This window comes from Pangasianodon hypophthalmus, chromosome 20 (assembly GCF_027358585.1).
Source record: "Pangasianodon hypophthalmus isolate fPanHyp1 chromosome 20, fPanHyp1.pri, whole genome shotgun sequence".
Lineage (NCBI taxonomy): Eukaryota > Metazoa > Chordata > Actinopteri > Siluriformes > Pangasiidae > Pangasianodon > Pangasianodon hypophthalmus.
In genome coordinates this window covers 9,127,828-9,236,475 of record NC_069729.1, presented here as the reverse complement: position 1 = coordinate 9,236,475, position 108,648 = coordinate 9,127,828, and the positions used below count along the sequence as shown (strand labels likewise).

The 108,648-nt window shown below is 40.6% G+C and overlaps 2 protein-coding genes across 2 annotated transcripts; one reads left to right on the top strand and one right to left on the bottom strand.

Annotated features, from left to right (window-relative positions):
- The first annotated feature begins 34,458 nt into the window (after positions 1 to 34,458).
- Positions 34,459 to 70,793, top strand: olfml3b (olfactomedin-like 3b). Its single transcript, XM_026935287.2, has 3 exons — positions 34,459 to 34,650; positions 35,476 to 35,761; positions 69,538 to 70,793. Exons 1-3 carry the CDS (start codon positions 34,546 to 34,548, stop codon positions 70,320 to 70,322), a joined length of 1,176 nt encoding a protein of 391 aa, XP_026791088.1. The 5' UTR covers positions 34,459 to 34,545; the 3' UTR covers positions 70,323 to 70,793.
- An 18-nt stretch (positions 70,794 to 70,811) lies between these two features.
- On the bottom strand, positions 70,812 to 103,102 carry syt6b (synaptotagmin VIb). The gene is made up of 7 exons (XM_053227070.1): positions 102,951 to 103,102; positions 78,082 to 78,436; positions 77,247 to 77,823; positions 74,908 to 75,028; positions 74,649 to 74,820; positions 74,369 to 74,519; positions 70,812 to 74,262 (listed from the first exon to the last, which is right to left on the bottom strand). Exons 2-7 carry the CDS (start codon positions 78,246 to 78,248, stop codon positions 74,191 to 74,193), a joined length of 1,260 nt encoding a protein of 419 aa, XP_053083045.1. The 5' UTR covers positions 78,249 to 78,436; positions 102,951 to 103,102; the 3' UTR covers positions 70,812 to 74,190.
- Positions 103,103 to 108,648: the final 5,546 nt, after the last annotated feature.

The window sequence follows — 108,648 nt, the reverse complement described above, 5'->3', positions numbered from 1 at the left end:
CTTCAAATGACGTCTAAAGACTTACCGCTTCATAAAGTACTTAAGTTAGCACTTTCACAAAAAAAAAAAAAACTCCCCAACAGAGTTTTGGACTGATGGTATTCCTAGTTTGTGACCTACTGAGCCAGTATCAGAATGTATTTTTGATAGACTTCAAAGCACTACTGTATAAGGATAAGGGCGTCTGCTATATACTGGATAAGGGCGTCTGCCAAATGCCATAAATGTAAATGTAAATGTCATTTTGTCTTTTTCACCGACTCATGGCACCCAGGGAGTTACTCTCATTGATTCCAGTGATGCTCATCAGGCTACTGCTAATGCTTGCATGTCTCAGAGTGCTGATTCACACCTAGACCTAGCCAAGATGGAGCTAACACTGACTCTGCTAAAAAAAAAAAAGTATTGACACTCACCCCTCGAGATGAGATTTCTCAACTCAGAACTGAAGTACTCTCAGAATTGCACTCTTCACAGGCTACTCTTACTTCTACCATCAACTCCCTGGGCAGTAAAATACAAGACACCGAGGATTCAGTTAACGATGTCGACTGACGTTTATCTGAGCTGGAGGGGATTTGCACCTCTCTCACCCCAGAAAACAAACACTACAGAGAAAAAATGAACAATTTTGAAAACTGTTTTCATTGAAACAACTTACGCATAATTGGCATTCCAGAAGGGGCCTCATCTCTGCCTATAAACAATGACCTTATTTTACAATGTCATCTGCTCAGTTTTGTCTTTTATCAACATTGGTTCATTGCTTATTCTCCAGGAGGGCATCACCATGTTACAATAGAGTGTGTACCCGGAAGACTACACAGGCAGGGAAATCACTACTACTAATGCAGAATCACTACTACTAATGAAGAAATGCAGGAACATTCTATGAGGAAACATTTCCTGTGACGTACTTCCTGTTTTCAAATCATTTGCTGGGAGTTTCTTGCCTGCGTCGGCATTTAAACTATACTGTTTCTTTCTTTTTAAATCTATAATTTTGCGCTATCGTTTTCAACTGCTGTATTTTTCACTTTCTTTTCTGCCGTATTTTAATTTTTTTGAAGAGTGCTTTTGTTTTTTGCCAAGACAGTAAGCGGAGGCCATCCACGCCTGATCCACACTGTCTAAAATAATATCAATCTTCGACTAAGGTACATTAAACATGTCAAATATTCAGCTTGTTCAGTGTGTTGAGTGCACGATGTTTAGTCGTTCTTCCTCCGTCGTTAGGAATAGCTTTATTTGTGATAAATGTATGTTAGTTAGCTCTCGGACAGAAAAGATTGCAGCATTAGAGGTGTGCTTCCAGACTATACAGAGGGTTAGCGAGAGTGAGAGCAGTGTAGTTTCTGTAGGGGAAAGTCTGGATGCCTTAGGCGGAGTTAGTAATCCCCCAACTCCGGCATTAGAGCCCTCGCAGCGTGGTGAATGGGTGATGGCTCGGCGGCATAATCACAAAGCCAAAACTACTGCTAAGCCTCGCCCACGGGAGCACCACTCCGCTCCGCTTCACGTGTTTAACAGGTTTGCTCTCCTCAGTGAAGCACCCACTGAGAAACCTAAAAGAACTCTGGTTGTAGGAGACTCTATCTTGCAGCACATGAAATTAGCTAGGCCATTAGGGGCACCAGCAGCTTTAGTTAGGTGTATATCTGGAGCCAGGGCACCGGGGCATAGCAGGTAATCTTAGGGTCTTAGGCAAGCACAGGTTCTCAAAGATAGTTATTCATGTAGGAGCTAATAATACACACCTTCATCAGTCAGAGGTTACTAAGAGTAACATTGTAGAGGTGTGTATATTAGTCAAGGCGATGTTCGATGCAGTAATATGTTTTGGCCCTATCCCAACACGGCGTGGTAATGTAGCTTACAGCAGGTTATGATCGCTGAACTGCTGGATGTCCAGGTGGTGCTCCGAAAACAATGTGGGCTTTAAAGATAATTGGAGTAGTTTTGAGGACAAGGCTGGCCTGTGAGGGTGGGACAGTATTCATCTGACACGTGATGGCGCTGCTCTCATTTCTTGTAGCATATAGAACAGGCCTAGTTAATCTGTGACAATCCAGAGCCAAGGCCAGGGAGTCGTCAGTCAGGTTCCAACATATTGAGACTGTGTCTATTCCCCGAGCTAAACAAAAATGTAGAAATACCCAGAAAGTTTGTTTTAGTAACCTAATTAACATAAAATTAAATCAAACCTAATGCACAGCTAGAACCATTGATCCGAAGCTAGGACAGTTGAATATTAGATCTCTTACATCTAAAGTGCTTATTGTTAATGAAACCATTACTGATCAGGAGTTTGATGTACTGTGTTTAACAGAAATGCGAATTAAACCAAATGAGTATGTAGCATTAAATGAAGCTAGTCCTCCCGAATACAGTTACATACATCAACCCCGTCTATCTGGCAGAGGAGGAGGCGTCGCAGTTATTTATAACGATAATCTAGGCATCATACAAAACCTAGTCATAAATTCAATGCGTTTGAAGTTCTTCATACCAACATAACATGCGTAGCCACAAAATATAAGTCTACCCAGATGATTCCACTAATTATTATTTATAGACTCCCAGGGCCATATTCGGAATTCCTTTGTGAATCTGTGGATTACGTCTCTAACCTGGTTGTTTCTTTAGACAAAGCATTAATTGTTGGAGACTTTAATATTCCTTTTTGATAATCCAGAAGACCCTCTGATCAGCGGTTGTGTCCATTCTTGATTCAGTAGGGGTCAATCAGAATGTAATAGGACCCACACATAGTGGTGGTCACACTCTTGATTTAATACTAACATTTGGATTAACTTTAGAAAATAAAGTCATATTTCGACAGTCTGAAGCTATCTCAGATCATTACCTCATCTCATTTAAAATGTATCTTAATCATAATATATGCAACTTGCCATTCTTCCGCGTCAAACATACATTCATTTCAGCAAATGCACAGAGTTTTATGAGTAATCTCCCAGAGTTACCATTATTATTACTCGATCACCGTCTGATCCCGAAGAACTTAACCAGGCAACTGAATGCTTAGAATCAATGTTCCGCTACATGCTAGATAAGGTAGCTCCAATTAAAAGAAAAATAATTAGAGAGAAAAAGCTAGCACCCTGGTATATTGATCACACACGCACCTTAAAACAGACCACTCGAAAAGGAGAATGTAAATGGCGTCAGACTAAATTGGTAGTATTTCAAATAGCATGGAAGGAGAGCCTTTTGAGCTATAGAAAAGCTCTTAGTGCTGCTAGATCAATGTATCTCTCCACCCTAATTGAAGATAACAAAAATAATCCTAGATTCTTATTTAATACTGTAGCAAAATTGACTAGGAATAAGACCACAATAGAAACATGCACACAATCATTATATAGCAGTGATGACTTCATGAATTTTTTCCAATGGTAAAATTGAAAATATCAGGCAAAAAATTCAGACTATTAATTTAAAACCGGACAGTTTTATAACTAACCCTGTAGATAATAATATAATGATCAACGATTAGAATGTTTTACTCCCCTTTGAGAGACTGAAGGGGAGTAAAACATTCATCCTGTATACTAGATCCCTTACTTACATGTTTCTTCAAACAGATAATTCCAGAAACAATCGAACCTCTTCTAAAGATAATCAATTCTTCCCTTAGCACCTAAATATTTTAAACTAGCAGTTATCAAACCCTTGAAAAACAGAAAAAAACAGATCTAAACCACTGTCAATTGTCTAACTATAGGCCAATATCAAACATCCCCTTTATCTCCAAGATCCTAGAAAAGGTTGTAGCACAGCAGTTGTGCTCATACTTACATAGGAATAACATTCAGGAAATGTATCAGTCAGGATTTAGGCCTCATCATAGCACAGAGACAGCACTGTTTAAATTGGCAAATGACCTACTACTGGCCTCTGATCAGGGTTGTGTCTCCTTGCTTGTGTTGCTTGACCTTAGTACAGCTTTTGATATCACTGATCATGCTATTGTCCTCGATAGACTAAAAATGTTGTAGGCATTAAGGGAAAGGCCCTTTCCTGGCTCAAGTCTTATTTGACTGATCGTTATCAGTTTGTAGCTGTAAATGGTGACTTCTCTACGCATACTAAGGTAAAGTTTGGTGTTCCACAAGGCTCTGTTTTAGGCCCACTGCTCTTTTCTTTATATATGCTATCTCTGGGCAAAATTATTCGTAAATATGGTATTAGCTTCAACTGTTATGCTGATGACACACAATTGTATGTTTCAGCAAAACGTCTCCAGGTTACGTATGTAACCATGGTTCCCCGAGGGAACGAGACGCTGCGTCACGAAACGCTATGGGAACGCCCCCGCGTGACCGCGCTCTGAATCACGTGTCTAATCCGTCCAATGGATGGGCGAGACGTCACGGGCGGGGTGACGTAGCGACCCGGAAGCATAAAAGCCCGAGCGGCGAGCCCCGCGTTAGCTTACTGGAAAATGAAGCAAGCGCCGCAGGGACGCCGGAAGTGTGGCACCGAGACGCAGCGTCTCGTTCCCTCGGGGAACCATGGTTACATACGTAACCTGGAGACGTTCCCCTTCAGGAACTCGAGCTGCGTCACGAAACGCTATGGGAACGAGTATACCCACGCCGCCAGACTTACAAGTCCCTGCCTCCAGGAGGAGGCAAGCCTAAGGCACAAGGACAGAGGAGCTGGGAGTGGCCCGGGTATCTAGGTCATAAAACCTAGCAAAGGTCAGGGGCGTGGACCATCCCGCCGCGTTGCAGATGTCCTGTAAGGACACACCCGCCAGAAAGGCCTTAGAGGCCGCCACCGCTCGGGTAGAGTGAGCCTTGACCCCCAGGGGACTGGGGAGACCAGAGGACTCGAAAGCCAGAGAAATGGATTCTACAATCCACCGGCTGAGGGTCTGCTTAGAAGCAGGAAAACCCCTCTTAGGGGGACCAAAGCAAACAAGCAACTGGTCCGCCTTTCTCCACAGGGCAGTTCTGTGGACGTACGCGTCCAGTGCTCGCACTGGACACGTACAATTGAGCTTCCGATGGTCGGGCTCCCTAAAGGGAGGAGGACAGAAAGCCTGCAGCATGACCGGCCGTGGTGCCGAGGAGGGGACTTTCGGTACGTACCCCGCTCGGGGGTACAAGAATGCTTTGGCCAAACCAGGCGCAAAGTCTAAATAGGAAGGGGCCACCGAGAGGGCCTGAAGATCCCCCACTCTCCTAAGAGAGGAAATTGCCAAGAGAAAGGCAGTTTTCAACGTCAGAAGACGGTCCGAAATCTCCTCTATGGGCTCGAAGGGGGGTTTGCAGAGAGCCTCTAAAACCACGGCCAGGTCCCACGAGGGGACCCGAGATCGAGCTGGAGGTCTGATCCTCAGCGCACCGCGGAGGAAACGTGTCACCCAGGGGTGCCTGCCCACTGACTGGCCATCGAGAGGGGCGTGGCAGGCCGCAATAGCCGCCACGTACACCTTCAGGGTGGAGTGGGTCAGTCCCGCGGAGAGGCGGGCCTGCAAGAACTCCAGCACTGTACCAACTGGGCAGTGAACAGGGTCAAGCCGGCGGTCTCCGCACCAGGAAGTGAAAAGTTTCCACTTCAGGGCGTACAGTTTCCTCGTAGAGGGAGCTCTGGACTGGAGGATGGTCTCCACAACCTCGGTTGAGAGACCGGAAGCGCGGAGTTGTGCCCCCTCAGAGGCCACACCCACAGCTTCCACAGCTCCGGGCGGGGGTGAAGATGGCCCCCCGCCTGTGAGAGGAGATCCCTCCTGATCGGAATCTCCCATGGGGAGCCGTCTAGGAGGGAAATCAGGTCCGAGAACCATACTCGGCCCGGCCAGAACGGGGCTACTAACAGTAGACGAATTCCGTCCCGGCGCACTCTCTCCAGAACTCCCGGGAGCAGAGCGACCGGAGGAAAGGCGTACAGACGCAGCCTCGGCCACGGCTGTACCATGGCATCCAGTCCAAGAGGAGCTGGATGAATCAGAGAGAACCAAAGGGGACAGTGCGACGTCTCCTGCGTCGCAAACAGATCCACCTGGGCTCTGCCGAACATACGCCATATGAGCTCCACCACCTCGGGGTGGAGTCTCCATTCCCCGGGCACCGGCCCCTGCCTCGACAGGGCGTCCGCTCCCACGTTGAGATGACCAGGGATGTAGGCCGCTCTCAATGAGAGGAGGTTCCCTTGGGACCACACAAGGATCTGGAGCGCCAGCCTGTAAAGGGGGCGCGAACGCAGACCTCCCTGGCGGTTGATGTAAGAGACCACCGTCGTGTTGTCGGTGCGCACCAACACGTGGCGGCCTCTTAGGTCTGGGAGAAAGTGTTTCAGAGCTAGAAACACGGCCAGCATCTCCAGGCGGTTGATGTGCCAAGTGAGATGGCGGCCGCTCCACAGACCACGGGCAGGACGGCCACTCATGACCGCTCCCCATCCGGTGAGGGACGCATCCGTCGCTAGCACTACGCGGCGACCAGGAGTTCCCAGGACCGGGCCCTGAGACAAGAACCCAGGTTCTCTCCACACAGCTAAGGCACGGCGGCATCGTCGCGTGACCTTGATCATGCGGAGCGGGTTTCCTCTGTTTCGGAAAAACCCCCTGGTCTTGAGCCACCACTGTAGGGGTCTCATGTGCAGCAGGCCAAACGGTATCACGTTGGACGCAGCTGCCAATAGGCCCAGCAGTCTCTGAAACTGCTTTACAGTGAGTGACCGGCCTACTTTCACTCTCGCGACCGCTGTGAGGACCGACTCGATCCGAGCAGGAGACAAACGTGCCTGCATCGTGGTCGAATCCCACACGACGCCTAGATAAGCGGTTCTCTGAGCTGGAGAAAGCACGCTTTTCTCGGCGTTTAGTCTTAACCCCAGTTCCTTCATATGGGCGAGAACGGCATCTCGATGCCGAGCCGCCATCTGCTCTGAATGAGCTAAAATCAACCAGTCGTCGATATAGTTCAGTATGCGGATGCCCTGTAGTCGCATAGGAGCCAGGGCAGCATCCACGCACTTCGTGAAGGTGCGGGGTGAGAGTGCTAGGCCGAAGGGAAGAACCCGATACTGGTAAGCTTCGCCCCCGAAAGCGAACCTCAGGAACTTCCTGTGCGGGGGAAGGATGGAGATGTGGAAATACGCATCTTTTAGGTCGATCGTGACGAACCAGTCCTCGGACCTGATCTGAGACACGACCTGAGTGACCGTAAGCATCCTGAACTTCAGTCGAGCGACTGAGAGGTTCAATTGCCGCAAGTCCAAAATGGGACGCAGCCCTCCCCCCTTCTTGGGAACAATGAAGTACCGGCTGTAGAACCCTGACTCCCTGTCGTGAGGAGGGACCACCTCGATGGCCTCCTTCCTCAGGAGAGTACGTACTTCCTGCTCCAATACCAGAGCCTGCTCGGGACCCACCACAGTGGGAAGAACCCCAGAAAAATGAGGTGGAGGCGAGCCGAACTGAATTCGGTAGCCTCTTTCTACAGTACGCAGGACCCAATGAGACACATTCGGCAGAAGTTTCCACGCTGCCAGAAAGCTCACTAAGGGAATCAGTCTCTCGAGACTGACCTCTGGTGTAATAGAAGCGGTTAGCTGGGTGCCCTGAGGCGGCGAACCGACATGGGGGAAATGAGCTAACCGCTGCGAAGGCCTCAGGAGAGGCCGCGAGCCTCCCAGACTCGCTACGTTGCCGGGCGAGAACTGGGAGAGGCGCTCGCTGGAGACCGCTGCGCCCTGAAGCACCATAGGTGGCAGGGTTGGCAGATCGACCTCCTGAGGGCACTGGGGGGACCCGGGCACCGTAAGATGAGGTGTACGCCGCGTCGCCCCAGAGGGGCCCGCCCTCGGAAGCCCTGGGCCAAAACCATCAGGGCTTCTTAGCCGCGGCCCTTCTGGACATGAGGACGGTCCTCAGATCCGCCTTAGTGCCCGAAGGGCCGGGCCCAGAGCGTCGTCGCGACTCCTGCTCCCGCCTCGGGGGAGCACGGGAGGCGACGCTCTGCTTTTGGGCCTCCCTGTAGGAGGGGGCCGTACACGGAGGGGGCTGCCCCCGCCCGGCAGCCCCACGAGCTAGAGAGCGACGGGGGAGGAACCGCTGGAACGCCGCCGCCTGAGCACGGGCCTGCTGGTATCTCTCGACGACGGAGTCTACCGCGTCGCCAAACAGGCCCGAGGGAGTAAGCGGGGCGTCCATGAGCACGACCCTGTCCTTCTCTTTCATATCGGACAGGGTCAGCCAGAGATGCCTCTCCGCTGCCACCAGGACTGCCATAGACCGACCGATAGCACGGGCGGTCTCCTTGGTGGCGCGGAGGGACAGGTCAGCGGCCCGCCTGAGCTCAGCTACCTGCTCAGACGTACTCTCCCCCTGCTCATCCAGCTCTGTAAGCAGGTCAGCCTGGTACGCCTGTAACACCGCCATGGTGTGCAGACACGCACCGGCCTGACCTGCTGCCGTGTACGCCTTGCCTACCAGCGCTGAGGTGGTCCGCAGCGGCTTGGTAGGCAACGCCGGAGCCTTCAGGGACGATGCAGCAGCAGGGGACAGATAGCTGGCTAGCGTCTGTTCAACCCTGGGCATCGCCCTGTAGCCGGAGTAGTCCAGCCCCGCCACATTAGCGTAATGGGAAGACGTGGGACTGAACAACCGGGCCGAAAATGGCCTATTCCAGGACCTCGACACCTCAGTGTGGAGGTCCGGAAAAAAGGGCAGGCTCCGGGGCGGAGGTGGCGGCCTACTGCGCAAAAAACGCTCCTCCAGTCTAGAGCCCTGAGGCTCAGGCCGTGACTCAGCGGGCCAGTCAATGCTAAGCTTAGCGACTGCCCGTGCAACCACCTCGAGCAGCTCCCCGTATTGAGGAGACTGCGGCTCAGGGTCGACGCTCTCCACATCGACCTCCTCGGAGGACGATAGGTGGAGCGCCGAGTCCGCTCCCCGGGGGGAAGAAACCGCAGAGCGTGCTTCCGAGCCCAGGGAGGGGACAGAGGACCTGGAGGGTGAGGAAGGAGAAAGGGACGGGCCCGTCTCCATTCCCTCCGCCAGGTCCATCTGCGAGCCCCACGAGCGCAACCGCCGCTCTGCCTCGGCAGAAGCGGGGCCGGCACCGCGAGGCACGCTAGTGAGGGCTCCCTCCTCAAAGAGAGCCCAGCGGGAGCGGAGAGTGCGCAGCGGTAAACGCTCGCAATGTGCGCAGCCGGCTCCCTCGAGAGCCGACTGAACATGCTCCGCTCCCAAACAGGCAACGCACAGACTGTGTGTATCCCCGCCCGTAATAAATCGCGGACAGGGAGGAACACACGGCCTGAAGCGCTGCCCGCTCTCGCCCTTAGTCTTAACCTTGGCTTTAGGCATGCCAACGATAAAACACCAAAAGACAAAAAAGACAGACAATAAACACAGAGCGCTTGCTGAAAACAGGAAGCTAACGCGGGGCTCGCCGCTCGGGCTTTTATGCTTCCGGGTCGCTACGTCACCCCGCCCGTGACGTCTCGCCCATCCATTGGACGGATTAGACACGTGATTCAGAACGCGGTCACGCGGGGGCGTTCCCATAGCGTTTCGTGACGCAGCTCGAGTTCCTGAAGGGGAACCAGATGACAGACATCAGCTTAATAAAGTTGAGGAATGTGTAGAGGACATTAGAAACTGGATGCTTATTAACTTTCTTTTACTTAACTCTGACAAGACAGAAGTACTTGTACTAGGACCACATGCAGCTAGAAGTAAGCTTTCTGATTACATAATAACTCTGGATGGCCTTTCTGTTTCATCATGTACAGCAGACACAAGACATATAATGTCACTACATGATGCAGAAGATAAGACATATAATATAAGACATATAATGTCACTAAGATAAGACATATAATGTCACTACATGATGCAGAAAAAATAGGATAGGATAAACTTTATTTGTCCCCGAAAGGAAATTTGTCTTGGGCAAAGTGCTACAGTATTGCTCTGAACATACAATAATAATAAATAAAACAAATTAAATAAAACAATTAAGAACATACATTAAAATACAACAGTGTATAAATATAAAATGCAAGATATGTAAAGTGTAAAACACAGTAAAGTGCTAATATGCTATAGGTGCGTTGTTCTTGGTAAAATTCAGCAGTTTTATCAAGACAGGAACAAATGAAAGCTTCAGTCTGTTAGTTTTACACATTGGCGTTCTCAGTCTCTTTCCCAATGGCAGTGGCTGGTATTTGCTAAAGAGAGGATGTTCGGAATCAGTACTGATACTTATTGCTCTTCTCATCACTGCCTGTTCATATAAAGTCTGTATGGGCTCATATTGTTTTATTCCTACGATTTTCATGGCTATTTTGTGGATATGAGCCAATTTGTTTTTCAGTTGAACAGACAAGTTTCCAAACCAGACTGTAATTCTGTAGCGAATAAGACTTTCAAGCGTGGCTCTGTAAAAAACAAGCAAGATGTTGCTACCCACCCCATACAGTCTGAGCCTTCTTAAAAAACAAAGCCTCTGTTGTAGTCGTGTGCACAGACTGTCAATGTGTGTCTTCCAACAAAGAACACTGTCCATATAAAACCCCAGGTATCTGTAAGATATCACTTGCTGTATCACTGTGTCTTTAATGATCACAGGCTTATGTTCAGATACACTTCTTGGGTCAAGGACCATTTCTTGTGTCTTTTTTACATTTAACACAAGACAGTTCTTGTCACACCACTGAATGAAAGTATCTATTTCACTGTGGTAGGATGATAGGTCCATGTCTTTGTGTAAGAGACTCAAAATGACAGTGTCATCAGCATATTTCATTATATAATTATTAAAATATGTGCTCCTGCAGTCATTCGTGTACAAAGCAAAAAGCACAGGCAATGAAATACAACCTTGTGGCACTCCTGTGTTACTGTATCTGACCTCAGAAAGTGTCCCATTGACCCTAACCTGCTGAGTTCAATTACTTAAAAAGAGTAAAACCATTTGATTAAAAGAGCACTGACACCCATGCTATGAAGCTTCTCTAAAAGCAGATGTGTCTGCACTGTATTAAATGCTGAACTAAAATCAACAAATAAAATACGAGCATAGGCTTTAGTGTTCTCAAGATGCTTAGACACAAGATGAACAATGCTAAGAACGGCATCCTCAGTACTCCTGTTCTGCTTATAGGCAAACTGACAGGTGCCTAAGAGTGACTGTACTTCTTTTTCCAGCAATGAGATTACAAATTTCTCATAACATTTGAAGTCAGAGACACAGGACGAAGATTATTTGACGAAGCACCAGGTTTTTTAGGAATTGGTGTTATGTAGGACTTTTTCCACAGAGCTGGCACAGTGTGGGTATCAAAAGATCACTGAAATAAGGGACACCATGCTATTGCAAGCTATTCAGTGCAGTTTTTTAACAAAAAAGCTGGTAACCCATCTGGCCCAGTAGCCTTGTCGGTGCGCAAGCACCTGAAAAGGTGCTGCACATCACATGGGTCTACTTCCACCCAGTGGGTATCTTTGGTATCAGGCAATGATTGTAATATGCTATGACATTCCTCTAAATCATTTTATGCCTCAAATCTCAAATAGAAATCATTTCGCTCATTTGCTCTTTGTAGATTGTCCAATGTTGTAATATGTTTCTTAGCAGGGTTCATGTTAGTGACCAATTTCATTTCCTTTGTAATATAGTGCTTGTTGTTAGGATAAACAACAACATCCTTTTTTTGTACCACATTACATTAACTTTTGTGTAGATAATCACTTATTGTGTCAGTGGCCTCATCAAGCTCTAACTGGTGAAATATGGACCAATCTGTGCACAAAAAACAGCCCTTAAGTGTTTCCATAGAATCCTCTGTCCATATATTAACCGTTTTGTACTCTGGTTTACATGTCTTAAAAACTGACCTATAAGAATAAGAATTTTAACATTGCCATAACATTTGTCCAAACTTTTTGTCTTCCTGGTGTCACAGCGCACATATTGTTCAAAGCCCGCTAACACAGTTTCTAGCTTGCAATGGTTAAAATCGCCCAGAAAGAAAATAGGGGCTCTAGGTGAGTGCTGAAGCTGCTCATGTGCACACTCAGCAATGCACGCGGCAGCTTTACCTGCATTGCCGCTAGGTGGGATGTACACTGCACATATGATGACACAACCGAACTCTCTCGGCAAATAGTGAGGTCTGAGTGACACACAGAGCAGTTCGATATCAGGGGTGCACACCTTGTATCTTACTGTGTATTGTTTACACCATCTGTCATATATGTACATACAAACTCCTCCTCCGCTCTTTTTACCAGACTCAATGGAGTGATCTGCGCGCACCAATATGTATCCATCAAGTTCGAGTAGCGAATCCAGAATTCCCTCATGAAGCCAGCTTTCTGTAAACACCATTAGATTAGACTCCTGATATTCAAAGCAGGTCTTTGTGATGGCACGGAGTTCATCCATCTTGGGTGCCAGCGATCTCACGTTGCTCAGGATCACTGAAGGCAGCGGTGGTTTGCTAGCTCGCCGGCAGAGACGCTCCCGAACGCCCCCCCATCTCCCTTGCTTGCGCCGCAGCCGGATCCCAGTATGTGGCGCACATATAGCCGCTGGCTTGTAATCCGGTGCTGCATAATGATGATTTCTGAGAGAGAGCAATGCACTCCTGGAATATACCAGTCTTTGATTTTGCTCCTGCTGTAGGCCTAAGTCCAATGCAAAACATGGAATAAACATTTCCCCAATGATCAGAGCCAAAAGCAGGAGGAGTAGGCACGAAGCCATTGTTTGACTCTACAAACAATGCCGACAAACAGCCGACAAACAGCAGGTTCGTATTAGTCACAAACACCTTGCATCACACTTAGCCATGTTAGCTTTACAATCCAGACTCAAACTCCAAAAATTAATACTAAAAACAGTCACTTAAAACAAAAAAAACACTTAGACAAACAACAGTAGCACGAGCCTGTGTCACTGCAGAGCTGCGCCACGCTGAGATGAGATGTTACCTCTAGGTTGGATTACTGTAATGCATTGCTGTCTGGATGTTCCAGTAGATGCATAAACAAGCACTAGTTAGACCAGAATGAAGCAGCAAGAGTCCTTACTAGGACCAGAAGATATGACCACATCACCCCTATCTTATCCACACTGCGTTGGCTCCCAATCAAATTTCTTATTGATTATAAAATACTACTACTGACCTGTAAAGCACTGAATGGTCTCACGCAGCAGTACCTGAGCGAACTTTTGGTCTTTTATCATCCGCCATGCCTACTTCAATCAAAAAGTGCAGGCTATTTGTTGGTACCTCGAATAGTGGAAGCTGCAGCAGGGGATAAAGCTTTCTCTTACAAAGCCCCACAGTTATGGAAAAGCCTTCCAGTTGATGTTCGGGGCTCAGACACAGTCTCAGTGTTTAGGTCTAGGCTGAAAACATATTTGTTTAGTCAAGCCTTTTGTAAATTGCTTTTTCTTAGGTAAAGGAGCAGGTCTGGAGGGTTCACAGGCATAGAGTGTTATGGTGAACTGGGATGTTTGGATGCTGTCGCCCCCCCATTCTCAGGCATTCACTCAGGTTTGTCAACGGTGGAGTGGCTGGCCACTTTATGTCCCAGGGTGCCCTCTCCGGACCTGCCTGTTCCATCCTGATGCCCTACTTCTGGTTGGAGTTCTCATTAGTTAAGTTCGCTCGCTGCTGCTGGGTGGCCCCATTTGGACAACCTGAAGATCATTGGGATTGCTGGGGATGGTGCCACTTGGGGGCCGTGGAGATGGCTTGAGGAACTGATGGGGAGTTGTACTGTGATGGCTTGGGACTGAGATTGCTGTGGTGGCTTTGGGGCTGCGGTTGCCACGAGCAGCTTTGTACTCAGGACTCCATCAGTGGACAGTGGATAGGTTTAACAAACCGGACTTCATGTGAAAACTGTGATGAATTTACTGGTTGCACAATTGCACTATTTGTCCATATAGTACACAGTTACAGAAGGGATATATTTATAATTGCACTATCTGTTAGCACCCAGATGAGGATGGGTCCCCTTTTGAGTCTCATTCCTCTCAAGGTTTCTTCGTCATATCGTCTCAGGATGTTTTTTCTTGCCACTGTTGCCACTGGCTTGTGCATTAGGTATGTATTCACATATTTACAATTTATTGTGGTTTAATTTAATTTGAATCTATTTATTTCTATAAAGCTTCTTTGTGACAATGTCCATTGTTAAAAGCACTATACAACTAAAATTGAATCGAACTGAATCACGTGGCACTGCTCCTGGAAGTGCCCGGGCTCCCTGCAGCACCAGCAGACTAGCCCAGACTTGACTCCTGCACCCGCAGCCCTGGATTCACCCACCTGTGGGAAAGAGGATAACAGAAAGGGAGAAGGAGGTGGAACACGGGAGCAAGGAGCGGGCTTTGGGGGAATGGGCCCCCATTTCTGTAGGGTAGGGAGAGGGGCGGGAGGGGAGGGAGAGGGAGGGGAAACACGAGGATTAGAGAGAGTGGAGGCACTGGACCCACTCCGCTGTCCCTACTGGAGGTTGGACAATGAGCTGCTCCATCACCATGAGGTTGAACACATCTTTAGCAATGAGTCCCTCGGTCAGCAACCACATCCAGCAGGTGATTTGGGACTTCTGGGTGAACGCAAATGGGCGGCCAATTAGCGCTGACGGTGCTGCTCTGCTGTACGGCTGACCCATTGCAAAATCTCCCGTTTCAGGTCTGAGTATTCTACCATGTTTGTGACTGGTAGCTGCTTTGCCATGAGTTGGGCTTTGCCAGTCAGGAGCGGCGACAAGCGAGCTGCCCACTGGCCCTCCGGCCAGCCCCACGCCATACAGCTCCAAAAAGACTTCTGGGTCATCCTGCAGATGCATCTTGTTGAGGCCAACGTGGGCCGCTGCTGGAATACCCGCCTGCTGGACCAGGCCCTGGATCACCTGCCAGTCCTCTGTATGAGCGTCGAGCAGGTCATAGATGCACTGTTCCTGATTCCAGCGCAGCTGGAAGATGGCCTGATTCTGGGTCTGGTGGAGGTTGGCGAGGGATGATCTCGGCCAGCGGTGAGGACTCCATGACAGAGTCTTCCTCAATGATTTCGGATTTTGGCACCAGTGCAACAATTCCCAAGTTTAGGGAGAGAATGAGGAAGCTAGAGGCAGGCATGAACACTCAAAAATCGCTTTTATTCTTTACTTTCACTTTCAGCACTTTTTATTTTCATGCACGCACGCAAGCACACGCACACAAACGGCTCGGTGCTGGTTACGCTCTCTCTCTTTAGGCACTCGTCTCTCCCCTCTTTATCGTTGTCAGTGAAAGGCAAATAGACTCATTAACTGAATTCGCCGCAGATGCCCATTCCCCACTACTCACCTTCTCCAGCTCCACCCTCCATTCACTAACCGGCGCTCGGCCACGCTTCCGCTTCCACAACTAGGTTATGTAGACCAGAGTCTATGTTACAACATGTTGTGAGAACCGTCCTGTTCATTCATTCACATAAAACAATGCATTAATTTAACTTTTTTGTGACACTTTTTGTTTTAGAAAGGCTGTATGCGAGGGAGTGTCAATGGTCATGAATATTGATTCTTTCACACCTAGGGAGATAACGACCCACCCCCTAATGGGTCCATCAAGATGGAATGCCACTCTGGAAACTGAATAAAGAATTTTAAGAAAAAATAAGTAAAAGATACAGTTCTTTCTTAACTGAAGACACAAGTGAACATCACATGCCTGGCATTTTCAAGGTGTTTGCTGCGTCTTGCCATGCACTGCTTTGCAATGCACACAGATCTGGCAACCAGTAGTGGTAATATTCCTGACATCTGAGCTCAGCTCAGCTCCTAGAACCGGCACATGGTCATTACTGGTCTGTTTAGATGCTGCTTTCTGTGACACACCACAGAGCTCTGCGATAAGCTGTTCCATAAACTCCTTGTGGGTCATTTTGCCATATAGCTCTTTGTGCACTATAAAAGCATTGGTGGCAGCAATGTCCAAGAAGTGCAGAAAGATCTTTCTTTACCACTTCATGGTTTTTTGCTGTGCAGTGTGGTACTGCAACAGCTGATCGGACAAGTCAGTGCCCCCCACATGTTCGTGGTATCCAGTAACAGGTGCAGGACATTGAAAAGTCTTTGTCCTCCATGTCTCTTGTGCTTTCACTCTCCTCTGCACAGTGGCTTCTGTATAGGCAGCACGGATGGTGAAACAGACACCTCTCGTGTGTCCGTCCACTTCACAAACACAAGAGGTCCACCCTGAATCCACCTGATGGATCCCCTGGTGGCCTTTTTGGTCAGTGAATTAGCTGCATTCCGTGGGCAGTCCTTTCTACACTGCAGAAAATAACCATCTAAATATAAGAATCAAATGCATGATTTAAGAAGATACAGGCTAGAAACGAGTCAAATTATCTGCCAGTGCAGTAAAATAATTACACTTGGTAAGATTTCTTGAAATAAGAAAACAAATCTAGGCTTTAGAAAAGAACAAAATGTCTTAAAATAAGCATTAAAACACTTATTCCAAGCAGTGTATTTAGTCTAATTAACTTAAAACTAGTTAATTAATTTTTAAACAGTTTGCTTATCTTAATTTGTGTGAAAATATCTTAAAACCAGAGCTACTAAACAAGATAATTCCTCTTAATTTAAGAATTGTCATCATTATATATTCTGACTTAAAATGAGACAAAGCATTTAAACTTAAAACAAGACTATTAAAATCAAGATCACGCATACATATTGTCAACAATTATTTATTCAACAACAAGCATTTGGAATAAATAAGTCCTAAGTGTGATTATTGAGCATTTTTTACTGGGCAGCCTTAAAACCAGTTATTACAGCTAAAACAAAGTCTTAAAAGATACAAGGCTGGCCTCAAATGATGCCTGTGATGGTAAATAAGCTTAATTTGCAGGTAAAATAACTAACTTTAAGCTTTGCTAACTAAGTAAGAAAAAAAAGATAAATAATCTTAAAACAATCATAATAATCTTACACAATCTGCTCTTGCATAGTATTTTATTCTTAAAATAAGATCAATAAGATTTTATGGCTAGAAATAAGATTGTAAGTGTTGACTAGATGAGGAGTTTTTGCAGTGTACAGTCTCTGTAAGTCCCACAAGTACCAAACTTCATAGCAAACAAGTCTGTTAGGAGCTTTTGACTTGTAGAAATTGTCCATTTACACATGGTACCCAGAGCCCAAAACTTTACTGTCCAAAAGAGATGTCACAGCATCATATGATAGTCCATGGCCTGTGGGAATGCTGTTCTTTCCTGTGTACACAGAAAAGTCCACAGCGTATCCATTCGATGAGTCCACAAGGACAAACAACTTGAAGCCCCACTTGGTTGGCTTGGCTTTCATGTACTGTGTCATTCCCCTGTTTGCTTTGCATGCCATCATCCTTTCATCCACAGCTAAATTTCTTCTAGGATGATAGATGGCGTTGCCCGCATGAGGGATAGTGTCCATGAGGGGTTTGACCCTAAAAAAGACGGTCATGTTCAGCTGTGCCCCTCTTTCTATCCTACTGTTCTCCTTGTCTGCAGCTGGGTGACACAGCGCTCTCTAAGAAAAACAGTTTGAAGAGACTCGGGAGAGTGTGAGTCAGAAGACCTCAGCTGTGGTCCAGGTTCCTGTGCGGGCAGTAATCTCAGAGTCTGTCGAACCATGTTAACATCAGTCTCTGTTCTCTGAGTTTTTTTGACCAAATGGACTGCGTGTAGCTTGCTTGCTTGTTGGTCTTGGCTCTCTTTGCAACAGGTATCTGGTCACTGTCATTCTCACATCTGAAAAAAAAAATAAAAATTAAACAACTGTGAGCATGCTGATAACAGGATCAGATAAACTATATTATCACTAATATCACTAATCACTATTACTAATACTAATATTGCCCACTCATAACAAAAAAACAACACGATTTTTGTAATGCCATATATGCACATATACTTTATGTATTATCACACAGAACATAAACAAAATTAAACTAACATCTGTAAAATAGCAGGTAAATGTGCACTTAGTATTATTCTCGATCGCTTTGAAAACTGATGCATGATGAGAGTGATGCAGCCACATTCCTAAAAAAAGAAAAAAAAGGTTGTAAGCAATTGTTAGCTTTGGTGATGAGGCAGTATTTTACACTGGTCATAAGTTAGCTAAAATTAGGCCAATGAAAATTAGTCTAAACATTCATATGTTATATATATGTCTTTACATAATATTACAAATAATACCATATTTCTATCATATTATACAGCATAAAATTTAAATACTCATTTTGTGTGACATTTAAATGTAATGAAAAGTTGCCTATATCCAGGACAGCATATTTCACTCGAAACACCGGCTGATTACAGTCTGGCGATATAGATGGGAAATAGCCCGACTAGTAAAATATGTACCTGCTCTTCTAAAAATAACACGGTAACTAATGTAGGACTTACTCATCAGAGATTATATCCTCTGGATCAAGTCTCTTCTTCTTTAGGAAAAGGTGAACTCACTGTCCAGGACCATTTGGAGAGCTTCCTCACTTGTGTAGCATGCCATCATCCAAAAGCGATGAAAAGTCAATGAATCTGATGAAGCTTGGTGCCATTTTCTATCGCATTGATGGTGGTGTTTACCATATTTCTATGGCTCGTGCAGGTTATTGCATGTGCACTGCATGTGGGTGTGTCTAGGTTAGAGGTCGACCGATAGTGTATACCAATAACTAAGTTGGGCAGTACCTGCTGATAACCGATTAATCAACCGATAGTTTTCAAAACTGATACTGAATGAAAATATAACACTCTAAGTAAAATATTCCTGAAATTTATTAAAAAAATAAACAGAACTGACTGTACCATGAAAATGTACTATACTTTTTAAAAATGAAATAAATATATAAATATTGATATATATTAACTATTAATAAATATTACAGTAAATAATGGATATACATGTGGCCAAGTATGGTGACACACAGCATAAATAATGGATATACATGTGGCCAAGTATGGTGACACACAGCCTTTTTTGCTGTGGCTCCTGGGGAGCAGTGGGGGTCGAGTGCCTTGCTCGGGGCTCAGGGCTCACCTCAGTTGTGGTATTGGGGATGGGAGAGGGCGCTGGTCATTCACTCCCCGCACCTACAATCCCTGCCGGACCTGAGACTCGAACCCACAACCTTTAGGTTCACCTTCAGGTTACAAGTCGGAGACGCTAGCCATTAAGCCACGACTGCCCCCTTTGTTAACATTAGTAAATGCATTAGCTTACATGGACTATCAATATGCAGTATATTTTTACAGCGTTTAAAAATAGGCATACCATTTCATTGTCAATGTTTAAAATCCGCATCTGATGTATCCGCTCCTTGCAGAGTGTAGTCTCACGTGTCAAAACAAACACCACTTGGCGTCATTGATAGTTTTTATTTCGCCTCTACTGTATAATGACAGTAGACCCTTCTCAGCCACTCTTGCAACGGACACAACCGGGAAAAACTATCGGTGTGGATTTTTTTTTTTTTGATAGTTTCAGCAATCGCTTATCTGTGCCGATCGATCGATCAATCAGTCGACTTCTAGTCTAAATCAGCGCTAATGAGCTGAGACAGAAAAACTGTACCTATCATTAGTTTCATGCATGGTACATAATCAGAGAATATTTGTTTTGGATTTGAACTGGTTCATTTAAAAGTAGACATTTCAAGGTTTCTAAAGATGTATTTCTCATGTCTGTGCCACAATTAATACGCTGAGTTTCGGTGCATTTTTGTGACACTCTCCAGCTCGAAGTTCACGGAGATCGAAGTTCTTGCAGAGGAACACGCATCCTGTTTGTTTTCTGTACTTTATAAAAGCACAACATTTTGTTTTTATTGTGAGAGGACACAAATAAAAGTAGACCATTTACAGTTTTTAATGATGCCTTCCTCTTTTCTGTATGACCACAAATGACAGTATTTTAACTCTTTGCCGTTGCTATAAGCAAAAAATCCAAATGATCCCGCCTGCACCCCTCATAAGGGCTAATGGATCGAAGGGGAATCTCCTCAATAAGATGTATAAGCTGAGGAACTAAGTCAGCGGCCCAGCACGTACACTGTCAGATGGCAACATTCGTATCCAGAGAAGTGTTTGGGCTAACATCTTGTCAGAAGGAAATCAACAGTTAAAACCGTGTGTGAACGAAGTTAAATGGGCCTTGAGATTAGCAAGTTATTTGACCAGTGGTGTCCAGTGTCCCTCAGCAGGAGCTGATGCGGACAAGGATTAAGTAATTTTAGGAGTTGTTTGTTCTCTGATATAACCATAAGACTAGCTAGCATAGTCACAAAGCTTCACTGAGCTATTTACGAAAATTACATCTGCCTTCCAAAGAGTTGTCATACATGAGATATTGCTTTGTCTGTTTTATTCTGTGTCATGTTTTTGGTGAAATTGTGGGCAAGATGGGGTGGGGGTAAGTTCAGCCAAAATTAAAACAATGAGGTTAAACATAATTTGATACCTGTAGTTAATGACGAGTGTCTTTTGTTTTTCATGTATTAATTTATTTTGCATAATAACTTTGTCAGCCAAGGCTTTGTGGTTCAACAACAACAACAACAACAACAACAACAAAGATTTTATTTACAGGGTTACAAAGGTCAACAATTCAATTCAATTCAATTTTATTTTTATAGTGCTTTTAACAATGGACAATGTCACAAAGCAGCTGTACAGAGAGTACCTGAACACTTTGACAACTGTTAAATGCAACAACTTATTTGTAGGTTTTATTTGTAGGTATATAGCATGAAATTCATCAGTCACACACATACAAAATTTCTCAGTAAATTAAATCTGAAAAGATAGACAGTTATACCGGGATAAAAACATGACCCCATGGATATACTACACTCTTTACTAGTTTAACACATAAACATACAAAAACATGCACAACTAACTTGGACTACAGAGTATTATCTGTCTACTTACATACCTAACTAAGACATACATTATCTATCTATCTATCTATCTATCTATCTATCTAGACCTACCAATTCATTTCTCTTTATTTTCTTTCTTTTTTTTGGTAAGAAACGGAAAAAAATAAGAGAAAGGGGGAAAAAGTGGGAACCATTATCCACCTATTATAAAAAAGCACTTTCCAAATAATCTTTGAAAATATCTGTCTATCTATCTATCTATCTATCTATCTGGATCTACCGATTGGTAATATACCTATACAAATAAAAACCTTCATACTTTTTATAAATATCTATCTAACTATCTATCTATCTAACTATCTAGCTATCTATCTTCCTACCTACTAGCTACTTATCAGGTATTACTCTATTACACACTCACACATATCATGATGGTTTACCTACAGTATATAAAATAGCCCCCTTGATCTCTTCCAACCACTTTAAAAGCTAACCTGCCCAAAATTTTACCTAAATATCACCAGTCCACTAGAAACAATTTAAATTTCACAAATACCACCATGGCCATTGCAACCCTTCTGCCCCATTATCCTTGCCTCAGTACACGCACACACACACACACACACACACAAACTTTTTACCTTTTTACCACTTTTTACCTTCTGTTGTTAACCGTTGTTCTATGTTTGTTTGTCCATCCCCATGTTTTATGTCCCAGATTAACACAACCATGCTCATATACAAAACAACCCAATAGAATAACACCAACAAGTAAGCTAGTGTCTACACAGAAATACCCACATGGATCTCTTAGTATGCCATCAACATAGTACACCACTGATAAACCCAAGAAAAGTTCTCCCAAAAACTTGACATCAATAAAATTCTGACTTGGAACATCTGTGATATCGGCTGTCTGACAAAAAAAAAACATCTTCCTACACTAACTACAGTATCTTACTACACTAAATGCAGTCATACGCTTTCTCCACCAGTACCAGTCACAAACTACACACCCCACAATTCAAGCACATTTTCTCTGCCCACTACAATATCAAAGAAGTGTAGCAATTTTGATAAATAGAAAAGTCACATTCACACACTACACTACTATCACTGACCCTGAAGGAAGATACATCATAATAAACATCTCTATCAACAACAGCCCAAAAACTATAGCAAATATATATGCACCAATACAAACAACGCCTCGATCTTCGGTACCTTCTTCACACTTCTTGGACTCCCCAGTCATAATTTTAGGAGACTTTAACACAGTCATCAACACATAATTAAATAAAACCAATAGTACACATAAAATACAGACTTGGCAGACTACAGAAACAATAAGGCAATACATGTCTGACTTTGAACATGGTGACTGTTGGCAACTATAACAACCAAACACCAAGTAATACACATATTACTCACCAGCTCACCGTACACACTCTCGTATTGATTCTTTTCAATTTATTTTGTATAGCGCTTTTAACAATGGGCATTGTCACAAAGCAGCTTTGCAGAAATAAATAGATTAAAAAAATATATTGTAAATATGTGAATTTATCCCTAATGAGCAAGCCAAAGGTGACGGTGGCAAGGAAAAACTCCCTGAGACAATATGAGGAAGAAACCTTGAGAGGAACCAGGCTCAAAAGGGAACCCATCCTCATTTGGGTGCAACGGATAGTGCAATTATAAATAAATCCCTTCTATTATTGTGTACTATATGGACAAATAGTGCAAATGTTCAACCAGTAAATTCATCACAGTTTTCGCATGAAGTCTGATTGGTCACAATCTATCCACTGTCCACTGATGGAGTCCTGAGTACGAAGCTGCTCGTGGCAACTGCAGCCCCAAAGCCACTACAGCAATCGCAGTCCCAAGCCATTACAGTATAGCTCCCCATATGTGATCCCCAAGCCATCTCCACAGCCCCCAGGTGGCACCATCCCCAGCAAGCCAAACGGTTCTACAGGCCGTCCATATGGGGCCACTCTCAGCAGCAGCGAGCGAACTCAACCGATGAGAACTCCAACCAGAAGTAGGGCATCAGGATGGGTCAGGCTGGTCCGGAGAGCAGAAGGGGTCAAGATCACTGGCATCTCAGAAGTAGCATGTGTAGCTCGACAGATAGTGAAAGAGAGAGATATGGAGAGAGATGGAGAGAGAGAGAGAGTAAGCTTTTGTCCTCTAATGGTTAAGGACAATGTACATTGGGTGCAGAGTGCAAGCAGGGACTCCGGCAAAACTAGTTATGACAGCATAACTAAAAGGGAGAGCCAGAAGCTAACACAGACATGAGGGCACCCTGGGACATAAGGCATCAAGTCACTCCACCATTGACAAACCTGAGTGAACGCGTTAGAGTGGGGGGGCGACAGCATCCAAACATCCCAGTTCACCATAACACTCTATGCCTGTGAACCCTCCAGACCTGCCCCTGTACCTAAGAAAAAACTATTCACAAAAGGCTTGACTAAACAAATATGTTTTCAGCCTAGACTTAAACACTGAGACTGTGTCTGAGCCCCGAACACTAAGTGGAAGGCTTTTCCATAACTGTGGGGCTTTGCTTTGCTGAAACATACAACTGTGTGTCATCAGTGTAACAGTGGAAGCTAATACCATATTTACAAATAATTTTTCCCAGAGGTAGCATATATAAAGAAAAGAGCAGTGGGCCTAAAATGGAGCCTTGCGGGACACCAAACTTTACCTTAGTATGAGAAGAGAAGTCACCATTTACGTCTACAAACTGATAACGATCAGTCAAATAAGACCTGAGCCAGGAAAGGGCCGTTCCCTTAATGCCTACTACATTTTCTAGCCTATTGAGGAGAATCGCATGATCAATGGTATCAAAAGCTGCACTAAGGTCAAGCAGCACAAGCAAGGAGACACAACCCTGATCAGAGGCCAATAGTAAGTCATTTACCACTTTAATTCTTTCTAACCACTAACTCAATGATACCCTATATATCCGTCACAAAACTTCCAAGATAGCGGTGCGGCAGTAGCACGCAGCGGCCACTCCGGATACAAAATGGTGCTTTTTTCGTCCTTAGGCCGACTTTTTAACGGCACATGGACATCGGAGCTACCGGTGTTTGTGTATACCACCGCCAGACACTTATAAACTTAAGACACAACAATACAGCCACGCGATCTCGGCTTGCTGCGGGGACCAGGCCTCCAGCCCACGGCGTCGCCTGATGCCGGTGGCCGGGGGAGGGGACGTCGCAAGCAGTGCACGAGAAAGCAGAAGCGCGACAAGAGGGCGGGGGTTCGTGCTAGGCTAAAAACAAACCCTAGCCGGCTGGCTCTCCTGTCCATCCTGCTCTCCAATGTCTGCTCCCTGGACAATAAACTGGATTACATTCGACTCCAGCAAACTACAAGGCGTGAGTTCAGAGACTGCTGCGTCTTTGTTTTCACGGAGACGTGGCTCAGCGACAGAGTTCTGGACAGCTCTGTGCGGTAAGGCTCGTGGCAGCGGCTTGTGTGTTTACATCAACACGGAATGGTGCAAGAACTCTGTGCTAGTCTCTAGTTACTGCTCATCGCTGGTGGAGTTTGTGACTGTTAGATGCAGACCTTTTTATTTACCACGGGAATTCACTGCCGTCCTCATATTCGGTGTATACATTCCCCCCAGTGCTAATGCTAAGGAGGCGCTCTGTGTACTGTATGGGGCTATTAGCGAGCTGCAGAACTCAAACCCTGACGGACTGTTTATTGTTGCCGGAGATTTCAACCATGCAAATCTCAAGTCAGTGCTCCCTAAATTCCATCAGCATGTAGACTTTGCAACGACAGGGAAGAACGTGCTGGACCTTGTTTACACAAACATCCCGGCGCGTACCGAGCGGAGCCCCGCCCCCACCTTGGCTACTCAGACCACATCTCCGTTAAGCTAATCCCAGCATACAGACCGCTAGTCAGATGCTCCAAATCGGTTCTGAAGGAGGTGAAAACCTGGCTAGCAGGAACCATCTCTGCTCTTCAGGACTGTTTTGAACACACTGACCGGCACATGTTCAGGGAAGCGGCAACTGACGGTGACTTCATCTACTTGGAGGAATACGCGACATCAGTGACCTGCTATATCAGCAAGTGCATTGATGACGTCACTGTCTCCAAGACCATCACCTCACGCTCCAACCAGAAGCCGTGGATGACTGCAGAGGTGCGTGCACTACTGAGGACCCGGGACTCTGCTTTCAGAGCAGGCGACAAGGTGGCCCTAAGAACAGCGAGGGCCAAACTGTCCTGGACCATCAGAGAAGCAAAGCGCGCACACGCTCAGAGAATCCACAACCACTTCAAGGCCAGCAGAGACACACGGCGCATGTGGCAGGGCATCCAGAACATTACAAACTACAGGACACCACCATCTGCCTGTGACAGTGATGCCTCCCTCCCAGATGCGCTGAATGACTTCTACGCTCGGTTCGAGGCACAGAACGGCATGACGGCGAGGAAGACCACCCCTTCTCCCAATGACCAGGTGCTGTGTCTAACCACGGCCGATGTGAGGAAGACTCTACACAGAGTCAACCCACGAAAGGCTGCTGGACCAGACAACATTCCTGGCAGGGTGCTCAGGGGATGTGCAGACCAGTTGGCAGATGTTTTCACGGACATCTTCAACACCTCCCTGTGCAGCACCGTTGTTCCGACGTGCTTCAAGGCCACCACCATCGTCCCCGTGCCAAAGAAGTCTTCAGTGTCCTGCCTCAATGACTACCGTCCCGTTGCACTTACACCCATCATCATGAAGTGCTTCGAGAGGCTCGTCATGAGGCACATTAAGACCCTGCCGCCTCCCTCACTGGACCCCCTGCAATTCGCTTACCGCCCCAACCGCTCAACAGATGACGCCATCACCACCGCCCTCCATCTGGCCCTCACCCACCTGGACAATAAAGACACTTATGTTAGAATGCTGTTCATAAACTTCAGTTCGGCATTCAATACAATCATTCCTCAGCACCTGATTGGAAAGCTGAACCTGCTGGGCCTGAACACCTCCCTCTGTAACTGGATCCTGGACTTCCTGACTGGGAGACTTCAGTCAGTCTGGATCGGGAACAGCATCTCCAACACCACCACACAGAGCACTGAAGCCCCACAGGGCTGTGTGCTCAGTCCATTGCTGTTCACTCTGCTGACTCACGACTGTGTAGCATGCACAGCTCAAATCACATCATGATCAGAAGTTCGCCGATGACACGACTGTGGTGGGTCTCATCAGCAAGAACGACGAGTCAGCATACAGAGATGAGGTGCAGCGGCTAACGGACTGGTGCAGAGCCAACAACCTGTCCCTGAATGTGGACAAAACTAAAGAGATGGTTGTTGACTTCAGAAGAGCACAGAGTGACCACTCTCCGCTGAACATCGGCGGCTCCTCCATGGAGATCGTCAAGAGCACCAAGTTTCTTGGTGTTCACCTGGCGGAGAACCTCACCTGGTCGCTCAACACCAGTTCCATAACGAAGAAAGCCCAGCAGCGCCTGTACTTTCTGCAAAGGCTGAGGAAAGCGCATCTCCCACCCTCCATCCTCACCATGTTCTACAGATGGACTATCGAGAGCATCCTGTGCAGCTGCATCACTGCCTGGTTTGGGAATTGCACTGTCTCAGATCGCAAGACCCTGCAGCGGATAGTGAGGACAGTTGAGAAGATCATCGGGGTCTCTCTTCCCTCCATCTCGGATATTTACACCTCCCGCTGCATCCGCAAAGCCACCAGCATTGTGGATGACCCCACACACCCCTCTCACACACTCTTCACCCTCCTGCCGTCTGGTAAACGGTATCGAAGCATTTGGGCCCTCACAACCAGACTGTGCAATAGTTTCTTCCCTCATGCCATCAGACTCCTCAACACCTAGAACTGGACTGAAGGAAGGAACACACACACACACATACATATATACACATACACACAACTGAACATCTTCCATGCACATGTTTTTACACATGTTTTGCACATGTTTTATGCTGCTGCTGCTACTATTATGTTTACACATTGACCCATTGAGGCATGGACTCCATAAGACCTCTGAAGGTGTGTTGTGGTATCTGGCACCAAGACGTTAGCAGCAGATCCTTTATGTCCTGTAAGTTGCGAGGTGGGGCCTTCGTGGATCGGACTTGTTTGTCCAGCACATCCCACAGAGGCTCGATCAGATTGAGATCTGGGGAATTTGGAGGCCAAGTCAACACCTTGAACTCTTTGTCATGTTCCTTAAACCATTCCTGAACAATTTTTGCAGAGTGGCAGGACACATTATCCTGCTGAAAGAGTCTATTTCCATTAGGGAATACTGTTGCATGAAGGGGTGTACTTGGTCTGCAACAATGTTGAGGTAGGTGGCATGTGTCAAAGTAACCCAAGGTTTCCCAGCAGAACATTGCCCAGAGCATCACACTTCTTCTGCCGGCATGCCTTCTTCCCATACTGCGTCCTGGTGCGATCTCTTCCCCAGGTAAGCGACACACACACACCTGGCTATCCACATAATGTAAAAGAAAATGTGATTCATCAGGCCAGGACACCTTCTTCCATTGCTCCATGGTCCAGTTCTGATGCTCAAGTGCCCATTGTAGGCCTTTTTGGCAGTGGACAGGGGTCAGCATGGGCAAGCTGCAATGCATTGTGTTTTCTGACACCTTTGTATCATAGCCAGCATTAACTTTTTCAGCAATTTTTGCTACAGTAGCTCTTCTGTGGGATCCGACCAGCTGGGCTAGCTTTCAATCCCTACATGAATCAAAGCGCCTTGGGCGCCCACGACCCTGTCACTGATTCACTGGTTGCTCTTCCTTGGACCTCTTTCGGTAGTTACTAACCACTGTATACTGGGAGCACTCCACAAGACCTGCCATTTTGGAGATTTTCTGACCCAGTCATCTACACTTTAAGCCCCAACAGTGCCATTTATTTATTAAAAAAAGTACCTTTTACTCAAAATGTGCTAAGTAGTTCCAACTTAATTTTTGAGTCTGTTCAACATCTAACAAAGATTTAGATTAGCACAAATTGTATTTTTAAATTGTGTCATCTTAAAGTAAGGTTTTGAATTAACATTAGATTATAGATTCACTAATAATCACATTTTTCAATTTGAACAAACGCCCCCTTGTGGCAGTTTTCGCCAATTAGTGACTTCATCACCAAACGTGCTGACAGCCTTTCACTCTTATCAAGATGGTCTCTTCACTTCAGACTGACTGGATTAAACTATAAGTTATTTAAAATTCTATCAGAACTTAAACTATAAAAAAAATTTAAATTATCAAAATATATTACTGTTAATGCCTCACAAAAAACCCTATAGATAATTACTTCATATTGTTTGAAGTCTAGACACATGGCTGGTTTAGATTATCAAAATAATCTTTGCATTTGCTGTTACATATAGCAAAAATGATCAAAAATTCTAAGCATTTTTGTGTCTCTACAGGATACTTCAAATGACGCAGCATGGGATTAATTAAGCAGGTCATTGGTGGATTTATGTTATGAGGTACAATTTCTACATTTCACAGGCATTTTATCATTAATGTTTTTTTAAGTGTAGTAAGCATGTGAATCTCTAGATTAAATAATTTTTACTGTAAGATAGCCAGTTATTGTATACATGTTCAAAATATGGTAAGCATTAGAATTAATTGGTTTTGCCTCCTTGTGTTTTAGTACTTCAGCGTTGTCCTACTGCCGAGCAGGTTGAAGTGATGTCCTTTCATATCGCTTCATTTCCATTTAGAACACAGTCACTAACACACTGTCATTTGCAACATAATCATTATTCAAAAGTCCATTGCCATGTTTATACAAAAACTGTGTGTTTATTCATTTAATGGCCTGAAAACCCATCTGTCTTGATACAATACAAGAGACACTAGTAATTCTATACGCCGGGTTCAGGCTGAGGAGTATAAAGTTTTCACCTGTCCCATTTGTTCTTTGAAGCAGCCAATCTCAGACACTGCTCTCTTCAGACACCTGAGGGGACATATTAAAAACCAGGAGGTGGTTGAATGTCCTTTCAACAATTGTCTTTTTAGCACAAATGTGTTTTCCTCATTCAATGCCCATAAGTGTAAGATCCACAAATTTTACACTTGCTCAGATTATAAAGATGGTCTAATTTGTACAGAATTTGATTTACCACAACAATCCTTAGCTGTAGGATGACTGACACTGCTGAAGAAGAGTCTAGTCTGTGTAATGTCAGCCCTGAAGTTTGAGAGTCCGAGTGCGATGTTGACCAGTTGAGAAGTCAATTAAAATGGAATTTGTCCTCTTTATTTTTGAAAATGCAAAGCATCCTTCATGTCTCAGACTTTGCAGGAAATCACTGAACAAATGATTCAGATATTTTCTTTATCAATGCCAATTGTAAAAGAGACACTATGAGATACTCTTTATAAACATGACTTGGTTGTTTCTATTTCTGTTCTCGATGAACTAGCTGAGGCTGTTATGGACTGCAATGTTCCAGTTAATGCCACATCTGCAGGCTCTGATTTGTCCACTGCAAAGCGCAGGAAAGACCTTTGTTGAGAAAAATTACCTTTTAGTAATGCCTGTTCAGTATGACTTGGGACTCTCAGGAAAAACAATGGTATATGTGCCACAGACATTCTGTGCAAACTACAGGAGTCTGTTAGTTTGTCTGCTCATTACAGCTCCTGTGCTAATGGTTCATATTTTCAAACCAATACATTGCTTTCATCGGGAAAGTTTAGATTGCCACTCCAACTATACATTGACGATCTAGAAATAGCAAACCCACTTGGAACATCCAAAAAAATTTAATAAACTTTGTGCAGTGTATTGGGTCCTTGCCCACCTTCCCAGTAAGTGTCGCTCAGCCTTGCACACAATTCAGTTAGCTCTGTTGTGCAAATTGGTGGACCTTAGGAAGCATGGCATTAAGGCGGTCTTTTCACCACTGATAAAAGACAAACACATTCTTGGAAGAGATGGTGTTTGCATTGAATCATTAGGACAGAATGTCAGAGGCACTGTCTTTCAGAGATGAATATGTATGTAGGTTCTGTTTAGTCATCAGAATTGAGACAGCTTAAAAGAGTAATGGAGGGGGATCTTTCCATGAGGACAAAGGACAGTCATGACATTCATGTGCATGATGTTTTACAGAGTTCACGGAGCAGTGGTTTAGGTGTGTAACATGCGACTGTGTTGTGCATGAAGCACTGCAAAATTTCCACCCCATTACAAGCTTTCCTCCAGATATCCTCTGTGACCTTTTGGATAGTATGGTACCAGTTGAGTTGTGCGTTTGCTTTCAAGAGCTGGATTATCTGAAGTATTTCACTTTAGAGTTCATAAACAGCAAGATTGAATCATTTCTATACGAATACACAGAAAAAACTGACAAACCACACCCCATACCCAAAACCTTTGCCACAAAAGGAACTGTTGGAGAAAGTGGGCATGAGAATGCTACTTTGCTTAGACTGCTTCCTTTGATGGCGGGCAACAAAGTTTCAGAGGGAGATAAGACATGGGCTGCCTTAATCACTGCAAAAACTCCTCATCTAGTCAAGACTTACAATCTTATTTCTAGCCATAAAATCTTATTGATCTTATTTTAAGAATAAAATACTATGCAAGAGCAGATTGTGTAAGATTATTATGATTGTTTTAAGATTATTTATCTTATTTATCACTTTTAAACCCATCACAGCAAAAAATAAATGTCTAAATATAAGAAACAAATGCATGATTTAAGAAGATACAGACTAGATACAAGTCAAATTATCTGCCAGTGCAGTAAGATAATTACACTTGGTAAGATTTCTTGAAATAAGAAAACATATCTAGGCTTTAGAAAAGAACAAAATATCTTAAAATAAGCATTAAAACACTTATTCCAAGCAGTGTATTTAGTCTAATTAACTTAAAACTAGCTTTTTAATTAATTTTTAAACAGTTTGCTTATCCTAATTTGTGTGAAAATGTCTTAAAACCAGAGCTACTAAACAAGATAATTTCATTGCTCTGTAGGTCGTATGAATCATGGTATGTTGAACATCTATGTTCTTATGAACTTTTACCAACATCAGGGAGACTTTCTGTTTTTCAGCTACTTTTTTTGGTTTTTGGTTACTTCATTGATGGCCAATTATTGATGGCCCCTAAGAGATACATCCTGCTGAAGCAGTGCTGCATTTTCTGAATGTGAGTACTTCAGTGGAATACTGATTTAAAAAAATTAAAATGGTACTTTTTTTTTTCTTTTACGTGTAGTACACTATATAACTAAGCTTAAGTATTTTTTATTAGTGTTTCATTCCAGAGAAACATGGCAGCCTCTTCCTAATCAGTGATTATACTTCGTCTCACTGTTGATGCCAGAACTACACGGAAGGTCACACTCACCACTCGTCCACTCATTTTTGATGGGCAACTCATATCTTTAGTGCACATTGAAGAGTTGCCACAAAAAAGCTACCCTTAAACTTTTTTTTTTGAGGGAGGAACAAATTTAACTTTAACCACAGACACAGAGTTATTATCAGACATTTCGTTACCTGAACGCTTTTCAAGGTGGCCTTAAGGTAATTTTCCAGTGCCCATGTTTGCCTATGAGGTAGGGCATAAGCTTAGAGAAGGAAATTCTGCCTTTGAGAGAACCAGGAAAGTGCTGCAGCTAATCAGAAACACGAAATCCTTGAAAAACTTGAGGCTGCGATTTACAATTTCACTATCCAAGTGATAGAGAGCTGTCCAAAGTAGCAGAAGCTCTGGTCACCAAACACCCATGTCTGAGAGAGCTTGGCTTAGACAATGGTATGCAAGGAAAACAAGTATCAAATTTAAAATGAGAAACTACTGAAATAAATTGAAGAGGACATGTTGTACGGAAGTTGCTGTCAGTGTTGGAAATTATTATATTATTATATATTATAATAATATAATAATTATTATTATTATATTATTAATATTATTATTATTATTATTATTTTAAATTTTCAAGCAGCCTAGACTAACTTTTTATCATTAAAGGGGTAGTTCACCCAAAAATGTGAATTCTGTCATCATTAATTCACTCTCATTTTGTTCTAAACCCATATCACTGACTTTGTTCTGCAGAACAGAAAATGAGATATCTTAAAGAATATTGCATATTTCACATTGTATGTTTACCAGATCAAATTTCAAGAGCCCAAATGAAATGTGGCATCATGTCAATAATATCAAAACTCATTTGTTTTGTTTTTTATTGCATGTTTTGTGACCAAATGTCATGACCAGTAAGGTTTGGTATTACTGATGTATTGCAATATGTAATTCGATCTCTGTGTACTGTTGAATGGCTGGAGTGAATAGTGACTTAAATTTCAGTCGTTACACCAAACCAAGCAATTGTATGGCTCCAGATGACGTGTAAATAGTACATTAGAATTTTCATTGTTGTGTGAACTGTTCCGTGGGTTAAGTTGGTGTTTTTTTTTTTAAAACAATTTTTACTCCGTGGGGCTATTTTGCCATTTGCCTATTTTTGCATTTCAGGCTGAAGATTCAGAAAAGCCAGATGTTGGTGATTCACCATTTGCTCTGTTGACAGCGGCCCGAGGACTCCCATATGCTGTAATTCACTACAGTCTGCTCAGAGTTTCATTAGTTCTTGAAAATTAAGTCATCACCCACCTGCCCAGGCTTTCAGATGCATTTCTTTTAACCTTTGGACTGATCTATGCATTGAATATTAGTTACCCAAAAGAGCTGGCCAACACTTACGAATTCATTCAGAAGGCCTTTTTGGGGCTTGATGACAGCAAACTCCAGCCATGAGTACTTGCTCTGAAGAATGATTTGCTGGTACATCTAGTGATTTAACTGAAGTAAAACATGCCAATTGTTCTTTTCATATTTTGATTTGAGGCATAACTACTGGCAACTTGCTATGTTAAAGTGCAGACTAAAATTTGAAACAGTCATTTCTGTGTTTCCTTTTTAGCAGTTGCTGTTATGAGTTAAATGAAGGACCTTTGTAAAATGTTATATTAGAGACTGCAATAGTTTCATAGGCTGAAGTCATGCTCAGACATGGTTTAGTTTTAAAGACAGGTGTTATTTAAAGGTTTTGAAATTGACGGAGGTGATACATAGTGCAGAAGTAGACAGTTAACCAAACCACAGCTTTTCTGCTGCTGAATGTTTTGTTTTGTGAATCATCTCTTCTCTGCCCATGCCTTTATATGACATCAAAAGTATTGATTTTTTTGTGTCTCACTTGTTTAGTGTTGTATCTCATTTTGTCTCTTTATATTAAATAGACTTTGTTTACTTTACTTTGTTTATTTTAAAACCCATTTTTGTTTATTTGTTGGTTTGCTAGTTTTAGAGCGTACCATTGTTATGTTTTTTGGGAAAGTAACAGTAAATCAATCAACTACTGCTTTGTATGTGTGTATGTGTGCATGTCAAACTCATTAAGGGCTGAGCACCCCTAAAGGTCTGATCCTAGATCTGCCGTCGCCATCCTCTACTCTTCCTAACCCATTTTCCTGTGTTTTCAGGCTATAGCTTCTGGATGGTTAAATCGTTTATTGCATTTTTCTAAAAAAAAAAATTATATTAATATATTGCTTATATGTAGACCTTATACTAAAATGTTACCACAGGGCACTTTGATTCCTCTAACAAATAAACATTCTCATACAAAATTGTTTCAGTTTATGAAATAATAGCTAAAGGCACAAGAAGAGAATACAAAAGAAACAGAGATTACTGACCTGCACAACAAACTGGAAAACTAACTGAGGGAGGAAAGGAGGAACCCAAAGATCACAGTTTCAGCATTACAGAGTTTATTTGACTCTTGTGGTTGTCAGGTTTCTTAATCTGCTATTAGATTCCATCTCTATAAAACAAGCTGTTTGTAAGCATTGCAAAAAAGAAGCCAGTTCAGAGAGCAGCTTACAAAATGTAGAACCTGAACTTCACCAAGCAACATTAAAGCTACAAATGACATCATGTTTTGTGGTCAGATGAGACTAAATTCAAACTCACTGACCATGCAGACCATTGGGAGGGTTGGAGAAAAAAATGGGACTGAGTACAAGAAAAACAAAACACCTAATACCCACTGTGTAAGAATGTGGTGGTGGATCTTTGGTGAACACAATATTTTTGCAGTGGTCATTACAGTCTCCAGTTTTAATCCTTGTCAAAAATTTGTGGTCTTAATTAAAGAGGAGAGGCTGCTGACTCTGAGTGCTGCTGACTTTTCCAAAAGGCAAATAAGGATCTTTCTATTAAGCTTTCTCTCTGCAGCAAAAATAGTTTAAACTGTCTCGGTTTTTAATGCCATGAGCTACTAAACATTAAAAAAAATGTAATTTATATATGAAGTATTAGCTTTAACACTAGCAATTATAGAAAAGGAGAGTGAAGAAAGTTAAGCAAAGAAAAGCTATGGCAGTTCCAGATGTTTCAGGCTCCTCCTATTTGGCTTGTCAAAACATTCCAGTCGAAGTGAGCACTCAGTGGTGAGGACTTCCTCCCTCTCTGTGCACTTATACCACACACACTCACACGCACCAGACTAGAACTTTCCTTTCTCAGATCATGATGAGAATCCTTCAGTTCCTTGTCGTTTTACTTGGTGGAGTGGCTGCAGCACAGCAACAGGCCTTAATGGACTACTTAGAGAGGAGACTGCTTGCGATTGAGGTAAGCCTGAAGTTGCCTGTTCTCCCAGCCACATCAGCACATCCAGAACTCCAAGGAGGTTGGCTTTAATTGGAATCAAATGCACACTCAAAGGCATTTCCATTTTGATGGGCATGCATGAGTCTTTGTTACTGCAAAGTGAAGTTTTGACCACCTCTTTTTATTATTTCACTTAAGAATGTCTTGCAGTGAGAACACAAGTATACTTTTACTGACTGTTGCTCCTAGCACTTTGACATTATATTATCACACTTTCTTTGCTTCTGCCTGATTTCCCTCACACATGGAGAGCCCTACATACACACAGATGCAGGGACACATACTGTATAATTTTATATTCCGTCTCTTCCTTTCTCTGCTCTCCCCCATGTCTTTCCATTCTCTCTCCCCATCTCCTTCAGTCTCTTGGATCTTCTAAAAGAAATTGACTGTATACTCACCCCCTTTTTATGCTGACTCTGTATTTATGTTCCAGAAATTCTAAGCTATTTTTTCCCAGTGACTCACAGATGAAATAAATAGCTTGTTTAGCAAAAAGATACAATGATATCATAAACCTTAAAGTTAAGAAGCAGTGTAGAGGACAGAGTATGAATCTGCAGATGTTATAAGCATAATACACAAAATCAACAAACAAATATGAAGGTCCACATTCTATTATACTTTAAGTACTGAATACTATCTATTACTATAGCAGCTATATCAAGGCTTGTTCTCAAAAGGCAGTTAATTTAGCTTATTTAGCCTTGCTTAGAAATCAGGTAAAAGATCTCTAAGCATCAAGTTAAAATTTGTGTGACTCTTGACCTTTTTTTTTACTGCAAGGATCGTATCTCCTTGTGGCATGAACAGACAAGCCGCTACACTTCAGAGCTGCGGGAGCTCAAGCAGCAGATTGTAGCTCAGCTTGAGGGCCTGGATAAGAACAAGGAGGCACTAAGGAGTGAGCTGGATGCAGTGGGTGTCCGTGTTGACCGGGTGGAGCGTGAGATGGATTATCTCGGGACACAGAATGGAGCACAACCCTGTGTGGATGTGGATGACAAGCTGGTGGAGCAGCAGGTGACTGTGGCCAAGGAGAGGAATAAGTCCAAATATGCCAAGCTCACAGGTATAGCTCCCATGTTCCATGAAAACAGTGATTTTAATTACAGGGCGTACAGCTGAAAAACTAGGAGTATGCCATACAACATTCGATATGGAATGTAGTAGCCTGGAAGAACTGGGTTGGTTGGAGAAAGTAGATTGACATAGGAGTGGGCGATATGGCCTTCTAATAAAATCATGTCCTCGTATAATCATGCAATAAAGATATTCACTAATGATATATATATATATATATATATATATATATATATATATATATATATATATATATAAAATAGTTAAGTTCATTTGTACATACTTTATTATGTTTATTATGTATTACAGCCAACCCTCCAATCTTAAGTACAAATTCTACTAAACATAGACTAAACTATAACCTTCACATTTAAAGTGTAACAGTAAAAAAATATAAAATCTTACTGTAAAAAGTATTAAATAAAAATAAATACATTGTCTTCAAATGAAATAGAATATTCCCTGTTAAACAGCACTGCAATTTAATACATGCACCGATCAGCCATTAACCACCTGCCTTGTGTAACTATAACAGCTCTGACCCACCAAGGCTTGGACTCCACAAGACCTCTAAACATGTGCTGTGGTATCTGGCACCAAGATGTTAGCAGCAGATCCTTTAAATCCTGTAAGTTGTGAGGTGGAGCCTCCATGGATTGGACTTGTTTGACAAGCAAATCTCACAGATGCTTAATCGGACTGAGATCTGGGGAATTTGGAGGCCAAGTCAGCACCTTGAACTCTTTGTCATGTTCCTCAAACCACCTCTGAGTGTAAAACTGTTACAATGGCAATGTTACTGTGGCAATTGCAGTCCTAAAGCTACCATAGCAATTGTAGTCCTAAGCCATCGTAGCAAAACTATTTGTATCAATTGCAGTCCAAAGCCACCTTCATGGTTTTCAAGAGGTACTGTCCACAGTAATCTCATGTATGTTTAGACTGTCTGTGTGGGGCCATCCTCAGCAGCAGTGAGTGATTTCCAAGTGATGAGAACTCCAACGAGAAGTAGGTCATCACGATGGATCAGGTAGGTCCAGAGAGCAGAAGGGGTCAGTATCACTGGTCTCAGAAGTAGCATGTGTAGCTTGACAGAGAAAGAGAGAGCGAGAGTGAGGGAGAGTATTAGTATGCTGATTGTCACGTAATGGTTAAGGACAATATACATTATGTGCAGAGTGCAAACAGGGACTACAGTAAGACTAGCTATGACAGCATAACTAAAAGGGAGAGCCAGAAGGTAGCACGAGACATGAGGGCGACCTGTGTACTTGGTCTACAACAAAGTTTAGGTAGGTTGTATGTGTCAAAGTAACATCCACATGAATGCCAGGACCCAAGGTTTCACAGCAGAACATTGCCCAGAGCATCCTACTGCTTCTGCTGGCTTGCCTTCTGCCCATAGTGCATCCTGGTGCCATCTCTTCCCCAGGTAAGTGACATACATGCATCTGTCCACATTATGTAAAAGAAAATGTTATTCATCAGATGAGGCCACCTTCTTTTATTGCTTCATGGTCCAGTTCTGATGCTTACATGTCCATTGTAGTTGCTTTCGGCAGTGGACATGGGTCAGAATGGGCACTCTGACCGGTCTGCGGCTACACAGCCCCATACGCAGCATGCTGCGATGCACTGCGTGTTCTGACACCTTTCTATCATAGCCAGCATTAACTTTTTCAGCAATTTGTGCTACAGTAGTTCTTCTATGGTATTGGACCAGATGGGCTAGCCTTCGCTCCCCATGTGCATCAGTGATCCTTGAGTGCCCATGACCATGTCGCCGATTCACTGGTTGCCCTTCCTAGGACCAATTTTGGTAGGTACTATTCACTGCATAGCGGGAACACCCCACAAGACCTGCCTTTTCAGAGATGCTCTAACCCAGTCATCTAGCCAGCACAAATTGGGCCTTGTCAAAGTTGCTCAGATCCTTACCCTTGCCCATTGTTCCTGCTTCCAACATATCAACTTCGAGAACTGACTGTTCACTTGCAGCCTAATATATATAACCCCTTGACAGGTGGCATTGTAACAAGATAATCAATATTATTCACTTTACTTGTCAGCGGTTTTAAAGTTATGACTCTGTAGCTCTGATCGACCAAAAGTCAAAAGAAAATGAAGGATTCCATACTTGAAACAGATGCTAAATAAATAACTGTTTCCAAGATTAAGGAAGGGTTTTTTGGGTCTAGAAATCAAACAGGTCAACAATGACGGGCAGTTTGAAGAGCTTCTAGTGGAGCTGGAGAGAATAGCATAGAAGGTATTCAAAAATGTTTCTGGAAATTTTCTTGGGAACTATAGACCACCAGACTATGTCCAGCTGGAGAACTTCAAGGGTTCAAGCATACAAAACCATGGGGATCAACATATCTATAAAGATTCATTTTCTGCATTCACATTTAGAAGATTTCTGTGCAAATCGTGGTGCAGTAAGTGACAAACATGGTGAAAGGTCTCAAGAGGTTGTGATGATGGAAAAATTGTAGCAGCACACTTCAACGAAAAGCATCAGAAATAATTTAAAAGCACCATCACTGAAGTTAAACAGCATTATTCCTCCTAACAGGAATAATGCAGATCCATCAACCCTTGAAGAACATACCAAATGATCACCATTTAGACAGATCAGGCACATACACTCTGTATATTCCTTAGGTCAAAATGCACTTTCCTAAGGTCTTGAAATTGCCTTTTCCAAACAATGATTATGCACTGTACTTAACTGTACTGCTAAGGTGAGTCAGCAATAGGGGTCCCTAGTGCAAAGGAGAGCTTCCTGATAATGGTAAAATCAACTTATGCAATACTTATGCAAATTATATGACTAAAATTTAGCAACATGTTTTACATATTTATTAATTAATAATGCTGTACCAACCACTTTGAGTTAGCGTCATTCCATGCGTCATCTTTTGCACTTGTCATATGCCTGTCATCATCCACTCATGTAAAGCACAAGCATACCCCTGCTGCAGATAATTCCTTGACTGCATTTATAACTGTTGATTTTCAGTTTAGACAACAGACACAATAACTCTGATGGCTTAATTTAATAATAATAATTGAAAAAAAAAAAAAACATTTCAAATTTATTTTGCATGATACTCCAGGGGATTGAATGCATTTCGATCATAATTCAGCCATGTTTGCTGGCATGGAGAACTCTGGATAGATGTTACATTTTGCATGTAAATGCAGAAAAGTATGTTGTTTTATAAACAGAAATACCAAACTCTGTCAGCTATCGTTTTGCCACACCAGTGAACACATTCTGTTTTGGAAACATTTTGCAGCAGTGAAAACCTATTCTACACTATTAGGAGTACACCATTGGCCATGTTATCTAAATGGACTTTCATCTAAATGCTTTTTTAAAGGTTGTCTGGGTATTTACAGGGTTAGGAATATAACAACAGTTACATAAGGAAATATAGCTGCAAGTGGCAATCTGTGGGAGCCAAACACCATGTGCTGACCGCACCACAGGTACAGTAACTAGTTCTCACTGACTTGCATAGAACTCTAAAGCAACCACAGATGAACATAATATTAAAATTTTGTGATGGGAGCTTTAGAAGTAACCTTATCAATATTAAAAAAAATCCTTTCACAAATTAGCACAACCGTACAGTACAACAGATTTTAGCTGGATTGGATTAACTGGATTAATTGGATTTAAAAACAATTATTTGAATCCTGCCCCCTATTAAAATCTGTAAGATAAAATGTGTTTTCTTGTACAACCATTGTATTTTAAAAGTGCATCATGACTCACATGTGCAGGACACACAAGCTGATTGGAATTGTGAAAAGAATTTGATGCAAAGTGTACATGATTGTCCATTTAATAATCACACTAGGATAATGTTTCATGAGATGGGAAATAATGTAAAACATGTTAAAACACTGGTATGGTTAAAAAGCTGAATAGGCACTATTTGCCCATCTTTTTCTTAGAATCATCCTATTTGATCTTCAGAGTTAACTAATTCAGGTAAAAATGTTCATAAACCTTGCCCTATGCATGCACATAATTTTGGATACCTTCACACATTCAAAAAACACAGATTTTATACAGAATGTCTAGATTAGGACCAATATAAACCAAGGGGTGTTAAACACAAATTCTGTCCTGCTAAGAACAAACCTGTCCATAGACTCCCATCTCTTTCTTTGCCTGGTGGTGTACACACACACACATCCAAAAGTGTGCCATTTTCAGAGTATGCAGTATTTGGTAGGCTATATTTCTTCCCCAAGAGTTTTAATTATAAACATAACTTGACATAAAGTTTTCATTTTTGACCAAGAGAATGCAGAGCAAATTTAATCTTTGTATGTAAAACAGTTGAGGAGATACTGTATATACAGTTTTCAGTTATAGCGCTCCCTATGAGCCAAATGTTTTGAAATTTGAGGGGTGGCCAAAGAGTGACCTACTGACTATATATTGTAAAGTTGCATTCAGAAGATATGGCGCTTTTAGTACATATATGCACTGACTTAAAATTTCATTGACCTGTAGAGGGCAAACAGTTTGGCCAGTCAAATTGTTTTAGTATGTTTTTATATCTCTTTTGTTATTCTCTACTTGCTACATTTCATATTTTATGGTGAGGTTTTTTCAGAAAATTAAAAATATCAGAATGGATATAATCATGACTCCAACACACAGAATACATATGTTGATTGAGAGTGTGAAAAGAATTGATGGAAAGGTTTACATGGTGAAAAAAACTTGATTAATTGATTATTAAAAAAGTTAACCTTTTTCAAACAGATGAAAATTTCATTCAGACTGGCCACATTTGGGTTAATCAATTCTGTTACACTTACATGCAGCCTAATAATCTGTTAAATAGAAGAATGATAATCATGTAACCTTGACATCTCATTACTTTGCAATCAAAATCAGTGCCTGCATTCTGTGTAGGAACATTTGAGTCATGATGTGCTCCGTCTAGAGAAAAATAATTGTGTAGAACACAGTTGATGTTATAGATTTTAATCTACTTAAAATAACTGTGAGATCGGATTGGTGGTATGATGGGCATCAAACTGACATTTTGAGGCAGATACAGGATGTGGATTAACCTCAGTAAATGTCAGCATTTTCATCACACATGTAGTTAGGATGTAGAAATGGTTAAAAAAGCAGGGCTATAATGTGGGAACTTTGATAAAGACTTTGTTTAGTGTGCACTTATTCCCAAACCACGGCCTTTCATATTAACATTAGAAGATGAAGAAAGATCTCATACTTTTGTGTTACTAATAGATAATGTGTGCATTTTGTCATATTTTCTTCAAATAGAGCATCCTTATGCCTAAACTTAGGCAATATGAAGTAATGAACTAAATGGACTCTACTGTGGTCTCTATATTCTCTATAACATTCTCTATAATAAGCACTGCATCCCTAGTGGGCGGATACAGATAGTTCTCAAAAGTGAGGTTTTCATGTGCTGACTGTGTGATCCAGTCCCAGCACATGTGCCACCTACTAATAACAGTGCAGCTGTATATTAGTTAAATATAAACTACAATATCAAGCCACAAAAACACACTACATCCATTTACATTCTTTTACATTCATTTACAAGTCAACACTATAATTTAAACAAAGTAGTGGCAGAATTCACTGTAACAACCATACTAATGCCAGAAGTGTGTGCACATAGCCCAGGGTCCAAAAGTATGCAGTTTTTGGTAGGCTATATTTCTGCCCAAAATGTTTTAATTAGAAAAAAAAATTGAAAAAAAATTCTAAAAAGTAATTAAACCATAAGGCAAAAATAATTCAGGAGGACCCAGGAACTCTGCTGATATACAGTAGCAAGTTTTAATCAATTACCTACAGTTGTGAAAATATAAACCAAAAAGTAAATGAATCATGACCTACAGTTTGGTCTGCATCAGTTTTAGTGGAGAAAAAGAAGAAGAAGAAGAAGAAAAAGAAGAAGAAGAAGGTGGAGAAGAAAAATCCTAACAAAACCAGTAGGGTTCCAAACATCACATGCGTGGCCCCCTAAATATAGCTGCAAGCGGTGGTCTCTGGTGTCCAAGCACTCCTCGCAAACAGCGCCCCAGTGGCTAGTTCTTGCAAAGATACATAGAACCATAAAGAGACCATACATAAACATACTTCTCTAGTTGTTTTGATGACAGCTCAGTGCTGGTTGTATAAACTGCCTACTGAAATCTGATTGGCTGAAAGCAGCCATGTTTTTGATGTAATTTGCATTAACACCTCATTAACACCAAACTTTACCTTAGTATGCATAGAAAAGTCATCATTTATATCTACAATCTGATAACGATCAGTCAAAAAAAACCCTGTCAATTGTCCAATAGTTGGACAATTGACAGGGGTTGAGGTCTGGTTTTTTAATCAGGGGTTTGATAACTGCTAGTTTAAAATATTTCAGCACATAGCGAGTGCTAAGGGAAGAACTGATTATTTTTAGAAGAAGTTCGATTGCTTTTGGAATTATCTGTTTGAAGAAACATGTAGGTAAGGGATCTAGTATACATGTTGACTTTGATGAGGAAATTAGTGAAACTAGTTCAGTCTCTTGAAGGGGAATAAAACATTCTAATTGTTGATCTGATATCATTATATTATTATCTACAGGGTTAGGTATAAAACTGTCTGGTTTTAAATTACTAGTCTGAATTTTTTACCTGATATTTTCAATTTTACCATTGAAAAAATTAATGAAGTCATCACTACTATATAATGATTGTGTGCATGTTTCTATTATGGTCTTATTCCTATTTAATTTTGCCACAGTATTAAATAAAAATCTATGATTATTTTAGTTATCTTCAATTAGGGATGAGAGTTACATTGATCTAGAAGCACTAAGAGCTTTTCTATAGCTCAGAAGGCTCTCCTTCCATGCTGGTTGAAATACTACAAATTTAGTTTGATGCCATTTACGCTCTAATTTTTGAGGGGTCTGTTTTACAGTGCGTGTGTGATTGTTATACCAGGGTGCAAGCTTATTCTCTCTAATCAGTTTTCTTTTAGGTAGAGCTACCTTATCGGAAATTGATCAGACGGTGATCCAATCATGGTTGGTAACTCTGGGAGATTACTCATAAAACTCTGTGCAGTTGCTGACGTGAATGTATGTTTGATGCGGCAAGATGCATTTATTATGATTAAAACATATTTTAAATGTGATGAGATAATGATCTGAGATAGCTTCAGACTGCAGAAATGTGACTATATTTTCTATATCTAATCTGAAGCTTAGTATTAAATCAAGAGTGGGACCACCACTATGACTGGGTCCTATTGCATTCTGATTAACCCTATTGAATCTAGAACAGACATAACAGCTGTTCTCAGAGGGTCTTCTGGGTTATCTAAATGAATATTAAAGTCTCCAACAATTAATGCTTTATCTAAAGAAACAACCAGGTTAGAGATGAAATCCGCCTGCCCCTATGTATGACCACACCCCGACCTTTGCAGGCATGCTCAGAACCTTGTACTGCACAGGTATTTCCAGTTTGTTTCAAATCCAATCATGAATTACAGCTATTTGAGGAAACCAGCTCCACCTCCTTAAAATTGATTGACATGTGATGGCCATACTGTTTATAAACGTCAACATATTTTCGATAATTATTGAGTTTCACATTCTCCCATGTAATTGGGAGTAATATTGTGAAGACTGGCCAAAAATCCTAGGACTTGTTTACAAATGTAGGTTTTGCATATAATGCAAATTCTCATAAATTTGACTGAGTGTGGCTAAATAATCCAAAGGCAATTTTCTATAGTTTCACCAATAGAATCAAGCTAAATAAAATTTCTTTCTACACCTTATTTTCCAAGAGATATGCTTGTTTTTGTGTGCAATAATATGAATAGCACCCCCACAGTGGCCAAATTGAGTGAGATTGCATCACTTACTAATGGGTCACTACCTGAACCATTCAAGTTTCATAATGATAGCTCAATGTTAACTCTGTCAAATGCCTGCTAAAATCTGATTGGGCAATGGCAGTCATGTTTTTTAATTAATTAGGTCATCATCAAAAAATCCACAAATGAAATAGCACATAGATGCAGCATACCAAATTTCAACTCAATCAGACTTATGGTTCCTGAGAAAATTATTTGAACTTAGCTCCACCCTTATGTATGACCACACCCCAACTTTGCATATGACCTCAGAATCTCTTCCTGTATATGCCTAAGTTTTGTGTGAATCCATGCAAGCACTCACGAGTTACAGCTGTTTGAGTAAATAAGGCTCTGCCTCTTCAGTATTGATTCGCAATAGGTTTCCAGCATGTCATGCTTGGATCCATAATAATAATAATAATAAGAAGAAGAAGAAGAAGCAGAAAAAGCATAAAACAATAGGGTTGTGCTTGGCCCTCTAATTATGGCAAAGGGATTAGATTTAACAAAGATTAATTGCATAAAAATAATAGGACTTTGTCAGGGGGGTTAGGAAGTTGTCAGCATCATTTTCATGCCTGCTGAATTTACAGTCTTTCTCCTTATTCCATCCTTATTCCTGGAATAGGTGGTCATAGATATTTAAATATATTCTAGAGACAGGCCTTGATCAATAGATCAATAGAAAAATTTTAATATCTCGGATATTATATGGATAATATATCAGATTCGTCCAGAGCGAGTGCCAGTGCTAGGTGACTTTTCAGTGCTTTGGAGATGGGATGCCAACAAGCATGGCCGAGAAGTTTTCACTGGACACACAGTTGCTTCAGGTTCATATGCTCTGGGGACAGTCTTTTATGCCAGAGTTTGTAGAACCATGGCTAGTTGTTCAGTGGCACTGTACTGTTCAGGGGTATGGCTTGGACTATGTCTTGGACTATGTAGCTGTTTGGCTGGGGAGCCTGTCATGGCGACATGGAGTCTGTTTTCTCAGTCTTTTTCTTTTGTGGAGTGGAGGCAGTCTTTTTTTTCAGATATGTCATAATCTGCCTTCCTTGTGTGTTTAGCCTTTGTTAAGGCAGCATGTGTCTGCTTTTTCACTTTGTGTTGAAGCATACTTTTAATCACAAGAATCACAGTCTGTGTACGTTGTCTAGGCTGTGGGCCTCAAAACCCTCAAAAACATTCATTTCTTCAATCCCTGGCTTCCTTACTTTTTGTACCCTCATCTAAAATATTTCTGTTAACATGTAAAGTTTAACTTGCAGTCTGTACTAACAGTATCTCAGGACACCTATGCAGAGAGATCCAATCAGATGATACACCAGTTAGATTACTTATCAGGTGGGGCAAAACAACATTGTAAACATTGCACATGTGAATAGCACAGAAGCAACACATTTTAATGCAAAGCTATGCTTTTTTATGTCTCTAATTTCCAAGAAATGCAAAAACAGAGGCATCAGTATGAAATGTCATGAATAATGTCTTCTAAACATGTTTACTTCTCACCCATCGTGTTTACTGCAGGGCAGCAGCAGTAACAATAAGAGCTTAAAAAAATTCTTAATAACCTGCTTCATTCTGTTCAAATATGAGTGCATGTGTGTGATTTACTTTTTATATACATGAAGAGGGATATTTTAATCAAATTGCACACCCATGTTTATAGGAATTTTCAGTTATCTCACCCCACAGAGTAGGTGTACCTAAAAATGTATTGTCTCATTTATCTCTTCAAATGTGCATTCTAACTGAAAGATTTTTGCTACACATCTGAAAATAAATTAGTTGAAATAATAGCATGAAGAGGAATCTAAGATGGAGTAATGCTTGTACTCACCAATTAAACTGGCCCTTCAATCATAATTACAGAAAAAAAATTTCACTGTCTCTAATGTACAGCAATGGTTGTACCTTTACACAATAGTGTAGCTGCCAGGAATGCACTGAATAAATAGTAAATATGTTTTATAAGCTTTAGGATGCATTGGCTAATATTGGGTTCCACAAGAAATGCTATAGCCAATATACAAACAAGACAAACACTGACTGAGCACAGAGGAGAAAAAAGCAGAGAAAAAGAGAAACAGAAAGTTTGTATTGAGCACGACAAAAAATCTGCTTATACTCTAGCTTGCTTATATGCTTTCAGAAAAATGAGAATAAGCATGCAACTATACACATAAGGGTTATATTCTAACCATAAAACTGTTAAAATTAACAGAGCTGATTTGACATAGGCAGGTAAATCCATTATCAAACAGTAAAACACTGTATAGTTAGGGTTAGATTATGTTTGGCACATTGGTACTGTTTCACACGTTGACAGGTTATTAATATGTTGACATAATGACAGTTACAGAGGGAATTGTTTTTAATTGAATTTAAGCTTTATTACAAAAGGTTTGGTTTTGTATTTTAATACAGACCAAGTGCCTCTTGAAATCAGTGAGACAGAAGAAACCAGTGAAGCAAATGTATGCATTTGGGACCACAGCAGGTTAGCTCGTGTTGGGCCAATATTTGCATTTGGGACCACAGCAGGCTAGCTCGTGTTGGGCCAATACCTATTTTACCCACATCAGCCCAAACAGTGCTGGTTGAAACAACAATAGTGCACATTATTGGTTTCTTTTTTTTTCAAAGTTGAAAGTGGTCTAAAGGGTAAATGGGCTTAATTTATTTATCAGATAAAAGTTATTTATCAGATATTTGCTTAAAAATAAATGATTCTTTTAAATGTATTTATATATGATGTTATGAAAATGTTTTTAATTTACTTGTTTTCAGGATCATTTGTGAAAACAGCAAAATTCAGAATGTCAGGCAAGGTCAGCCAGTTGGATAGCGAAACATGGTCTTCCTGGAACAATGCTCTCCATTTAATTTTACCCACATCTAACCAGATTTCACATTGTTTTGACATGTCACATCAATGAGAAAATCACCAAATGTCCAGTGTAGGGTGCCCACTTCAGGCCATAACCAGTTCAATATGGGCAGCCCACATTGGACAATTGGTCCATCACGGACCAGGGCCCATCACAGGCTCTCCACATCAGGCTGCTGGGAATTTGCACATCAGCGTGACATTGGCCCCATGGTTTTGGCCTGATGTGGACAGCCCACGTTAGCTGGATACAGGCAGCCTACTTTGGCCTGATATGGGCAGCTCCCATTGGGCCACCGTAGATTTGCACATCGGTGCCAGTGTAGGCTGCCTGTATGGCCTGATGTGGGGATGCTTGCTGGGGTGTTATATGTACTTCATTACATGAGCACAACTCCGTACTAACACGTATCTGTATACTTCTGGAGTTTGCTATACTGGTAGTAGTCTATGAGAAAAAGATAATTTATGTTTAGTAGCTGATGGCATATGCCTGATTAGCTTTATGACTTATTATAAAGTTTACGAAAAAATATGTGAATATTCAGAATGCCAAATGAAGTAAGTATGAGCCAGGTTTTACTCAGTTACTCAATCCCACTGGAGCCACTGTGCTACCACTGACAGGCCACCCCATGCAAAGTTGCGTATGCCGAGCAATGCAAAATACACGTCCCATAAACACAAAAATCCTGAAATTCCATGCTGGTGAACTGCCGGTGAACTTATGTGGCACTACATGGACAGCAAAGTGCCATTTGAGCTTTGCATCATCGTGGCAGTGGTGAGGTTGGTGGTCAATTATAAAACGAGCCAGGCCACAACATTGTTTCTCTAACCCTGGATTTTGTGGCTTTCATGCCAGGATGCTACTGGTGAAATTGCTGCAGGTAGGAATTTGGGAGTGTGTGGGAGTACTTAATTTGGAAAGCAGGGGATAAAGGATCACCAAGTGAGAGGTGATCCAGCAAGTGAACAGGGAGGGAAAAGCTCCCAGAAGTAGACACAAATAGACACAACAGTGCTCCAAATGCTTCAGGTTATACAATAGTGTAGAATTCTGTCATAGACCTAGGGCCAATAGTGGCAATGAGGGATTGCAACTATAACATTTCAATGATGCCAAAGTAGGACCGGCGGTCCATTGTTACAAGCACTATACAAATAAAATTGAATTCAGTTGAATTGAACCAAAAAGTGATGTAAATTAAGGTTACACAGCAGTGGTAGGCTTTGTCAGAAATTCCTTCGGCTTTTTTAAGTGCAGCAGTCTTTGCAGGGTCAGGCCTAACGTTTTTGATTATAGAGAAGATGCCCCATGTATGGACCTTAAGTGGCATTTGTCTGGATTGAGCTTGAGGCCCAGGCCTCTTATTCTCTCTATGACATGATATACTGTAGGTGCTGATCATATTCATGAACAGTGCATCCTCAGGTGAGGAGGTCAACACCCTGTCTTGGGAACCACCCCTAAGGGTTCTTGTATATTTATTCTGTTCAGCACAACCTGAAAGCTCCATGTTTTACAACTGCATGCATTAATGTACATGCAAATGTACAATGAAATATGTACAATGGATATAAAAAGTCTACACACCCCTGCTAAAATGGCTGGTTTTTGTGATGAAAAAAAATTAAACCAAGATAAATCATGTCAGAGTTTTTTCCACTCTCAGTGTGAAATTACAATGTATAACAATTCAGTTTTTAAAAAAAACAATCAGAAAAATAGGAAAAATACTTACAAAACTTACAATAACCTAGTTGCATAAGTGTGCACACCCCTAAACTAATACTTTGTTGAAGCACCTTTTGATATTATTACACCACTTAGTCTTTTTGGGTCTATCAACATGGCACATCTTGACTTGGCAATATAAAACATTCAACAGTATATCCTTCAAATTGTGAGGACATCTCCTGTGCACAGCCTGCTTCAGGTCACCCCACAGATTTTTAGTTGGATTCAGGTCTGGGCTCTGGCTTGTCCATTCAGAAACATTAAACTTCTTATGGTTAAGCCATTCCTTTGTTGATTTGGATGTATGCTTTGGGTCATTGTCACATCGAAAGGTGAAATTCCTTTTCATCGTCAGCTTACTAGCAGATACCTGAATGTTTTGGACTAAAATGGGCTGGTATTTGTAGCTATTCATGATTCCCTCCAACTTGATAAAAGCCCCAGTTCTAGCTGAAGAAAAGAAGCCCTAAAGATCGATGCTGCCACCACCATTCTTCACCATGGATATGGTGTTCTTTTGTTGATGTGTTTTTTTGTGCCAAACATACCTTTTGGAATTATGGAATTATTATAACTTTTAGAATAGGTCTCATCAGACCACAACACATTTTGCCACATTTATTTGGGCATGGATGGTTTTTGTGAGAAACAGCTTCTGTCTAGCCACCCTACCACATAATCCAGACATGTGAACAATACGAGAGATTATCAGAAATTCCTGCAGCTCCTTTAATGTTGCTGTAGGTCTCTTGGCAGCCTCCCTGGAAAGTTTTTGTCTTGTTCTTTTGCAAATTTTGGAGGGATGTCCTGTAATTTCACTGTGGTGCTCCATTATCTCCACTTGATGATGGCCTTCAAGATGTTCCATGGTACATCAAATGTTTTGGAAATTCTTTTATACTCCTCTCCTCATCAATTCCTTTCGACAGTGAGACCATGTACATGCTTTGTAAGCTCTTTGATGGCTTCAGCAGTCAGAAGAAACCAACAAGATGTCAAGAAAATTCTACAGAAACAGCTGGCCTTTATTTGGGCTTAATCAGAATAATTTCATTGATGACAGCTGTATAATAATTATTTTTGAAAAGAGCAAATGATTGGTTCATTCTGAACACAGCTACATCCCCAATTATACAGGGTTGCACTTAGCAACCTGGTTATTGTAACTTTTTATTTTTCCTATTTTTCCCTAAAATAATTGTATTTCCACTTTTTTTTTAATATGTTACGAGGGTGGACAACGAGGGTGGAAAAAGTTCTGACGTGATTTATCTTGGTTTAAATTTTTCATCATAAAAACCTTCATTTTAAAAGGGGTGTGTAGACATTTTAGATCCACTGTAGCTCTGTAGGTAGGAACACAAGCAATTCTTATGTATAACTAACTGTAGATAGGTTGCACACAAAAATTAGATTGTGGGGTGGTTTCACAGACAGGTATTTAGCATAGTTGTATTAAATGTAATAAATGTAAACTGGACTAACTCTAAATCACTTTTGGTGTCAGGTATAGAAATAGTCATTAGATTTTGCATAATTTAGATATAAATAATCTGATTCCAAGTCAAAAATTAACATTATGTCAGGTGTAAATTGTAGTATAAATTATATCTCCAAAGAGGCAGGTCTAAATGAAGTTTAATTCTGTCAAAAGAGAGAACTAGATTATGTGAATTACATCAGGAAAGATGAAGGACACCATCAGCCAGACAAATACTCAATGACAGGGTAACCCTTTCAATGTGTAACCCTTACAAGGATTTGGATGACATTAGGTTTTGCATTGCTTTCATGCTGCATGAACACAGTGGAGATCATTTTACATTTGCTTCCTTCTGTGTTTCATCTCAGCCAATAATATGTAAAAACTGAATACTGAATCTATATTTTTAATTATCTTAAAGACATTAAAGAAGAATGGTTGAAATGATTATCTACGACAAATGTAAATAGTGAGGGGAAATACATTTTCTGGTAACACTTTACAGTAACAGTACATGAATAATCATGCACTAATAACTGAATTAATACTTATTTATATTTGAATTAATGATGAGTAAAGCCATGTACTAATCACAAACTAATGAAGAGCTAACCTTATCTATGACGTGAGTCATGAATTCATGCGTGAATAATGATCACCTCAAGTACATGTTTGTTAGTTAATGTATTAATTAACATGTAGGGGTAAACTAAGTCAAACATGCTCTTTAAGAAAGAATATGAATTAAACGTGCATAATTTCAAATTGTTTATATAATTTGCCATATGTAGCTGTGTACACAAACATCACTGAATGGTGGTGGATTACTTTTATAATTTACATTGAATGTAGATTTCAATCCTTATTGAATGTAGAAAGACGCACTAATAATAAACACCAACAATTTCATCTCAACCCATTTTGCATCATTCTCCATCATTCTCAGACTTAAACACTGGGAAATAATCTTATAGAACACTTATTTATTATTAGTGTGTCTTTTCTGACACTTTAGTTTGTTATATAATATACTTTCAATGCACATATCCACTTCAAATTTATAATGTCCTTTGACTTGTACTTATAAATATGAATGAAGAACATGTATTCATAAGCATAAACAAAGATATGTTAAAATTAATGCAGAAATTAATAGTTGAAATTAATAGCGGAAAAAAATTAGACACCACAAATGACCAACACTAATATTATAGCTTTGAGACATTTACAGTAAGAAGTAATTAGCTTTTTGCAGCATTGTGGTTCAACTTTGACTCATTCCTCTTCACAAATCATCTTCAGTTACCCAAGGCTACGAGGGTCCTGAAGATGGACTCACAATTTCAAAATCCCCCATAATTTTTAATGGGATTCAAGTCAGATGATTGGGTAGGCCATGTAAGGCCTTCTTGAGTTATTTTAGCTGTATCTTTGGGGTCATTGTCTTGTTGAAACTTGTAATAAATAGATATAAATAGAGTGAAAAATATATTGTGAACATCTGAATGAATATACATCTGAGTAAATGTAAACAGTGAATTCTGTTAAATATACAAATATACTTACAAAGGTGCAAATATACATGCAGATAAATGTAAACGTTCAATATACCTCTGAGTAAATGTATACAGTGAATTCTGTTTATATACAATATACTCCCAAAGGTGCAAATATACATACAATAAATGTAACGTTCTGAGTCCTATTGTAAGATGCAAGACAGAACAGCAGCAGTATGACAGTAGTGCAAAAAGACTGTAAAGTGTAAAAGTGCAAACAGTGTCAGATTTAAATAGTTTGTACATGTAACGGTTTGAATAGGTGTTTGTAAACAGGTCCATGTGTGCAGAGTTCTCCAGAAGTATAAAGTGTCTTATGTGCAATGAAAGAAGTGTGGGGTGATTTACTGCCAAAGAGTTTGATCTGACCAGATTACATTGTTCCAAAAGTAGATTTGAAAAGTGGATGCACTGGATGTATATCAAAAAACAAAAACAGTAGTGTCCGAGTACTTGAATCAAAATGTATTTTTTTACATGATTTCCCCAAACAAGTAGTTTCACTCAGAATTTTGGTGAAGTGCTCAGCCTACACTATACGGTCAAAAGTTTGTGGACACCTGACCATCACCGCTATGTGTGGGCTTTCCTCAAGATGTTGCCACAAAGTGAAAGAACGCAAAGAACAAATTGTATAGTATGGTTTAGTATGTTGTAGTATTACAATTTCCCTTCACTGAAACTAAGGAGCCTAGACCAAGCAATTTCCAGCATGAAAATGCCCTGTGCACAAATTGAGGTCCATGAAGACATGGTTTGCCATGAAGAACTTGCTGTGGTCTGCACAGAGCCCTGACCTCGACCCCAGTGAACACCTTGGGATGGGCACTAGTTTATGGACTGCGTACCTCTCCTTGCTGGACATCAGCGCCAAACCTCACTAATGCTCTTGTGGCTGAATGGGCAAGTCTCACAGACATGCTCAAAAATCTAGTGCAAATCCTGCCTAAAAGAGAGGGGGTTATTATAACAGCAAAGGGGGACTAAATCTGGAATGGGATGTTCAAAAATCATACATGCATATGATGGTCAGGTGTTGCTTTCTGGTTTAATTTAAACCCTGTCTGGGAAATTACCCCAAAGAGTACATTTACATTTATGGCACTTGGCAGATTCCCTTATCCAGAGTGACTTACAGAAGTGCATTGAAGTATCTATTAAGAACAAAACTAGGCAAGCCTAGTTTTGCTGGACTGCCATAGGCTGCATAGCATTTGTCACACAAGTGTCATGGGCATTTAAAAAGTGGCAATGCAGTCATTTATGTAGGGCCTAAAAGATATATCCTTTTAAGAAGCTGTTCCTGAGATATAATTAAGAGTTTTGGGCAATGCCTGGTACCATTAGATAACTAGCTAGCTAGTTAGCTAAGCACAGAACATGTATTCATGTAAATAAACAACATAACGGTTGAGATAAATATGGTATATAGCATCAAACACATTCGGTACAGTACAGTAAATCTTCACACCCCTTCATTACATATAATTTAATCACTACAATAATATTGCAAGCATGGACACACCCTTATGAAAGACACAACTTCCAAAGGCTGACCTACCTTTACTTTCAGTGACTATCAGTAAATTAGGTGCAAGTTGACTACTTGCAAACAAACTCAGCAGGTACATACAAATCATTCACTTCTTGCTAGCTAACGTCATTTTCATTGAAAAGTGATAGATAGATAGATAGATAGATAGATAGATAGATAATGGCAGAACATGTAAATGTAACATGTAAACAGTCAAGATAAATATGGCCAAATATGTAGCTACAAATGCATTCATGCCACAGTACATCCTCACACCTCTTCATTTAACATAAATTATAAGCTTCAATTATATTGGAAGCAAGGACACACCTACATGAAATGACACAGCATTGGATACCCTACCTCTCTCTCCAACTATCCCAAAATGATGCAGAGGTGGCATAGTTTGCAAATAAACCCAGCAGATGAATGTCCCTGGTATTGCTCACAGCTTACTAGATAAGAGTAGTTAGATTGAAATTCAGATAGCTAAACTCCTTATGCATGGTTATTTAAACAATGGGACTCAGTCAGTCAGTTACTCAGTCACTCAGGGAGTGAAACCACACCCTCATGCTAGTTCACTAGGTTAGGGACTAAGAGTACCATCACCAACTTCGGGAGGTTGAAAACAAGTCATATAGCTGCATTCTGGATTAGTTGCAAAAGTTGGATGGTGCACTGAGGCAGACCTGCCAGAAGCCTGTTGCAGTAATCCAGTCTAAAAATGATGTGGAGCAAGAGATCCAGACAGTTTGTTGTGCATGGTTACCCCAAGGTTGCATGCAGTGGCAGATAACGAGAGATGAGAGTTGTTCAGGGAGATCACAAGATCTTGACATGGGGATACGTCTGCGGGGATGCACAGCAGCTTGGTTTTGCTGGGATTAAGTTTCAGCTGATGAGCTACCATCCATGATGTGATGTCTGCCAGGCATGCTAAGATCCAAGTAGCATGGCATGGTGTATATTTTTTATTTATTTATTTTTTATAGTTTCATTGATGGGTAAAACAGAGTGCTGACACCAATGTATTACAAGTTTAGCATGGTAAATAGGATTATGCCATAATGCCATAATAATTGATTAATCAAGCTAAACAATAGTGCCTAAGCATGTATTAATAAAAATAATGTGCAGACACAAATTTATTACAAAAATTATGACATGTAAAGGTTGCTGACAAGCTAATTAACAACCCAGAGCTAAAATGATGATACCTATTCTAGGATGATGTGAACTTTGCTGCAGACAAAATGCAATGTTGGCTTGTGGTCAGTTGTAGGACTTAAATATAAGATGATATCTTAGTCCGCTGCTTTCCTATGACCAAGGATGGAAATAGGTGCAGCCGAAGGTTAAATGCATGTTTTTTATATTAGCTAGTCAGGGGGCATCATCTGGGTGCAGTGGAGGGGAGCTGCACCACTCAGCTGTACAACTCACTTTTCAAGTTTATTGTCATGTGCATTTAAACAACTATATACAATGAATTCTTCCGCTCCAGTCGCACACTCCTACCCAGACAGAGTGCAAAAATGAATCAGGACTGAAACTTTTTTTAGCACTAACATGAATCCACATCTGAATGGCATACTATCGTGACATTAAACTCACCTATGATCATGTCTGCAGAGTTAAGGGCGTCTTTTGGAGCAGGTCAGCAGAGCTTTAGTAGGGAATGAGGAGGAGGAGGAGAAGAGGGGTATATACATGTGTGTGTGTATGAGAAAGTGTATATTTGAAAGAGCATGTGTATGTGTATGCGAAAGAGAGTTTGTGTGTATGAGAGAGAGATGTATGAGAGAGAGCAGCTGAATCATCGCTGACCCTGCTGCCCGTCCTAGCCTCGCTGTCCTTGACTGTAATGCTAGAGCCATCAGCGCCTGCAGAATTGCAACTTGACTTCATGCCAAAGGCAAGATCTGTTAATTTAGAACATTTCAAAGCATCTGACTCTAATACCTTAAACTTTCTTCTGTGGAGCTTTTCAGGTGCTCCAGATGGTCAGACCGCCCCTGTCTGACTCTAATGCATTTAATTAAAGATCTTACTCCAATTTATAATAACTGCTAACTTAATTATCTGACTCCAATTTACTAGGCTAACTTAATGTAACTGATTCCAAAGAATAATCTTTTAGTTAGTGCTAGAAATGTAATATCTCATTGTTCAAATTACATCTAATCTAAAACAGCTTCATATGAAAGCCTTCATTATAAACTGACATTCCTGTGTCAAAGGCTTTCATATAACCTAGTTATTAAACAATTATTCTGTTAGCTCAGATGTTTCTATCGACATGCAAGCCTAGGCCTTTACTTGTCACAGGTTTTTATTTAAACTTGCAAGTATCAGCCTTTTATATTAACTTGTCAAAGGTCACTTTCAAGCATGTCTAACTTACTAAAACTTTAGCTAGAAAACTATTTTTAGTAACCATACAAATTATGCACTCTAAATGCACCATACTTTCTTGCAGAAGAACTACTGAATATTTAGGGATAAAGTAATAAATTGGTTTATTATACAAAACACAAATGCAAGATATACATAAAGTAAAAATAGAGAGAACTTACAAAGTCAATGGACAGAGTTGCTGACATAGGATGCGTGTTGGTTTAACATCTCCCCCCACTGTATAATGTATACCTTTTTATACCCCTGAGCCTCTTTGAAATGTATAATGACCACATTACCAAATGAGAGAGACACAATGTATTTTATGGCAGGGTGGACCCCCAGTTGTGTAGGATCACACTAAGGTGTTGTATGTTAATTTGGTTCCTGAGAATGAGTCTGTGGAACAATGGCAAAAAGTCTCCCCTGTAGACCAGGCGGTCCCAGTATGTGTGGGTGTAGGTATGTTGTATGGGAAGAACAATCACACACTGCACAATATAAAACTGTATACTGTAAATGTTATTTCCTAAACTTGTATGATACATATGACGTCACCACATTGTTCACCATGAAATGTGGATTAGATTGACACCAAACATGCCCTGAGGAATATTTTAGTTAAACATAGTTTTGATGACCAGATTTAGTTCACAAGGTGTGTATTATATGTTATTGCCAATATATTTTAGGTTTGATCTATTGCTCCACAGAGGTAGACTGCAGCACTCCATACATACTACACAATCACAAGATAAAAGCTGATGCTGAGTAATTCTGACGTTATGTTCTAATGCTAGGTGTAAATTGAGTTTGCATTTGTCTTGGCATTCAATGTGGACAGCAAAGAGAGAATTTCATTTTACAGGGAAACTTGGTTTTCCTCACTGTGCACATGACAATAAACGCTTTGAATCTTTGAATCTTTGAAATTGCTAAGGCAGAAACAAACCATACGATATGTTCACCACTCAGATCCCTTAAGACTCCGTGAAGACTCTCCAGTCACTCTGCACGCCATTGACACTCCACACATTGCACTTTGTATTGGTACTACATGCAACATACTAGCATGTTTTGTACATGTAACATAATGCATATTTTGTACATCCATTTTTTTATGTCCATTCCTGTACATATATTTCTCATTTCTATGATCTTATTTCTTATTATTTCTATTCCTTGTTCACATCTGATTTTTAATTAAGTATTTACAGTGCCTTGCAAGAGTATTCATACCCACTGAACTTTTCATTACAACCACAAACATAAATGTATTTTATTGGGATTTTATGTGATAGACCAACACAAAGTGGTACATAATTGTGAAGTGGAAGGAAAATGATAAATGGTGTCCAAAATTTTTGACAAATAAATATCTGAAAAGTGTGGCATGCATTTGTATTCAGCCCACTTTACTCTGATACCCCTAACTAAAATCCAGTGGAACCAATTGCCTTCAGAAGTCACCTAATTAGTAAATAGAGTCACAGTCTACAGAGGAGTAGGCCAGGCTTTCATTTCACTGCGAGTTATATACTGTATATACGTAACTGTGTATGTGAAGAATAAAAATCTTGAATCTTGAACCAAACATGTATTGTTGCCACTGTAGGGTATGTGAGGTGAGTAAATTATTACTATTAAATGAAATATTATAAATTATTATTTTAAATAATAATTATATTAAAAGGGTAACTGGAACAATGGACAAAATAATCTCAAAATGATATACCACTTGATGATGATGATTTCATCACTAAGGTAAGAAATAGTAAAATTTTCATACTATCTGAAGGATATTTGGTTTAGATCAAAGTAGGTGAATCCACTGATAGTTTGTAGAACTCATTTTGGGTAGGTGAATCCACTGATAGTTTGTTGAACTCATTTCTTATATTAAAAAGAAAGGTATGCATCAATATAATACAAAATATATGGCAAGGAAAATACAAAGAAATGTAGTGAAAATAATCGATAGACAATTGGATAATGTGGAACTAACTTATCCACAAAAACTCGTAACTCTATACTTGAAATTCCTACTTGGGAACTTGGGGCGGTCTCCTCAACCCCGAGTTCAGCAAGTGATGTGCAATTACCATGGCTGCTCAGAGCATCAATGTGACACTCTTAGGGGTTTCTGTGGAAAAGAAGAGATGGGAGGCAGTCTTGGGACAACTCAAAAGGGAGTTCTTTACTTTTCTATTTTCTTTTCCTTTGCATTTCAGCAATTTTATCTCACTAGGCACATACAGTATATACACACGTACACACACACAGCTCTGTGCTTCTCAGCTCTCTCTCCTATGGCTCTTGTCTCTCCCCATTTTATCCTTGCAGCCACTCACTGAAACATAGAACACTCGTTAGCAAAATCCCCCAGAAGTGTACCACTAACTTTTCCCCGCTCCACCCTCCATTCACAAATCGGCGCTCGACCACGCCTCTGCCTCCACAATAAACAATAAACATATTAGCACTTTTTATTTTCAAATCAGTTGTATTATGCTCTGTATACTAGTATTTGCTTTAGAACAATCAACATACAGATATATTAGCTTGTTAAATCTATAACATTGACTATACAGATTGTTGTTTTGAGGTAAATATACATCACTCATTGCACAGTTAGCTGGCTAGTTTGTTGCTAACAAAAGATGAACATGGAGGTGTCCATGTTTTTTTTTTTTTCTCACTTCGTAGCTTGAATGCACAGAGGTCGGGAATCATGTAATTTCGGGCTCTGATTTCCCACTTCCAAGTTGAGCTGGATGCAGCATTAATGCATACATACTCCAAGAGTGTAGGCAACTGTTTGGATAGTATTATGTAAAGTGGGCAACATTTAAACAAGGTATGTAGAGAAGCTTAATAGTTATGTTATGATGGTGTCTCCTTGGTTGGTCATGATGCATGAATTGACTTCAGTTTAGTCCTCCATGGCATCGATAGAGATCATACAGTCCTTGGACTTAGTGTGGCACAGTTCAGCAGAGATTGTGCTTAACTTCTAGCCGTAATGTTGAATCTGCATTTCCAGAGATTGCAGCTGAAGGTTTATGACTCTGTTTGGACATTTTTACGTGAGAATCGTGCCGGTCCAGCAATAAATCTTTCTGTGTTTCTTACTGCTGATGAGTGGTTTCCATCTTGTGGTTTGGCATCTACACTTCTGCTCTGGAAGTCTTCTTCGAACAGTGGATTGTGATACCTTCACCTCTGCCCTGTGGAGGTTGTTGATGATATCACTGTTGTTTTTGTTTTTTTTCCTTCATGGCGCTCACAATGTTTCTGTCATCAACTGCTGTTGTTTTCCATGGCCAACCTGTTTGATATCTGGTTGTTAGTACAACAGTGGTTTCATTCTTTATCAGGATATTCCAAATTGTTTTATCGGCTATGCCCAATCCTTGTGCAATGGCTCTGATCAATTTTCACTGTTTTCTCAGCTTTAAAATGGTTTGCTTTTCTCCCATAAACAGCTCTCTGGTCTTCATGTTGGTTTGTCCTTTTTAACAACAAATGCAGTCTTCACAGGTGAAACCCAGGGCACAAACTGAGTATACATTCAGCGCTATTAATTGTTTAAACGGGTAATTTAACAGGGTATACCTGGGCAACAAGAAACGTGTCAGTCATGTGTTCCAATATTTTTGACCACTTGCAAAATGTTTGGGTTCAAATAAAAGGTGCCATGTTCCAAGTTATTTAACAAATATAGATCAGGAAATAAAAGGTGAAATTCTGATATATTGTCTTATATTCATCTTTTGATCTCAAACCCAAATGGCTTCATGTCAGTATATAGCAACAACAAAAGACTATATACAGTCAGGTCCAGAAGTATTTGGACAGTGACAGAGTTTTTGTGATTTTGCCTTTATACACCACCACAATGGATTTGAAATAAAACAATCAAGATCTTATCCAAGTGTAGACTTTCAGCTTTATTTTAAGAGGTTTCACAAAAATATGGCATTTACCGTTTAGGAATTACAGCCATTTTAAGCAAAGTACCTCCATTTTCAGGGGCTCAAAGACATTTGGACAATTGACTGACAAGAAGTTAATTGACCAGGTGCGGTCCATTCCCTCATTACTTCAAGACAAATGAAGCAGAATAAAGGTCTGGAGTTGATATCAGGTATTGAGTTGGCATTTGGCAGCTGTTTGACTGGAGCTACCAATATGAAGTCCAAGGAGATCTCAATGCAAGTGAAGGAGGCCATCATTAGGCTGAAAAAAACAACATAAATCTATAAGAGAGATAGCAAAAACCTTAGGTGTGGCCAAGTCAACAGTTGGGTACATTCTTAAAAAGAAAGAAAGCACTGGTGAGCTCAACAACATCGAAAGGCCTGGAGGACCACGGAAGACAACTAATGTGGATGATCGCAGAATCCTTTCCTTGGTGAAGAAAAACCCCTTCACAACATCAACAGAAGTCAAGAATACTCTGAAGAAGGTAGGATTAACTTGTACCAGAATGATGGGAAGAGAAAAGTATGGCAAAAGAAAGGAACAGCTCATGATCCAAAGTATACCACATCATGTGTCAAACATGGTGGAGGCAGTGTTATGGCATGGGCATATATGGCTGCCAATGGAATGGGCTCACTGGTCTTTAGTGATGATGTGACTGCAGACAGAATAAGCAAGATGAATTCTGAGGTGTATAGGGCTATACTCTCTTCTCACATTCAGCCAAATGCTACAAAACTGATGGGACACCGCTTCACAGTGCAGGTGGATAATGACCCTGAACATACTGTGAAAGCAACGCAAGACTTCTTCAGACCTGAATTATGTTCCCAGGTTGTGAAAAATATAATAATCACTTTTTTCCCATCCATATACAACCAATAATGAGAATCAGTCAATATTTTTTTTTTATCAACACTCTTTAATTGTTATTTTTTTTGTCCATCTTAATGGACATCGGGTCCGAACAGTTGTGAAAATATGATATTCATTTATTGACATCACATGTCACCTGGTTTTGAACAGCTTAAACAAACCAACAAAGCTAACAAGTCAACAAAAAACTTCAGATCCTCACAAATCTGTCGCTTAGGTTCATTTTCTGTGGGCATATTTGAAACAGTTTCTCTGCGACACAAAGCAGAAGTGCACCTTGCACTTGTCACAGTAGACATGGGTTTTTCCTGAACAGCCTGCCAGTTTGCACCTTGTTGCCTCTTTTTTTGTATCATAATTGGGCATGTGATCCAGCATGTCAGCCTGTACCTCCTCAATTGGTCGTCTTTCCATGGCTGCTCTCCTTTTTGGTGGCTCATTTGGTGGCTGGGGAGTGGGGCTCATGCAAGGACTGGGTGTATTGGAGCTGCTGGGTCTCCCTCGTTTTTTCAGTGATTGTGTCTTCCCCACGCGAACAAGTGCTTCTGCCACTGTCATTTTGAATTCAAGAAGATCCATCACTTGCTTTGGCTGAGTGCCCTGGAGTTCTTGGTCCCGGCGGTACTCAAGCCAGCTGTTCACCACAGCAACATCAAAAGCATGAGTAATCATGCGCAGTGACCATTTCCGGGAGCGGATGGTGGCCCTGTAGAGGCTGATAAGCTGGTCAAATTTGTCTACCCCTCCCATGGCCTCATTGTACAATTTTACTACCTCTGGACGTTTGATCTTAACAAACTCCCCCTCTTTCTGCTCCCACCTCTCAATCTCGTCTTCTTCTCCAACGCCGACAAAGTTGGAGGCCAGCACAACAGATCGACTGTCGAACCATTTCACCAGGACCACCTTCCCATCTCTGCTTCTCACTTCATCGTGACTCCCCCGCCCTTTCTTTGACATCTCCTTGTCTGCCTTGAGTGGGGGGTTTGCAAAGCGGCAAACTCTGGCTGTTCCGGCTGCTTGAATGTTCTTCCCTGACAGTACTTCTAGGACATTGTAAGTGGTGAAGAAGTTGTCAAAAAAGAGCTTGTGGTTAGGATTCTGGATTCTCTGGCACAGGTGGGTGACCACTGCTGCCCCATGTCCTAAAATCTTCTTGCTCCGGTCAGAGAGCTCTGTTGTAGCACCCTGATAGATGAGGAAGTCATAAGCAAGGCCACTTTTGCCACAGAGAAAGTACACCTTGACTCCCCATGGTTCCGGTTTCCCTTTCACATATTGCAGCACAGAAAGTTTTCCCCTGAAGGGCACAATCTGTTCATCAATCGAAAGATTTTCCTCCATTTGCAGCTCAAGACAGCGTTTCCTTATGGAATCATAGAGTGGTCTGACCTTGTAGAACACATCAGTGTTGTCAGAAGGCCTCTCATTGTTGTTAACCACAAGCAGGTTGGTGCGAAGCTGAAAAAATCTGTCACGAGACAGGGTGTCTCGGAAAAGGCCAATGTTGATACTGGAAGACCAGTACATTCGCACTCTTGGCAAACCCAGTACCCCCACTGCCATATGTAGACCAACAAGAGCTTCAATCTCAGAAACTGATGCATGTTTATACCCTCTGACTGCGCTTTGTTCTGCATAGATGTTAGTCATTGTTGTCATCAGCTGGAACATCTCACTGGGAACATACTGCTGGAAGTATTCATATGGTGTTAATGGCTTAGGGTGTTCAGGAACAGGACTTTCCCAAGCTGAATTCACCGGGGTATAGGGGGTGCGGCGCCACTCAATATCACTCTTCTTTGTGATGTTTGCAAGAAGACCATCCTTGAGTAACAAGGTTCTATCTCCCTCCTCAGGCTCATAATCCTCTCTGTTGTCCTCATCCTGACCTTCAACTGCTTCAATCTCAACTTCTGTCCCTACTGCTGGTACTTCTGCATCATTCCTGCCTTCCCCTGAAATCATTAGCTAAACATTAGCCTATCTGTTTGTGTTGTAGGTTTGTATGCATTTTATTATTTTTTTTAAATTAGATTTCATATGTAATAATTATTTGATGTTTATAGTAAAACATTATCATTTCACAACATGACATTCACTGACTACACTCATCACCTCTTGGAAATCTATCAACATCTCCATCTTCCTCATCACTTCCAAAAATGTCAGAGACATTTCCATCTCCGATCAATTCAAGGACTTCAAGGACGGTATATTCTGCGTATATAACATTTTCAACTGATTATCAATTCATTCTCTTGTTCTGATGTACTATTTTTATAGTAATAAATTCATTCATCAGTACTGGACAATTGAGTTTAATGACATGGTTTCCGACCCACTGTCCATTCTAATGGACAGTAATATTTGAAAAAATCCTGAGTGAAAACTAGCTCTTAAACATTTGATATTACACTTTAATTCATACATTCCATCTTTCAACATTATTTTAAAACTATGATATCTTTGCACAAATATCTATAAATGTGAATAAAACTGTTGAAAACAAGCCTTACTTCGACGTCTGGAGTGAAGTCCTGCCATGCCTCTCTTCAGTGTGCTGTATTTTTTTAAAATGGCCTCAAGCAAATGTATACTGCCATTTGATTGGTTGGTAAACATCCACTTAAATGGACTTGAGGGCTTAGGTGGTGTTAAATGTTGCAATTAGTAAAAAAAAAACAATTGTCATGTGACGTCCATTATAATGGACGCAGGGTCTGAAGGGGTTAAGGCAAAGAAATGGAATATTCTTCAATGGCCAAGTCAGTCGCCTGATCTCAACCCAATAGAGCATGCTTTTCACTTACTTAAGACAAGACTGAAGGCAGAAAGACCCAAAAAAACAAGCAGCAACTGAAGGTGGCTGCAGTGAAGGCCTGGCAAAGCATCTCCAGGGAGGAGACTCAGAATTTGGTGATGTCCATGGGCTCCAGACTTCAGGCAGTCATTGACTGCAAAGGATTTTCATCCAAGTATTAAAATTATGGTTATATTTACAATTATGTCACTGTGTCCAAATACATTTGAGCCCCTGAAAATGGAGGTAACTTTGCTTAAAATGGCTGTAATTCCTAAATGGTAAATGCCATATTTTTGTGGAACCTCTTAAAATAAAGTTGAAAGTCTATGCTTCGATCATATCCTGATTGTTTTATTTCAAATCCATTGTGGTTGTGTATAAAGGCAAAATCACAAAAACTCTGTCAAAATACTTCCGGACCTGACTGTATATACACGTACACACACACACACACACACACACACACACACACACACACACACACACACACACACACACACAGGCATGCAAAGGTTTGGGCACCACTGGTCAAAATTTATGTTACTGTGAATAGCTAAGCGAGTAAAAGATGTCCTGATTTCAAAAAGGCATAAAGTTAAAGACAACACATTTCTTTAATATTACTTTTTTATTTCCATCTTTTACAGTTTCAAAATAACAAAAAAAAAAGAAAAAGAAAAAGGGCCCGAAGCAATGGTTTGGGCACCCTGCATGGTCAATACTTAGTAACACACCCTTTGGCAAGTATCACAGCTTGTAGACACTTTTTGTAGCCACCTAAGATTCTTTCAGTTCCTGTTTGGGGGATTTCTGCCTATTCTTCCTTGCAAAAGGCTTCTAGTTCTGTGCGATTCTTGGGCTGTCTTGCATGCACTGCTTTTATGAGGTCTATCCACCTCTTTTTCGTGATGTTTAGGTTGGGGGACTGTGTGGGCCATGCTAAAACCTTCAGATTGCGTCTCTTGAGGTAGTTCATTGTGGATTTTGAGGTGTGTTTAGGATCATTATCCTATTGTAGAAGCCATCCTCTTTTCATCTTCAACTTTTTTTTTTTTTTTTTTTTACAGATGGTGTGATGTTTGCTTCCAGAATTTGCTGGTATTTAATTGAACCCATTCTTCCCTCTACCAATGCTTAACAGTTGGAGAGGTGTTCATGAAATTTTCATGAAATTTTGCACCCATTTTTCTCCAAACATACCTTTTGCTCATTGTGACCAGAAACTTCAATTTTAACTTCATCAATCCACAGGACATGCTTCCAAAATGCACCAGGCTTGTTTAGATGTTCATTTGCAAACTTCTGATGCTGAATTTTGGGGTGAGGACGCAGGAAAGGTTTTCTTCCAATGACTCGTCCATGAAGGTCATATATGTGCAGGTGTCACTGCACAGTAGAACAGTGCACCACCACTCCAGAGTCTGCTAAGTCATTCTGAAATGGGGGTTTTGATGTGCCTTTCTGGCAATCCTACAAGCAGTTCTCTCAGAAAGTTTTCTTGGACTTCCAGGCTCTTCCAAACTTGACCTCCACCATTACTGTTAACTGCCATTTCTTAATTACATTACAAACTGAGGAAATGGCTACCTGAAAACGCTTTGCTATCTTCTCATAGCCTTCTCCTGCATTGTGAGCAACAATTATTTTAACTTTCAGAGTGCTACAGAGGAGCCCATAGCTGCTGATTGTTGGGACAAGGCATGAGGAGTCATAGTATTTACAGACGTGGACAAATTTGTTGGTACCCGACCAAGAAAAAAGAAAAATCCACAATTTTCTCTAAAATAACTTGAAACTGACAAAAGTAATTGGCATCCATCATTGTTTATTCCATATTTAATAAAAATCAGACTTTGCTTTTGATTTTTGATTCAACAGAATATTTTAAACGATAAAACAAATGAAAATGGCATGGGCAAAAATGATGGGACCCTTAACCTAATATTTTGTTACACAACCTTTAGAGTATCTGTAGCTCTCATTGAGACTTCTGCACCTGTCAACAGGTAGTTTGTCCCACTCTTCCTGAGCAAACTGCTCTAGCTGTGTCAGGTTTGAAGTGTGCCTTCTCCAGACTGCATGTTTCAGCTCCACAGATTCCATAGATGTTGGATAGGATTCAGATCAGGGCTCATAGAAGGCCATTTCAGAATAGTCCATTGTTTTGTTCTTAGCCATTCTTGGATGCTTTTACTGTGGGTGTTGGTTCTTTATCATGTTGGAGGACTCATAACCTGCGACTGAGACAACACTTTCTGACACTGGGCAGTACGTTTCGCTCCAGAAAGCCTTGGTAGTCTTGAGATTTCATTTTTGCCCTGCACAGATTCAAGGCACCTCGTGCCAGATGCAGCAAAGTAGACGCAAAACATAACCGAGGCTCCTCCATGTTTCATAGTAAGTATGGTGTTCTTTTCTTTGAAAGCTTTATTTTTTTGTCTGTGAACATAGAGTTGTGCGACTTGCCAAAAAGCTCCTGTTTTGTCTCATCTAAACAAAGGGCATTTTCCCAGAGACATTGTGGCTTGTCAAAATAAAATTCCAGTCTGGCTTTTTTTATGTTTTTTTTTCAACAGTAGAGTCCTCCTGGGTCTTCTTCCATTGAGCCCACTATCGCTCAAAAAGTGATGGATGGTGCGATCAGACACTGATGTACTTTGACCTTGGAGTTCAGCTTGTATCTCTTTAGAAGTTTTCCTTGGCTCTTTGTCTACCTTTTGCACTATCCTTCTGTTCAATCTGGGGATGATTTTCCTCCTGCGACCACATCCAGGGAGGCTGGCTACAGTCCCATGGACCTTAAACTTCTTAATAATATTTGTAACTGTAGGCACAGGAACGTCAAGCTGCTTGGAGATGGTCTTACAGCCTATGCCTTTAACATGCTTGTCTATAATTTTTTTTCTGATCACCTCAGACAACAGTCTCCTTTGCTTTCTCTAGTCCACGTTCAATGTGGTATACACGATGATACCAAACAGCAGAGTGACTACTTTTCTCCATTTAAATAGGCTGAATGACTGATTACAAGTTTGAAGGCATGTGTGATGCTAATTAAAGAAAACAGTTAGCTATATATTATGGCTATAATATGAATATTTATAATCTTTTCTAGGGGTACCAACAAATCTGTCCAGGCCATTTTAGAATATCTTTGTAGAATAAGCAATAATTTATCTCTTTTCACATTTTCTTTGCTTTACTCTATGATATACCAAAGGCATGCAGGTATACATGAGACAATTGCTTTTAATTTCATCACTTTTCAGGAGGAATGAAGCATTGTTTCAATGCACTGTAAGGGTACCAACAATTTTGTCCACATCTGTATAAAGCTTTGAAATCTGGCCTTTTCTAACAATAATTGTGCACAAGCTATAGCAACAAGCTAATTAAAGTATAAGACCTTAGTTATCTGAGAGCTCAAAAGGTAATCACTAACAAAATCCAAGTAGCATAATATGAATGTAATGTAATCTGATTACTTTTGGATTGCTTCAAGGTCACATACAGTCAGGTCCAGAAGTATTTAGACAATGACAGAGTTTTCGTAATTTTGCCTTTATACACCACCACAATGGATTTTAAATAAAACAATCAAGATGTGATCGAAGTGTAGACTTTCAGCTTTATTTTAAGAGGTTCCACAAAAATATGGCATTTACCATTTAGGAATTACAGCCATTTTCAACAAAGTACCTCCATTTTCAGGGGCTCGAAGGTATTTGGACAAAGTGACGTAATTGTAAATATAACCAAAATTTTAATACTTGGGTGAAAATCCTTTGCAGTCAATGACTGCCTGAAGTCTGGAGACATCACCAAATTCTGAGTTTCCTCCCTGGAGATACTTTGCCAGGCCTTCACTGCAGCCACCTTCAGTTGCTGCTTGTTTGTGGGTCTTTCTGCCTTCAGTCTTGTCTTAAGTAAGTGAAAAGAATGCTCTATTGGGTTGAGATCAGGCAACTGACTTGGCCATTGAAGAATATTCCATTTCTTTGCCTTAAAAGTCTTGAGTTGCTTTCACAGTATGTTCAGGGTCATTATCCACCTGCACTGTGAAGCGGCGTCGTATCAGTTTTGTAGCATTTGGCTGAATGTGAGCATCTCAGAATTCATCTTCCTACTTCTGTCTGCAGTCACATCATCAATAATTGCCAGTTAGTCCGTTCCATTGGCAGCCATATATGCCCATGCCATAACACTGCCTCACCATGTTTGACACATGATGTGGTATACTTTGGATCATGAGCTGTTCCTTTCTTTCGCCATACTTTTCTCTTCCCATCATTCTGGTACACGTTAATCTTGGTTTCATCAGTCCAAAGAATCTTATTCCAGAACATGGGAGGCTTTTTTAGATGTTTTCTGGCAAAGTCTAATCTGGCTTTCCTGTTCTTGAATGTTACCAGTGGTTTGCACCTTGTTGTAAACCCTCTGTATTTACATTCATGAAGGCGTCTCTTGATTGTAGATTTTGACAATGATACGCCTACCTTCTCCAGAGTATTCTTGACTTCTGTTGATGTTGTGAAGGGGTTTTTCTTCACCAAGGAAAGGATTCTGAGATCATCCACTTTAATTGTCTTCTGTGGTCTTCCAGGCCTTTCGATGTTGTTGAGCTCACCAGTGCTTTGTTTTTTTTTAAGTATGTACCCAACTGTTGATTTGGCCACACCTAAGGTTTTTGCTATCTCTCTTATAGATTTATGTTGTTTTTTTCAGCCTAATGATGGCCTCCTTCACTTGCATTGAGATTTCTTTGGACTTCATATTGGTAGCTCCAGTTGAACAGCTCTCAAATGCCAACTCAATACCTGATATCAACTCCAGACCTTTCATCTACTTCATTTGTCTTGAAGTAATGAGGGAATGGACCGCACCTGGTCAATTAACTTCTTGTCAGTCAATTGTATAAAGGCGTTAATTTCTACCAAAATACAGGGCGTTCCCAGCTAATTTAGCACAGCTGGCAACGTTACCCACAATTGTGATCATGCAAACCAGGGATTTTCAAAGCACTAACTAACCCTTAAAAACCTAGCTAACATGATTTCCATGATTAAATAAAGTCCTTCGATAAAGACAGCATCTTCACAGCTGGAAGGCATAGTTTGCACTGTTCTGTGATGTTGTTGTTTCCATTTTCTCCTTTATAGACAAAATAATTTCGAAATTTCCATGACTGTAATGGATTTTTTCCAGCGGGCATCATCGTTATCAGCAGCTGTTTCAACATGCCTCTAGAGCAGAATGATTAGAGACAGATGTTATTTGCTCATACACCAGGAGGTGGCTCACATGAGCCATGACTGGCAAGAAAGAACCAGAGCTACAATCAAGCAGCTGTCTATATTGCGTTATGTCAACCGATTAATTTCCTTGGTTTTAAATGAAAAAATTGATAGTATGCTTTTTGTAAAAAAAAAAAAAATGTACCCATAATCTGATTACTTTGTTTTATGATGCAACTGTAACAGATTACAGTTACCAGGTTTTTTGTATCCTGAATACATAACGCTGTTACATGTATTCTGTTACTACCCAAGCTATATATATATATATATATATATATATATATATATATATATATATATATATATATATATATATTTACACACAGTACTGTGCAAAAGTAACTTTTTATGACTACATTATCGAGTCTGTACAAAAACATTTTAGATTTCCAAACATTAGTTTTCCAGCACAAATGTTACACAAAAATGCTCCTATGTCAGTAAAGAAAGCAGCATATTATGTAAGAGACCACTTTTAAGACAAAAAAAATATAGGCTGCTGGGTTTTACGTGCAAAAATAAGAAACAAGTGCGACAGTCAAGAAGAGCTGTGGCTGGTTCTAGATGCTCAGTAAATCTTACCAGCTAATTTCCTTATAAAACCTGCACAAATTGTACCTGAGACTACTAATTTTTTTTAAAGCAAAGGGTCATCACACCAAATATTGACTTTGTTTCATTTATTGCTGTTTAGTGCTCAGCATATTTTTTTTTTTGAAGGCATCTTTGCTCTACCGCATTTATTTGCATGTATATATATATATATATATATATATATATATATATATATATGTGTGTGTGTGTATGTGTGTGTGTGTGTGTGTGTGTGTGTGTTTGTGTGTGTTATTAAATTGAATATTCATTCTAAACTTAAATACTAATACTAATAATATCAACATGGTAACATGCTTGCAAAAATACATAGTATAGAAGTCACATAAGACAACATGTATCAAAATTTAGTTTACTGTTGTTTGATGGTTGAGTTTAGGATGTGGTTAAGTGTCATAACCTTTCTCCACTATAGTCACTGAATGACCAAAGAAAGAGTTTACACATGTTAGAATCCCCAGGGATTTTACATGAGATCAGCTTGATGTTTATATTATTACCAGTAATACCATAATGTAAGACTAGATGTTGCATATCTATTTCAAAATCTGCAGTCTTGGCTACAACTCTGTCAACTATTCTGCTGTTTTTTTATATTCTTGAATAAATTAACTGACTTTATTATGTAATCTTTATTGTCTTCAAAGACTGCAGTGACATGGTCTCAAGCATTAAGGGCATGAAGATTCTCAAACGGATCGGTGGCACTAAAGGCATGTGGACTAAAGACATGGGTGTCTCCACTGGGAAGGTCTACCTCTTCAACGGTACAGGGGAGGACACACTCTATGAGTTCAGTTCTGTGCGGGACTTCACCTCCTCCCTAGGCATCGTAGCAGGCAAAGCTGTCCAACTTCCCTCCACCTGGCAAGGTATGGGTCATGCTGTGTACAACAATCATCTGTATTATGTGAAGGTCAGTGAGGAGATAAGGCTGGTGAAGTTCGACCTACAGAAAGGTTCTGTGGTGGACAGTGCTGTCTTCCCAGCCAACGACCAGCTCCCAGTCTACAGTCTTAATGCTGAAACCTACATCGACTTGGCTATAGATGAAGAAGGTTTGTGGGCCATTTATGCTACAAAGAATAATGAGAAACATGTCTCATTAGCCAAGGTGGACCCTAAAACTCTGGCCATCCAACAGATGTGGGATACACCTTGCCCAAGGGAAAATGCAGAGGCAGCTTTTGTAGTGTGCGGCACAGTCTATGTAGTCTACAACTCCAAGCTTCCAAGTCGCTCCCGTATCCAGTGTGTTTTTGATGTGAGTGATATGGTAACCACTGATGATGCTCCTACAGTGTATTTTCCAAAGCGTTATGGCACTCATTCAAGCCTCAAATACAGTCCCATGGAACAGCTAGTCTATGCTTGGGATGATGGCTACCAGATTCTTTACAAGTTGCAAATGAAGAAAAAACTGGAGGTGTAGACTGTATTGAAGTAGCTTCCAACCAACTTAAACAAAATCTGCTAAGCCTGGTAAACCCTGGTTTGATGCGCATTTATGTTGGATAAGTTGCTGAGGTTTTAGGACTGAACCTTAATCATTTACCTAATCATGTACCTAAAAGTACCATTTATTTGTAATTTTATGCCATAAAGCCTTTGCAATAGCACATTTCCCCATTTATAACTATTATGTAATTGTTTGCCAGGGTCAAAAAGTATTACAAAATGTTCATTTCATGGGACTAAGTATATGTTTATAGATAAAGCCTTGTACTACTGTACCACCTACTGTACTGGCTACCAAAGACAACCAGAGCTTCAAAATGAAATACCTATAATAATAATTTGCAAATGTTTATGCCTAGAATATATCCTTATATTATGCTTAACTATTTTCCTAGCTGTTTATTGTTGTAAACAACTGAACATTAAAGTGGACAAATAGAACAAAGTCATTGTTATTCAATCATATTGCTATGTAAGACATAGGACAACAGGCATTTTAAGGAATTCATGTTAAGGAATTAAAGTACACGAGTGAACAAACGGTTACATTCTAAAAAAACAAATGCTGAAAAAAGACCAATTAGCATCAATAAATTTAATCACACTTAAGAAATACAAGGAGTGCTCTGAAACAATTCCGATCTATACATTACAAATACAAATTCTCAATATAAAAGTGAAAAGTTACTTGATGCCATCTGAAAAATAAAAATAGTTTTGATTTAAAAACATGTATCACTAGGTACAACAGCAAGGGGTTCCAGCCATAGCAACTACAGATGAGTGCAATAGTTTCATCTCTGGGTTCTGGGCAATAGAAAAATGTAATGTTCATGTAATGTTTTCCTATTTACAACCCATTATAAAGTGGCATAAATATTACAGCAATTGTGTCTAAATCAGTAGTTATTTTTATCAACAACCTCAATTAGCTTATTAGCATCCTCACTAACCTACTATAGTTAATTTATTTGTATGCCACTCCTAAAAGTGTGCAATGACCTAAAACAATCAAAACACTTTAATTGATCTTTCCTTAAATAAGACTTAATAATAAGGCTTAAAGTTTACTGTGAGCAGTGGGATCAAGAAAATTGTATGACAAGACTTCAGACCTAAAGAAAAACAAAGATTCACAGAGTGGGAGAAGAGTATAAAACAATATCACACTGTTTACCAATGAGAAAGACCACAGTTCAGAAATGGAAGAAACATAAAGAAACTATCAAATCATTAAGATTAACAAGATTAATAAAAAAAGTCCAAAACAATCAGCAAGGGACCTATACAGTCCTTAGAGTCAGGTGGAATAAAAGTCATTTAAAACATGCAGAAATAACATTTTGATTGTTTAAGTTTTAAAATGTTAATGTACACACATAATATACAGTCTTAAAATACTATTTCTTTCACTTTCAAGAACACTAGTTGTGAGACGGAAATACACCCTGGAAAGGACACCAGTCCATACACATTCACACAGTCATTTACAACTACAGGCAATTTATCTCAGCCAGGCCACCTAATGGCATGTTTTTGGGAGGTGGGAGAAAACCGGAGAACCCGGAGGAAACCCACATGGAACTATAATATTTGCGATGATGAATTATGAGAATGTATGAGAATCACATTAAATTTAGAAAGAATGTATAAACTGTCACACTCAACTGTAATGAAATACATTATTTAAAGAATGAATAATTTATAGGTAACAAGACAAAAAAACATAACAATTACTATATTTTTTTTCAAGGTTATACTTCCTATAGTTATAGCTAAAGATCTGAACAGGAATTGCTGCAACCAGCAGAATATTTTTTGCTGACAAAACAGGAGTGATTAATCACTGATGAAATTATAATTTTCTCAGCTAATTTCAATTTCAACTAAAATAACAGATAACTGGTCTGGATGTGATCAAACAAATCTAAGCAAATATATTCTAGTTTTCTGATGACAAATCAGCAATATTTTCACATATGGCTCTACCAGCAAAACAAACAAGTGTTAGACACACAGCAGCTTAGAAGGTTTTGGACACTGGACAACTAATCAGTAAATAGCTGTAATGTCATAAATATAATCCATTAAATATACATAGCAGCGAGTCTGAAACGTGTATATAGTGAATCAAAGTTGCCTTTATTTTGCCAGGTTATCTTACCTATTTAGCAGATATTCAGTCTACTGAAATTTGAACAGACCAAAAGGTTATGGATGTACATCAATATCTTGTCGATTATAGCTTTATATGACATTGTATAACAATTAATCAGGGCATTAATCAGAGAGAACATAAATAATTAAGATAAACTTTGTAATTAAAAAAAATTGCTTTTGCCAGTATTGAGGGTATTTACACCCAAATCAGGTGAACGGTGTAGGAATTACATCACTTTATATACAGTATATTTCCCTTTTTAAGGGACAAAAAGTAATTGTTCAGTTGTTCCATGGCCAGGTGGATATTGTTCCCTCATTTTTTCAATTTAAAGTAAGCATAAAAGGTCTAGAGTTGATTTCAAGTGTGTCCCTTGCACTTTGAACCCATTGCTGTTAACTCTCAATATGAAGTCCAAAGAGCTGTCACCAGTGAAGCAAACCATCATTAAACTGAAAAATAAAACAAACCTATCAAAGAGATAGGAAAAAACATTAGGTGAGGCCAAATCAACTATTTGGTACATTGTTAAAAAGAAAGAATGCACTGGTGAGCTCAGGAACACCAAAAGGCCTGGAAGACCACAGAAAACAACTGTCATGGATGACAGAATAATTCTTTCCCTGGTGAAAAGAAACCCCTTCACAACAGTTGGCCAAATCAAAAACACCCTCCAGGAGATAGGTGTATCTGTGTCAACAATCAAGAGAAGGTTTCAACAGAGTAAATTCATAGGGTTTACTACAAGATGTAAACCATTGGTAAGCCTCAAAAACAGGAAGAGTTTGCCAAAAATGTCTAAAAAAAAGCCTGTACAGTTTTGCAACAACCGCCAATGGACAGATGAGACAAAGATCAACTTATACGAGAATGATGGGAAGAGAAGTATGGAGAAAGGAAGGAACTACTCATAATCTGAAGCATTCCACCTCATCTTCTGCTGTGTGTATGGCTGCCAATGGAACTGGCTCTCTCGTATTTATTGATGATGTGACTGCTGCCAAAACCAGCAGGATGAATTCTGAAGTGTATAGAACTATATTATCTACTCAGATTCATCCAAAAGCTTCAAAACTCATTGCATGTCGCTTCATAGTGCAGATGGGCAATGAGCCAAAGCATACATCAAAAGCAAACCAGAGCCTGTTGTTTCAGGAAGTCATTGACTACAAAGGATTTGCAACCAAGTATTTAAAATGACAATTTAATATAATTGTTTGCAAATCCTCTTTGGATGTAAAACCCTCAAAATAAAGGTAAAAGTCTGCACTTTGAGGTCATATTTATTATTTAAGTTCAACACCTATATGCTGTGGTAGACAGTTAAATAACAATAAATTTGTCAATATCCAAATATTTATGGACGTGAATAAGCATTTAGTAACTGCCTATTCTGGTTCAGTTAAATCCATATTTATTAACTTAACTCTGTAGACTGATTTTATAAATTTATCCAGTCAGGGAAAGTGATAACTCCTAAAGCAAAAACAATCAAACACACTAATCCTAATGAAAGACTTTGATTCCATCTTCTTTCTGGCTATTCTGTTAGCCATGTCAGTAAGACAGACATTACGCCACAGGTCATCTCATGACCTGTGTGAATCTTTTCCACAGACTCCTAGTAGTTCACTAGATTTTAAGAAGACTTACAGAGCAAATTGTGCTTCTGGCCTCTTTTCTATGACCTGGAGGGAAGTCGAGGAGATGGACATGACCCCTGGCTGTCAAAGCTTGAAGTGCGAGTCTTCCACTAAAGCAGGCAGGAAGGAGTCAGAATTTGGTGCAATGTCACTACATACTGATGTGATTATTATATGTTTTCAGATTTGTGGTAAACATTTAAGGAAGGCAATCACCTCTTTTGCGGACTTCTTAGGCTCTAGGAGTGGATGCCAGTGAGCGATGGGTTTACGAGGGTAAGCCAACATCTCATTCCAGTGGTCTCTCCCCAGCCCCTCAGCACAGCTACCGACACGATTCACACCTATGACCTCATTATGTCCCACTCTGCTCATTAAAAATTAACAATGAAATAAAACAAAATGTGTTGAACACATTAGACATTAATGAAATTGTATTTATCTCAAAGAAAATATGTGTCCTCGAATTTATCAAGTACTATAATGTGCAACTTACAAATCATAGTCCATGACAGATATATGTAAGCTGACTTGATCCATGTTTTCTGGAGGAATGTCGAAGGTAATGGCTTCATTGTAAGTGGGATTCAAGGTATTCTTCTTTGTTGTGGTTTTCTTCTTTTTCAGTCGCTTTCCATCACAAATAAGTGATATTTTCACATATGGATCTGCCAGCAAAACAAAAAAAAGTGTTACATATCTTTCTCAAGCTGCGTTGGTGTGATCTTGTCAGTGTCACCCACACACAGATGTACCTGAGTAACCAGTTATGTCCATGGCTTTGAGGTTCCTGCACTTGATGACCGTAAGAGTAAGTCGTCCTGCAGTGGGCAGGTAGCAAAGGGAGAACATTATCTCCCCCAGATCAACTCTCTCCTAATGGACACACACACATAGAGCCTTTCACTGTTAATTGATTCCCATGCAAATACTGCTTTTTGCTTACACTTCACTGTGGGTGTTTAAAAATAGAATATGTATTGTTGGATTTAATCATACAATGCCTCACTAAGACAGGACATACAACATAAGATATATCTGAACAGATAAATTGTATAGATGTACAGTTAAATAATTTGTTAATTTTTGGAGTCAGTTGTCAGGACACTCCAAGTTGGTAAATCTGCACAAATTTCACACACACACAGTTTTTTTCTCTATGCCTTATGTCAGACCTTTTCAGTTTTGGCTGAATGAACACTATTGCATGCTACTACACTGCCTGGCCAAAAAAACGGTCTCTGTTTGGGTTTAAATAAGCAAATACTTAAGAGCCTATGACTGGATCATTACTGCAGTGATTAATATGTTTCAGCTGGCAAAAGTTCTTTTAACCTTAACTGATGCAGTGTGTAGCTTTTCATTTCTTAAACAACCATGGAAGATTACGTATCCCATGGTTGTGGAAAAGATGTTACTGAAGGGGAAAATTGTTGGCCTGCATCAAGCAAAGAAAACAACTAAGGAGATTGCTGAAATCACTGGAACTGGGTTATGAAATGTCCAGTGCATTATTAAAGCCTGGAAGGATAGTGGTGAACTGTCAACTTTACAGCAGAAATGTAGTCGGAAAAAAATCTTGAATGATCGTGATCTTTAAAATGCTTGGTGATGTCACATCGTAAAAAAATCAACAGGAGAACTCACGGCTTAATAGTGAAAATAGTGAAATTGTTTAATAGTGAAAGTAAGAACATTTCCACACGCACAATGTGATGAGAACTTGCAGGATTTGGACTAAACAGCTGTGTGGCCACAAGAAAGCCATTTGTTAGTGAGGCTAATTGGAAAAAATGACTTCAATTTGCTAGGGAGCATAAAGACTGGACTGTGCAGCAATGGAATAAGGTCATGTGATCTGATAAAATCAGATTTACCCTATTCCAAAGCAATGGGCGTGTCAGGGTAAGAAGGGAAATGCATGAAGTGATTCACCCGTCATGCATAGTGCCTACTGTACAAGCCTCTGTAGGCAGTGTTATGATCTGGGATTGCATCAACTGGTCAGGTCTAGGCTCAGCCTCATTGTGCGGCAATAAAATGAAGTCAGCTGAGCACCTGAATGTACTGAATGACCAGGTTGTCCCGTCAATGGACTTTTTCTTCCCTGATGGCACAGGCATATTCCAGGAAGAAAATGCTAAGATTCATCAGGCTTAACTTGTGAAAGAGTCGTTCATGGAGCATGAGGAATCATTTTCACACATGAATTGGCCACCACAGAGTCCTGACCTCAACCCCACTGAAAGTCTTTGGGATGTGCTGGAGAAGACTTTATGGAGTGGTTAGACTCTCCTGTCCTCAATGCAAGATCTCAGCCAAAAAATAATGCAACTCTGGATGGAAATAAATGTTGTGAAGTTGCATAAGGTTGTTGAAACAATGCCAGGACGAATGCGTGCCATAATCAAAGCTAAATGCAGTGCAACAAAATATTAGATTGTGTGACTTTTTTTTTTGGCCAGGCAGTGTATATCACTTGTCTGATAACATTTCATGAGTCACTGCTACCACTAATGCATTGTGCCTCAAATTTTCAAGCTTAAATTATAGAGATACAAATAGTTTTAGGCACCTACAGTTGCATTAACTATGAATGTGGTTAGAAGCTTTCATACAGCGTAAATCATTGGGTGGGATTCAAGCTCTGCTGCACAGATCATTATCACAATTATGGCCTGTATGTTAAAGTGATCATATGATGGCTTTGGTTAATAGGCCAAAAACTGTAGGCTGCTGAAGCCTACTCTAAACCAACCATGGGTACATCAACATCAATTTACAGCCTTAATTTGTATACAGGCTAATAGTATACTGTATATAAAAAATACGAATGTGTACATAGGCATGAATACTGTGTATTCCATGATGGCGTTTTTTTAAGAACACTAAAAGGCAACAATGGCTTTTATATGGATTAAATTCTTCTGATTATGTTGTCTTATCTTGTTTATTTTTACAGCTACCAAATTTCTTTGCAGGGCATGTTTAAGTAGAAGCGAGATCCTGAAAAGTTCCTTACTTAAAAGCAAGTGAACAGGATCAGGGTCCTGCCACAACTTATTGCATTAATTAAAAGAACGTATTTGCTTACACTAGCTGCATACTGAATGTCTCTCCAGATAGATGTCTCCCTCGAAAGATCAGACACTTCAAAGAGGTTATCGAGTAATACCTCGCCAATCATATCATGTCGTGAGAAGCGGTCAAAGTCAAACACACTTAAGTGCAGTTTCCTTGCAGCCACCTGCTCATAGGGAACTGGGAATTGGAAGGTCTCATCAAATGTAGGGTTGAGGGTCTTGCGATGCACACGGGTCTGGAACTTGCGCTTGCGATCTGGCAGCAAGTAGATTTTAACATAGGGATCTGAGCTGCCACATAAGTCCTTGGCAGGCAGGTTTTCTGCCTTGACAATGGTGACAAGCAGAAGCTCACCCTCATAATCATATTTGAGTGAAAAGTTGATCTTGCCACAGGATTTGGCTGCACCATTCTTGGACAGTTGATCAGAATCCTGCACGCTCTGTTTGTACAGTTCAGGCTGGATACGACCAAGTGAGGCTGTTGTGGAGGTGGGGTGATCTTCCATGTCCAGCAAATCACTCCCATGGTCCAGACTGGTGACGTGGTGCATCTGTCTGGGTAGGTGCTTCTTGAAAGAACTATGCCTGATGACATTTAGAGTTAGCCACAATTTAACCATAAATGATCGGTTACAGATAATACACCAGGTGCATTTGAGATATAGCCATGTTAACACAATTAAAAATGACTACAACTAACCCCAAACCTATGCACTACTAAACTAAGTTCAAACCTCAAGAAATTTAGCATTTCAGGCAACTAATTAAGTTAATCGCCACAACCTAAAAATTAGTGTAACAGCGGTGTTCAACAAATCTGAAAAGCTCTGGTTCAAAGCTGACCTGTTAGAAGAGGTTGGTTCAGTGGTCTGCCGTGCAATACGAGTGCATCTCAGCAAGTGGTCCTTCATGGACACCTGCACATCTGCAGGAATGTCCGGTGATGTGTGACTGATCTTCACTGCTGTCTTCAGGATGCTTCCAGGACCCTTCGGTTTATCCGCTGCCATGATGTCTGTGTGTGCTGGGTAAAGGTCTCTGTCACTATTTCTGGGTGGCAGCCTCTCTGGGTGGGTGGACAGGAGGGCTTTGCTCCGCCAGGGCACCCAGCACAGCTTCCAGCTAGTGAGGCCAATGACAGCCAGCAGGGCTAGGCCACACACCACAAATATCAGCAGTAGAAGTCTGAAGGAGCAGTCTGGTGAGGACAAAATGGACAGAAAAAGAATGGAAACAGATATAGGGCAGTTGTCAGAGAGGCATTTATGATAGAAGTGCTTCAATAGGGAGGTGATATCAAACAACCAGACAGAAAACCAAAAACCAACAGATTGCCTATATCATTGGATTGTAAACAAATTATGTTAATAATAATAATAATAATAATAATAATAATAATAAAAGCTAAGCATCAGAAGTTTGTAGTTTGTAAGCTGACAAAAGTATTTGAATATTAATTTTGTATTTCAGAATTATATAAACATATAATTATATCACATTAAATAAAATTCTTTTTTTGTGGTGTAGTAAATTAATGCGCATTTTTTAACCACTGTTTTTTCCTTGTTTTAAACTTGCTAAGGGTAAGATGTGCCTTCAAAAACCCGAAATTACAGGTTATAGTTTTGAGATTTAAAAAAATGAAAACCCTAAATACAAACCTCAAATGAGGCCAAACGTGAAGCATTTCAGGATTCTAAGGGAAAAGTAGACGCTTTCATAGTGGTCCAACAAATTAAAAATTGTATGTTCTACTCAAATAGCTAGGTTTCTACAGTGATTATTAAACACTTGATGCGTAGTTGTACCCAGTTGAACTATTTAGGTAATGTTCTAGCTAGTTAGGCTATGCTAATGTTAGCATGCTGGCAACTGTTAGTAGTTATAACAGACAACATTAGCTCCTTATTAAGAATTTAGCTATTTCAGTAGAATATTAAAGCTTTAGATACAGTCACTTCATTATGATTCGTAACTTCTGTTTTGACTTCACTTAACTCCATGTTTCCATTTGACTCCACTTGACTTCAGGTCTCTTCACTTCACTTCATGTTCGCAGGTGTAGCAGACGACTGTGAATGACTTGTCTGAAAGAATTTACTTTAACCTGGGAATCCTGGATGCTTCACTTTTGGCCTAACTAGGGCCAATTTTATTTATTATTATTATTATTATTTTCAAGGTTTCAGGGGCTTTTTGGGCCCTTATCATGCTAAAAACTCATGAAATTTCACAAACATGGCAAAGGGTAGCAGATGGACGTGGTTGGGGGGTGGCCTCTGCAGCACCCCCTTTTACACGGTACATAAACTTGGTGCATATATCGTACATACTTATATGTACAAAACTCAGTAGACACATTGTGAACATCTTTCGCACTGACCATCATTACCTCCACCCAACAGGAAGTCGGCCATTTTGGATTTTGTGAAAAGTGCATGCTGTGAACTTTTAAATACTCCTTCTAGGGGATTCACATTTAAATTGAGGGCATTTTGCAGACGCCCTTATCCAGAGCGACTTACAATTATCTCATTTATACAACTGAGCAGTCGAGGGTTAAGGGCCTTGCTGAGGGTTAAGGGCCCAGCTGGGATTTGAACTCTCAACCTTCCGATCAGAAGTCCAATGTCACGTGATTCACGTGACTGTCACCAAACTTGGTCAACATTATATCAAGACATTGAGGATGCTAAATTGCGAAGGGATTTTTGATATCTCAAGCGGTTTTGCCTTGGTTAGGCAATAAATTCATGGCAAAAAAAGGGAAATAGGAAGTGTCTCATATCTTCTGCATGCATTGAGTGATTTAGATCAAACTTGAGCTCTACGTTTGGTACTGGGGGCTGAGCACATAGATGTGACTATTGTGAGTCACAGTCATAGCGCCAACAACTGACAGCAGGAACTGTGTGACTTAAAAGAGGCTTTTAAGTAGTCTTCTTATATTTACCCAATCGCTTCAAACTTGGTGGGGTCAGTTTCACCTACAGTCACCAAACTCGATACATATATTGTTCTCATCAAGCTGGACAACTTTCAAACTGACAATCTTTAGCTCCGCCCAACAGGAAGTACGTCATTTTGGATTTAATGTGCATTTTTTGAAAAGCAAAATCTTCTTTTTTTGGGAAGACATCTACTATATAGCTATAATTATACTTAATCTTTGCATAGCTGTTACACTGTAATTCATATCAAATGAAATCACAAACTAGGAGAAAGGCTCCAGCTCTTCCCTATCATACAACAGTTACCACTGAAGGCTAACGCACGCTTTCTCAGAGACAACTGAAACCAGCCAACCACTTTTTTTCCAAACTGCTGCTCATGCTGTGTCACAGGGTACACACAGGGTACACACTTGGAGGACTACTATCACTATAATAACACTATCCCCCTCTTCCGCATACATGAGCTTACAGGCACCCACAACTGCCTATGATTGACAGTGATGCCATCCCTCACGCCCAGAGAAAATGTCTAATTTTGTCTAAGGAGTCTCTTGACTCCTGGCCACAAATGGCTGTGGCCTCGTTGGGATTCATACTTGAGATCTCCGGAAGACAGGGCAAAAGCATTTCTGTTATATTTCTTTTTTTTCTTTGGAGTTATGTGTTATTAAAGGCAAAAATGTAACTTTAATAAATACACCAGATTATTTAATGTGACGTGTATATAAGTACTTTTTTGTCAACTTCCAAGCTCTTTATAAAAGGAGCCTCCACAAGTAATATAAATTACATACCTAAAGGTGCAATATAGGTCTAATAATTGAAAAAGTCATGCATCAGTTTAGAAGGCGTACCCTAAAGACATTACAAGTTGCAAAGCACATTGAAAGTTTTCTATTTTCCCTAGAGAATAGTGCACAGGGGGAAAAATAACAAAAAACAAAACTAATTTCAAGAATAATCACTGCTCAGACAGAAAGGAAGTAACAACACATGCAGAAATAACGACTGATTACAGCTCATACTTTGTCTTGACAGGAGTATGAAAGGTTATTATTTCATCTAGTGGAGCCACTTAAAACCTGTTGCTGGAGAATATCAGTGAGTAATCGTTAGCTAAGCCTTCTTAAACGTCTTGGAGAGTGCAGGTCTCACTTGCAAATGCTCTATAAAATCACTTTGCAATATACACTGAAGGTAATGTAATATAAAAAAAAAACTAAAACAAGGTTACAGAGCATTTTCTGAAATATGAAAATATGTAGGAAATATTTCACTGCAGCCTATACACTGATCAGCCATAACATTAAATCCACCTGCCTAATATTGTGTAGGTCACCCTTAAGCTTGATCCGTCGAGGCATGGACTACACAAGACCTCTGAAGGTGTGCTGTGGTATCTCGCACCACTACATTAGTAGCATATCTTTTAAGTACGGTAAGAGGCGAGGTGGGGCCTCCATGGATTGGACTTGTTTGTCCAATCCATGAGATCTGGGGAATGTGGAGGCCAGGTCAACACCTCAAACTCTTTGTCATGCTCCTCAAACCAATCCTGAACAATTTTTTGCAGTGTGGTAGGGCGCATCATCCTGCTAAATGAGGCCACTGCCATTAGGCAATACCGTTGAAGTACACACCCATGAAGGGGTGTACTTGGTCTGCAACAATGTTTAAGTAGGTTGTACATGTCAAAGTAACATCCACATCAAGTCAAGTGGAGTTTATTGTCATTTCAGCCATATACAAGTACATAGTGAAACGAAACGACGTTTCTCCAGGACCAAGGTGCTACATAAGAAACACAGAACAACACAGAACTACAAGGGACTACATAAGTTATACAATAAAGTGCACAAGTGCAAACATGCGCAGACAGCACAAAACAGTACAAGACAGTACAATGACTACTGTCTTTTTGGGACTACCTATGAACAGTATAATATAATGAGTAATGTAGCAGCTTAAACGTGCAAAAACTTGCAAAAAAATTGCAGAGAGGATGCTCAGTTGTGTGTGTATTGGAGGTATGTGTGTGTGTTCCTTCAGTCCAGTTACTGAGTATTGAGGAGTCTGATTGCATGGGGGAAGAAACTATTGCACAGTCTGGTCGCGAGGGCCCGAATGCTTCGGTACCGTTTACCAGACGGCAGGAGGGTGAAGAGTGTGTGAGAGGGGTGTGTGGGGTCATACACATTGCTGGTGGCTTTGCGGATGCAGCGTGAGGTGTAAATGTCTGTGATGGAGGGAAGAGAGACCCCAATGATCTTCTCAGCTGTCCTCACTATCCGCTGCAGGGTCTTGCGATCCGAAACGGTGCAATTCCCAAACTAGGCAGTGATGCAGCTGCTCAGGATGCTCTCGACAGTCCCTCTGTGGAACATGGTGAGGATGGGGGGCGGGAGATGTGCTTTCCTCAGCCTTCGCAGAAAGTAGAGACGCTGCTGGGCTTTCTTCATTATGAAACTGGTGTTGAGTGACCAGGTGAGGTTCTCTGCCAGGTAAACACCAAGAAACTTGGTGCTCTTGACGATCTCCATGGAGGAGCCGCCGATGTTGAGCGGAGAGTGGTCTCTCTGTGCTCTTCTGAAGTCAACAACCATCTCTTTAGTTTTGTCCACGTTCAGAGACAAGTTGTTAGCTCTGCACCAGTCTGTTAGCTGCTGCACCTCCTCTCTGTATGCTGACTCGTCGTTCTTGCTGATGAGACCCACCATGGTCGTGTCATCGGCGAACTTGATGATGTGATTTGAGCTGTGCATTGCTACACAGTCGTGAGTCAGCAGAGTGAACAGCAGTGGACTGAGCACACAGCCCTGTGGGGCCCCAGTGCTCAGGGTGGTGGTGTTGGAGATGCTGTTCCCGATCTGGACTGACTGAGGTCTCCCAGTCAGGAAGTCCAGGATCCAGTTGCAGAGGGAGGTGTTCAGGCCCAGCAGGTTCAGCTTTCCAATCAGGTGCTGAGGAATTATTGTGTTGAATGCTGAACTGAAGTCTATGAACAGCATTCGAACATGTGTGTCGAACATATGAGCGGTTGGGAAGGTAAGCGAATTGCAGGGGGTCCAGTGAGGGGGGCAGCAGGGTCTTAATGTGCCTCATGATGAGCCTCTTGAAGCACTTCATGATGATGGGTGTAAGTGCAACGGTAGTCATTGAGGCAGGACACTGGAGACTTCTTTGGCACAGGAATGATGGTGGTGGCCTTGAAGCACATCGGAACAATGGTGCTGCTCAGGGAGGTGTTGAAGATGTCAGTGAAAACATCTGCCAGCTGGGCTGCACATCCTCTGAGCACCCTGCCAGGAATGTTGTCTGGTCCAGCAGCCTTCCGCGGGTTGACTCTGTGTAGAGTCTTCCTCACGTCGGCCGTGGTTAGACACAGCACCTGGTTACTGGAAGGAGGGGTGGTCTTCCTCGCCGTCACGCCATTCTGTGCCTCAAACCAAGCGTAGAAGTCGTTCAGCGCATCTGGGAGGGAGGCATCACTGTCACAGGCAGGTGATGTTGTCCTGTAGTTGGTGATGGCCTGGATGCCCTGCCACATGCGCCGCGTGTCTCTGCTGGCCTTGAAGTGGTTGTGGATTCTCTGAGTGTGTGTGCGCGCTTTGCTTCTCTGATGGTCCGGGACAGTTTGGCCCTTGCTGTTCTTAGGGCCACCTTGTCACCTGCTCTGAAGGCGGCGTCTCAGGTCCTCAGTACGCACCTCTGCAGGCATCCACAGCTTCTGGTTGGAGCGTGTGGTGATGGTCTTGGAGACAGTGACGTCATCAATGCACTTGCTGATATAGCTAGTCGCTGATGTCGCGTATTCCTCCAAGTTGCTGAAGTCGCCGTCAGTTGCCGCTTCCCTGAACATGTGCCAGTCAGTGTGTTCAAAACAGTCCTGAAGAGCAGAGATGGCTCCTGCTGGCCAGGTTTTCACCTGCTTCAGAACCGGTTTGGAGCACCTGACTAGCGGTCTGTATGCTGGGATTAGCAAAACAGAGATGTGGACTGAGTAGCCGAGGTGGGGGCGGGGCTCTGCACGGTACGCGCCAGGGATGTTTGTGTAAACAAGATCCAGTGTGTTCTTCCCTCTCGTTGCAAAGTCTACATGCTGATGGAATTTAGGGAGCACTGACTTGAGATTTGCATGGTTGAAATCTCCGGCAACAATAAACGGTCCATCAGGGTTTGAATCCTGCAGCTTGCTAATAGACCCATACAGTTCACAGAGCGCGTCTTTAGCATTAGCGCTGGGGGGAATGTATACACCGATTATGAGGACAGTGGTGAATTCCCGTGGTAAATAAAATGGTCTGCATCTAACAGTCACAAACTCCCCCAGCGATGAGCAGTAACTAGAAACTAGCACTGAGTTCTTGCACTATTCCGTGTTGATGTAAACATACAAGCCGCCGCCGCAAGCCTTACGGCACAGAGCTGTGTTTCTGTCGGCACGAAACGAGGCTAGCCCATCTAGCTGAATGGCGGCGTCCGAAAGAATGCCAGGACCCAAGATTTCCCAGTAGAACATTGCCCAGAGCATCACACTGCGTCTGCTGGCTTGCCTTCTTCCCATAGTGCATCCTGGTGCCATCTCTTCTCCAGGTACCAAGCTGTCCACATGTAAAAGAAAAAGAAAACGTGATTCATCAGACCAGGCCAACTTCTTCCATTGCTCCATGGTCCAGTTCTAATGCTCACGTGCCCGTTTTAGGTTGTACTTTCGGCGGTGGACAGGGGTCAACATGGCGAGTCTAACCGGTCTGTGGCTATGTAGCCCCATACGCAGCTGTGATGTACTGTGTGTTCTGACACCTTTCTATCATAGCCAGCATTTTTCAGTAATTTGTGCTACAGTAGCTTTTCTGTGTGGGAGCCTTGGGTGCCCATGACCGTGTCCCCGATTCACCAGTTTTCCTTCCTTGCACCACTTTTGGTAGGTACTAACCACTACCTGGCGTTTTGGAGATGCTCTGAACAGTCTACCTTTACATCAGGGTTTCTCTAACATTGAGTGTTTTTAAAGCTAGTCTTAAGACTTATTTTTATTCTTTAGCTTTTGATTAATTTAAATGTACTGTTGTTATTGTTGTCTTTGTTGCCATTGTATTTGGATACTATATTTCTTTTTGTAAAGCACTTTGGGTCAACTTCTGTTGTGTTAAATGAGCGCTATAAAAAATGTTTGACTTGACTTGATGGCTGATCGCTGATCTCAGAATGGATAAGAAAGTGCCTATTTTTCATGATTAGTACAAATATGTTGCCATGAAAGTCTCTGGAGAACAGAAAACTTGGAACACAGACTGCATGACTTTAAATTCACAGTCCCTTACAGCTTTATCTCCCACTGCGTGGAAGGTTTATAAATAAACAGTTTTATTTAGTTAACACTAGCTTAGGCTGCAGATAGCCATCATTTATGCCAACATCTTATATTAACTTCGTTTATATACAGACCAAATGATGTCAACCTGTGGACATCACAGATTGCATTACATCAATCTGTTTCAGCCAGAATGATTCTCTTTTTTATAAGCTGCATAACTTTTTTTTGTTTTGCTTCTTCCTGCAATTTGTTTGATTTTAATACTGTTTTACTAAAATTATGAACTTATGCATATTAATCTGTATTTATTGTAGAATGTTCCAGATTTGGCACAATACTGTATGATTTGTATTTACCACAAGATGATCATGAAGCTAGTCATGCATTATAAGATTTTGCATGATAAGATTTCTTGGATTTTGATGCAAGAAATCTTATAATGCAAAATCTTATAATGCATATGAATGAAGTAATGTGCACATATGATTTTGCTACAAAAATAACTGTATTTTAATGTGTGTCTATGTGTGTATGGACATTTAAAAAATATTAATGAACATCAATAGTCATGACCTCTACATAACATGAGGGGCCTAAAATATGTAAGCAAACTATTCTCTTAAGGATGTTTCAGTTTTGCATTCTGATAGTCATACATAATTTTTGAAATCTGAATTTGAAAGATGATACATACAGTATATTACATACATTTTAGATTACATATAGCCTGATCTCATCCCTGTGACCATAACTTCACTAATCTTTAATCTTACAGTGTGTCTGTGCCTAATATTGTTTCATATGTTGTTCATAATTTTATAACAGCTGCGTAATTGTCATGTCATCAGAAATTCTTCGTAGATTAATTTAGCTCTGAATACATACAGCAGCAGTTTCAGATGCTGACGTGAGATCATTTCAAATCTTGTCAGATTGGTGAGAGATGCTCTGAAATCTTACACAGTCAGACTCTCTTCTGTTTCACATGATATACTGAATGGTGGACATGCAGGTAAAAAAATAGCTGCAAACTTTATTCCTGCATCAGACTCAACTCTTATATATTAATGCTGCTTTGGATATACATCATATCCTCCAAACAACAACAGAGATTGCTGAAATGTTCATAAAATTTGGCTGCTGACAAAACACAACTATTAAAAAAAGCAACATTCTGACACTAATATGAACAGGTGTCTTAACAGACACATTAAAGAAATGTAACCTCTTTCATGTTCTTTTGGCTTAAATATGAGAAATGATCTATAAAGTTTGATTCAGGACACAGCAATGGGTTTTGACAAGGTTTGGGATGGCAAAGTCATCACTACAACCAGTAAATACTGAAATTAGTCTCTGTTTTATAATTACATGCTTACAGAAATAGAGACGTATGTACACAGCTCATTAGTAGTAGCTAAGCTGTCTACTTGCCTAGCTAGCTACATGCTCTAACTACTTTTATATTTTTACCTACTTCTGTATTTTTGTATGTCTGTAATTTCACAGCGGAGATTTACCGATGACATCTCAGTCCCAAACAAGCATCCTGAATCAATCGTTGCAATATATATTAAAACAGAACTGGTTCTGTACATCATAGATAGGCCTACACTGTCTGCACTTAACTTCTCCCTTTATGCATATGTTTGCGGAAATTAATTTGATTTAATTCTGATTATTTGCTTTAAAACAAGATCTTGGTGGCCACAAACTGATTTCAAACTAGCCCAAAAAACACCACCAGTGGACTTGCTTTTTACATCCTCAAGCTTATTCCAAAACTAGCACTACTTGGCATAAAAATGGAAACAATGGGAACCCTACCTGCACTGAGTTGAATGAAAAATTTAACTTCTACATTTAATATTTACATTTAGAATTTATACATACATATAACATTTACATTTAATATTTATGTTTAACATTTATATTTAAAACTTACACTGAAACATAAAACTATTGTTTGACACGAATCACTATATAAATGCATCATGATGGCCTCAAATGTTTAAAAAAAATCAGACAGAAAAGAGTATTCAACTTTTTACACTTGGTGCCCCACAGAGCTGTGAGGCGGGGACACTCACCACCGCACCAACATGCTACCCATTAATGATAATTAAGATTACAGTAATAATGTTTATTTTATATTAAACATAAACCACACACACTTCTACACATTACCTGAGCAACAGCTAAAATAAAATTGACTTGAGCCTGAGAAAGCTCCTGCTATTGGCCTGCAGTCCTTCATACTTTATGTCTTTCTGACATAAAGACCTTTGGACTGCATTCAGGGTTGACAGAATTGACTTCAACAATAATCTGTTACTCTTCCTTTTTTCTCATGCTAGTAGGATGTTTTGTCACCATGTTTCTTTTTTTAAATCATACCATTCCTTAAATTTTTACTCAAATTTTTCTCACACTTTTAGTGATTGCCAGTGCCCAACCATCTGCTAGTAATCTATCCTAGTATTAAAACCTACTGCACAACAACTACTAACGAGAGAGGGTGAGGACTAGCACATGCTTCCTCCAAGACACATGACGCCAGCCACCTCATCTTTTCGAACTGCAGTGCATGTTACAGCTGAACACACTCAGAGGGTTTTGTGGGTGTGTAGTGACAGCCACTGCTGTCGCTTATGGTCATGTACCGTGTGTCTGGGTTTTTTAGTTTCAATGAGAACAGGTAGTAGCAAAAATGTTTAGCCTATAGAAAACAATTAACAACAGTATAAATATGTGTGGTTTTGAGTAGCAGTTCTGCTCTTTTTCCACCTTTATTGTGATATGACAAACAACTAAATTTTAGAGAAACACAAATAGAAATGTTTTAGGTGGCAAAAAGACAATACAATAACTTGGTTGCACAAGTGTGCCCACCCCTTTACTAACACTTTGTCAAAGCACCTTTTTCTTGTAATACAGCACTCACCATTTTTGGATAAGAGTCTACCCAAATTGAATATCCTGATTTGTCAATTTTATTTCACTCTTCCTTGAAAAAATGCTCCAGATCTATCAAACTGCAAGGGGAGGTCCTGTGCACAGCTCTCAAGTCATTCCACAGGTTTTCCTTAGGATTTACATGCGAGCTCTGACTGGGCCTTTCCAAAACATTGACCTTCTCCTTCAGAAGTCATTCCTTTGTTGACTAGGATTTGTGTTTTGGGGTGTTATTGTGAAAGTGACATTTTGCTTCATCTTCAGCTGTCTAGAAGTGTATAGGTTTTGTGCCAAAATAAATTGGCATTTTGCATTCATGACTCATACGTAAAGCCCCAGTCCCAGCTGAAGAGAAGCAGCCACAGAGCATGAGGCTACCACTACCATGCTTCTCCGCTGGTATGGCATTCTTTGGGTAATAAGCTCTCTTTGCTTATTTTTTGTGGAAAAATGAATACGTACTGAAATCTGTCATGCTTTTTGTTGTTAACTGAAGTTATTTGTTTGTTTACAGAATTTTATTATTATTTAGACACTGATAAATAAAAGCATTGAATTGGAGGAGGGTGTACATTCTTTTTCCATAACTGTATGATATATATATACAGTCAGGTCCATAAATATTGGGACATTGACACAATTCTAACATTTTTGGCTCTATACACCACCACAATGGATTTCAAATGAAACGAATAAGATGTGCTTTAACTGCAGACTGTCAGCTTTAATTTGAGGGTATTTACATCCAAATCAGGTGAACGGTGTAGGAATTACAACAGTTTGCATATGTGCCTCCCACTTGTTAAGGGACCAAAAGTAATGGGACAATTGGCTTCTCAGCTGTTCCATGGCCAGTTGTGTGTTATTCCCTCATTATCCCAATTACAATGAGCAGATAAAAGGTCCAGAGTTTATTTCAAGTGTGCTATTTGCATTTGGAATCTGTTGCTGTCAACTCTCAAGATGAGATCCAAAGAGCTGTCACTATCAGTGAAGCAAGCCATCATTAGGCTGAAAAAACAAGACCCATCAGAGAGATAGCAAAAACATTAGGCGTGGCCAAAACAACTGTTTGGAACATTCTTAAAAAGAAGGAACGCACCAGTGAGCTCAGCAACACCAAAAGACCCGGAAGACCACGGAAAACAACTGTGGTGGGTGAAACACCCTTCACAACAGTTGGGCAGATCAAGAACACTCTCCAGGAGGTAGGTGTATGTGTGTCAAAGTCAACAATCAAGAGAAGACATCACCAGAGTGAATACAGAGGGTTCACCACAAGATGTAAACCATTGGTGAGCCTCAAAAACAGGAAGGCCAGATTAGAGTTTGCCAAACGACATCTAAAAAAGCCTTCACAGTTCTGGAACAACATCCTATGGACAGATGAGACCAAGATCAACTTGTACCAGAGTGATGGGAAGAGAAGAGTATGGAGAAGGAACGGAACTGCTCATGATCCTAAGCATACCACCTCATCAGTGAAGCATGGTGGTAGTAGTGTCATGGCGTGGGCATGTATGGCTGCCAATGGAACTGGTTCTCTTGTATTTATTGATGATGTGACTGCTGACAAAAGCAGCAGGATGAATTCTGAAGTGTTTCGGGCAATATTATCTGCTCATATTCAGCCAAATGCTTCAGAACTCATTGGACGGCGCTTCACAGTGCAGATGGACAATGACCCAAAGCATACTGCAAAAGCAACCAAAGAGTTTTTGAAGGGAAAGAAGTGGACTGTTATGCAATGGCCAAGTCAATCACCTGAGCTGAATCCGATTGAGCATGCATTTCACTTGCTGAAGACAAAGCTGAAGGGAAAATGCCCCAAGAACAAGCAGGAACTGAAGACAGTTGCAGTAGAGGCCTGGCAGAGCATCACCAGGGATGAAACCCAGCGTCTGGTGATGTCTATGCGTTCAAGACTTCGGGCTGTAATTGACTGCAAAGGATTTGCAACCAAGTATTAAAAAGTGAAAGTTTGATTTATGATTATTTTTCTGTCCCATTACTTTTGGTCCCTTAACAAGTGGGAGGCACATATGCAAACTGTTGTAATTCCTACACCGTTCACCTGATTTGGATGTAAATACCCTCAAATTAAAGCTGACAGTCTGCAGTTAAAGCACATCTTGTTCGTTTCATTTGAAATCCATTGTGGTGGTGTATAGAGCCAAAAATGTTAGAATTGTGTCACTGTCCCAATATTTATGGACCTGACTGTATATATATATAATGTGTGTATATTGTTAGGGCATCAACCATAACATTAAAACCACCTGCCTAATATTGTGTAGGTCCCACTTGTGCCCCCAAAACAGCTCTGGCCCATCGAGGCATGGACTACACAAGACCTCTGAAGGTGTCCTGTGGTATCTGGCATGTTAGACATTAGCAGCAGCTCCTTGAAATCCTGTATGTTGTGATGTGGGGCCTCCATGGATCGGACTTGTTTGTCCAGCACATCCTATGGATGCTCGATCAGATTGAGATCTGTGGAATTTGGGGGGCAAGTCAACACCTTGAATTCTTTGTCATGTTCTTCAAACCATTCCTGAACAATTTTTGCAGTGTGGCAGGGCACATTATCCTGCTGAAAGAGGCTGCTGCCATTAGGAAATACCATTGCCATGAAGGGGTGTACTTGGTCTGCAACAATGTTTAGGTAGGTGGTACATGTCAAACCCAGGTAGCAACAAAAATCTGGATGAGATCTGGCTTAATTTAGGCCCTTCTGGTTTAATTCTGGCACAGTTTTTTTTTCACAGTCTTGTGTGAAACGGCATTAGGCTGAGCTCTGACATGAGTTTGGCCAACCAAAAGAAATAAAAAGCAAATGGCTTTTTTTGGCTGAGTCTTGGCTGGAGTTAGGTCTGCTGCAAACCTGGGTGGGTTTTGGTTGGGTTCTGGTTAGCCAAAGAGTAAAGAAACAGCTTTACAGCCAAAGAAATCTTGTGAAGTGGTTTATTTGTATGTCATACATCAATAAAAAGTTAATTTTGTCAAAAACAATTTAAATAATGAAAATGTGCTTGATGTAGTTAAAATTATTGAATATTTGTTCCAGGGCAGAAACTTTTATCAAAAGCTATTTTAAAATGAGGGATAAAACAAATGAATTCTAATGAATTCTAAGGAGGTAATAATATGTGTTTTTGTAAAGAAAAGAAGACTTGATGGCTCTGTTGACAAGATTAGCTTAATGGGCACTTAAACAAACAAGGTGTCAATGTGCAGAATAAAAACAAAAAAAATGAAATGTTTTAGAATGAAGACTGCTGCTGCATCATTCCTAAGACAAAAGACTGAATCAAGGTTGTAACCACACCTGAATAGGTGTTTAAGAGTTTATACCTGAATGGTTGTGAGTGAATTTTAAATGTCTTTTTCATATTGTTTTAACAGCACCAGCTTCATATAGGTTTATTCACTAAAATGGTTTATTCAGTAAAATGGAGCAAATACAAATCAAATACTGAGACACTGTCTGACAATCTGCTTCCTTATAATTTGATATCAATCTGAGAATAAAGATCTACAACTAAACAAAAAGTTACAAAGACAAACCTTCATGGATCTGTTACAGTAGTAAAACGTTTTTGTGGGATGGTAAAAAGCAAAAATAAAATTAATTAATAAATTAATATTAAAATATACTATAAAATATAGCACCATGTCTTCGGCCTACAACAAAAAATAGACGTGTTTAGACCGATCGCCATTGTGACATCATAGTACCGCGAGAGAGAGTCGAGAGCCGAATGTTCCATGTTCTTTTGAATCGCTCTCGCGGTACTGTGATGTCAAGCACCAATCGGTCTGCGCAGGCGCAGCATGAGGTCGAAATCACCCCGCCAACCAGAGGAACTGTTGTGTAGCAGCCAGCCACTCATATTTACGCACACTGTGGAGGTAAAATTCAAACTGCTGTTTTGCTACATGCTGAACTGCTGTCTCGCTGTATTGTTTTCTTTTTTTTTTTTTTTTTTTAAGAAATCTAAACTTTTAGTTGGTCTCAACTTTTAGGGTTTAGCCTTTCTCAGCAGCGCACTACTCAATCAGCTTGTTTATTCATTTGAAGCTTTTCTGGTTGGTTTTTATTTGCTTTATGCTAGAAGTGCTGCAGTTATTCACAGTCTTCATTTTCAGTGCATAATGGAAAACTTGTGGGCGAAGCGAAGTGAGCGAAGCGAGCAAAAAAAACATGCACAAAAGGGCGGCTAGGCGTGTCGATAGGATGTTTGAATCTTTGGAGAAAGAAATTAATTCTCAGCTTGAAAAGAGACCAAGCACTGGCACCGATGCATGTTCTAGTGTTGCCAGTTCCATTCAGGCAGTGGAATCACTGTGGCATCATGACTCCTCGACGCCCAGACTCCAGACAAAGCGCCTCCAAAGCAACGATCCATTCCAGAGATGTAAGATTTTTTTTATTTCATAATCACTGTTAGTGTAAGCCTGATGTTATACAAGGGATGGTGTGGTAACCTTACAATTTCTCTGTTATGTTTCAGCACTTCTTCATGACATCTTAACAAAGCTTGAAATTGTTATGGAGCAGCAAAGAAACATTGTAAGAATGGTTCAGGATCTCAAAGAAAACAATGTCAGTGAGATCACTGAGGCTAACGACTTAACTACAAAACATTTTCCAGTTGAAGATTTAAGATCATTAACTTCCCTGGAAAGTGATCTTCAATCTTCTCTGGAAATGAGACGAAAAGTGGTAGGTAACACTAACGGTTGTGCACAGTTCCCTAATGCCTACTGTTATCACTTACATATTTGTTTCTAATTACTGTTATAATTAAATTGTGTGTGATCAATCTAAAGCAAACTGATCTAAAGAGTTAATTTCTGAATTTTTGATAAGTTGTATGTAGTGTAATTACTAATCCTTATTCAGAAGTATTCAAGGACTAAAAGCGTGCTTAAAAACATTTCAGGTACTTGAACTTGGATTGCTGGGTGGCGGGGATCTGAAGGACACTGTCTGGAGAATAACGAAGCAGGCAATTAAAAATGACTTTGCTAAAACCATAAACTGGAGAGGTGTAAATGGAAAAATGTCATTCCAAAGTTTGGAGCTTAAAAGTGTTGTGATTGGTAAGTACTTTTGTTGCAAGTCTTTGTAGAACTTTTTCATGACTGTCATGTCATTAATGAATGTTGAATGTCTTGGTTCTTTAGTACTATATTTTACTATATGCTTTATTTATTATACATTTTATTTAAATGTAATTTTTCTAACTCTGTATCTGTATGCTCATATTCTAGAGGCTGTAAGAAGAAATCCAGTTTGTGCCCAAATGACTGAGCTGGAGGTTGAGCAAGTTATTAGAAGGTGGTTTTATTTTGCTGGTGATTGTGAGGGTGGCAGAAAAAGAAGAACACCACTGTAAAATGTTAATCTAAATATAAAAGACACTTTGCCTAGTTTTTATTCTCTTATTCTTGTATTGTGACTGTTATGTTATTGGTTTCTTATTTCCCATTGTTTTAATTTTCCTGTATCTGGCTGGGATTTTTACCTCAGTGTTAATAAAACACTATATTTTCAAAGCGTGTGGTTTTAATATATTTAACAATAATTGAATATTATCCAAGGGTGCATTCAGGGTCAGTTTTGGGGGTTGTAGATAAGTTGTGGGTAAGTTTTGGGGGGGTTCTTGATAAGTTGTGGGTGAGTTTTGTGTAAAGGTGTTGGCAGTTTGGCTCTTTTCTGGGTTACACATGGGGATTCAGGCAGTGTTATGGGACAGTCAGGGCTGAATCCAGGGACATGAAAGAAGTTGTGGGTGAGTTTTGGTCTGCTTCAGGCATGGTTCTGGTATTCTTTAGGCAAGCAGCTTAAGGGCCATTCGAGGGGAGTGGGCCGTGGTGGTATGTGGGCCATACCAACAGCCTAAATTCAACAAGATAAGGCCCACAACGAATTTGCTATCTGGGAAGTAACATCCACATGAAGGCCAGGACTCCCATTAGAACATTACCCAGAGCATCACACTGCCTCTGCTGGCTTGCCTTCTTCCTATAGATTAGATTAGATTCAACTTTATTGTCATTGTGCAGAGTACGAGTAAAGAGCCAGAAGTGCAAATAGCAATATGTCGATAAATATATACAGTCAGGTCTGCAAGTATTTGGACAATGACAGAGTTTTTGTGATTTTGCCTTTATACACAACCACAATGGATTTGAAATAAAACAATCAAGATGTGATCGAAGTGTAGACTTTCAGCTTTATTTTAAGAGGTTTCACAAAAATATGGCATTTACCATTTAGGAATTACAGCCATTTTCAGCAAAGTACCTCCATTTTCAGGGGCTCAAAGGTATTGGACAAAGCGACATAACTGTAAATATAACCATAATTTTAACACTTGGATGAAAATCCTTTGCAGTCAATGACTGCCTGAAGTCTGGAACCCATGTTCTAAAAACTCAAATTCTGAGTTTCCTCCCTGGAGATGCTTTGCCAGGCCTTCACTGCAGCCACCTTCAGTTGCTGCTTGTTTGTGGGTCTTTCTGCCTTCAGTCTTCAGTCTTCAGTAAGTGAAAAGCATGCTCTATTGGGTTGAGATCAGGCGACTGACTTGGCCATTGAAGAATATTCCATTTCTTTGCCTTAAAAAAAGTCTTGAGCTGCTTTTGTAGTATGTTCAGGGTAATTATCCACCTGCACTGTGAAGCGGTGTCCTATCAGTTTTGTAGCATTTGGCTGAATGTGAGCAGAGAGTATAGCCCTATACACCTCAGAATTCATCTTGCTACTTCTGTCAGCAGTCACATCATCAATAAACACCAGTGAGCCCGTTCCACTGGCAGCCATGCATGCCCATGCCATAACACTGCCTCCACATGTTTGACACATGATGTGGTATATTTTGGATTATGAGCTGTTCTTTTCTTTTGCCATACTTTTCTCTTCCCATCATTCTGGTACAAGTTAATCTTGGTTTTCTTCAGTCCAAAGAATCTTATTCCAGAACATGGGAGGCTTTTTTAGATGTTTTCTGGCAAAGTCTAATCTGGCTTTCCTGTTCTTGAATGTTACCAGTGGTTTGCACCTTGTTGTAAACCCTCTGTATTTACATTCATGAAGGCGTCTCTTGATTGTCAAAATCTACAATGATACGACTACCTTCTTCAGAGTATTCTTGACTTCTGTTGATGTTGTGAAGGGGTTTTTCTTCACCAAGGAAAGGATTCTGCGATCATCCACTTTAGTTGTCTTCCATGGTCTTCCAGGCCTTTCGATGTTATTGAGCTCACCAGTGCTTTCTTTCTTTTTAAGCATGTACCCAACTGTTGATTTGGCCACACCTAAGGTTTTTGCTATCTCTCATAGATTTATGTTGTTTTTAAGCCTAATGATGGCCTCCTTCACTTGTATTGAGATCTCCTTGGACTTCATATTGGTAGCTCCAGTTGAACAGCTCTCAAATGCCAACTCAATACCTGCTATCAACTCCGGACCTTTTATCTGCTTCATTTGTCTTGAAGTAACGAGGGAATGGACCGGACCTGGTCAATTAACTTTGTCAGTCAATTGTCCAAATACCTTTGAGCCCCTGAAAATGGAGGTACTTTGCTGAAAATGGCTGTAATTACTAAATGGTAAATGCCATATTTTTGTGGAACCTCTTAAAATAAAGCTGAAAGCCTACACTTTGATCACATCTTGATTGTTTTATTTCAAATCCATTGTGGTGGTGTATAAAGGCAAAATCACAAAAACTCTGTCATTGTCCAAATACTTCCAGACCTGACTGTACATTTATGTATATACATGTGCAAGGTATGAGGTAGAGAAAGCAGAGACCAGTTCAGTGCAAATGACAAGGTGTACAAATATACAAAGTGCATTGTACAGGTATGTATACCTGGTAGAGAATATGAGGTATGTATATCTGGCAGAGAAAGTAGAGACCAGCTCAGTGCAAATATAGTAGGTGCATGTAGAAATTAGTCAGTAATGTGCAACTAGGCAAGTTCTGAATGAGGTGTAAGGGCAAGTTACCATGGTAGTGCAAATGACATGATACAGGTGGTATTTAAGAGTGCACACAGCATTAATATTGTACAGTACAGTGTTTTTTTTTAATAACATGGGTCAGAATAGGGATGTACACTTCAGGGCCTGAGTTCAGAATTCAGAAGGCTAACCACTGATGGGAAGAAACTGTTCCTGAGTCTGCTGGTGCGACAGTGAAGACTCCTGTAGCATTTCCCAGATGGTAGAGGAGTAAACAGACCATGGTTGCAGTGAGAGGTGTCTTTGATTATACTTCTCACCCTCTGTAAGCAGAGTTTGTGATGACTGATGGAAAGTAGCTTGACACCAGTGATGTATTGGCCAGTTTTCATCTCCTGCTGGAGGGCCTTCTGAACTGAGACAGTGCAATTGCCGTACCACACTGTTATGCAGTTTGTTAAGATGCTCTCAATAGTGCAGGGGCAAAAGTTCAGTATTTTCTAGGGGAATAAGTGAGCTTTCCTTAGTTTCCAAAGGAAGTAAAGGTGTTGTTGTGCCTTTTTTGTCAGTGTGGATGTGTTGAGTGAACAGGAAAGATCCTCAGAGATATGGACACCCAGGAAATTGAAGCTGGTCACACACTCCACCTCGACCACATGGATGTGGATGGGTGTGTGTGTGGCCCCTTCTTGTCCTCCGGTGGTCCACAATAAGCTCTTTGGTCTTCTGAGTGTTGAGTGCAAGATTGTTGTTGGCATCCCATGCTGCCAAGTGCTCAACCTCTTCCCTGTAGGCCGTCTCATCGTCGCCACTGATCAGGCCTACCACCGTGGTGTCATCTGCAAACTTGATTATGGTGTTAGTGCCATGCACAGGTATGCAGTCACGTTTAAAGAGGGAGTAGAGGATTGGGCTCAGCACACAGCCCTGTGGTACGCCAGTGTTCAGAACGAGGGTGGAGGAGTTGTGGTTGTCAAGCCTAACAGACTGTGGTCTGTTAGTAAGAAAGTCCAACTGCAGATCGAGGTGCTGATGCCAAGATCGGTGAGTTTGGAGATCAGCTTGGATGGGATGACATTATTGAAGGCAGAACTGAAATCAACAAACAACATCCTGACATAGGTGTTGTTACTGTCCAGGTGAATCAAGGCAGAGTGGAGAGCTGAGGTGATGGCATACTCAGTTGACCTGCTGGCTCTCTAGGTGGCCTGATATGGGTCCAGTGTTGGGGGCAGGCATGTTTTCAGGTGAGAGAGGACCAGTCTCTCAAAACACTTGGCAATGATGGGAGTGAGAGTGACAAGGCAGAAGTCGTTGATGGTCATTGCAGCAGCATGTTTAGGTTTACAATGGTGGCTGTCTTGAAGCAGGTGGGGACAACTGCCTGAGCCAAGGTCAGTGAAGACCTCAGCCAACTGCTCAGCACAGGCCCTGAGCACATGGCCTGGAATGCCATCAGGGCCAGCAGCTTTATGTGCATTTACCCTGCTCAGGGTGGAGCACACATCACTGGTGGAGAATGTGAGTGGCAGGTCATCAGGTGGGAGCTCAGCTTTGTTTGGTGGTTCTGTGTTTCCACGATCAAAGCAAGGATAGAAGGGAAGGGTGGCATCACTGGTTGAGGGAGTGTTGTTGGTTGGTTTATATTCCGTGAGGGCATGGTTGCCTGCCCACATGCGTCGCAGGTTGTGGTTGTTGAAGTTGTTCTCTATCTGAAGTTTATAGTTGTGTTTAGCTGCTTTTATTCCCTTCTTCAGATTGGCCCTGGATAAGTTGTAGGCTTCCCGATCGCCAGATCTGAAAGCAATGTCACGTGCCTTCAGCAAGAGTTGGACATCCTTATTCATCTAAGGCTTCTGGTTGGGGTATGTTTTAATTAATTTATGGGTTGTTACTGTGTCGAGACATTTGTTGATGTGATACAGAACAGAACTGGCATAAGTATTAATGTCTGTGTGGAAATCCAGTGTGGCCTGAGAAGCAAAGGCATTCCAGTTTGTGTCCTGGAACTGGAGGACACAAACTCTATATCAGCAGAACCGTGGGACATAATAATATCAGCATCGGTGCACCAAGTTTTGTTTACGTAGATGCAAACACCACCACCTTTGCTTTTACCAGAGTCCACAGCGATTTTGTCAGCTCTGAAGATGTAGCGGCCCTCTAGTTCAATCGCGTTGGTTGGCGTGGTGCTATTAAGCCACATTTCTGTGAAAACCATAACGATGCAGTTCAAAAACATTTTTTGAGTAATCCATAGCCGTATTTCATCGATCTTATTAGCCAGAGACTGTACATTGGCAAGGAAGATGCTCGGTAGCGTTGGACGATGCGAGTTGAGCTTTAGCTCAGCTGGCAGGCCACCGTTGTTTACGCTCCCGATGCCGGCGACGAGCATTTCCTGTCAGATTGGCTGGCTCACTTGAGTCAGAGGACCAGAGTATCTCTGATGGTAGCAGATGGAAGTTGAATGCCGTATCTGTTGCAATGTCAAGTAGATTTTTTCAGCTGTATGAAGTGATCACAAGGCTGTGATGAACAACCAAGCTTAACATAATTATAAAAACATTGCTAATTTGCGAAACCTGGTGAGACGCTGAGCCTCGCGCTGTGCACGCGCCACCATCTTGGTATTCATCTTTGTTCATCCTAAGGTGCATCCTGGTGCCATCTCTTCCCCAGGTAAGTGATGCACACCACCCGGCCGTCCACATGATGTAAAAGAAGACATGATTTATCAGACCAGGCCACCTTCTTCCATTGCTCCATGGTCCAGTTCTGATGCTCATGTGCCCATTGTAGGTGCTTTCGGCAGTGGACAAGGGTCAGCATGGGCACTATGACTGGTCTGCAGCTACACAGCCCCATATGCAGCAAGCTGCTATGCATTGTGTGTTTTGACACCTTTCTGTCATAGCCAGCATTAACTTTTTCAGCAATTTGTGCTACAGTAGCTCTTCTGTGGGATCTGACCAGACAGGCTAGCCTACACTCCCAAAGCAAATCAATCAGCCTTGGGTGCCCATGCCCTTGTCCTTCCTTGGACCACTTTCGACCTCAAAAGACCTGTCGTTTTGGAGATGCTCTGACCCAGTTGTCTAGCCATCACAATTTGGCCCTGGTCAAAATCCCTCAGCTCCTTACACTTACTGCTTCCAACACATCAACTTTGAGAACTGACTGTTCACTTGCTGCCTAATATATCCAACCCTATCACATGTGCCATTTTAATGAGATAATCAATGTTATTCATGTCACCGGTAACTGGTTTTAATGTTAATGCTGAAGGGTGTGTATGTATATGTATATATATATATATATATATATATATATATATATGTGTGTATATATAAATAGGCCAGAGATAAGCATGAAAGACAGTAGGACTGGCATTTTTGATTCACGGGCAGTCACTTACAGCAGGATCTGAGCTGAGAGGTTAACAGGGGTACAAAGCTGTGCAAATAACCCTAAATCTCCCCAATTGGGAGGAAATATCGAGCCACTTAAGTATAAGCCTTTGAAGATGACATTGTGTCCAAGTATCAGCCATAAATTGTCAGCTGTATCGCTGACGAAAGTATGTGACCTAACTGGACCTAACAATATTTTGTATGTAGCCGTACATTTGATTTCTAATGTTAGAAAGACTTGCACTCTCTTAGTGTTTGTTGCCTGAAGAACCTCATGAAAATCCCATCACTCAATAAAACACTTCTCCACAGATACAGGCATCCAGTGTCTGATTCAATTAACATTAGGCTGTTATCACAAACAGGCTATGACATAGACCATCTTTAGAAAAGCAATTTGCTAATTTCTATTTCTGTATCATTGGTATTTCACATAATTAAAATTTTCCGAGTAATAGTAATACACGTAACAATGCTCGCTGTACTATTAATGTTAGCTAATTCTTTAAACAGCCCCCAGCTTGGTTGAATGGGTTGCTAAAATTAAATCAAGGAGATAAACTGTGGATCTAATGTGTTAAAATGTGGGACAAAAAAAAAAAAAAAAAAAAAAAAAAAAAAGTTGAGGTTACATATGTATATGTACATACGAGTCATGCAAGATAAAGCAGTCTTTGCTTCTTGACCATTTGTTTAGGACCAAATCTGTCCACACAGTTTGTATTAAATATAATAAGACTCTGGTTGCATTAAAAATAACACTGCTTTGAGGAGTTCCAATTTAAATCAATTTTTTGTGTTTAAATAAACTTTTGCCCATACATACATAATGCCAAACCATGCAAAAAAAAAAAAAAAAAAAAAAAAAAAAATATATATATATATATATATATATATATATATATATATATATATATATATATATATATATATATATATATATATATAAAGGCTATTTTTCATGTTGTTTATTCATCCTTTTACACCGCACAGTCATGTGATCTCTACAGACTATTTCAGACATGACAAATTCATGCTAGATTTACAATGGATATAAAAAAGTACACAAACCCCAGATAGATTAAACCAAGATAAATCATGGCAGATCTTTCAAGAAGATATCTTTTAGAATTATGTCCAAGAAGTTCTACTTTGGTCTCATCAGACCACAACGCATTTTACCACAAGGATTCGGGTGAGTTAGTAGGCTTGGTGGATTTTTTTTTTTTTTTTGAGAAAGGGCTAACCGCCCTACCCGGTAGTAACTGGAAGTAACCAGTACTTTCCAGATATTTCCTCACCTCCTTTAATGATGCTGTAGATCTTTTGGCAGCCTCCCTGATTCAACAAGGGTCTCTTCTTGTCCTTTTGTCAATTTTCATGGCTTCAGCAATCAGATGAAACCAAGAAGATCTCAAAAAAATCCTACTGAAACAGCTGATCTTTATTTTAGGTTAATCAATATCACTTAATTGATGACAGGTGTATGATAATTAGTTTTGAACTTGAGTTTGCACGTGGTAAAAGGGTGTGCACACTTATACAACGGAGTTATTAGGTTTTTTCTTTTTTCCCATAAAACATTTCTTCATTTTGTTTTTCACTTAAAATTTTGTGGTTGCTATACGACATTAAAGGTGGAAAAAGATCTGACATGATTTATTCCCTGTATGTACAGGACAACAAATATTTTTAAATCTATACTTTGAGATACCTTGCAAGTCAATATGAGTTCAAATTCACATCAGATCCACAACACTGGAATTGCCCCTTTCATATTTTGAAAATTCTGCTGCATACAGAATATATTAATGCAACATGTACATTATACATTCTGGTGTTAAGACCACTCCAATAAAGCACTGTCAGTCTCTTAATGGTCCAAATGATTGGATTGATCATTAGGACCTTAATCCAGTAATACAGAAATGTCGTTAATAGCAAATGAGCAACTTGCAGATATCACATCCAGTTCTATTAGAGCTGGATGTGAGTAATTAACTATTCACTTTCAGGGGACCACTGTGCATAACAGCTCTGGCAACAACAACAACAACAACAACAAAAATCATAATCATATTTCATGTAGGCCACTGTAGGATAGATCAAATATTAACTGTATATAAGTGGAGCCAACCTAAAACTGACTTTGCGTATGGGCCCTGTTGACTACAGCAATGCTTTCTACATGCAGTATCTCTAGTTTCACAGTTTACAGCATCTAAATGTATCAAACATGGTCTAGAACAGCAGTCTCCCACCAATAAGCACCAAAATGTGCTTACTGTCTTCACACCAAACTCAGTACAAACTGCTGCTGTTAAGCATTACAATTTTTAAACAATTCCATCTCTCTCTCTCTCTCTTTCTCTCTCTCTGTGTATGCAGTGCCTTTCTTTTCATTTTGTTTATGGTGATGGGCCCTTTAGAATGAGCTCAGGACAGCTGAAGTGAGCATCACTATCACTGCCAATTTACTCCTGACTCATTCGGCTGGTTTAATAAAAAAGGGTAGTTAATCATCTCTAACCCCATTTTTAACAACTGCCAACCCTATAGCAAGCAAGCAGCATATTACTGAACAGAGAGCAGGGTTTATTAAGAAACAGACTAAGGGTTAGAGGTGCATGTCTCTGCAAAGATGTGTGTGTGTGTGTGTGAGAGAGTAGGTGAATTGTAGATGAAATGCTGTAATTGTAATATGAAAAGCTTACATATTACGTGTCTTATTTTAAAATGTTAAACGAGCATAGCAAAACAAAATAGTGCTTTTTTATTTGGCTGCTGCACATGTTGAAAGAACCCCGAATGATATTCATATGAATAGACCATACGGGTTTACGCTTTTCTGAACTGTTTTTGAGGATCTGCTGACCACCTGCTTTAAAATCCCGTGCGCTCTCGTAGACACAACGGCTTGAAAAAAGCCATGTAATCAGATTTAGAGAATACTGCAAACTGCCAACTCGGCCAACTAACAAAATGTTCCCTCGACACTGATGTAGACTATATTCCGTTACACGGACTTAACACTGAAGTAATTTTGAACCGAAGACACTAACAACACATAAGTCCTAAATCGCGCGATTTCTTACCGATGATGGAGTTTATTTCTTTCTCCCTTTCAAAATGATCCTGGCTGTAACTTATTTTTCCTGACAGTTTTTAGCGATCTTTCCTCTCCAAAGGCTCAGGACCGAATGGTCTCTGCGCAGCAGCGCGCGCGCGTTTCTATGGCAGCGCGAGTAAACTAGCCTGAAGCCAGCCAACGCCGAGCGCGAGATGCGCGTGAATGATATCACGTTTTATTTTGTTCACCTTTTTGTCACAAAGATCATGACTAAAGTTATTTGTTCACGCGTAAAGGTTATATTCACCCAAAATTAAAATAGAGGCTCACACGATTTTATGTCCAATTTAAATTGCATGCGTATTAACAGGATAATTTCTTGAATTTCAAACACAGTGAAGCAACAAAAGCGCCCTGGCTTTAAGACACAGAAAGGTAAAACGACTAGTTCAAGTCAGTGACTGCAGTTTGATCTCCAGTGAAGAGAGAAATAGGTATTTCAGTGAAAATACCTTTGGATCTTTCCCACATAACAGTCAGGACTGACTGTCTGTGATCTGTGCATTATGCGCTGAAAATGACACTAATAGGCACATATAGGCCTCACAGCTTCGAAGGTTGGGTTTCGAAGTCCGAAGGACTATTTTTATCAAGTTGATTGAGCAAAAAGGCATGAAAAAAGTTAGCTCAACAAGAAATTTTAGGTTTCTTCAACCTATATAAAGATTTTTATTTAATGAGTTCATTTAAAATTTCTCTGCCGACTTGTCATCCTGAGATGAGCCAGCTGTGCATTTTTGGCGATGACGTCATATTTGATTAGCAAGATAAAATCTATCTTTTAAGAACACAGTTCATTCATTTATTATCATTATTATTATTATTATTATTAGTAGTAGTAGTAGTAGTAGTAGTAGTATAGCTTTGTAGGTATCCTATGTTTAAAACGCTAAAAGCTAATTGGGTAACTTCAGCGTGCGAGAGACTGGCAGTGTGCCCAGCTGGAGCGATTATTCCACAAGGAAGGTACCAGTTAACAGTTTTCTGTTGGTGGTATAGAAGAATTTTCTTTATCAGAGTATGATGTAATCCATCAGGTCCAATCAAAACAAAAATAATCAAAGTGATAAGAAATTTTTTAACTCATCAAAGGCCTATGAATGACTTAAAAAGAGAGTGTGACTTTATGTTAAATCAGTGTTTAAGCATAGTTCTAATCAATTAGAAAATAATTTTACAGAAGAATATTTGTGTGTGAATCAAAAAAACTAAGACAAACTGATGTGACTCTAGCTTGTGGGAGATCACTAAGCACACAGTTCTCATTCATAAATCTTTTCAGTCCAGGCTTGTGCTGTCATTTCTCATGGGAAAGTGTTCTTTCGCTACCAGAGTACCTGAAGTTTGTATCTTTTTCACCAGTGTGACGTTTGTGATTTCTTACAGTGCACTGTTAAGGATTTAAACATTTTTTAAAAAAATAAACTGACTGAGCTCATGCCGCAATAAAAGAGAAGATAGAGGGACAATGAAATAATTATGGTGAGAGGTCAGGGGCGTGTTTTAGAATTGTACAAAAGCACGAGCCACAACTGTGTGAATCAATTGATTTGCATACATCTTTGGCTTAGAATAAGGAGATAAAAAGTAAATATATGAATCAAAACCTCTTTATTGGAAAAAGGAAGTAAGTAAAAGAGATATATGCTGTCATGTGCGTAAATATCATATGGAAGATTCTCATGTGATAGAAAGAACAACAGTTGCTGTGTGTGTTTTAAAAACTAACGAGCAGCCTAAGAACTGGTATTGAAGATATTTTTGACACTTGCCGTTACTGTTATGATCCAGAAAAAAAGCCTGTGCAAGCGCTCATCACAGGACTGGCTGTGCAAATTATTTGGTCATTCTCCTAATTGTAGTCATTGTAACTTAGATAAGAAGAATGTTTAGTAGAATTCATGCCTAAAAAACATCACCATAGAAAGAAACAGAGACCCAGGTCAACTAAAAAAGAACAGTTGCAATCTCTTTATAACATGCTCTTGGAAGAGTTCTAATAGAAGCTGCAGATTTTATTAGAGATACATATGATTGAGTGTGTGGTTTTGTATCTGTGGGTAAGCCTGGGTGTGTGCATGTTTGTGTTTGTGTGTGTGTGGGCATTTGCTAGGAGAGTTTCGATTCTGATTGTGAAATTGGAGCTAAACATTTTCCAAGAAATTGGTTTTATAGATTGTTCGGACATTCTCTTAACTTCCATCGTTGCGACTCAGATAAGGAGACTCAATTCCTATTGAACAAAGTTATGAACCTATAGGGAATTGTACACATGTGTTTACCTCTAAGTATCATATATATTTTACTTTTCAGTTCCACATTACTGGGATCATCATTCATTAATACCGCTAGGGTTTGAACGTATTAGGTTAGTGTATACCACAAAAAGTGAGGGATTTTTTTTCCTTTCACAGGAATGGTACTGAGAAAAGCGATCAAGTAAGGGAAAAGGATTAATATTTGTTGTATGGAATTTTATTTTGGTGGGCATCGGGCTGGGACTCATTCTGGTAATCTAAGTATATATGAGAATAGAAGACATTACCTTTATAAGAGATGTTATTATTTTGCTTATAGAACCACATTGAACTAAGAATTAAAGAAGTGAATGGGTGAAAGAATAAATCAACTATTATATGAGACACAGGGCATTAGTAATCATTTTTGGAAAGAGCCATTTCATCTAGAATTCAGGGAAATTAAAAAGTGAGTTGTGCTTTTCCTTGTATATTGAATGGACATTCAAGAAGAGAACAGAGAAGAGTGCGTATATGACAGGAAGCAAAGGGAATAAGAACACATTTTTGGAAAGAGAATCAGTATGAGGATTTGTTGGGGAGAAGACATCCTTTAACAGAAGAAAAGAAAAAAAATTCACTGTTAAGAAGTATAACACAGTTTAGAAATCTAGAAGAAGTAAGTGAAGAGAGGCCCTATTGGGAAGGAGTAGTGGGAAGAAATTGGAAAGCATCTATCCTAGGTGACACACTTAGGTCCTCACCTATCAGAGTCAAATAACTTACACCGGGTAATAATCCCACTGCCTGTAGATATTTACCTAGATTGGGGAGAACAACAGGGATTTGAACAAGGTAAGGGAGTAACTGGGGAAAAGTTAAATAATCCTGAAATTGAAGTTTCAGTAGTCTTGAGAAAGGTTACTTGGCTTTCAGCAAAAAGAACTTCTGGGCCACGTGAACCGAAGACTGTAGAGGGTTTGACTTTAAGACAAACCTAGTGACTTTTATTCTGGACTGTAATCACGAACCATCTCCAAGAAGGTGGGCAGTAGGAAGGAGCAGAATACAGACACCAATCATGACAACCACACCTGTAGAACTGTTGGGATCCAGACATCCCTTATGAAAAGAGCTTGTAGAAAAGTGTTCAAAAATGGGAAAAGAGAACTAAAAACATGAAAACAAAATGGCCAGAAGCAGGAACATTTGATGGGTCATTGTGTGAGGAAATGGAGTAGTGGAAGCTATGCCACCACCTGTAAAGGCCAAACTAGAAGATGTGGTAGGTCTAAACTCTAAGACACATAAAGAGTTTTGTGACCATGTGACTCATGCTGTTGAACAATAGAGAAAGAATGAACAAAAGCTCAAGAATCAAGAAAGAGAGCTGCAGAGAAAGCTGACACAGCTACAGCTTGAAAAGCTGACAAACAAAAATAGAAAAAAGACCCAAGCTTCAGTGAGATACAAAGACAAAGATAAAGACAAGGAGTTGATAGCACACTCAGCAGTCATGGCTCTTTTGAATGCACTTCTTCCATCTGCTGCATCAGCCAAATGCACCAGCTGCTCCACAACAGCCTACTGCAACTATTATCAATGTCTATCAGTATCCAAATAATATGAACTGGCATAGAAGACCACCACTAAGAGGACAAAGAGGAAGAGGTAGATCCACTCCTGGTCCTCGAGGGGTATGCTGGGGATGTGGACAGGCTGGACATAACAGACGTGATTGCCCCACAAATCCATGGCAAAAGCAACCTGGTGGTGAAGGGGAAGGATGGGTCCAGCCCCATCGACAGCCTCCACAAGGCCCAGTAAACCTGTTGGATGGACCAAATCGGGGGTACTAGGGAATCCTACTGGGGTGGGTCAGCTTCCAATCTTAACAACTGATGCTGATCAAGAACCTATGGTGCAGGTTAAAATAGAGGGCAAAATTACACCCATGATGGTAGATATTGGAGCAACCTACACATGTGTAAGTCCAAATTATGCCTCTCACCTCCCCATGTCTGGAAAATTTGCAAAGACAGTAGGATTCTCAGGACAAATGCAGCTAATTCTTGTGATGGCTCCAGTTTGTCTGCAGACTAAAATTAAAAAAGTGACATTGCCCATTTTCGTGTCAGAACAGACGCCTGTTAATTTATTAGGAAGAGATGCTTTGTGTAAAAACAAAGGGACAGAGGGAGTTTATGTAGACACAAAGGGAGTAAAAAATCAAATGATGCTTAAATGACACTTACAATATCCAAGATGGTGGAGCAGCAGTAGCCTGCAGTGGCCACTCCGGATCCAATATGATGCTATTTTTGTTTTTAGCTTGACTTTTTACTGGCACATGGACATCGGAGCAACCGGTGTCCGTGTGTACCATCGCCAGACACTAATAAAGTACAGAAACCATGCAACAACCAATCTGCATGATGATCTCGGCTTGCTGCAGGGACCAGGCCTCCAGCCCCTGGCATTGCCTGATGCCGGTGGCCGGGGGAGGGGATATCATAAGCGGTGTGTGAGGAAGCAGAAGCGTGGCAAGAGGGCAGGAGTCTGTGCTAGGCTAAAAACAAACCCTAGCCGGCCAGCCGGCTCTCCCGTCCATCCTGATCTCCAATGTCTGCTCCCTGGACAATAAATTGAACTACATCTGACTCCAGCAAACTACGTGGCGTGAGTTTAGAGACTGTCGCATCTTTGTTTTCACGGAGACGTGGCTCAGCGACACAGTTCCGGACGCTGCCATTCAGCTAGATGAGCTTGCATTGTTTCGTGCCGAAAGAAATGCAGCTCTGTGCAGTAAGGCTTGCGGCGATGGCTTGTGTGTTTACATCAACACGGAATGGTGCAAGAACTTGGTACTAGTTTCTAGCTACTGCTCATCGCTGGTGGAGTTTGTGACTGTTAGATGCAGATCATTTTATTTACCATGGGAATTCACCACTGTCCTTATAATCAGAGTGTACATTCCCCCCAGTGCTAAGGAGGCACTCTGTGAACTGTATGGGGCTATTAGCGAACAGCAGAATTCACACCTTGACGGACCGTTTATTGTTGCCGGAGATTTCAACCATGCAAACTGTCCCAGGCCATCAGAGAGGCAAAGCGGGTACACAAACAGAGAATCCACAGTCACTTCAAGGCCAGTGGAGACAAGAGGCACATGTGGCAGGGCATCCAGGCCATCTCCAACTACAGGACAACACCACCTACCTGTGATAGTGATGCCTCCCTTCTAGATGCGCTGAACAACTTCTAAGCTTGGTTTGAGGCGCAGAATGACGTGACAGCGAGGAAGACCACCCCTCCTCCCAATGACCAGGTGCTATATCTAACCATGGCTGATGTGAGGAAAACTCTACGCAGAGTTAACCCACGGAAGGCTGCTGGACCAGACAACATACCTGGCAGAGTGCTCAG

Excerpts from the sequence above, each read along its gene's own strand:
- olfml3b (XM_026935287.2), top strand. The coding sequence starts at position 34,546 with ATGATGAGAATCCTTCAGTTCCTTGTCGTTTTACTTGGTGGAGTGGCT. Across the intron at positions 34,651-35,475 it reads GGAGACTGCTTGCGATTGAG|GATCGTATCTCCTTGTGGCA; the intron begins GTAAGCCTGAAG and ends TTTTACTGCAAG. Across the intron at positions 35,762-69,537 it reads CAAATATGCCAAGCTCACAG|ACTGCAGTGACATGGTCTCA; the intron begins GTATAGCTCCCA and ends TTGTCTTCAAAG.
- syt6b (XM_053227070.1), bottom strand. The coding sequence starts at position 78,248 with ATGGCAGCGGATAAACCGAAGGGTCCTGGAAGCATCCTGAAGACAGCA. Across the intron at positions 75,029-77,246 it reads ACATTCAGTATGCAGCTAGT|GAGAGAGTTGATCTGGGGGA; the intron begins GTAAGCAAATAC and ends TGTGTCCATTAG. Across the intron at positions 74,520-74,648 it reads TCTGTCATGGACTATGATTT|AGTGGGACATAATGAGGTCA; the intron begins GTAAGTTGCACA and ends TTTAATGAGCAG.